The following is a 144,179-nucleotide window of genomic DNA, read 5'->3' as shown; positions in this document are numbered from 1 at the left end:
GTAAAAAAAAGTTAAAAAAGCTTACGTTTCATCACCCCCACGGATCATATCCGTGAGGGAGGATGAAATGACGTACCTAAGGCCCCTGGATTTATCCGCGTACCTTACCCCAGCTTCTGCGCATGCGCCCATCGCCAAAATGGCAGACGCGTGCGCAAAAGCCGTGGATTGCCAGGGAATTTAAAATCTCCCTGCTCCTGGCTACAAAACTTAGCCGAGAGCCTGGAAATTTCACGGAGAGCCGCAGTGAGCGGTTCCTGATCACATGTTCGCCGTTATCCAATGGATAATGGCGATCACGTAAAAGTTAAAAAAAAGGTGAATCTTCATCTCCCCTCACCGATGCGATCGGTGAGAGGAGATAAAGCTTTTTACCGGAGGCCTCCTTATTTGAACCCCGACGCGATTTTCCTCCGTGAACTTTCTCGGATTCTGCACATGCAGCCACCAGCAAAACACCGGACACATGCGCAGGAGCCAGAGAGCTCAGGAAACTTAAAATCTCCTTTCTCCCAGCGACCAATGGTCGCCGAGAGCCTGGAGCAGTGACCTTGTTCAGCAGTCGCCAGTCACGTGATAAAAAGGTAGCGATCTACCTTATACCGGTCTCACATGACTGGATAGGAATTACGGATTCCGCATGTGTCTGATCCGCGGTAATACACAGATCAATCGCATTGGATTACACAATTCCGCTCACATCAGTGGGTCGGAATTGCGTAATCCACTCGCAGAAAAGAGAACGCAGCAGGTTCTATTTTACTGCGGATATCTGCAACATAGAGCCCATTGTGCTCCATGATCGCGGATATACTCGCAGCCCATACGCAACTACATTGTGTACGGGCTGCGGGTACCTGTGTCATCGCTAAGCAATGGTGCGGGAAATACAAACAAAAAAAAAGTGTACTGTGAATGACCGCCTGTGTGAGTAGGCAGTTATGTGCAGTACAATACGTGGCCGCCCGCAGGGCTCACAGCTGGGATCCACTGCGGGCCTCCGCAAGCGGATTCCACATCCGGCCATGTGAGCCCGGCGTTATTTAGACCACTACCTGTAATACGTAATTTACAAGAATCCCTGGGAAAGCTGCCTTCATGCAGTTCCAGGAGTAGCTTGTTGAGCGCCCTCTGTGTGTGACCGCTGCACCTTGGCAAGCTTATGGAGACTCACAAAGTGACACTTTTTACACCCCATACCTGCCGCTGAGGTCACAAAATAGCCCCCCAAAAGCATGAGAGGAGGGGGATAACTGGTTTTATTCCCCCATGTACCCATCCCAACCAGCCTCCGTAATTACCCCTGTCTTCGGAAATACCACACAGTTCGCATTATTACTTTTATCTAAGATTTGGGGAACACCGAAAAGGATGCGGAGGGGGGGGGGGGATTTTTTTAACATGTCAATTTTTATTCCACTATGTGTTAGACAGGAGATTTTCCACATTAAGCCACTTCCCCCATATTCAAATTGATTACATCAAAGTACCTTTAAGTCATGTTCCTTTACTGTGCTGAAGCAGGAATGCAGTTTGTGTGTTATAAGCAAACTGCATTCCTGCTGCAGCACAGTATAGGAACATGACTTAAAGGTACTTTGATGTAATCAATTTGAATATGGGGGAAGTGGCTTAATGTGGAAAATCTCCTGTCTAACACATAAAAAAGCTGAGAAAGTAGAGGATTGACACCAGGGTCAGATTTTCGTAAGGTACAGTAAGCACACATCTATCCAAACCTCTGCAAGAAGGCTACTGGCAGAGGTAATTCCACTGGCTGCTTCTATCTGACAAAAGCGCTCTTAGCCACTGTCATAAAATAGGAGTCTTTGTATAATTGATCTGCAGAAGAATCAGAAAACTTCATGGTACAACTGAAATTAGGCTGCTTACGCTAAGCCTCCTTCTAGCAACTTATTTTCAAGAATATTGGCCATTGCATAAGGTGGCAAGCATTCTGGGCTATAAACTCCTGGCATCTAAATCCAGTATGGCTGGACACAGAGAAAAGATGGAGTTGGTGACAGTTTCTAGGTGACCTGAATGGAGGAGGTAAATTATTGCTGTTGCCATTATACTAACACATGTATTATTACTATATACACCAAGAGCAGGCAGGGGAGATTGCTTACACCTCAACAAATATAGATGTATGATTATTTAAGTACAGGTTTCGTGAAACTGGGAGGTCAAAGTTTTGAGTGGTATTATGGTCATATAGATGTAGCAAAGTTTAATTTGGCTGTTAATGCATTACGATAACTTTCTTGCCACAATTAATTTGCCCTTTCAAAGCTTTACAATGCTTTTGTATTAAAGGGGTTCTGACATCAAAAAAAAAATTGTACTCACCTTGCCTGGCCCGATCGCCAGGCATGTCCCCTCCAGCCGGCATCTTCTTCTGTGCCTTTAAAGCAGAGCAGGAGCGGTCAAAAAGACCGCTTCCTGCTCTGGTCCGTCCGCCAGGCACTTCCGAGGTGAACGGACGGGCGCTACGTCACAAGCAGTGCTTGCTGTGGGCGGCCCATCCGTCCTGCTGAACTCCGGAGTGCTGCGCATGCGCAGTGGAGACGCAGCCCGTCCTGACTCCTGTCAGAGGGCACCTCTCCACTGCGCATGCACGCGATCCCGGAGCGGCGCGGCTCGTGCAGACAGAAGAGGAGGAACAGCGGCTGCTGGGAGATGACACCCCCCCCCCCCCCCCCGATGTCAACAACAACAGAAGAACAGGTAAGTATTATCTTTTTATGCTTTAGCAGCCATTAAACCATGGGTTCCCTGGGTCCATTAGGCAGACCAGGGAACAATGGCTGCTAAAGCATAAAAACATTATTTGTGTCAGAACCCCTTTAAGTTTGGATAATAAGATGATATACCTTGTTACAGAAATTATTACAGGGAAGTTAAGCTTTACTACGCCTATACACTCTTACAAAACAGCTAGAATCTCATTTTGGAATGTGAAAAATTCATTATTCATACTATAATTGGATAGGATATAGGTTAAATCCTATCTTTAGGCAATGTCTATTCTCAAGTCTAAGCTGCCAATTACTTGTGCAAATTTGTAAACATCCTAATACTATTCTCATTTATATATTCATATAACCTTAAAGTGAACCTGTCACCTCAGAAAAACACCATAAGTCTATATGATTGCACGTACAGTTGTCTGAAAAGAGATAATTTTCAGACTGCGTGCGATCTTCAGCAGCAGATAGTATGGGAACTGGGGAACAGGTGAACAGTCATCATTAACCCCTTAACGACCGGGCCATAGTGTTTTTACGTCCTGCAGCTGCAGGACGTGTATGGAGGGAGGTAGCGCCGCTATCTCCCTCCATACAGCGCGGGCGTCAGCTGTTTATTACAGCTGACACCAGCGGGCAATAGCCGCGCTCGTCCGTTCGGCTGATCGCGGCTATTAACCCTTTGAATGCCGCTGTCAATTCTGACAGCGGCATTTAAATCCCCCGAACGCTGTTTGGCGCGGTGGGATCGGGGGAGCCGTGCAGGTGTCATGGCAGCCGGGAGCCTAATGAATAGCCCCAGGGCTGCCTTAGCAGACTGCCTATCAAGCCATCCACACAGGGTGGCTTCATAGACTGCCTGTAAAAAAGCAGTATGACGTAATGCTACTGCATTACGTCATACTGCAGGAGCGATCAAAGCATCGCATGTTAAAGTCCCCCAGGGGGACTTCAAAGTAAAGTAAAAAAAAAGATCAATAAAGTTTTTTAAATTGTAAAAAAAAAAAAGTTATAAAAGTTTAAATCACCCCCCTTTTGCCATATCTATTATTAAAAAATCTAAATCATAAAATAAAAATATGTATTTGATATCGCCGCGTCCGTAAAAGTCCGATCTATCAAAGTAGTGCATTATTTTTTCTGTACGGTGAACGTTGTCCGAAAAAAAAAATAAAGAACGCCAGAAATGCATTTTTTTAGTTACCCTGTCTCCCATAAAAAACGCAATAAAAAGCGATCAAAAAGTCGTATGTATTTCAAATTGATACTACCAGAAACTACAGGACATCCCGCAAAAAATGAGCCCTTGCTCAACTACGTTGACGGAAAAATAAAAAAGTCATTGCGCGCACAAAATGACCGCAGAAAATAATTGAAAAAAAAATTAATATCTTAAAAAAAAATACAAGTACTACAGCAAAAACAATACTATATAAGTTTGGTATTGTAGTAATCATACTGACCCATAGAATAAAAATATCAGGTCGTTTTTGTTGCAGTTTGTGCGTCGTAGAAACAGGACGCACCGAATGATGGTGGAATGTCGTTTTTTTCCCCATTTCTCTCCGCTAAGAATTTTTAAAAAGCTTTTCAGTACATTATATGGTACAATAAATAGTGCCATTGAAAAATACAACTCGTCCCGCAAAAAACAAGCCCTCATACAGCGACTTCGATGGATAAATAAAGGAGCTACGATTTTTTAAAAGGGAGTAGGAAAAAACAAAAAAGGAAAAATGCAAAAAAGCCTGGTCACTAAGGGGTTAAAGAACTGGCAACTATTAAGGCTGCTAAGGTCATCAGTTAAAGGGCTTTAGGCCTAAAGCATAGCCTACAAAGACTCCATGTTTTCTCTTTGCTTTTGCTTGTCTGCTATAATACTAAGCTACATACATATATATATATATATGTGTATGTTTTTTGATTTTCACTGTATGGTTTTCAACTTGCACCTAGACATATGCTAGATTTCCCCTTGACTAATCCAGCTGCAAATATTATTTGGAATGCCACAAGGTTTCCTGTTCTGTGTTCTTATCTTAAGATATGTCCTGCCAAAACTTACTAACCAGCTTACAGGATGTATCTCAAGGCTAGCATCTGCAGAGAAAAGGACACATTGATAACAAACTGATGTATTAAGAAACCGCTATTAATTGTATTTTTAATTGCATTTGACATAAAGCAACTAGCTTTGTAAAATTCTATAAAGATTTAGCATATGACATAATAAACCAGAATGCATTTCACATAGCATCATGGTCTGTGCGTGTGTGCATTGCTCTTGACCGGTCAAGTCAGATCACTTTAATTGGGAGCCCGTCAGCATATCAGGAAACTGTTGAATTTCCCTATCAGTAACCTGTCGCCTTGGAGCAGCACCATAAACTAGGTTAAAAACTACACCATAAAAACTACATCCCCACTCCCTGTCCCAAGAAAGCACCATAACTTAGTTTATGGTACTGCTCCAAGGCGACAGGTTCCCTTTAACTGATGATCTTTAATAGTTGCCAGTTCTATTAATTCATCAGCTTTGATACTGCTGATCACTGTTACTTTAAATTCTAAATCTGCTATTGACTGTTGATAATGATGACTGTTAGGCATACTTTTTGGTAGTCATTAGAGATGAGCGAGCGTACTTGGAAAAGCACTACTCGCTCGAGTAATGTGCTTTATCCGAGTATCGCTGTGCTCGTCCCTGAAGATTCGGGTGCCGCTGCGGCTGACAGGTGAGTCGCAGCGGGGAGCAGGGGAGAGCGGGCGGGAGAGAGGGAGAGAAAGATCTCCCCTCCGTTCCTCCCCGCTCTCCCCTGCAGCTCCCCGCTCCGTGCCGGCACCCGAATCTTCAGGGACGAGCACAGCGATACTCGGATAAAGCAAATTACTCGAGCGAGTAGTGCTTTTCCGAGTACGCTCGCTCATCTCTAGTAGTCATTTTATAACCCACTCGTCCTTTACAAACTGAACTTTCTTAGACAGACAAGCCTAAATTTCTCATTAGAACGAACATAAAATGAGTGAAAATAAAATAGTGCACATATCTAGGACATTACATTTCCCTGTTTGTATTGCCTTGTGTTGTTCCCAAATATATATTAACTGCATAATTATAGTATTAGGTATCTTAACAAGAACATATGTAACTGTGGTAATAACAAGTTGCTGGAAGTCAAAGATGCTGATGAGTCAAATTTAGTATTAATTAATTTATAGTTACCTGAGAAAATTATTGACAATTAATGTGCTTTAAAAATAAAATCTACAATATAATAAAGAGTTAGAACTTGTGTGATGTACTGGTGAATCTATTAATGTCTGAGTATCCATTGTACCATGTGTTGATGTTCTGAATTAGGAAATCTAAAAATGTATGATAACATTTTCATATATGAAAATACTACAGTATACCGAATAGGGTAAACTGTCAGATTTCTTCTTTACTCCCACCACTAAATTAAAAAATACATATTTGTTCCTCCATACTCTGGCAGTGGGTATCAGTAACTGTTTTCCCAAGAATCCATGTTACACTGAAGAGGGTTAAAGAAGATGGCATATAAAGATTTGTTGGGGTCATATATTGAAAATACTTCAGCTTTAATTTCTTATATTTTTTTATTTACTGAAACTTTTAGAAGTGCAACAAATTGGGAATTAACTATGATGGAACCTGGAATAACATCAGAAGGCAGGGGTGCAAAAATGACAACAATAAAACTAAAAAAATGGCTCAGGAGTGAAGGGGCTAATGGAGCATTCAAAGCTGGTTATGACAAGTACAGGGCTTGAGGGGTGGTGCATGACATAAGGATTTATTTCTTTGGTGTTTTTGAATCTCTGTGTCATACTCATGGGTCTATACTACAAATACATATTTTGGTGACCATTTTAAAGTCCTTTTGCTAATTGTATGTGGCCTCATTCATGTGGTAAATATGTAAGATGATTCACATCTTTCTTACCTCCACTGCCAACTCCATACTTCATTCTGGAGTTTCCTCTTAATCCTCTTGCCCCATATATTACTTTGTTTGAGCTGTTGAACATATTTGGAAAGAGTAAGATCGAAATAATATACAGGTATTGTACATTTGATGGGGTATGCTACTTTCCCAAGCACAAATATGATATGTGTCTGTATATTGGAAACAAATTTGCTGGTAACAGTAGTGGCTATGGAGTAAATTTTTAAGATTTTGGTGGGCATGTAAGTGGTAAACTGTTAATGATTTTTAAAGGATTGCGTCCCAACTATTGTGTAACCTTCTCCTTATGAGAAATGTGAGTCTTGTGCAGTTTGAACGAATCACCAAGTTAAAGATACATAATAAGACTAATGAAAAGTGCTACATGTATAGAACATTAAATCACTTCTGCCTAGACTTCTATGATCAAATATACCCAATAGTGATCTAAGTTTGGTTGAGCCAAACCATAAAGAAGAGGTGGGGTCCCTGTGTTGCAGCCATATTCGAGAGGCTAACTTGCATATTACAGCTATTTGAAACCACACTTTGCCCGCATTCACATGACCACGGACAGGCATGGCACGTGTGTTAGTCTGCCAAGCTGCAGAGCCGCCACCAGGTTACACCCATTGTCACACACGACCATGCCTGGTTGGAGGTTCGATGGCAAAAGCCACAGATCTGTCTGCTCTGTCAAACCCTATAGCAGTTCTTGGGCAGTGTGCCTCTTGTCACCTAAGCTCAGGAGTTTCAGCACGGCCTGTTGACGTTTCCCCATGGCAGTGCTGCAGCTTCTTAAGCTACCGACTGAAGACGACTTGCTCACAGATGGTAAGTGAGAGGTGGAGGAGGAAGAGGGGGGGTTGGAGAAGGTGGCATAATACACCGGAGAAACCATGACCGAGGTAGGACCGGCAATCCTCGGTGTGGGTAGCCCGTGAGCGAACCCAGGGTCAGACTCGGTCCCAGCCTCCACCAGGTTAACCCAATGTGCCGTCAGGTAAATGTAGTGTCCCTGCCCACCAGCACTTGCCCACATGTTGGTGGTTAAGTGGACCTTCCCAGTAACCATGTTGGTGAGGGCACAGTTGATATTTCATGAAATGTGCTGGTGTAGGGCGGGGACGGCGCAGCAGGAAAAATAGTGGTGACTGGGGACCGAGTAGCAAGGGACGGCCGCTGCCATAAGGTTGCAGAAAGTCTCAGTTTCTACCAGCCTATATGGCAGCATCTCCAGGCTCAGTAGTTTGGAGATATGCATATTGAGTGATTGTGCATGTGGGTGCGTGGCTGCATATTTGCGCTTGTGCTCTACTGTTTGTTTTATGGACAGCTGAACGCTGCACTGAGACACATTGATTGTGGCAGTTTTGGACCATGCAGGTGAAGGGGTGCGTGCAGAGCGGGAGACGCTCATGCCTGCGTCATGGGAGAGGGATTGCATCTCAGTGCCAGCATGTGACACAGGGAAAGAGGCAGTGGTGTGGCCCATAGGTGGTGAATGTCCTTCGTTCTATCTTGTTGGGTGCTTAGCTGCTGTTATCGGACCACACCGGTACCGATCTGATGACCTCGTTGCCAGGTGCCAAATTGGTAGATATGGAAGCCCGTGATGAGGAGATTTTGCTAGCATTATCTATCATTAGCACGAAAGCACTCCATGTTATGTCAAGACACCTCCAGTGAGAATCAATGAATTCTACTTTATTGTCAACATTGCCAACTCTTATACAGAAAGAATGGGCGTATCCAAATGTTGCCTGATACAAAGATTAGTGTTACGTAGCTTACTGTTACAAAGGTGAAAATACTTATTGATCACAAGACTTATTGACATCTACCAAATAGTCTCAAAGCTCTCAAGGCCCATCTCAAACACAGAATTACCTAAGTCAGGATATTGCTGCTGCATTAGACAATAGTTCTTCAATAATTGTGTGTCTTCTCTGTTAACATAGCTTAGCATTATTTAATTTGTCTGTTGACTTCTTATCTTAAAATCCTAGTTCCTGACACTACAAAGCATAGGTTTTAGTCTTCTATTTAAGGGTCAATAGTCCAATACAAGGTAAGAAACATACACTTATTGCATTCTGAAACTTAACACTTATTCCATGACATTTCCCTCTTTTGTTTCTTATCTTGTCCCAGAACAACAGTAAACATTTGAAGTACTTCAGTCCATCCTAGTGATGTCTGCTAGCCTTTATCAATAACATTTCACTATTGTTCTGACCAATACAAGAATAATCATAGCCGGCTGAACATAAGAGCTGGGCATACATACCATTTTGTGCTATCATAGTGGGTATCACCTTTTTAGCAGATTTTGCTAATATGCGGCGTATACAAAATACTACACAACAACCTACTACTACAAAAGCAATTACTATAATAGTCAAAGTGGTAAGAAGAGACCTGATCCAAGCACTCCATTGTCCAAAAATGTCCTCCAACCATGATGTAAATGGATCAGAAACACCAGAATTTTTTCCGAAAGTTCAATAGATAAACTTAGTAGTCCGTGCAAAGCTTTAGTCACTGATCTGTCCAGAGCCGTGTTGTTGGGGATGTGGGTGCAGCAAGAATCCCCAATCATCTTGCAGACTCCTCCTTTTTCTGCTAGGAACATGTCCAAAGCAAGACGGTTCTGGAAGGCCTTAGAGGATGTTGAGCCTAGTTGTTCCACTAATCCTTGTATGGCATCTCTGGTGTAGTTTGCAAATCTCTGTTGATTATAATTTATATAATTAATCCAATCAATATTTTTAATTGTGCACCAAGGACAAAAGACAGATTAGATTCCTCCTGTAATCTGGTTTCTGACTTTAAACTCATTTGGCACTCCCCTGGGTACCCCTATTTCATCAATATAAATACCTGAATCAAAAGATCCACCAGGGAGATTACATTGCAGTCCACAAAGATATTATTTATGTCCTGGTGGGGGTGCCTTTGTGTGTCCTGTCCACCCAGCTGCGAACAGCTGAAAGAGGAGGAGTACTTTTGTAGGTGCGCACTTACCTTTCCAAAATTTGGGCAGGGTTGCACGCATCCTACTATCACCACAAATCCACCAGACATCTGCAATGAAGGTAACATATCTTCAAATTGAACCTGTAATAGCTGAGGAAAGTATAGGCCTAGACAAGGGCCTGAACCAAACAGAATCTCATAAGGACTGAGACCTGTCTGTTTGGTGGGCTTGTGTCTTATTGACAAGAGAGACAAGGAAAGACACTCAGGCCAAGGTCTATTCAATTTGGTCATTGCTTTTAAAAGTTTATCTTATTTAATTTTTTTTTTTTCTGGTCCCATTCAGCCTCTCTACTCCCACACTGCTTTGAGGATGGTAGGGTGTGTGGAATGCCTGTTCTATGCCTAACATCCCTGCCATCTCACTAAAGTGAGTACCACGGTCACTCTCAATGGTTTCTGGGACACCAAACCTACAGACCACTTCAGAAAGAAGCTGTTTGGCTGTATTTTTGGCATTAGCCACAGAAATGGGGTAAGTCTCCAGCCAGAGAAGAGAGCAATACATACAAGGACGTATTGAAACGGTCCATTTTTGAGGAAGTTGTATGTAGTCAATCTGCAACCTCTGGAAGGGGTACAAGGGCCTAGGAGTGTGTTTAGAAGGGGTTTTCACAGTCCTACCTGAGTTGGACAATGCACAAGTCATACATCCCTGAGTATAAGAGACAGCAACTACCGAAAAATTGGACACATACCAATACCTGGAAACAAGATCACACATTGCAATTTTGAGGCATGCATGAGGTCATGTGTTATGGAGGCTAGCACTGGAAACAAGGCTCTTGGAAGACAAGGCTTCCCGTGAAGTGTCCACATGCTACTGGAATCTGAAGTGTCTCCTTTTGCTTACCAACCCGACACTTCATGGGAAGATGCTTGTTTCTGAAAAGACAAAAGAAGATGTTGTGAGACATTTAGCAATGGTGACATGTCATCTTCTTCTTGGCAGGTGGCCAGAACTGCTGGTGTGAAGGGTAGCAGGGCTGCTTCTTTGGTTGCTTGGTCTGCCAAGGCATATCTAGAGTCCGTGTAAATGTTAGCTGTCTTGTGCCAGCATACAGGCGTGTGTAAGGGCCTGCAGTTCAGCTTGTTGGGCTGAGACGTGTGCAAGTAATGACTGTTGATGAAGGACAGGGGTCTGTGTGGTGACCGCATATTCAGTGGGAAATTGTCCATCTACAGCATACCTGGAGCCATCAACGATCGGGACTAAGTAGTGGAGTGTCCTTGATGGAATCAAAACCAGAAGTTTCCATCTGCATGAGCTGGGCGCAGTAGCGAAGTTCTTCTTGAGTCGCTTGCTCAGTGTCATCCTGTTCCAGTAAAAGAGTAGCAGGATTCAAAGTCTAACAGCGGGTGATGGTAATGCTGGCAGGCATCAGGAGGACACATTGGAGTCTCAGGCAATGGGCTGCAGACAAGTACTTGGGCTGAACCTGTGTTAGAATGGCAAAGATATCATGCGGTGCTAACAGTTGTACCTCATGATCCAGAACTAGGTCTGCTGACTCGTCCAACATCCTGGAGACTGTCGCTACTACTCGTAGACAGGAAGGTGATCGTCGGACAACGGGGTCTAACCTGCTGGAGTAGTAGGCTGCGGGTCGTTGGTGCCCTCCGTGCTGCTGTGTGTCCATTGTTCTCATTGCAGTAGAGCCTGAAGGGTTTGTTGTAGTTGGGCAGGCCCAGGGCTGGGGCTGGCAAGATGGCTACCTCTGTAAGTTGGAAGGGTTCTTTCTTGAGACAATCATACAGTGGCTACATCAGCTGCGAAGCAATCACAGTCCATGGTCTACAATAAGAAACAAGTCCTAGAAAGGTACGTAGTTTAGAGACAGAAGCGGGTACCTTAATGTCCATACCGGCAGATTTTTGGTGCTGGGTGAGATGACGAGCTTCTGACATGAGACAATGTCCAAGAAAGGTCACAGATGAAAAACAAAACTGGAGCTTCTTCTTTGACGCCTTACATCCATTCTTTACCAGGAGTTGAAGAGAAATTAAAGCTTCTACGAGTGTGGCTTGGTCTGGAGCACAGAGCAAAAAGTCATCAACGTATCCTAACAAAACAACAGCCTGTGATTCAGGTTGCCAGCCTTCCAACACTTGACCCATGAGCTGTGAGAACAGGGAGGGTGATATCTGAGCTCCCTGCAGCGTCACAACCCAGGTATATTGCTTGCCTATGTGTGAAAGCACACAAATACCTGCTGTCTTTTATACAGAGGGATAGAGAAATACATGGCAATGGAATTCTTGGTTTCAACCTAACCTGAACTGGAAGTACTGCTAGTCTGCCTATATCCATTGTTCCCTCCAAAGGCGAGGCTGGAATTTGTTGTAAGCATTGTTCCAGCTCCTCCTCTGACAACAAAGGTGTGCATACGGCTATAGGGGTTTCTGAAGACTGACAAAATGCAGCTAGTATACAGATTTCTTTCTCTGCTAACTGATTTTAACCAACCCATCCTCCCTGAACTTTAAGAGGTGTGGATTTTCTGCAGCAAATCCGCTCCTAATAGGTTGAGAGGAGGGGTTTCACTAACCAACAATCGAGTAGTCAGAGAATAATTGGTTGTGAACTTCACTTCTATTGGCTTAGACAAAGGAGTATCTTTTGGTGTTCCATCTACTCCTACACATAAAAGACTTTGTTTACTGACGTCACTCTCTTTGACACATTTGCTGTGTATTGCGCTAGTGGCTGCTCCAGACCTCCCACAAAGGCTTGTGTAAGAAGTTGGGCATGTGCGGGGACATTAGGACTGTATCCCAAGTCCCTCCATGCTACCAGAATCCTAGACGAAAAATTTTCTGCAGATTCTGTCTTCTCCTGCCTAACATCATGCAAGGTAATTCCTAACTCTGTCATATGCTTTGAAGCCAAATCTTTCAGATGAAGTAGGAAAGTAGCCCCAGAACCTAACACCTTAGGGTCAGGTGGTGGATTAAATTCCTCCATCATCAAGGGGAAGAAGAAGGGATCAGCCTTATGTCTGGCCACTTCTTCTAGGTCTTTATAACAATAGTCATAAACTCCTGCTAACTGTAGACAAGCTCTGTTTCTCAGGATCTGGCATTGTTAGTAATATTATCTTTCTCATTCTGTACTTACTGACACCATCAATTTCAATCCATTCTTCTATCTTCCCTTTAGCAACCAGGCAGGCACATCTGCCCCAGCCTTCAGCTGCCTCCAGGAGTTTAGCATCTTTAAAACTACCTTTATATTCTATCATTGCATTTGACCACAGACAGGGACTAAGGGTCCCATGTCTGGTGTCTTGTTTCATGATAGACATCAAAGCCTTACATTCTTTAGCTATTTCTTTACCTTCCATACTCTTTACTATGTTCTTAGCCAATATCCATTCTGACTCATCCGAGGTGGCTCTCTTAGACCATCCATTACCCATGTTTCACTGGTACTCTATATGGGTTTTTAATAACCTTTTTCCTCCTTATTTGAGGAGAGGGTAACTCCGTCTAAGGATATCATGTCGACTATGGCAAGAGATTCTTGTCACAAATCAGACACTTTTCCTACAGACAACATACAGTACAAGTGTCCCCGCTGCGTGACTCTAAAAAACTCAGACTTCACAGTGCAGGACCCACTTAAACCATATACACAGGTGTTCCCGCTGCGTGACCCTAAAAAAACTCAAGCTTCACATTGCAGGATCCACCTAAACCATCGATCCCTTGTCAGAGACCGGAACACGTTACCAGTAGATTAGGGAACTTAGATCATAAAATAGCCACACTAGGACAATTATTCAACCTATTGAATTCATTATGGCCTTTAAACACACTGAGTTACACATTCATTCAAACTTAGACAACGAGACAGCTTATTTTACAGGGTTCTTTGTCATATAAAATAGACCGAGTTTAGACCTTAAATGAACCACTTAATATAAATGAACACACTTATCCAACTTTGAGCAGACAGAATCACAGAGACACAATAAGGGATAAGAATAACAGTTTCTTACCAGCCGGCTTTGTCCTGATTATGGGTCTGCGCATTCTGTCCGTTCGAGAGTAAGTCAGGTCAGAGGTTCCAGTCACTCGGTCCCTGCTTTTGGGCGCCAGCTGTTATCGGACCACACCGGTACCGATCTGATGACCTCATTGCCAGGTGCCAAATTGGTAGATATGGAAGCCCGTGATGAGGAGATTTTGCTAGCATTATCTATCAATAGCATGAAAGCACTCCATGTTATGTCAAGACACCTCTAGTGAGAATCAATGAATTCTACTTTATTGTCAACATTGCCAACTCTTATACAGAAAGAATGGGCGTATCCAAATGTTGCCTGGTACAAAGATTAGTGTTACGTAGCTTACTGTTACAAAGGTGAAAATACTTATTGATCACAAGACTTATTGACATCTACCAAATAGTCTCAAAACTCTCAAGGCCCATCTCAAACACAGAATTACCTAAGTCAGGATATTGCTGCTGCATTAGACAATAGTTCTTCAATAATTGTGTGTCTTCTCTGTTAACATAGCTTAGCATTATTTAATTTGTCTGTTGACTTCTTATCTTAAAATCCTAGTTCCTGACACTACAAAGCATAGGTTTTAGTCTTCTATTTAAGGGTCAATAGTCCAATACAAGGTAAGAAACATACACTTATTGCATTCTGAAACTTAACACTTTATATTCCATGACACTATCATATGCCTGTGTATGCTGGTGGTGGTCATGCTGGTAGTAGTGGCTCCCCTGCTGATCTTGGTGTGGCACAGGTTGCACACCACTATTTATTGGTCGTTCACACTCTCATTAAAAAACCTCCAGACCTTTGAACACCTAACCCTCTGCACGGGAGCTTGCCGCGAGAAGGTGCTGTGGGGGACAGTTGCTCTGGCCCTGCTTCTCCCTCTGGCCACCCCACGGCCTCTTCAAACCTATTCTGGTTCTGCACTTGCCTCCCCCTCTGAAGCCCTGTCTTTAGTAGGCTTACCAACCCAGGTTGGGTCAGTCACCTCATTATCCACCAGCTCTTCCTCTGAATCCTGTCTGATCCTCCCTCAGACTTACTGCCCTAACAACAATTTCACTGACAGACAACTGTGTCTCATCATCATCCACAAATACCTCTTGAGACACTACTTGAAAGTCCCCACCCTCATCACCCTGAGACTGTGAAAGGTCCAAATTTTGAGCATCGGTCATGACAAACTCCTCAGGTGGCTCATGAACCATTTTTTCAGACTCAGGGAAGGGCCCCGAGAGCAGTTCCTGTGAGTATGCCTGTTCTGAATCTCTCCTTTTCCTGGAGTGACAAGGCTGGGAGGAAGGAGGATCAGCATGAGGATTCACAGGTCTAGTCCCTTGGCTAGCGTGAGTGGACTGCATGGAAGACTGGGTGGTGGATAAATTACTGGACACGTTATCCGCTATCCACATTATCACTTGATTGCACTGTTGTGCTTTTGATAATAGTCTACCGAGGAGAATAAAATCTAAAAGATGAATAGTTAGATCTCTTTGCCCTATATCTGTCAGGATGCAGTTACTAGTTCCTAACCAGGGTTGTGCCGTTTAAATAATCCAGAATAAAAATAGCTAGTCCCTTAACTAATGTATAGAGAGCTCGATATATATCTAGCTAATCTATAAGAAAGTAGCGCCAAAGCTTGTATACTAACTAAATAAGCCTAATCTTGATATCTAATGATAGTCTTTGGGCGGCGCAGTATCAATTAAATTGAAACAAAAATAAATAAAAAGAACGGTGGCATGACAGCCCTAGTGGTGGACTCCCTTGTTCTAGTGTTTAGTTTCATAATAAATACACATCCCTCCCAAGCATTTAATAAAGCCTTATAAACCTTTTATTTATTTAATAATTTCAATTATATCCCCCCCCTCTCTCTTCTTTCCTCCAAGTTATACAAATTAAGTTATTTAAGTCTTTTCTGATAAGTCTTGTTCTTGAGACTTTCCACCACTTTTGTAGACCATCTTTGGACTTGCTCTGCTTTATCAATGTATGAGCATTTTCCTCTTTCTACTGTTTATACCTCTAGTGATGCAGCCAAGCATCCTACTTGCCTTCTTTGCTGCCTGACCACACTGTGAACTTATGTTGAGGCTGCTAGAAATCAGAACCCCTAAGGCTGGGTTCCCACATGGCGTATTCCCAGCGGAAACGGTTTGGCCACCGCGAAAAACCGTGAGATTTCCACCGGGAAAGCGTCGCTTCAAAACCTACGGCACTTAGCTGTGGGTTTTGAAGTGGCTTGGCCGTACGCTTTTCCATTGTGGCTGGTGCTCCCATAGAGGTGAGCACAGCCGCAGCAGAAAAAACAAGAATGGACATGCTGCGGCCGGCGAATCCACGTGGCAACGCCGACTTTTGCCGGATTTGCCATCTCATGTGGACGAGATTTCTAAGAAATCTCCTGCACATGGCTGGCTAATCCGTGGATTAGCGGCCTCAGGCGGACCTGCCGTGCGAAAATTCCGGGACGGAATTTCCACGGCAAATCCACCCTGTGTGAACCCAGTCTAAATCCTTCTCTTCTGAAGTCTTGCATACTACAGAACATATGATTCTCAGTCTGTGGATTCCTCCTTTCCAAGTGCATTATTTTATATTTTGAAACCTAGAACAGCAGTTTCCATTGTTTTAACCATTTTTCCAATAAGACAAAAATCTTTCTCCATGTTCAAGACACCATCAGGAGTATTAACCATATTGCACACTCTTGTGTCACCAGCAGATAGACAGACCTTACCTGTTAAACTTTCTCCTCTGTCACTTACAAAGGCCTCATGCAGATGGTGGGAAATTCTGCGGCGGGATTTCCCGCAGAATTTCTGCCCGTGCCCACTGTTATAGGATTGCATTAGATAATGCAATCCTATACACACAGCCGTGATTTGTCTGCATAAAAAAACACGCACGGAAAACAAATTTTCTAGGGACACACCGGCTCCTCTCCGCACATGTGGCGGCTGGGCAGCAGCCAACAAATAGCAGAGAGGGGAGACGACGGGAGCGGGTGAGCCGCAGTGGTCACTGCAGGGGCACGGCACGCATCCCGCAGCAGGATCCGACCCGGCTGTCTACAGGAGGCCAAACTCATTAAAAAGAATGGGACATTGATTTGCCTATTAAGTAAATCTTTTATTGTCCTTCCAATATTGTTTTGCAACATCTATTATTTTCCTCGCATATCTCTCCATCCTGACACTGAACAGATATACTAAAATATAATTTTATTAAATTCTCTTTCCAAATCTTCTGAATACATAGTCAACTAAATATTTTACTATCCATCCTGCCAAACTTTCCTTTTTGCATACAAACAGTGCACTGCCAAAAGGCTCTCAATATCAATTAAGCATTTTTCCATTTACTCTTGACTTGCAGATCTCTTTTTTCATCTTGACATAGTATCAAGAGAAAAACAAACATAGTTTCCATAAAGCAAAATAGTTGTCAATCAACACAGCCTTGTAAAGTAGCCATTCATTGGGAGTATTCATGAAAATTATATTTTACAGTGCTGATAGCTTGGCGTGTTGAACAGAGCACTGACACAGTGGCCCTTTTGATTATAGTATGGCATAATATAATTTTTTCCATATATATGTTGAAACTCTCCAAACGTCCATTGTTACATGTTTCTTATTGTTTATGCCTCCTTTATTGCTATTCTCTTCATGCAATGTTATCATTTTATTCCTATATAAACATTAGATGCAAGTCAGCCAAGTCCACTGATTGAATTTTGGTGGAACCAGCTGACTTTCTAACGTGTGTAGGGGGTGTCTTAGAGACAACAGTAAAATGAAAAAAGGATGGAGCGTGTTGGAATTCAACATACCTGATCCCTTGTTCTTCTGGGGGATAAGCCACTGTTAGATGAGTCTGACAGTGGCTTATTTCCCTTTTCGACATATAAAACATGCATGCTTTACTGTTTGGCATATGACTGTGTAGAGTAGTTGAGAATAATTGAAGGTGTATAGTCATATTATGTCTAACTTAACTGCTTTTTATTCATACAAGAAGGTCCCAAAGAAAAGATGCAGACCTGAAATAGGAGTCATATTATGTCTAACTTAACTGCTTTTTATTCATACAAGAAGGTCCCAAAGAAAAGATGCAGATCTGAAATAGGAGCGATACGGTAATAGATCACTGTGCAACCTACACCCTCTGTTGTTTCAACTCCCTGAATAAATACTCTTATATAAAAAAAAGACTAAAATATTACAGAGGTGATAGTTATTGGCTAACCAGACAAATTACGTTTGCAAGCTTTTGAGGCTATTCAGTCCTTTTCATCAGTCAATAAAGGTGTCACCTCTATAACACAGTACTTTTCTTTTTTCATACAAGAGAATTTAATATCACATAGTTTTTTCTGGCTAACACGGTACCACACCATTTTTGGCTCTACAATGCACTGAATGAAAAGTATCTGAATTAAACTGAAATAAGTGATGATCTTGTTAATCATCTGTTTATTATTAATAGAGATGAGTGAGCACCAAAATACTCGGGTGCTTGTTACTTGAGCCGAGCTTTTTGTAATGCTCAAGAGCTCGGCTCGAGTAACGAACCCCATTGAAGTCAATGGGAGACTCGAGTATTTTTCAAGGTGCCCCATGCTCTGCATTGTTTTCAATGGAGCCGCGGCTGCTGCCGGCACCCCTGAATTGTTTTTTTTAATGGAAGGGCTTTACATATAAGCCCTTCCCTGAAAAACAATAATTTTAGTGTAAAAAAAAATGTTTAAAATACCCTCCACCGCTGCAGTGTCCCCCGCGGGGATGAAAAACACATCTGTCACATACGGTAGATGTTTTCTTCATCCCCACTAGTAAAAAGCATTTGCCTGTCATTCATTCGGCGAGAAATCCCTGTGATTAGCTGAACGCCTCAGCCAATTACAATCAGCTCTTTCAGCGGGGGGAATTTTAAATCCCCGGCTGCTGATAGATCAGCACTACAGAGCCGGGGACAGCACAGAGAAGATGCGGCTGAGCCCCGGCAGCTGATTGGAGGCGAGTAATTTTTTTTTTTTATTATTTACACTATTTTTCCTGGTATTTCAGGGAAGGGCTTATATTTAAAGCCCTTCCCTGAAATCCAATTACTGTGTGGCTGGCAGCAGGATCCTCTACTGCAGCTGTCATGTGTGACAGCTGCGGTAGGGAATTGAAGAATTCCTCTGCTGCATCTGTCACAGATGTGGCAGATGTAGCAGCAGGCAATTCTTTTTACTAGCGGGGATAAAGGAAACATCAGCCGCATGCGGAATATGTGTCTTCGTCTCCGCGGGGGACACGGCAGCAGCGGAGGGTACGTTTTGTTTTTTTTTTACACAAAAATTATTGCTTTTCAGGGAAGGGCTTATATGTAAAGTCCTTCCATGAAAAACAATTCAGGGGTGCTGGCAGACCATTGTTTTCAATGGAGCCACCGGCAGCAGCTGTGGGTCTATTGAAAACATGTGGGGAGAAGAGGGTGAAATTTTCTCAGGTACCTGAGCACCGCGTGGTCCTCGGCTCGAGTACCTTCGAGTATGCTAATGCTCGAACGAGCATGCTCGCTCATCTCTAATTATTACTCTTTCAGATTCTTAAAAGCCTTGGGACATCACTGTTGTTTATTATGATTGTTGCTCTTGTCTTTTGCAAACAAAGAACAGCAAATTAGATTATGTTTCTTCAATGTAATATGGTTTCATTCTCGTGAAGATATATCAAAGCACTGAATATGCCTCAAGCAGTAAGCTATAGTATGATGTTTGTTCACAATACTTTTCCCTTGAGTATGAATACATACAGTATATCTTAAGGCTACATTAACATTTGCATTTAGGTTTCCACTTTCCTTTGCTATCATAGTGATCTGGAATATGATTTCTCCAGCAGGCTTTGGGGTATTTTGTCGCTTTCCGAATTGAGTGTCGTGTGCACACATCATCGATCCAGAATCAGACACAAATGCTGGTCTAAAACCGGGAGAGAGTCTCTACCATGTGTAGAGGCTCAGGCTTTTTATTATAACACATGACAACCGCCCTTCAATGGGCGTGCAACAGATTACATCAGTAACATATAAGATTCTCATTTGTCGGATCATACAGAATCCCCCACCTCTCTGCCCACCCCCTCCAAGTGTTGAGGTGGTATGGACTTCGTCCTCTAGCTGAAGTCATCTCCGTGTAGTGATGACTCATTGTTTACCTAGCTTCAGGATGAGGAGTGGAAGGGGGCTAGACAAACACTCAGTATTAAACACAGGATATAAGGATATACACGACTCTATGGCCCTTAACTCTTAGAAGCTGGTTGTGCAACTTGTGTAACTTCTATGTACTTAACTAACATTAGATCAGACATCCATTGGCTAGCAAATACTATGATTAGATTGTGTGTGTGTCCTTTAAACTCCTGAGCTAAAAGTCATTACAATAGCAAAATACATTTGGGTTATATACAAATAGCGATAGACATTTTATACTAAATAATTATCATGTCTATCACAATCCCCCCTTAAAATGTCTATCCTCTAATTCTTTATCTAATTTTCACAGTCTTCTGCGCATGAGCCTATAACCGGAGCGCGTTGAAGGTTCGTTTTAGGGTCTTCAAGGGGGTGTAGGACTTGTCCACTCCTTCTGGGGATGCATCCAGCAAACTCATGGTGGGAGCGGCTTTTCCAGCATCAGTTTCACAGGTCTCTCTGACACAGGGGATAACACAGCAGACTAGAACAGAAAAGATAATCAGTTCACATACAACAGCGACGCCCGTCTGTGCCAGGATCCTTTACCACCCGCTCATCCATGGCGAGGGCTGGTCCCAAAAGTTAGCTCTTTTTAGTTAGTGCGGTCAGCTTCTTAATAGCAACTGCGTCTTTACCCGCGGGTCACGTGTCGTCTAGGTTGTAGGTACAACAAGTCTCCCCTATCACCTTACAGACACTCCCCTTTTTAGCTAAAGTCATATCTAAGGTCACTCTATTTTTAAAAAAGTCATAGTCGAGGTAGGTCCTATTGGTCGACTAGTCCCTATAAGGCGTCTCTAGTATAATTTATAAACCGCTGCTAATTATAATAAACATAATTAATCCAGTCAACGTTTATTTACCATAATGATCAGGAAAGTGGACTCGAATCTAGTTTTAACTTGGTCTCTAATTTTTAAAACTTGTCAGGTACCCCCCTTGGCTATCCTATGACGTCAATGTATACGTGTAGATCAAAACTACCACCAGGGGTCTCTCTTCTCGCTCTAGCATAATGTTACAATACTAGTAGCGTGCACAGGTACGCACGGTGTGGGACTCCCTAATCTTCACCCACACCAATGTCCCTCCCGGAGATAGTCCTAATGGTGAACACGTCCAAGTCGCCTCACCCTTGCGTCAGGGTTTTCCCACTGCCCATAAGTCCCTACTCCTAGGAGGGGGGGATCCCTACCTCACCTCAGAGGGAGGCAATGGATTCCCTGGGCTCATTTCCGGGCATCCATACCCTCTATCTGTACAAGTTAACACCCCACAGGGTGTGCCCTCGCCGGAACCTAAGGTCTTCTGCACTATCCCTAGGCAAATGGGAATTCCACTGACAATCCATCTTAGGAGATCGGGGCAGGCACAGTACTAGTACATTTCTCCTTTTTCTTTGGTAGCGTATGTGTTTGGCATTATCGGAACTGGCTCTTCATCTTTTTCAAACAAGGGAAACGTTGGTGTCTGACAGGATGTGGAGGAGCATAAGGGCTTTACTAAGGCACACTCCCCTGTCCAATTACCCTCCAGGCGGGTCCTCTACCTCATGTCTCCACAAAGCCAGTAAACGTCTCCTAAGGACTGGACCTGATTCTGCATCTATTCCCCTCCTATCATACTGTAGGAGGAGCAATACCCGTTGGTGAGTTCCCCAAAAATCTCCCTCCACCCTGCCTATTTGCCTGGCAGGTGTAGTTTCCAGGGTAGTCAGTAATACTCTCTCCGGTGCAAACACTTAAGTAGTTATAGAGTATTCCTTCTTCCATTTCTCACGGACAGTGAAATTAGCGGAAATGTTCGTGAAGAGACTAATAAACCACTCTTCAGCATCTACAGGGAGATTTAGGGGGACCATCCCCGAGTGTAGTCGGGCACTACCGCACACGCAACAGTTAGACTTGTTGCTCCTGTTAGCATTGTACCTCATCAACTCCAACCAGAGATTCTGGTCAGAGTAGCCAGTCGCTACTGTCAAGGTGTCCTCAAAAGGTAGGGTCAGCTATGATCATCATGTTCGTCAAGGTCTTTATCTTACGGCGGAGGGGGTTAATTATGGGCACGGGACTAAGTGAAGGCTTCCATTCGGCTGCATCTACCATATCCCTTATTTTAAACTTCCCTAAGGGATCTGTCCTCCCGTACCGGTATGTCCCCAGACTATAAGTCTCCCCGTCCCCCGGGCTTGGATCTCCCATGGTTAATGGAAAAACCGTATTAAAACCAAGCAACATACTAAGTTCAGCCTTCCAATACCTGCTGTCCTTATTATTCTCAAGGAGGGCTATACGACTAATTAGGGATTTCCCGCTCTTATTTTTCTTATTTAAGGCACTTCGCGGTTTATAGGACCAGTCTGTTCCTGTGTTCCATCCCACTGATCCCCAATAACGGCACTCTTCTCCCCAGACGTTATCAGTGGCGCAAACATATTGTATTCCCCGGGTATATAAGTCATATAACCAGCTGGACTGAGCTAAATCTGGCCTGCGGTGGGATCTTGCGCCTAGACACGGGACCACAGTACAATAGTCGAAGGAATATGCAGCTACTTGAGCATTGGACGAGTTATACTAGAAGGTAACCATACCCTCATATTCTTCCGACTAAGGATTCCAGTTGCCACCCTCCTCTCTCACTAGCCCTAACCAGAGTAACGTCTTTGGCACAACTAAGACTGGTCTCCCGGATCTGAAGCTTTCTTACAGTATGAAGCGTGGATCCATGTAAGTCTTTCGGCTAGTTTCACAGCTGTGGCAGTAGTCAGAAGCACCTGGTAGGGGCCATCAAATCGGGGCTCAGGAGGGTGCTTCCTGGGGAACTTCTTGACGCACACCCAATCCCCAGGCTGCAAGATATGTGTCCCAGTGTCTGCCTCTGAGTCTGGAAGAGAACACCTGTGCATAGGCTTTGGTTAGTTCTTTAACAACGGAAATCACATACTCAGTCAACACATCAGATTGTAATTGTAACCACTGAGGATAGTAACGACCTAGTCTTGGGGCTAGCCCAAACAATCTCATAGGGAGATAATGTATAATCCCCCCTGGGTTCATATCTAACACTGTATAAGGCTATTGGATGACAGTCTTTCCAAAGTGGCGTCATTTTTAAGTATCTTACTTTTTAGCGTGCCACTACGTCTCTCCACCACTCTAAAGATGGTAGAGTATGTAAAAGGCCTGGGATACACCCAGAGCAGACATGACATGTTACATTCACCTGCGAAGTTTATACCTCTGTCTGACTCTGAATCACCTCTGGTACCCCATATTCACAGTTTACCTCGTTCATGAGCTTCTTTGCGGTTACCTACTTGTTTACCTTGGTAACAGGGTCGGCCTCCAACCTGCAAAGACATCAACAACAAGCACGTATTCATACTTCCCAACAAGTGGGAGCTGAACGTAGTCAATTTGCAATCCCTGAAATGGGTAGAGTGGTCCCGGCAAGTGTGGTGTGGCAAATTTACTTCTGCCCTGACTTACCCATGGCATAGATCATGCTAAACCGGACAAATGATGCAGCAGCTACAGAGAACCTAGAAGTCGCCCAACCTCTTTCAAGCGTCGTCGTCATTACTGCTTTACTAGGTGGGTCTTTGCGTCCATCAGCTGGGCCATCATGGGATACAGGAACTGTGGTGGGCAAGTGCTGTTGACTGTTCACCACACGCTGTCCTGTTTCTGCTGCTCCCATATTAGTCCATTTATTCTTTCCTTCCTTGCTGGCTGGTAACTGTAAAAGTCTTTAGCATATCAAAGTCCAAATTTTTGTCAATGTCCAAAGTTTTTTACCACTGACTCATGCTGTCAGTATCTTTCTTCTTTCTTCCACGGCTTGAGGGCCGCTGCCTTTGCTATGCTGTTAGCGAGGGTGTCGTCTCTCGCCTCTCCAGTGTAGGAATCGGTGCGAACTCTCAACTTTGTCAGGTAGAAGTAGGGCCTCCATGCGACTCTGTACCGCTGCACCATACTCAATTGGTTGTCCTGCTAAGGTAAAAAACTGTCTGGCCTTCCATATTGGGCCGTAATCATGAGCTATGCCAAATGCATACCAGGAGTCAGTGTAAAGGGTTGCCGGTCTTACCTCTCGCCACTCTACTCGCCTCAGTGAGGGCCTTCAATTCCGCTTATTGTACTGTGACATGCGGAGGCAGAGCTTCTGCTTCTAGGACATCTTGTTGTGTGACCACTGCATATCCGATGTGGAGTCATCAATCCTCACCCTGGTACCATCTGCAAAAAGCTCAACATATGCATTATCAACAGGGGTACTGGTAACTGTTTGCATATCTGCAGTTTCTTACTGAATTAGTACTAAATAATCGTGCTGATGTTCTATTTCACATGGCTCGGAATCTTGTAGCACAAAATCATTTATTTATTTTTTTTCAAACCCAATAGCTGATCTACAACACCTAGATCATCTATGGCCCAGATCACCTATGCCTCCCCCCTTTTGAAGCGGAATACTCAATGGAAAAAGAGTCATTGCGTTCAAACTAGTAAACCAAGAGGCACAAAACAAGCACTTTGTAGGTCAAGGTGACATTGTATGCAGCGAAGTCTGAGCAAAAATCTCCTTAAAAAAAAATTTTTTTTTAATTTCAGGTCGCAGTTAGCATTTTTTAACACAAGGGGGCGCAACACAAGTAAAATTTTACGTCACCCAGTGTAATAGTATTTCAGGGTATGGCCAGCGTTTAGCTTTTACTCTCCTGTCGGAATATAATTATAGCTTCAGTGTAGACTGACACTAGAATATACAAAAGACTTAAAGAAAAACTAAAGAATACGGATGAATTAACATCCTACTCTGGGCAATTCAGTCCCTCTTTCTTCACATAAAAAGTAAAATTACTTCACCAAATTGCATGAAAAAGTTTGCTGGGTGACTATAGGGAAATTATTTCATCTGTAGGAGCCTTCCGTAACATCATCTGTCTGAGCATCCATTGGAGAAGCGGGCAGTGGAAAACAGAGCCCCTGGGAACATGAGAGAGCGTCCCCTGTCATGTATTCCTGGTCTCTGCCCCCCATGCATCAACTCCAATCTTCCATGCACTATAAACCAGCTTAGTCATCTACTATGTCCCAAGCTGCATCTCCACAAAGGTTTGTTTCCCTGAACTTATCACACATCCAAAGTGGCCACATCTTGGAGTGTAACAAAGTCTGGTCAAACAAAACCTTACTTCAGACAATCATGATGTTAGCACTGGATACAGTGGCATTGGGGAATATAGGCCTCCCAAATGCAGCAAAATGGCCGCCAGAGGCAGAAAGGGGCGGGGCTACAAATCTCCCACGTGAGGCAAAATGGCTGCCGGAGGAACGGGCGGGGCCAGGGGCAGCAGCACTCCCAGGTGAGGCAAAATGGCTGCTGAGTAGCAGCACTTCCAGGTGAGGCAAGATGGCTGCTGGAGGAGGAAGGGGCGGGGCCAGGTCCTGTCCCGGATGGGGAGGGACCGGAAGTAACATCACACACCCTGAAAGTGAGCACATGGGGGGAAGTAACTTCAGGGTGGGGGCAGGCCTCACTACATTTACTGCAGAGTCACACTATGTTGGATTGTAAACATTGCAAGCACGGCCGCCATTACAGGGAGGGGCCGCAGTCAACACAAAGACATTACATTGTTCATAAGCAATACACATACCCCCCTACATGCTTTCTCCTCTTCAATCTCTTAACTACATTATACCTCCTCCTAGCAATCTAAAAACACCTTTCTTTCTGCTAGGCTTCCTGCTCATCTTCTGAAAACTTTCTACAACCTATCTTATCTGTCCATGACCTAACATTTCTTTCTGCAACTTTTCCTGGTCCTTCTCTTTGTATAACATTTCTACATGTTCAGTAAACTCTGCTGCCTTCAGCAACCAGATGACAAGCTCTATGACCTTTGTCCTTGCTCACTTTGCTCAACTTTATGCTACCTGCTTATTCTATTCTATTCAAAGTTTCTGGACACAGTACTGTTTCTCTTGTAAAATCTGCTTTCTTCAAATCCTTTCCATATAACCTCTTTCCCACTCAGAATTATAATGCACATTAATTCTACAAAACACAGGGAACGACAAAGTAAACAGAAAGGGTTAATTGGAAAAAGCTTTCAGCTCACTCTTATCAGCAGCCCTCCCCCAACAATAAACACTGCACATTCTTTCTATAATACCAGACAGACGGGATTACTGGAGAATACCCACAACGGCTCAAGGTATATATATATCTCATCCACCTTTATATCAACCCAAGGTATATATCTCATCTACCTTTATATCCACCCAAGGTCTACTAGCAATCCCGAAGAGCACTTCCTGTACACGTCCTAGACAGGACATTTAGCTATACACAGAGACTGACGATTATTTTCAATGACCAAAACCTCAATAATATTCTGGAGAAATCAGCCGTCACAAAGCACGGCTATACTTCACAGTATATACCTTTCCACATATGAGAACATAACACGCTCAATCATAAAGTTAAGTATACGTATCATAAATCTTCCTAACCTCACACTAGTTTTACCTAGGAGCACGTGTCACTGGCGTGTTCCCTCAGACTTAAACAGCCGAGTCCGCCCTCCCGACACATTAACCCTCACAGAATTTATCTCTTGGTCTTGTATACACAATTTTTAACCGTCTCAGACATAACAGACACAGCATACAAAATACCCCTTAAGCAGGTTAAAACGGTGGTCTTTTCCGAGTAAGAAAGAACTATATTACCTGCCTTTCATTGATTTATCACTCTGGATCAGGAACAGGCAGAAAAGCAGTCAGAACCCAGATCACATCGGTAGATTTACATAAAGCAATCTTACCGTGTTCTGTAGATTTTCGGGCCCCTGAGTTCTGCGTGCCATCCGCCGATCTCTGTATTTTTCCAGAATGAAAGAAATCAAAATCTCTTAACTCGGTCCACCCAGAGACGCCACTGATCTGGAATATGATTTCTCCAGCAGGCTTTGGGGTATTTTGTCGCTTTCCGAATTGAGTGTCGTGTGCACACATCATCGATCCAGAATCAGACACAAATGCTGGTCTAAAACCGGGAGAGAGTCTCTACCATGTGTAGAGGCTCAGGCTTTTTATTATAACACATGACAACCGCCCTTCAATGGGCGTGCAACAGATTACATCAGTAACATATAAGATTCTCATTTGTCGGATCATACAGAATCCCCCACCTCTCTGCCCACCCCCTCCAAGTGTTGAGGTGGTATGGACTTCGTCCTCTAGCTGAAGTCATCTCCGTGTAGTGATGACTCATTGTTTACCTAGCTTCAGGATGAGGAGTGGAAGGGGGCTAGACAAACACTCAGTATTAAACACAGGATATAAGGATATACACGACTCTATGGCCCTTAACTCTTAGAAGCTGGTTGTGCAACTTGTGTAACTTCTATGTACTTAACTAACATTAGATCAGACATCCATTGGCTAGCAAATACTATGATTAGATTGTGTGTGTGTCCTTTAAACTCCTGAGCTAAAAGTCATTACAATAGCAAAATACATTTGGGTTATATACAAATAGCGATAGACATTTTATACTAAATAATTATCATGTCTATCACAATAGGAGCAGGAAAATCGAAACTCAGTGGACCTCATTGACTAATGGGGTCTGTTTAGCTTTCGTCCCACCCTCTGTCATACTTAACAAAATAGCACTTTTTTGTAGCACATTTTGTGCTGAATTTGGGCTTGAGGCTTTGAATGGAGCTTGTATTTTTGCTTAAAAAATTAATTTAAATATTTTATTTTATACCCTTTCAAATTTACAAAAACAAATGAATATCATTGACGCAACTAAATATTAAATTATCGATTTCTTGTCTCTCAAATAAATAACATGAATTTCCCCTCATCTTTCCCCATGTTGATGACCTTGCACATGTACATCCAGTCATTTCATTTGGAGAAAAAAAAATTAAAACACTACTACACTGATTGATCACTACATTAGTAACACCAATTGAACAATTTGCTGATCCAACTTTTTGGGCAATCATGACTTTCAGATGTCGAGGAAAAGATTCCACAAGGTGCTGAAGATCCTTCATACTCAACTCATGTCACTGTCATCTATTGCACTTCTGAACCTCTGAGTGATGATTGTGGAGCAGCTTTGAATGCAGAAAAGGAGAACGTAGTTGCCTTTTTTTACACAATGCAAATTGCAAGGTGATTTACAAAATGTAAGCACCAAGAGCTGGAGTATTGTATTCAATACTTGGCAGAGAAGGAGATACATTTATTTTGGACAATTAATTTTCTACAATCCTATAATGGCTGTAATAGAGTGCAGAGGGGCTTATGGTTGAATGAAGAGGGTTTTTTAAAATTGTTTTTGAGGATGATGCTGAGTTCATGGAGCAGAAATCAGTTTAACCAAGGGGGGTGGCCAAGTTAGGACAAATATCACCGAAAACACCCTATAAATATATTTTTTATTGAATTATGTAAAATTTTAGAGAAGAGCTGATGAAATATGAAATAAATGTTAAATATAGAAAAATACCACTAGTTGGACAGACAACCCCTGAACCTTTAGTACACAACCAAACAGGACTTCAGGGGAGCAGCAGCAGTCAGTCATAGATAACCATCAATAAAGAGGTTTGTAAGATGAAAAGGATGCTGACCAGAGTGTGCCCCCAGAGTAGATGGTAATCAGATACACACTTTGTGAACCAAACACAGTTTGTGATAGAAGCTGTGATAACAAAAACCCTATTCCTCAATAAAAGAAAAAAGGTAAGATGCTCTAATAAATTAAAGCACACCAAGAGAAAAGGCCCAGGGTTTAAAACAATTTCACTTGAGCCTAAACTAGGTGTGGAAGAAAAGCAAATGAACCAACAAGAGTTCTCAAAGCCTAGAGAGTATTTAGTATGTATAAATAGCGTCAATGCATATCATCACACCAGCCACAGTTAGTAGTCAGTGGGAGTATATATATATATATATTATGAACTATGACTATTGAATTAGCTCACAGATAGATAAAGGAGGCTCAATGCGGTCCCCCAGCCTATTTTAGTTGGATCATCGGGATCAGAATAGAGACATGCATTAATCACCCCAGAGCTATATGCAGGATTCAAACTGAAAGAGGTGGTAAACAAATCAAAGATAGACTGTTAGTTGTCTAGCTACTTGCTGGCTAGGTAGAGATATAGTACTAACTACCTAAACTAAGAGAGTCAAACACACCTAAAGCAAAAGCGATCCCAGGAAAAACCCAGAACAAATAAAAGAGGAGGGATCATCAGCCCTGATGGTGGACTGGTGATCTGAGTAAGGAATAGCCAGACTACTAGAGAGGCACCTGGTTTTATAGCCCAAACGAAGGGGGCTTGGCTCAATCAACTAATGAAATGGCCATATCCAAATAATCCCGCCCACCTACGTGCTGAAAACAAACGCATAAAAGATGCAAAAGATTCAGGTGAGGTTGACGACAAAAAAGGGCGCCCGAGCAAAGGCAAATTCCCACGCATGTGCTGAAGAAAATCAATGCATCTTTGGTGCAAATCCAACTACATGGATAGTTTATTTTTAGAGATGAGCGAACGTACTCGTTTAGGGCGATTTCGCAATCGAGCACAGCTTTTTTCGAGTAACTGACTACTCGGGCAAAAAGATTCGGGGGGCGCCGGAGGGCGGCGTGGTGGAGCGGGGAGTAGCAGTGGGGAACAGGGGGGGAGCTCTCCGTCTCTCTCTCCCCCCGCCCCACTCCCCTCTACAACCCCCGGCGCCCCCGGAATCTTTTCACCCGAGTAGTCAGTTACTCGAAAAAAGCAATGCTCGATTGCGAAATCGCCCTAAACGAGTACGTTCGCTCATCTCTATTTATTTTTCCTTGTTTTTGAATGCTAACTAATTAATTTATATTACTAGATGAAGCAGAACAACATTTTTGGAGCAAAGCACATTTCTAATTGCAAACTGATGCGATTATGGTCCATGTAGTAGCATTATGCAGAAATTGGCACATTTTGTGGTGGATAGAGAATTTTCTTCATATTTTTGCCCCCATTATAAATGTTAAAATCAGTAATTAGACTGCTGGCTAATTTTTCTATATTTGTATATAAAGCAAAAATGAATTTTTGGTGTGCAAAATATTTCAGAATATAAATTGACGCTTTTTTGGAGCTCGCAGCAATGCTGTACAAAAACTTGTATCTTTCCAACTTTTGGTGCAGCGCAATTTGCAGCAAATGTACAAGTCTGTATGCCACATTTGTAAATTTGGCGAAATTTAAGACTCTAAATATACACCAATATTCAGCAAAGAGAAGCAGAGTTGCAGACAGCACAACCTTAACCCAATAAGGGATGAACTGGTAACTTGCAATCGCCACAAGGAAATTGATCCAAATAATTTCCAAAGTAATCCAAGTATGTAGAGAAAAGTATGGCAGCAAACCAGGTGCAGATAAATGATGCAGATCTTTATTCCTCCTCAAGTCACAGATACATGACGTTTCGACACAAAGTCTTTTTCAAATGCAATTGCATTTGAAAAAGACTTTGTGTCGAAACGTCATGTATCTGTGACTTGAGGAGGAATAAAGATCTGCATCATTTATCTGCACCTGGTTTGCTGCCATACTTTTCTCTACACCAATATTCATAAATAAAGGCCAATATCTTCAGCATATTGTGTTTCATAAGGAAGAAACCTCCATGAACCCCAAACACCGAAAAAACACACAAAAATTAACAGATTTACACGTGGCATAAAAATCCAGATCAAAATCTGAATCCCATGTACTTTAAACATCTTTTGTCTATTTTTTCAGGTGTTATTTTATTTCCAAGAAATGAGGCAATGAAAAATGCCTGAAAAAATAGACTGTTTAATTTTCTAAATGCCTTGTTCGGTACTTGTATTAAGTCATGCTTTTACATTGTAATGTGACTGCTAAACATTTATTGATACGATGCTAAACTAAACTAAACTAAAAATTGAAAGTGAAAAAAGAAAAATGCCTGAAAAAGAACACCATACCTAAAACATGATGCATTTTGATTAAAAAAAGCAATCTACCCAAGGCCTAAACACATGGGCGTGTTTTAGTTCCACTATGTGGCCGTGACAATCATGGGCGCATAACGGGACAAAATGAAACCATTGATTTCAATGTTTTTGTTTTCACTGGCTCTTCTCTCTGGCGTGAATACTATGCCTGAGAAAACATAGGACTTCCTCTATCTTTCCGCTATTCTTTTCAAATTTCTGCGCTATGGCCTGAGAAGGGCAAAAAAATACTACTGGAGGGAAAGATCAGGAAACCCCTATCTTCCTGTGTTTTGTTTTTTTTAAACTCCTGCGCTATACTGCAGAGTTTGAATGGCTAAAGAAAAGCCTTGTTCAGGTGCAACTACAATCCGTAGCGGCGAGCGTAATTGTGCCTACGGCCGTCTGACACCGCACTGATATATAGCAAAAATAGACTCATCTGAAACCTGCCTAAGGGCTTAAACATATAAATATGTTTTAGTACCATTATGCGACCGTGATAATCATGGCTGCACAGCAGGGCAAAAGGAAACCACTGATTTCAGTGGTTTCGTTTTCACTATCGGAATTCTCACCTGTTAATTGTACGGGTGAGAAAAAATAAGACTTAAGGACCTATCTTCCCTCTATTTTTTTCAAACTCCTGCACTATGGTGCAGAGTTTTTATAAAGCCCAGAGAAAGGAAAAAACAAAAAAACGTTCATGCGCAGCTCCACTCCATACTAGCGAGCATAGTTGCGCATACGGCCATCTAAAACCATCCTAAAACTGTATGTCATGAGTATTTTCAACAGTATTTGCCTCCGTATATTATTTTTTCTAATGGCCAGATACTGCTCAGTATTTGGCCAACAAAAAAGAATAGCAATATGGAGGTAAACACACAAAAAAAAATAGGTCATACTACTTTAAAAAAAAAAAAGAGACAAGACAACAGCCATAAAAAAATATGGTCTTGTGAATAGATCCATATATTTACATTAGCTCCGTATCTTGGGGAACCAATATGGAGCTATAATATCCTCATCTGTAAGCGATCTTAGGGCTTCTTCAGATGACTGTATTTGCACGTGTTTCTTTGCATGGAAACGTTTCCCTCGCAATACGCAGAGAATAGAACCTATTGATTTAAAAGGGTTCGTTCTCATCTCCGTATTTTGCGTGTGCAGAAAAAAAATAGGATCTATTTGCACACCACTTGTGAGGGCTCCATAGAAGTCTGTGGGAGGTACACAAATGCATAATGCGCTACGCAATTCCGCAGGAGAAATAACACCTCTGGACCTTTTCAGGCTAAGTAGCCTTTTAAATCATGGAGTGGGTGTATTGTGTTTACATGTGAACTGCTTTTGTGTGTGCAGAAGTATAGTACTATGTGCCAATACGCACACGCAATTGTGCATACTGTCATAGAATCATAGAATGGTAGAGTTGGAAGGGACCTCCAGGGTCATCGGGTCCAACCCCCTGCTCAATGCAGGATTTACTAAATCATCCCAGACAGATATTTGTCCAGCCTTTGTTTTGAACACTTTCATTGAAGGAGAACTCATCACCTCCCGTGGTAACCTGTTCCACTCATTCATCACCCTCACTGTCAGAAAGTTTTTTCTAATATCTAATTTGTGTTTCCTTCTTTTCAGTTTCATCACATTGCTTCTGGTCTTTCCTTGTGCAAATGAGAATAGGGCTGATCCCTCTGCACTGTGACAGCCCTTCAGATATTTGTAGACAGCTATTAAGTCTCCTCTTGGTCTTCTTTTTTGCAAGCTAAACATTCCCAGATCCTTTAACCGTTCCTCATAGGACATGATTTGCAGACTGCTCACCATCTTGGTAACTCTTCTCTGAACCTGCTCCAGTTTGTCTATGTCTTTTTTTAAAGTGGGGTGCCCAGAACTGGACACAGTATTCCAGATGAGATCTGACTAAGGAAGAGTAGAGGGCGATAATTACCTCACGTGATCTAGACTCTATGTTTCTCTTAATACATCCCAGAATAGTGTTTGCCTTTTTGGCTGCTGCATCACATTGTTGACTCATGTTCAGTCTATGATCTATTAGTATACCCAAGTCTTTTTCACATGTGCTGCTTAGCTCAATTCCTCCCATTCTGTATGTGCTTTTTTTCATTTTTCTTGCCCAGATGTCGGACTTTGCATTTCTCCTTGTTAAATTCCATTCTGTTAGTCGCTGCCCACTGTGCAAGCTTTTCTAGATTTTTTCGAATACTCTTTCTCTCTTCCCTAGTGTTATCTATTCCTCCTAGCTTTGTGTCATCAGCAAATTTGATCAGTTTCCCATTAATTCCCTCCTCCACACCATTTATTAAAATGTTGAAGAACACTGGGCCTAGGACAGAGTCTTGTGGTATCCCATTTGATACATTCTTCCACTTGGATGTGCAGCCATTTATGACCACTCTTTGAGTACGATCACTCAGCCAGTTGTGATTCCACCTAACAGTTGCTTTGTCAATCCCATATTTGGTCATTTTTTCAACGAGTATAGTACGAGTATATACAGGTCCACCCGAAGGAGCTCCAAAGACTCCTTCACACTGGCGATTGCGGTTTTGCCAAGAGAAAAATCACATTTTTGTTCCTGCGACTTTTGAGCATCAGTGATACTTTTTCTTGCATCACTGCCACTTGCAATTTTCTTACGATTTTTAGCGCGAAAGTCAATAGTACTTTCTAATATTAAAAATGCATCACATTGCACGGAAATTTCCAGTTCGTGCGTTGCGATGCGATAAAGAGAACGATGAGCTCTCTCACGCGTAATACACCGCAAAATAGAACATGCTGCATTCTTTTTTGTGCTCGAATATTATACAATTCCTACTCAGAAATGTGAGTAAAATTGCATAAGGCAATGTATTTGATTTCCTGCGAATTACTGCGCATCACATGCAGTAATCTTATGCTCGTGTGAACCAGCCTCACCCTTTGCATTGCAAAAAGTGATATATAGAGTGAATATCAATGGAAAATGTGAGTTAGAATAGGCATGCCGCATACTTTTAAAATTGCGGCATTATCTAAAATTCAAGTGGTTTTATTATTCTGCAGGCTCTTGAAAATAAAACAGATCATGATGTCATTTTAATTTTTTTTAATTAAAATTAATTTGTTCTTTAATACATAATTATAACACTGAAGTTTATATTGATTGCCAAGGAGACTATAAAAGAATATATTTAATACAGTACAAAATTATATCTCTATTATCTTTAAAACTTCTGCTAAACGCACACTATTACCGTACTAGTGAAAATGAATTCTAGAGTCATCATTATTTTCAAGTAAACCCGGTCTACCTTCTGGAGGAAGCATGGATTGTCGGTTTATTCTATATATTCTAGTTTGAAACATCACATACAAGTAGATATGTGTCTGGTAAATAAAATGAAGTTGTTCCAAACTCATTAAAGGACACACAGTTCAAACTCTTCTTTAATATTGAAATTACTGTATTGCTAAACTAGCAATTGCATTTATTAGGGAACAGCACGCAAATGTATTGAATATTATAATACCACTGCTATAACTATTTATCATCCTTAGAAAAATAACAAGGTATGTGTGTTCTTCCTTAAACGCTTTCATGGCCTTGAAATTTCAAATGATGACTGATGAAAAAAAAACACAAAGCCGCCTTCACACTTGACAGAAGTGCTGCAGAATTTCCGCTGGTGGGGTTGCTGTGGAATTCTGTAGCATTACGGCAAAAAAAGAAGGCCGTATGCCCAACTACACTCGCTGCTATGGAACGTAGTCCACATGAAAGAGGTTTTTTTTTCTTTTTGGACTTTTCAAACTCAGCACTAGTGCATGCGAGTTTGAAAAAAACAGCGGGAAGATAGGCCTTATTAACTACATGCGGGAAAGATAGGGCAGGAGCTATCTTTTCTCACCAGTTAGGGCTCAGTATGGTGAAAGGAGTGGCCAGTCAAAATCGGCACCCATGCATTTATTTTTTTATACAGAAATGTGAAAATTATGGGAAAACTCCATGAAAAAAATAATTATAGAGCATGCTGTGTTTGAGAAAAAAAAAAGATAGAACCAAAATGTTAGACATGAGAGGAAAAATGTAGCAAAAAAAATGTGTGTGTGTAGTGCATTACATATTTCCTGTTCATCTGTAGGAAACTTCTGACCATGGACTTTTTTTTGCTACAAAAATTGCTGTGAAAGAACAGGCGTGTCTGTCAGGAGCCTTCCGTGCATACAGAATAAGGGCAAAAACACACAGGCTTATGCCGTTATGGAGCATGGTTGAGCATGGACAAGTTTTCTCTCCCCTTTCAAACTGCGTGCAACAGTGCAGGAGTTTTAAAAAAAAAAAAAACAGTGGGAAGATATGTCCTGCCCTATCTTTTTCACGCGTAGTATTAACTACACGCAGGAAAGATAGGGAAAGTTCTATCTTTTCTAGAGCGCAGTATTCACACCCGAGAAAATAGTTAGTTAAAATGAAAACCATTGAAATCAATGTTTCATTTTGTCCTGTTATGCAGCCATGATTATTACGGCCGCATAACACAACAAATAAACACGCAGGTGAAGAAGTCTTAAGTGTAAAAGGAAAACAAAATATGAACACAGACTAATTAAAACAGAAAACATGGAAGCTGATCAGTAAGCTTTAGGCCGCCTGCAGACGGCCGGGACGGATACGGCAGTGAGAATACTCACCGCGGGACCCGACCCGAGTGCCTGCAGAGAGCAGCGCGTACTCACCCGCCCCTGCAGCTCCAGATCTTTCATGTGCCAGCTGCCGGCGCATGCGCAGACCGGAGCCGGGTGAGTGACGTTTCTGTGCGGGGCTCTGCACGCCCCGCACAGAAATAGAACACGCCGCGGTTTGTTTGCTGCGCCCGTCTGCATAGGATTGCGTTTGTTAACGCAATCCTATGCAGGCTTCCAGCAGTGGAAATCCCGCGGGAAGTCCCGCCGTGGAATTTCCGCCCATCTGCAGGCGGCCTTAGACTGCAAAATTTGCAGCTTGTGTTCCATGGGCAATTTATAATTTGATGAGTGCCCCAGAGCCTATTATGGGAGAACTCTCTTCTAGTTTTAGACTGCTACTTGTGGAACAACGGATTCGGACAGCAAGGGCTTAAACACACAGGTGCATGTGCAAATACACTCGCCAGAATGGAGCGTATTTGCACATGAACCAGTGAAAAGGATTTTTTTTTTTAACTGTTCAAATTCCACACTATTGCCCATGAGAAAAATGAATAAAACATATTCCTGCGTGCGAGAATCATGTTGAGACATTGAATTCAATGGTTTTGATTCGCCACTTTTTACAGCCGTGAATTTCCCAGCCAAAAAAAGCTCTGCAAACACAGCTGCTTTCACATATATTAATATTTTTTTAAATATTTTCGGACCGATACCACGTTCGCCTGTGTGAATGCCCAGTTTTCACAATGAACACGATAAGTGTGAAGTGAATGGGGCCTACATGTTTCATAGGGATCCAGTGTCTTTTTGGCCTATGTATGGCTAGTAGTAGAATGTAATAGTAACTGGAACAGTGCATGAGCTATCTGTCAAACAGATGTCGTTATAGCCTATGGGTGATGGATGTTACTGTTAGGGGTCAATCACAGACCTAATTTAACGTAAAGGTTTGGAGCTATTCCAAGCATATACCTTCAACAGATGCAAAATACGCCAAGCGAAGATAGTCTTATTACTCAAAAAGATTTGTTAATAAAATCATTGCTCATCACAGTTCTTGGGTTAATGATGACACTACTACACCTACACGTATATATGGACGCTGAATATTATAAACATACACACATACACATATGAACAAAACAATTCCCTTGTCAATCCTGAGCTTATTCATCCATCTGCATAGATTATAGCACGTCTAATTTAGTATACAAAATGGAGGCCATATCTGGAAGTAGCATGGGTACAGAATATGTTAATATTGCAGAAATGTTATGATCATACAGATTTTTCTTTTTAGAAAATATCACAGTCACAATCAGTATTAATCAACTCTCTATAAGAGATAAAGTTGAAGTGGCATGTGGCTTTTGGTTAGTTTAACATAAAAACAATAATGATAATCAGTATACCAAATAACATAATGAGTTGATTGTCATCATTCAGGAAAACGAGAACAATGTTGTGAACTGATTAAACACGAGTGATGAAGCCTTTCTTGTATGCAAAGAGCCCGAGAGCAGCTGCCGATGCAAGGAACGTAGAGTAGCCAATGAACCTAACAAATCCTCGAGCTGATGGCAGATTTCTTTCCAAGAATGATCTATCAAATGGTAATGCAGGAACATCCTGAAAAGTAAAAATCACCATTTTAGATGACAAGGCACCGACAAATTTTCATAAAATATTATTTGTTGTGCACACTACGCTAGGTTCATATCATGGTTTTTCATCCTGTCAATTTTTTTGGCCACATCTCAGCCGCATCTAGGATGTCTGATGGTCATGCAACATATACAGTGCGGGAGCCTATACTAAAGGCAACTTTGACAAAAAAAAAAGTCTTTCAAAAGGACACAAAAATGTGGCATGAACTAAGCCTAAGGTCTATTAAGACTACGAATTAAGGTGGGTGTTGACAAACTTAATTTGCCTATAATAGTATAACTAAATAAATAGACTAAGGCTAACTTCAAAAGGGGCAAGCACTCACCAACATGCGATTCCCCAATGGATGCAAGGCGTTTTTATCTCAAAACCGCCTCACATAACTTTGGGGAAGTAGCAATACTCTGCGCGGCTGTCAGTCACGGCAGAGGATTGTGGAGTTTCTCCCATTGTTTTCAATGTGGAAACCACACATTGCAGTTGCGTGCACCTAGCACGAGGTGTGATGCTGCTACCGGCCCCATTGAAAACAACTTTCCAATGCAAGGGCACGCCGAAAGATAGGATGTGCTGCCATTTGTTTCCTGCTCATGGTCTATGACCCAATTCAAAAGAATGTGGTTGTTACGATCGTGTGGGCAACCTAAGCATGGGAGCCCACACGATCGCACCCAAAATGGGACAGAGAAAATGGATGGGATGGACGCACACAGGTAGCACCAGGGTCACACAGGATTCACACAGGTTTCAGGCAACTGACCCTGTACTACGCGGGAGGATGGCATGGCCCTACCTAAGCAGGGAACATTGCCCCAATAAGGGCAGCCCAGCGGTCTTCGGATCTGGGCCCTAGCTGAACCTAGGAGCCACGCCACAGAACAGGAGACCTACACATGCTACATGACAGACAAAACCACAGGATACAGAATACAGCAGCCACAATGCAACCACTAGAAACAGATGATAAGCTGAATATAAATACCAGGTATTGGTTGACATTTTGTACAAAACATGGAAGCTAGCGGGCCACTTCACGGCTCCTGGTTATACCGCTAGTCCCTACACTAACCAGGAGTCCAGCAGAATCGGACAGAGTTCACACAGAAAGCTGCAACAGGACAGGACACAGATAGCAGGTCACGCAGCAAACTGACACGAAACTGACAGAATTTAAACGTACAAATGGACATGAACCAGCAAGACAGAGATCACTCAACAAAGCTTGCAACAGGACAGAACAGAGCACTGGACACACAGCCAGACAGACTCCACTCAGAGCTCACATGCACACAGATGAAACTCACAGCAAGTCTATGTGTCCTCATACCGGGGGGGAATAGACAGTGAACTACACAAGCTCACATAGGGAACCGTGTCAAGTTACACCAACTGACACACAGAACAGACAGTCAACTACACAAGCTGACACAGGGAACAGTGTCCTGTTGCATCAACTGACAACCAGAATAAGACATAAGACCTTTGGAGGCTGCACCTGTAAAGGGGGAAGGAAAAGGGGGCTGCATGTACTGCAGACTAGGACTACAGGTGTCCAAACAATCTTGGGGAAGCAGAGAGACAACAGACCTACTTGCAAACACAGATCAGAGTGGGAACTAGCTGAACATGACTGATAACAAGTTACAGGACACAGAAGTAACATGAGTGCTCACCTTGGGAACCCAGCCAGACTGACCAGGAGCTGGGTTTATATGTGAGCACAGATCCAGGAGATTGGCTAGCAGAAGGTACCACACCCAGCCAGCTCAATTAACCCTTAACCACCTGACTGTGCTGCTAGGAGTACATAGTACAATAAATCCCAGCAGCACACGTAACAGTGGTTCATAGTCGTGTGAGATTTGTTGGTCTCGCAACACACAGATCTCACGCGATTTTCTCGCCTGTGTGGAGCCAGCCTAAGGGTGAATTCACACGAGCATATAAAAACTCATCCATTTTAGGTCAATAAAAAACTGACTTTTTTTATTCAAGTGCAGTTCCTTATAACATTGATATAAGCATTTTTTTTACTTCAGTATGTCATCTGTTTTACATGTTTGCAAAGAAATTGAAATAGGCCGTAATTAATTTTTTTATGCACCTCTTAGCAAGGGATCTGTGAAATACCAAACAGCACACAGATGATGTCCCAGTGCTATCTGTTTTTTTGCATCCTCTGTGACTTGAATGGGTGAGTGTCATCCATGTTTCAGAGTAGAACTGTGCATGCTGCATTTTTTGGTTTTTTTGCATGTTCCTCCTGTCAATGTGAAAAAAACGGATGCCTGGACTGGCACATTGATTATTATGGGTCTGTGTGCTATCAAAGACTAGTCAGTTGTAGACTTTGAAAGCACGTGGACCAAAAACAGTCATACTAAGGGTATGTTCACATATAACGCAGATGCTGTCCACAGCATTTACAATACAAGCCATCTGGGTGAGATTTTAACAAATCTGATCTACATGATGTGGAAAAAAAATTCACATTCACAGAATTTCAGCACAGATTTGACGTCTTCAAATGAGGGGGTGAAATTCGTTTAAGAATCCGCCCAAAATTTGCATGCAATACAAAATCTGCAGTGGTTTCTCCACTGCTGAAAATCTACTACATGTAAATACACTCTATTTGGATACAAGTGGCGTGTGCTGGGTGGTTTAGGGGCAGTGGAAACAGTCTCACCATTCGGTTGTGTGTGTTTATCAAATTGGCCATTAAGGATCTATGTAATTTTTGGTCATGCGCAGTCATCCAATCCATGCTACGTGGGTCCATAGCATAGCAAAGCTCCAAATGTTGACTAAAATGTATTACTTTGTTATTACACATTAGGGCAAAAATACATGGGCGTATACGCTAATACACTCATGGAGCATAATAGAGCATGAATTGGTGGTTTTTTTTGGCTATTCAAACTCCATGCCAGTGCAGAAGAGTTTGAAGAAAAAAGGGAAAAGATAGGTCCTTTCTCACGTGCCAGAAATCATAACTCCTTTATTTATCCATTGACGTCGCTGTATGAGGGCTTGCTTTTTGCAGGACGAGTTGTATTTTTCAATGGTGCTATTTAAAGTACCATATAATGTACTAAAAAACTTTTACAAAATTCTAAGTGGAGTAAAATGAAAAAAAAATGACATTCCACCATCTTTTAGTGCACTTTGTTTCTACAGCACACAAACTGCAACAAAAATCACACGATAACTTTATTCTATGGGTCAGTATGATTACTACGATACCAAACTTGCATAGTTTTTTTTTTTGCTGTAGTACTTGTATTTTTTTTCAAAGACATTTAATTTTTAAAAAATTTTCTGCTGCATCTTCTGCGCGCAATAACTTTTTTATTTTTCCGTCAAATTACTTGAGCAAGGGCTCATTTTTAGCTGGATGTCCTGTAGTTTCCGTTAGTACTAATTCGGAATACATACGACTTTTTGATCGCTTTTTAGTGCATTTTTTCTGGGAGTCAGGATGACTGAAAAAACTGCATTTGTGGCGTTCTTTATTTTTTTCCGGACTACGTTCAGCGTGCGGGGTAAATAATGCACTAGTTTGATAGATCAGACTTTTACGGACGCGGCGATACCAAATATGTATTTTTCTTTTATGATTTAGATTTTTTAATTATAGATATGGCAAAAGGAGGATGATTTAAACTTTTAGTACTTTTTTTTATTTTTAAAAACAGTGAAAAAGTTGCGAAAAAGAAAAAACTTTCAATTTGGTATTGGCGTAATCATACTGGCCTGCAGAATTACTTTAATACATTATTTATACTGCTCAGAGAATGCAGTGAAAAATAAAAATAAAAAACATGCCAGAATTACAGATTTTGTTAATCTTGCCACTAGAAAAAAATGGAATAAAAAGCAATCAAAATTTTACATGTTCAAAAAAATTAGATGAAAGAAGACTAGAGTTCATCCCACAAACAACAAGGCCTTCTAGAGCTCTGGCAATGGAAAAATAAAATAATACGGCTCTTGGAATGTGGCGACACAAAAGCAAACCTTTAAAAAAAAAAAAATGTTTTAAATATACAAAAATAGCAAAACATAAAAAAAACCTGTATAAACTTGGTATCGCCGGAATCGTGTGACTCAGAGAATGTTATCACATTTATTATTCTGCACACTGAACGCCGTAAAAATGAAATCCAAAAAACAAATGGCAGAATTTCTTTTTTTCCCCCCAATCTCCCTACAAATGTTTTTACAAAAGTTATGCAATACATTATATATACTCAAAAATGATCCCATCAAAAAGAACAACTTGTCCCACAAAAAAAAGCCCTCATATGGCCTGGTCAATGGAAAAATGAAAAAGTTATGGCTCTTGGAACGCGACTGCAAAATTAGTTGAAATTAAATGATTAGAACATTTAAAAAACCTGCCCTGGTGGGTACGACAGGGGGGTAGGAAACCCGCCACTCAAGGGGTTAAACATGACAGCCAAAGGCATCAAAGTGATTTGTGACTGGTAATGAGCTGTATAGACAGATTTAAAACAATAGACAATGCACTTGGTCAATCTACTGTCTGAAGTTTATTATTTAGTGAATAAAGATGCACAAGTCATTTCTTTTAGCCTGGAGCCCTGCGTGGACATACAGAATTTCTCATGACACAAATATTTTATCTTCGCAGCGATTTTTTAGAAAGGGAAATACTGGCAAAGCTATATCCCCACAATATGAGCATTTTTCTCATGAGAATGTTATGAAATATGCATTTGCATTGCCCTCGATGTTATTTTTTGAACTGTTAAGTTTGTAGCATTTCTCACTAATAGTTGAAGAGAATTTTGAAGTGTGAGTCATAAGGCTAGGGTTGCATTGCAGTTTTGGTGGTGCAATAAAAATTTACGTTCTAGCCCAGTGATCTTGCACTTTCATTGAGACCAATGGGGTTATGGTGAAACTCACAAGTGAACGACGATGCAGAGATTGCAAGAGATCCACTGAGACTAGATTTTTTCCAATCTGTGGGTTGCAGTCACTTGCAAGTTGCACAGAACCGCTTTTGACTTGAATGGGAGTGCAAGCTTGCAGGGCTACAAAGCCCATGTAGCTCTAGTTTTAGTGTTCTGACAGAATAGCTTTTCATTGGTTTATTACACAGATTGCTAACAATTGTAAAATCATTCAGAAAATAACCAAAAATGGTTATGTCTATGGGGTAGCTTTACTAACATAGTGTCCCAGCTTTAAAGGTGATGCAATAGAATACTTAAAACTTAAAAAAAGGCAAAGTGCTTCTTTGTTTTTAGAAGTCCATCACTATATCACTGACTACTGTTGCCTCTGACCTCCAGGATGCATGACCAGCACTCTGACTCTAGTGTGTCATGCAGTTAATGGGTCAGTTTTATGTCAAGTGTCCTGAAAAAAAAAGCTGTCTTTCTTTCCCATAGCAACCAATTAAAAAAAAATGGCTTTGTGATTGGCTGCTAGGAGCAAGAAAGAAGATTTTTCTTTACAATGGCTGGTATAAAGCTAAACCACTAACAGCAGAACCTAGAGCGTGGTCGCATGACCTGTAACCTAGAAATAGTGTGCAGAATACACAGCCTGCCAGAGACAAACTACAGAACTGTATTCTTTGCCGCAGAAGTCACTGAAACTTTGATGGATTTCTTAAAAATAAGACATCTATCCATCTAGTTCAGCCTATAACTCCATATGTTTATCCAGAAAAAGGCAAAAAAACAACCATGAGGTGGATGCTAATGTTCCACACTTTAAGGAAAAAATTCCTTCCCGACTCCAATCAGAATAATCTCTGGATGAACAATCCCTCATGTTAGTTCTTAACAAAGAAATGCACGGAAACACGATTTTCCACATCAGAATTCTGCATACGGATTTTGCCCATTAAGAGGGCAAATTCTGCTTGAGGATCCATGTTAAAAAGTGCAGCGAACAGAAGGGGATTTTGATACTTTTTTTTAGGCATAATTCATCGCTGCAAATTCCTCTGTGTGAACATACCCTAATAGTTCTATAGGCATTCCAAAAGTATACAACTATATGTTATCCAAAAATATCTTCATTCCATAGAATTAATAAAAAGACTAAATTAGCCAAAAACAAATAGAAAAAGATTTTACCGCGTGGCCCTTGCAGTAGAAGACAACCCCTAAACCGTTTCACTGTAATTTTCTTTTTCCACTTACTACTCACTACTTGATATTCAATGTTATGTCCTTCCTTGTCCACCTCAAATGTTTTAGTTGATATGGTTGCACACAGATGTAGGACCAGCACCTATCTGGCTTTTATGTCATATACTGTTGAGGGGAATACCCTTTTAAGGGTGCATTTACACAAACAGGTTTTATGGTATTTTTTATGTTCAGTAATATGTACAGTAGGTGGTTATAATTTGTGCTCATTAACCCTTTACAATCCAATTTGTATCCTGGTTTTCCTAGGGGGCTTACTCTTTTTCTTCCCTTATACAATAGCGCTATCTGCTGGCTAAAGCCAGTACTGCATGAGGTGACATGTTGAATAGGCTCCAACAGCAGAGAGGCTGGCAATATACAGTAAGAGAACCCAGAGCTGTACAGCCTTAAAACATCAGAGCTGTACAGCCTTAAAACATTGGATTGGAAAGGGTTACATTTACTTAGCTGTTTACATCTTTAATTTCTACTTAGTTTGCAGTGTCACAAAGTGGGCTAAATTACTGTTTGTCTCTGTACACACTAGCATTTAGAGTTTCTCCATCCATCACTTACGATGGCAAGTATAACCAAGCACACAGCACTATTTTTACTATCATAAAATGCCAGAAACACAGCAGATCGCATTAAAAGCCCGAGTGGTCCATTGGGGCTATTCTTGAGTCAGAAAGTAGGTAGGAAAAAAAGATGTGGAGCATTGCATTCTAGTTAAAGTCAGAACATATAAAACTGAAAAGAGATGAGCTGCTAAGTGCTTGTAATACTGACTTGCGTCCTCATGATGAAGTCATATCTTATTTACAAATGATAATCATTAGCACAATTTCCCTACAGCTGCATCCCACCAGTTTCAATTTTCATCAGCTGTCCCTGCAGAGAGCAGCTTATATTGTTCGGCTAGAGGGAATCTGTAGATAATGAACTGCAGAGAATAATCTTTCAGAAAAAGAGGGGTTTTTTTTGTATTGAGTTAAGGCACAGCAATTACTTGTATGAATTGAAGGCGATGCAGAACTTACCACAGATTCTGGTTCAGGCAACCATATTTCATTTTCCGGAATGAGTCCCATTTTGCACATTATCTGTAAGTATTAGTAATGCATTTTACAGTTTTATAATTTCACAGTATGAAAGCACATAATGATTTGAATAGAACACTTTCTACTAAATGCTGACTAGGGTTGAAAATGTAAATTATAGATTAGCTGAATAAAAAAAAAAATACTTCTATGAGAATGTTTAAAAAAGGATTTTCAAGCTTAGCATATAAAACAAACCACCCTTTGTACTGCAATTAAAATAAAGCTCTATTTTTACAGCAACTTTCAAGAACCTATTGGGGCATTACTTATAACACAATTTGTTAATATCATAGAGTCATAGAATGGTAGCGTTGGAAGGGACCTCCAGGGTCATCTGGTCCAACCCCCTGCTCAATGCAGGATTCATTGTAATATGTTAGTCCTGGAAATGCGGTTAGTGTGCTTTCAAGGGGGCAGAAGTATTCTGCATTCCACACCCAGATTCGGCATCAAAGTCCACTTGTCTCCGTGTGAATTTAATGCAGATTTGAAATGGCTTAAATCAGCCTGTAATTCTGCATCAAATTGCACAATGAGATTTGTGGGTTATTGTGTAGAATTGGCAGCGGCAGAATAAGCTGTGGATTTGGGTACAGAAAGTTGAACAATTCCCCCCCCCCATTGGGAAAGTATCCTTAGGCAGTCTTCCCACGGGCACAAAATGATGCGCAATTTCCACTAGTGGAATTTCTGCAGAAATTCCACAGCATATACAGTACAAGTCATGTGGAGGAGATTTTGGAACTCTCCTTCAAATTGTGCAGTGATTTTCTGCAATGAATCCACAGCATTTTTGAAAAACTACAGATTCTAAATCCACAGCATATCTATTGATGATGCAGAATTCTGCTGCGCAATTAAACCATTGAAATACAAGAAGCACGTCCAAATCTGCACCATTTAGGTACATATTTGACCTCTGTGGTTCTCCAGTATAATTGCTGCTGGTATTCTTTTGTGGAATGCCCGCAATGACTATGCCATGTGTGAACGTGGCCTTAGAACTTGTAAAAAATGCCATCAATTTCATGAATTTTTGACACACGTCTTTGGGTGGTATTTTTCCTGGTCACACCTTTTTGACATGTTTTATCCAGGCACTTATCTTTCCTGTAAAAACATATAACAGAAAATGCCTGTAAAATAGCCACACCTAAGGTATGCTGTGTTTTGAGAAAAAAATGTCATAACCAAAAAAAACCGCACCAAAATATGGAAAAATGGCAAAAAAAGCAAACATTCCTCAATGTGTTTCAAAATGTTGTATTGACTTATAGCTAACATCTGTCCATAGTATTTTTTGCCTCCAGTCTCCAAAACACCCACTGCGGGTCGAAATGTTGCTGGCGCCTGGATCATGGGCTAATAAAGGTTTTCCATTATATTTATTCTGCTGTGTGGAGTGCTGCCTCTACACTACTTTACTTGGACTACTTTGGGATTAGGAATCCAGTCCCCTCAGGGAGAGCACCAGTATTCCTTTGAAACGCCAACCAGTTTTTTGGATTGTGGTGAGTGCTGCTGACGATTGCTTTTTTTTAGAAGAAAAAAGATTTTGTTACAAAAAGCAAACACATTTTAACCTTTTAAAGACCATTCATATGTCTTTTTTACGGCAATTGTTAAGTGGCTTTATTTCGATGCATGCGCTTCTTCACGGTGCTACATCGGAAACCTAGAACAGCTCTTCCATGCCAGGGTGAGCAAAGGTTTGGCTGCCTAATGATAGCTGGGCTCCAGCTCTAATGGTGGGGATCAGAGAAAATGCCAATCCCAGTTTAACCCATTACATGTACCCACGGCATGTAAAAGGCTGACAGAGGGAGGGGGCTCCCTCTGTCACCCACTGGACTCTGGCGATATGATTGCAGAGTCCCGATGCTTGCTATGGCACCAAGAGATGTGAATGCCATTGAATGTAGTTAAAAAATAAAAAATTCCAGAATTGCAGATTTTGTTAACCTTGACTCAATAAAAAAAAATTGAATAAAAAAAAAATAAATGTAATATGTTCTCAAAGTTGGAATCAATGAAGAACTCATTTCGCATTAAGCAAGCCTTCATAGAGCTCACTTGATGGAAAAATAAAAATGTTATAGCTCTTGGAATGGGTAACACAAAAGCGAAACTTTTTTTTTTGTTTAGGTGTTTTTAGTGTACAACATAGCAAAATATAAAATAACTGTATAAACATGGTATTGCCAGAATTGTTCTCAGAATAAAGTTATCACATTATTTATTCTGGAAGCAGAACACCATAAAAATAAAATTCCCCCCCAAAAAACAATGGCATATCTTCTTTTTTTTCCAAAACCCCGTAATATAAAATAAATAAAAGTTATATAATACATTACAGGTACCCCAAAATTATGTCTTTAAAAAAGCATCATATAACTGTTTTGACGAAAAAATTAAAAAGTTCTGGCTCTAGAAATGTGGTTATAAAAAAAATTTGAAAAAATAAGTTGGTAATCAAGGCACAAACAGAGTTTGGTACTAAGGGGTTAATAGAAGTGAGAGAAACTTGACACAGTGAATGAACAGAGCAAAAATATGAGACTCACAGAAGAAAATACAGAATATATTTAGAATGTACAGAAAGCTCCCTAGGAAATAAGAGGGGAAGGGGCAAGCCATGGATTTAAAAAATGATGGAGCTGAGGACAGTAACCAGCCAGAGAATGAGAGCACAGTGAAATGAAGAGTTCATATTAAAAGTAAGGATAAAGAATTTGAGATTGCGGGAGAGGGGAAATAGTTAAATTAATCTCTGGGGACCATTTACACGGACTGAATTTGGCAACAGCTAGCAGTGCAACAGGCGGAAACTTTTGCGTCAAAATCCATATTTAGCCGTGAAGGTTTCAGAACAGGTTTCAGGATCGGAAGCTTCTGCTGCATGTTGCGGTGTGTGATGAAGCCAAATTCCAGACAATGTGAAAAGACCCTTGTCTATCCCCTTGTCTTTAGGGATCGAATGTGGGGGTGCATTTTAAAACCCCTGCGTTTTCACCAAGATAGCTTGAGCCAAAACAGGGAAGATACAGTATAAAAAAAAGAAGGAATGGTATAGGTCAGCAAAACAATAATGTATGCAAAAAAATAAATGTCAGGATCGAGAAAGTAGCTTCAAAGTTGGCTTCATTTCTCCCTATTCTATTACTGGGAGCTTGCTGCCCCCACCCACAGCGCCATTAGACTGAATTAATTTCAGTTTCCCTGATGAATCTGCATTAACAAGGCGATGTGTGTGGGGATTCAGACTACAGGCACTGGTTAAAGGGAAGCTGTCATCACCTTTGAGCCCCTTAAACTAGGTTATGGGGCTCAAATGTGATGGAACAGGGGGTTTGGGAAGCTGTGTTTAATACTCACCGTTTGCTGCGTCTATGAGAGAGCACACGCACAGAGCTGCTTGAAAGAAGTCACGCTGGGTGTTTGTGACAATTTCACGGGGACACAGCGCTGGAACGAGGTACCCGGTAGGTATGAAACACATCTCTCCCCAGACATACTCTTCCCTCAACTTTGAACCCCATAAAGTAGTTGACAGTGGCCCTTTAATTTATTTTAGCCTCTATTAGTTATCTTATCTGGAGAACAATCAGTGGTACTTGGACCTTTTTTCAACCTTCTTAATACTATAACATTGATATAGTTCTTATGGGCATACAGTATATGTTATATAATTGTTTCATGCACTTTCCCGTTAGAATTTTTTTGTGCATAAATATATTTTTCTATATTTATTCTTTATACCTAGATGTGTTGTCAGGGTGGCTGGATGTATAAGAAAACCTTTTTGCTCTTTATATATATAACTTATCCTTATTGAGGAATGCATGTAGTGGCCGATGATCTTATTCTCGTATATCGGACAAAAATTTTAATGTGCTAAGTGATTTTACTAGTCTGTAGTTGTATTTTTTTAAATAAATATTTCTTGATTTTTATTATTGTGGGTGTGCGTTACTTATTTTTTAGAGGAGTTGGTTTCACTTTTAAGGTCCCATTAGAGGCAATGCAGCAGTGGCCGATCATGCAGGCACCACTCCATTCATTTCAGTGGGGCTGACAAACACCTGAGTACAAGCGCTCAGCTATATCTGGCAGTCCAATTGACAATGAATAGAGTGGCATCGTACGTGCGTGACCACCACTCTGTTTAATCTCCTTATCACTGCAGGGGGTGCAATAAACCCGCAGTAAGGAAGAAACAGGATCTCTGATCCCAGGATTAGTGGGAGTCTCAGCGGTGAGACCCCTACCGATCTAACTTATCGCCTAAGATATGAACAGAGGATGAGAAGGTTTTCATATTCTTCCAACAGATGTCGATAAACATGAAAAAATATGCAGCCTTTTATTTGTATTCATCTGGATCTATATTATGGATATTTTTCTTCACTATGGAAGAAAGGAAACTGTGGAGATTGACACTGAATGAGCACTTTATAAAAGGCATTCATCTAGTAGCATGTTGGGCCTCCTTTGGCCCTTAGAACTGCAGAAATTCATTGTGGTTACCATCCGCCAGTATCAAAGGGCCCAATATGCGCCAAGAGAACATTCCTGATTACATTACTCCACCTTCATCAGCAGGAACTGTTGACATCTGCTGTTGTAGGCCTACCATGCTAAGGAACAGAGAGTTGTGCATTCAGACATGGTAGCTGCAGCAACAGCAATGTATTTGGTTGTAATTTGCTTGACTGTGCAACACTTGTTCATCAGAACGATTCTTGATGCTTTCCTGTAACTCCCTTTTCAATGAGTTGTTTACAGATGTAGAAAATTTTAGCTTGAGTGTGATCAATTTTTGCAACAAAACATCTTATACCATTTAAAAGCTATTGGTATCTTAACCCCTTAAGGACAAGGCACCGTAAATTTACAGTGCTTGGTCCTGAGCTTTAACCCCAGCTAGTAGTAAAAACATGGCGCAGGATTAAAGCTCCTGTTCCTGCAATCTAGAAGTAGAAGGTTGGGTCCTCAGCTGTTGGTCATACACGAGGACCAGGAGTAGAAGGCAGAAGTGTTTTTTTTTTATTGCTTCTGCCAATACTCTGCTTTCTTTAATATGTTTTGTATGGAAAAATTTGAAAAAACTGTCAATAAAAATCTGATAAAAAAAAAATAATAAAAACTGCTTCTGCCTTCTCTTTTGCAGACCACATAGCACTCAATGAGTACTATGTAGTGAACAAAGAAAGCGGAACTGTTACTTCTGCTATTCGACCTGGCGATCACATGACCGCCAGGTGTCCGCTGCTGTTGCAGAGTTACAGGGTCCTATCACACTGAGATCGTCTCTGTTAGTAACTACTGTGACTTCAGGGGATGTTTTTTCCTGTAACTGGGGCTCCTATGGATGAAGTGTGTGAAATAAAATACAATATGAATGACCCACAGAGGTCTTAAATGATGTCATTGTGGACATAGATATTAAAAATAAATTGTTACAGAAATAAGTTTAAAAAAAATACAGAAAAAAATATATATCTAAAAACAAAATGACCCACCGTCAACGCCAACCAAAAGCATGGCCTCCTGTAATCTGAGACTATACAAATTATATATCAAAACAAAATGAGAAACCCATTCCGGTACTTTATTTAGTGTAAATATACTAATTTTAAATATAGACAACTATACATTTTTTAAAAATAATCTTGTAAGCTTTTTACCACTAATAAAACTAAAAAAAATGGGGGGGGGGGGGGGGGGGGAAGTCAGTGAAAAAAATAAAAAGTAAACCCTATATGTCACAGAAAAAAAAACACAGCAAGAATAATTTTGGTAGCGGAAGAACAAAAAATAAGGCAGTAAAACTATCACATGGGTAAAATCCTTAAAAAGGTGTTTGGTTCTTTTAGACCAAAACATCCTGGTTCTTAAGGGGTTAACCCAACAAAAGCCATTGTAAAGCTTTTGAAGGGGTAAACAAACTGGCAAAGAAAGTTATCTTAATTTATCAAGACGCAAATTCTAGTTTGCTACACATTATTTGGATGTTTCTACCTCAATCTTATCATTTTTGGCATACTCTTGACACAGTTACTTGATTTTCCCATTCTACTGATGAAACTGATCCACAGAAAACCTGCTCACTTTATTTTAGCTGCATTCCAGGATCACTTGTACAATTTCCATACAAGGAAGCTTTAATCGTGTAATAAAGTGGCAATTCAGTGGTATAGCTGTATAGACACGTGGATGTGTGAAGAGCTCCATATAATAACGTCCATACAGAATTGTTGCCAGATACTGAACGTATAAGAATACAGACACCAAATATGCATGTGTGTGAATGACACACAGGATAGAAAGCAAACCTAATATGCAATTGACAGCAAACTCCACTAGAGGGCTCTAAAGCATTAAACAGTTGGGATAACTGCATTGCGAGGAATTTAACTGAGAAATTCAACAAAAAATATATATCACCATCGAAATGGAACCAGATCCTCATTAAAACATTTGATTTAGATAATGAGAAACAATGTCTGTAGATTCATGTGCTTCGTTTAATTTTAATCAACATCCTCAATGTTCTACAAGATGTTTTTTTAACACAGGGGTCAAAAGATCAGCAGAAGTGCACATAAAGACCTGTGAATGAAATCGTCTGGAATTGTTTGATGGTCTTTTAATGATAATTAAAGAGAAAGGCCTGTTGCACTATTCAACTCTCGGAACATCTACTGGGATTTTCTATTGCTGTTGTGTCTCACAAAAAACATTTATTATTAATTTTCAATTATTTCTATAATTATTTTACAGAAAACACAGAAATAATTTGTAAAAATTGTACCTCTCTGGCTGCTCTTTCCCCTGCTTGTACTGCTCCTTCCATGTATCCACTCCACTGAGTAGCAGTTTCCGTTCCAGCAAAGTAAAGCTTCCCAATGGGCTGTCGAATGACACTTAAGAAAATGCAAAGTCTTAGGTGATCTAAAGTTACTCAATACATGAACCATCTAAAATAAAGTGTTTAATTGCAGTTCTACATAAAAAAAGCCCATTTCACATGGCTATATTCTTAGGCCACATGCTAGCCTTGCATTCCTATGAGAGTGTTCTCATGACTTTTCACATATACCGTTGGTGTGAAAAAAAGAGCTGCATTACTGCAAAACAACAATTGTCACTCTATAAGATTGTCTGTGCACCAGAGATGGACAAGATACAATAACTTTTAATTTGAAAATCTACATGGATAGTTTTGTTTTTATTTAACCTAAATACATCCAAAATTCTAGTTTATCATGTAATTTTATAAACTGTAGAGATCTATGTCTCTGTCACAGAGATTTAAAGGGGTTCTCCATGCAAATACTACTGATGAGCTATCCTAAGGATAAAAGATCAGTGAATTTTTGAGACGTTTGCTTTGGCCAGTTCATCGAATTTCATCTAAAAGGTTGGTTCGGCCCAAATTAGTTTGAACTGATCCGGAAGTTCATAAAACACTTAAAACTAGTATTATATAATGTTGGTGAGCAGGGGTGGTCCTACTTTAAAGGTTGTAGCTGAGTGGTAAGTAATGTTGCCCTGCCTGCACCCGGGGTCCCAGTTTTTCTGCTCCCTTTGGGGATCAGGAAAGGCAAATCCCTGTGGCCATAATGGGGTTCTATCCGATTACCGCTTAGCTGACCAGCTTTTAGATTGAAGAAAAAGCTCTGCATGCAGTGCCTTTTCTTTTGTTATTTTGAGTTGGATCTGTGGCAGAACCACCGACTGGAGTTTCCAGCGCAGATGTGAAACCATCCTTATATTTACAAAATACTTTATAACCTAAGAAAAAGCCCAAATGGAATCACATATAAAACTTTTTACCCTGCAATGCACTTACTGCAGCATATACAAATGGCTCCAAATATCGAAAGCTTCTACTGCATCACCGCTATCGGGGCCTACAGGACCTTTCTTGACTTGAATGACAGTCATGTGACCACATGCATCTAAACGGTTAACAGTTGTAATCAGGCTATTACGGGGCAGGTGTCAGCACCTGTCTTGTATGGAGCGGGATAACTGTACATCTTAGGGCATGAAGGCATTAAACATTCTAGCCAGAGACGTTGGATACTGTAGCTTGTAAAGGGTTTATTTTAGTGTCTAACAACAGGTACAAAGTGCCAGCAGAAACCACATGAGGTTAAAATCTTTATCATGTTATACAAATTTGTTCAACCTTACCTTCCATATTGTGTCATGACTCCTGGTGGGAAGTAGGCAGTGTAACAGCCTCCAGAATACTGTTCTTCACACCAGTTCTTCTCCTCATAATGTACAGGCTATGCAATAACAAACTACTGATTTAGTAGACGTATAAAAAAATAAAGTACTACATTGATAGGATTGTAAAAAATGTGTCTTAATTTAACTAAGGTCAAAAAATGTTTAACTTGAACTACCAGGAATAAAGTAGGGTACTTTCTCATTGACGAAACTCAGAAGCGAAATAATTAGTTTGTTCATATAAATCCTAAAATTAGAAAAATCCTAGAAAGGAATCTAAAAAGACAAATGGCATATTCTACTGAACTGTATTTAGATCACTCTGAAACCCTATATTGTCCAATAGTCAGTGGAGAAGTCCAGATATTGCTGTAATACAAATCCTACAATACAAGTGAAATACACCTAATAACACCTTTGCTGTAGGAGGTTGGCCTGAAGAATGTATATAGTGATCAGCTATAATATTAAAATTACTGACAGTGAAAGTGAATGACACCGATAAATCTCATTGCAATGAATCATTTGGGAGTATGGTCACTAATTGTGGCAGTTACATGTAGACGAAACCACAATCATCTTCTGTGGGTGCCGTTTTCAAGTAGTTGGCTAATTGGCCACATAATTACCTGCAAAACTGTGTAGCCATTAAAGGGGTTTTCTATGCAAAACACCATTGATGACCTATTCTCAGGATCGGTCATCAAAACTTAAGCGGCTAAGGTCTTGAGCTGCGAATCCCGGAAAATCAGCTGTTTTGCACCCACTGACAATGCAGTGATAAATAGGAGTCAAAGCAGAACCCGCTGCTCCGACTCCTTAGTAGAGGCCTGTGCTTATAAGTGCATGTGCAGCTCCCACTGTTTTTAAAGAGAGCTGCACCTGCAGTTACAGGTGCCAGCCACTACACAAGGGTCGAAGCAGCAACTTCTGATTTGATCCCTGTGTATCGTGGTGCTGACAGTAGGCACCCAGTCAGCTGATTGATTGGGGTCCTGAGCAATGGACCCTGACTGATTACCTATTAATGTTCTACCCTTAGGATAGGTCATCACAAGCATTTTGTGAGTAAAACCCCTTAAACAATCATGATAATTGCTGTGTGGTATTGCAACTTAAACTGCAGTATTGCTAGCAAAATCATGCAGCCAAGTAGCAGACTATTTGAAAACAACAAATAGTATTATTTGTTTTATCATGGGTAAAAAGCTCAAAAAAATGTTGTTCATTTGTAAAAGTTGTCATTTTTTTGTTATAGATGTTTTTATTTGATTCTGTAATTTTTCTAACTTATTTTTGTAACTATTTTTTACATCTATATCCCCCATGAAGTCATAAGACCTCTGGGAGACATTTACAATGTCATTAGTTTTTTTTTTAATTTATAAATTTCCACTGTAACTAGGTGAATACAGGGAATACAGGGAAAAACATTCCCTTATAGTGACAATAGTCACTGGCAGAGCTGGTCTGGATCTGCTAAGACCCTGCAGCCCTGCTGTGTCAGGGGGCACCCGGTGATCCCATGATTGCCAGGTTGAATAGTGGAAGCTGTATATTTACTATTGGCGAGAATTAAAGCCCAGGACTAAGCGCCATATATTTACAGCACTTGGTCCTTATCGGGTTAATGGCAGACAGAGTATGGGACTATATTAGTATACTAAAAGAGAAAAGGAAAAGTATGAGTTCAGCATTATTTTCTTACTTGCTACATGAATAAATTATGCAGTTAGCATTTTTTTGTGATTTTTAACTTTAACTTAGATTTTTCTTTCTCAGTGAATCTAGAAGTTATTTTTAAGAGTTGCAAAGTATGTCAGAATAAAAAAAGTAAAACTTTAAAATCATTATGATTCGAATAAAATATATACAAAGATTCAGCCTAACATGAACTTTGAAGATAAATCCATAAAAGAAATATAATACAAATGTATTGTAGTAATAGATAACTTACATGCAATGCTTTTTCAGTGCCCAGTACTTTAGCATAGTACTCACTTATTCTTTTCTTTCTATGTATAGTAAAATGAATAAAAACCTAGTTAGACCTAAGCATTTATTGAAATAAAAGTAAAAGGTTTAGAGATGTTCATACATTTTAGGCTATTTAAGTGAGGAATTGACCATGGCTTGTAGTGGAACCTCCCTACCTCACTCAGTCTACATAAAATAGATTTTCAAAACAAAAGTTAGTTGAAAATGCATTCATTTTATCACACAAACTGATGTAGACTATTTACTTCTGGATTTCTGTTTAACTGGTCAATCATTTTTTTATTAACCAATTTTAAATAATTTAAATCTACACGTCCAAAAATAGAGGGAAAACAAGAATGACACAGTCATACAAATAACAATTACAAAGTATTGCTTGGATAGTGTTATAAAATCATTACAATTATACATGCAGACCACAGGCAGACATCTGTTAAGTACCAGAAAAACATAAGGCCCAACTGTGGCCATAAGAAAGTAAACATGTTATAACAAAAAAGGTGAACTAAAGGAAAAGGAGGAAGAAGAAACATAAGAAAAACAGGATAGGGTGTTTAGGGCCCTCCTTACCCCAGAGCTTTAGGATAAGGGGGTGACACGTGAAGATCGTAGAGCTACAAGAAATTGGCCTAACAAGTGTGTTTTGACATAATGAATCTACAGGAGTGAAATCTTCTCAAACTTTGTGTTGGAGGATGCTAGTGAGCTTCTCATTGACATAGAAATTATCAAGACTTAATTTCATGAAAGGGGAATGAATGTCTTTTTCATGAGCACACAGTTGTCTGTTTTGCAGCTAGGAAAACAAATGCTAGTAATAAAAATTGTGAATGGGTAAGGGAAAGGGGCTTAATATCGAGTAGATCCACATTGGGATCCTTTCATATAATGAAGCTAAGCAAGCTCTGAGTAGGCCAAAAACCCAGGTCCATAATCTGGTCAATTTTCGAAGGACAACCAAGTATGGAAAACATCTCTAATCAAGGGACAACCACACAAATATATTGTAGGATAATTTGGCACTTAATGAGTAATTCAACTTTGAACTAAATACTAATGTATGAGAACTATGTATGCTGCTTACATAGTAGTGACATGAATGGAGCAATGGGAGACTGAGTTCCATATATAGTGCCAGTTGGCTATATCAATTATAATGCTCAGGTCTTGGTGGCATCTATTCGTACAGGAGCCTGTAGGAATTTTAGGATATATTAAAATTTGCTTATATAAAAGTGAAAGTCAGAACAGAAATGCAGCTCTTTTCGAAAGAAAAGAGAGCTTGGAGATCACATCTGTTACAATGTACAGACATATACATTTTAAGTTGGAGGTATCAAAACATTTCATTGCTTGGTGTGTCCTTAGCTGCTCTCCTTGAAGCAGAGGATCTGGGTCTGGGAATGGGTAAGTAGATTTTGTTAAAGCCACTAGAGCACCATCAGCAAAAAGCAGAATTGTTGAGGCCCAAGATTTAAAAAAAAGGGTCGTCATGCACAGTATGAAAGAGACAGCAGCACTCCAGGAGACAACACCTATGGTGTAAGGCATAAACTGCATGCAGAGCTCAAATAAGAACTCAACTCCAGAATCCAAAGCACACGTCATGAAATAGATAAATTGAGCAGCATAGCCGAGTGTTTACAAAATTATTGCATCTGTATCAATGCTCCTTTATTGCTCCAAGATAAGAAATACATGCGACATTTCAACCCCCAGCAGGGGTTTTTGTCAAGCTCAAAAAAAGGGGTTGTGTCAAAGAGAGAATAATGGTAAATATGTGAAGACAGCATTGGGAATATTAAAGGGAATTCCATACTGCAAGTGCCAGGACTCAAACCAAGGAGTTATGGTACTCCAGGTGGCAGCTTTACCTACTGAGCCATCCAGCTCTTTGAACAGCTCCCCTGCATGACTTTAGCCTTGTTCCCAGGTCCTGCAATCCAGTCCCCATCTTAGCTCCGCATTGTTCCTGATTGGACATGCTATAAAACTCTGGCCCTTCCACTTCCACTTTGCGTGTGTATTCTGCTCCTACTGTACTACTGCTCCTCTCTATGCAATTGCTGTTACCTGTTACCGACCTCAAGCTACATCCGGACTAAAGGGTAATATTTTCTGAAGACAATTACTACATCCTTTCTTTTATCAATGGCACAAGCTTTAATAAAATTAGGAAAAAAAGTGTGTACTAAGATATTTAGGGCAAGAGGTGGTGGAGAATCTGGTTTCCTGCAAGCAGACAATGGCATGATTCAGAGTAGTAGACCACTCTGAATCTTTTTTAGAACAAAAACCCTGCACATTATGTGAAACAATTTTCAATACTAAAGAAAATATTTTAAGTTAGAAGAGGAATCAGCCTGTGGAAAAGATAGGGGAGCACCGAGGTGAAGGGGAGAAAAAAAGGGTAGTGTGGGGGGTTAGGCAAGTAGCCCCAACAACCATGTGTAATACTGTCAAAGAGAACATTGTCTCTAAGAGAATAGCATTGTAAACTGTTGAACGTACTGAGAACAAAAGGAATATAGGTCTCCACGGGAATTGACAACTGACATAAAGACTAACCAACTAGAAATGGTAGGCGCATAGTAAACCGTATAAACATTCTGCTGTGTAGTTATGAAAAAGGCTAGTGTACCAAAAATGAGGTGAGAGATCTAAGAGTGTTGAGAAAAAAAAAAACAAGTAACACATATTGTGGATTGCTATTTTATCATTCATATCTTAAAGTGGATCTGTCATCATACTATGTTGTCCTTTTTAATATTGTTCTGTTTGACTAACAACACCTAATAAGGAATATATTAGAACTATAGATATAAGTCTGCAGTATTCATGAGCACTTCATTTGTCTCCTCCAACCAGTAATCAATGGCTGCCGTGTACACATGCAGATACATGGCAACCTATCGGTGCTTGGTGAAGGGTTGAGAGGAGGATGCATCTATATGCACTCCTCAGTCATTAAGTAACGGCCATTTTTCTGTGATTGTTTTTAATTCTTGATTTCGCCTTCTGTGATGCATTTATATTAGTGTAGGGACCCACTACAACGCAAGGAACCATGAAGTGGTTAGTGGGCTCATGTATCTTGGCCAACATCCAACCAATGCCTTGCATTTATTATCTATCATTCACATGCAGTGTGGCATTAAGACTCCAGGGGGAGCCCAGGGTGGCAGTACCAATGTGGTTCACTGATGGATATGCAGGGCAACCCGCCGAATTATCATGGCATCATTAATAGGTTGCTGGTCTGCATTGTGAACTACATATATCAGAATGGTCTGGCACCCAGTATCCACTATGTGTGGGAGTATACACCAAGCATCCACCCCCCTCATTATCAGGAGGCAGTGTGAGTGGTTGTCTTATCGGTGTCTTGCACAGGTGTTATTGGCTCCTCCATTTGGTAGTCAGCTACCTGCATGGTGAGAGGAGGATGCATCTATATGCACTCCTCAGTCAGTAAGTAACAGCCATTTTTCTGTGAGGGTTGAGAGAACACAATCGAAGCTATCCAACCATTGCTCTACTTGCTAAACAGACCATTATTTGTTGTGCCGTTTAGGTCTATAATAGAGCAGATCTGTTCCATACCATACTGCCCTTAAAGGAATTCTGTCAGCAGATGCTAAACTGCTGACAGCTCTTTGTAGGGAAGAGGAGCAGGGTATCATCATACTTCTGTGATGGCTATTAGTAGCAGTATCAACGATCAATTCAACTGTTGGGTATGATGACACCCTGCTTCCTTGCCCCTATGTCAATGTAAAACTGCAGACAAATTCCCTCTAAACAGAGCTGCATAGTATAATGGTAGATCAGCTTTAAGGAGATGCCACATAAGCTTTATTATATTGCCTATTATTTAGAAAAAAACATTCTAACAAAGTAAATTCAGCAGAGGAAAAATGTATTCTAGAGCCTACAATAATGAACACCAGCAAAATAAAGTCAAAAAGAGTAGAATTAATACAGAAATGCAGTAAAGTGTAACACCAAAGAGTTATGCTAAATGTAGATTACAGGATACTTTAGTATTTTCATATGTGGAAGATTTATTGCATAGATATCTGTGACCGTTACATATATTGAAATAATCTATGCACATTCTGCAGAAAAGAGCGATTACGGTAAGTTGTTTGCAATGGATTCTCAGTCATAGAAACTTCTGCAACAAATCTGCCATGCGAACTTATTCTAAGGGGATTCATGAGATTAGAAAAAAAGGAAGTTCAATATGTTCCGGACTTTAAATTTTTATTTTATACAGTGTTAAATTTCATATTATGTGATTGTGTAGACCTATCTTGCAGCAAACATATTTATTTGATTTCTGAGTGTAGCATTCTAAAATCAGCTAAAGGCAATAACATTTTGGGCACATATGGCTAAACAAAAATATATATCACAATTTGTGGACTTTAAAGCACCAGTAGAATCTTAACTGCTTTGGAAGATTAAAGAATGAGCACTTGTTGTTAGCTCACATTGTTACCAATGTAACACTATATTACAATAATTCAATGACAGATACTCAGCCAAAATCAAAAGTTGTTAATTGTATGTCTCTTATGCTATGCACTGCATATTTTGAAGTTTATATTTTTCTTTAAAGCACACTGAACATACTAGTACAAGGGTGTCCAACCTTCGTTGTCTCTGGGCCACATTGGAAGAAGAAGAGTTGTCTTGGGTCACACATAAATACATAAAACACTAACGAAATACGTTGTAATTCCGCATGTTGATTTTGCCCATTGATGACTAAATCTGCATGCAGAACCACAGCAGAAAGTCATGGTTTTTACCACAGTTCCTAGAGACAAAATTCTGCTGTGTGAATGTAACCTTAACCCGTTTAGGACCAGACACTGTAAATTTACGGCGCCTGGTCCTGAGTTTAAAGCTTAGCGGTATGTAAAATTACAGCGGAGCTTTAAGCCTCCTGCTTCTGCAATCAATCAGAGACAGGACGGGTTATCAGCTGTTAGTGATAGCTGATAACCCTGAGGAAAAGGCAGGAGTGGTTTTTAACCCTTTCTGCCTTCTGCTTCCCCAAGTACACAGCTCTCAATGAGCGCTGTGTACTAGAAAGTGAAAGCGGAAGTGACTAATGTCACTACAGCGGTTGTTTTTTTCCCCTGTAACTGGGGCTCCTATGGATGCCCCAGCTACAGTGGGAAAGTGTCAAAAAAACAAACAAACATATGAATGTCCCCCAGGTGGTCTTGTATGACGTCATTGGGGACATAGTAAAAAACATAATTACATACATCAGTAAAACAAAATTCCAGAATAAAACAATCTATACATAAGAAAGAAAATAACCTAAAACCGATGCCAACCAAAAACGTCGCTATAAGCTCCCTGTAATCCAAAACCATACATATTCTATATCAAAACGTCCGTAACAAAATGAGGAACCTGTTCCCATACTTCATTTAAGTGTAAGTATACTAATTTAAAAAAAAAATTCAAAATGTTAAAAAAAATCATTTTTTTAGCTTTTTACCCCTAATAAAACTAAAAAGCGGGAAAAAAAAGTAAGTGAAAAAGATAGAAATAGACTATATGACCTATATGTCATGGGAAAAAATGGAGCAAAAATAATTTTGATAACTAAAGGAAAAAAATAGGGCAGTAAAACCACCACATGGGTAAAATCTCTAAAAAGTGTCTGGTCCTCAAGGTACAAACAGCCTGGTCCTTAAGGGGTTAAGGTTCAAATAATCAATTGATACCCACCTTAATACAAAGAGACAGGCAGCACTAAACTGACAACATCTAAATTAATGCAGTTGGGAAGGCTGGCATGGCTATTCTTTTAACTACTGTCTACACTGGCCGCCTGCTCATTAAATCACACAAACTTACTCAGTACTGCTGCGGGCCACTGGGCGCTGGCCTAGCAGCAGCTGCAGAGGAAATTAGAGAGGGGTCATGAAGAGGCTTCACTAATAACGGTATTGGCAGGCTCGCTGCTCCTTCGCTGAATATGTCCGCAAGCCTCCAGGACTTCAGCGTCTCATGTGATCAGCACGGCCTGAAGGTCGGCACTAATAAGCACTGGACCAATGAGGGGGCTCACTGGCTTAGACTCAGCTAGCACAGCTCTCTATTGGCTTGCCTTTCCACAGTGACTCTAACAACTTGGAGCAGCAACAGCAGTAGTTGAACCTTAAGTGCCCATCCCCATGCCCCTCTCCCTTGTGTGCCAGTGTGTTCATACTTCATTACTTTAAGTCACACACGGTAGTAGTTGGCCTTGCAGGCAGCTGCGGTTCTCATACACAGAGCCATTGGCATGTACTTAAGTTGTCACTGGCAACAGGTGGCCCTGTGTAGAATAAAGCTCAGTGACCAGCCTACAGAACGGTTGATCCACAGGGAATTTTCCTGGTGAAGTAAACTGTCAATATGGGCTGCATTCATGGCCATTCTGGGCTACAGGCTGGACACCCCTGTACTAGTAGATAGTGAATTGCACATTTTAGTTAATCGCCATTAGCCAAATCGTCCCTGAAACAGGAAAGATCAAAGCATACAAAAGGGCAGTAGAAGGAACTACCTCATTGCCTGATATCAGGAGAACTAAATTCATTTGCATCCCTGCAACTTGTTGACACTCTGTTGACACTTAACTAACTTAAATGAATTCAAGTCTCAAGGTCCAGATTAATTATATCCTAGGATACTAATGGAAGCAGCGGAGGTAATTGCTGAACCACCCCCCATAATCTTTGAAAATTCCTGGAAAACAGGAGAAGTCCCAGAAGATTGGAAAAAGGAAAATGTTGTCCCCATCTTCAAAAAAGGGAAGAAGGTGGATCCAGGAAACTACAGACCTGTGAGCCTGACTTCTATAACAGGAAAGATCTTTGAACAAATTATTAAACAGCATGTATGCAAGTACTTGGATGAAAAGGGAGTAATTAACCAGAGCCAGCATAGGTTTGTAACAAACAAGTCATGCCAGACTTATCTAATTTCTTTCTATGACAGAATCACCGACTGAGTTGATCAGGGAAATGCGGTGGATATAGTATATCTTGACCTTAGTAAAGCATTTCACAAAGTATCTCAAACTATACTTTTGAAAAAATAACCAAATATGGGATTGACAAGGCAACTGTTAAGTGGATTCAGAATTGGCTGACTGATTGTACTCAAAGAGTGATCATAAATGTCTGCACATCCAAGTGGAAGAATGTATCAAGTGGGGTACCACAAGGCTCTGTCCTAGGCCCAGTATTGTTCAACATTTTTATAAATGATCTGGAGGAGGTTATTGATGAGAAACTGATCAAATTTGCAGACGACACAAAGCTAGGAGGGATAGCTAACACTAGGAAAGAGAGGAGCTTGCACAGTGGGCATCGACTAACAGAATTGCATTTAACAAGGAGAAATGCAGAGTCCTGTATATGGGCAAGAAAAATGAAAAAAGCCCATACAGAATGGGAGGAATTGAGCTAAGCAGCAGCACATGTGAAAAAGACTTGGGTATACTAATAGATCATAGAGTGAACATGAGTCAATAATGTGATGCAGCAGCCAAAAAGGCAAACACAATTCTGGGATGTATTAAGAGAAGTATAGAGTCTAGATCACGTGAGGTAATTATCCACCTCTACTTTTCCTTAATCAGACCTGATCTGGAATACTGTGTCCTGTTCTGGGCACCCCACTTTAAAAAAAGACAGAGACAAACTGGAGCAGGTTCAGAGAAGAGTTACCAAGATGGTGAGCGGTCTGCAAATCATGTCCTATGAAGAATGATTAAAGTATTTGGGAATGTTTAGCTTGCAAAAAAGAAGGCTGAGGGGAGACTTAATAGCTGTCTACAAATACTTAAAGGGTTGTCACAGTGCAGAGGGATCAGCCCTATTCTCATTTGTACAAGGAAAGACTGGAAGCAATGGGATGAAAGTCAAAGGGAGGAGACACAAATTAGATATTAGAAAAAGAATTTCTGACAGTGAGGGTGATCCATGAGTGGAACAGGTTACCACGTTGTGAGTTCTCCTTCAATGGAAGTGTTCAAACAAAGGCTGGACAGACATCTGTCTGGGATGATCTTTTGACCCTGGAGGTCCCTTCCAACTCTACCATTCTATGATTCTAAATGCAATGATTTGGAAATCTCATAACCATATTTTAGTCACGATAGAACATATATTAGAAGGTGAAAGGGAGACATTTTTCCATTTCATTAAAAAAAAAACTCATTTAGAAATTGATGAGAGCAACACATCTTACAAAAGTTGGGCCAGGGCCATGTCTACCGTTGTGTAGCAGTCCCCTCTTATTTTACAACTGTTTGTAAACATCTGGGAAGTGAGGAGACTAATTGCTGGAGTTTTGGGAGAAGAATATTTCCCCATTCTTGTTTGACATAGGATTCCCGCTGCTCAACAGTCCTGGGTCTTCTTTGTTGGATTTTTTATTTCATAATGCACCAACAGTTTTCCTATTGATGAAAAGTCTGGACTGCAGGTAGCCGGTTCAGCACAGGGATTCTTCTTCTGCAGAGCCATTGATGTAGTATGTGGTTTAGCAATGTCTTGCTGAAATATACAAAGCTTTCCCTGAAAGACACATTGTCTGGATGGAGCATATGTTGTTCTAAAATCTCTATATACCACTCAGCATTTCAAGATGTATAAGCTGTCCATGTCAAAGGCACTAATGCAAGCCCATACCATCAGAGATGCAGGCTATTGAACTGTACGCTGATAACAAGTTGGATGGTCCCTTTCCTCTCGAGTTTCAAGGACATGGCGCCCATGGTTTCCAAGAAGAATTGCAAATTTTGATTCATCTAAAAATAGATCAGTTAGGGAAACTCTGACCATCTTTGCTTCCAAGAGATTCTGACTCTCTAATATGTTATCTTTACAAACACTCATGTGACTTAATAGAAAATTGACCCCCCAACTGTTTTTCATTAGTACCATTTACTTTTCTAGCCTTTAACTCATTTAGAAATTGATGGAAGCAACACAACTCACAAAAGTTAATTATTAAAATGAAATGGAAAAATGTCTCTTTCAACCTCTGATAAGTGTTCTGTATTCGATTATAAATAAAATATAGTTACATAATTTCTAAACCATTGTGTTCCTTTCTTATTTAGATTTAACACAACTTCCCAACTTTTTTGGAACTGTGGTTGTGCTTTCTAGATTCTGAATTTGCATATATATTTTAATAATTTGCTTTAATGAACAATTATAAAAGAAAAAAAAGGAAAATAGGCATCATCAATCCCATACATCAGTACGGCAGTTGGCATTTATATACAGTACCATAAAGGAGAGAGAACACCACATTAAAAAGAATAAATATGGCATACATACACTGTCTGAGTGAGTCAAAAGAAAACGTTTTCAAGCTCGCAACTGCCTTGTTGCTTTATTTACTATCAAAAAGAAACTCTTACCTCTGTTCCTTAGTAAGATTTGCAAGTGCAGATGCTCTTCTAGATAAAATAAACCTAAAAAAAGTAATTGAAATACAAACTTATAGGATGAATATACCTTTTTAAATCTAACAAAAAAGTGTAACAACTGCCTAAACACATTTTTCCCTCTCTGCCCCCTCACACGATTTCCTGTCACACTCTAGATGTCTCTTATGTATATTGCATTCATTTATATGCAGTGCAGCCACCTGTCTGATGCTTATCAACCACTAATTCCATTATGCATCAGCACAACATTAGCTAGAAACTATATTATTTCTGCCTGCTGGGGGGACAGTTTAGTTTTTACCTTCTATATTCACGCAAATAAGCTACAGACCACAAGTATACAGCCAGGAGAGTGAGCTGTGATCCCCTCTATTATAAATGTGTGACAGGAGCTGTGTGATGATCATTAGTAACTAACAGGGGTTTCTGTATCGCCCTCTAAACGCTCTCTGTTGTAGGTTCCATGTAACAACATCAAACACTAAAAAATTGATTAGTTTCAAACAACATAAACCCCACTAAATCTGAGTTGGTCAGAATTGAAATCACATGACCACCTCAGGAGAAATAAGCCAGAAGCTTCAGATAGAAAGGAATAACTAAATTAACACTAGCTCACATATATACTGGGGGAATAGCTACACAAGGAATGAAAAAGAAATACACCAGAGAGGCCCCTTAATATTTACACATTTTACATTATATCTCTTAACAATATTTAGATAACATACAGATGCCAGACAACAAGTAGAGCTTTTAGTGCATAAATGTAATAAAAAGTTAGAGCTTTGGAGCTTTAAAGGCAATGTACAGATGCGCCCCTCTTTAATAGGATTACTAACTCAATATATTCCAAGATGTATGGCTTGAAATAAAAGAAAAAATATATGAATCCTGTGGAGGTCATCCCTCAGCCTTCCATCACACTGGCTCCAATGTTAAAAAAAAAAACAAATAAAACATTTAGCATTTATATATATATTTTTTTATCTGGATGGCACAATAATGTATTTATTTTATATCATTAGAAAATTCAGTCCTTAAATTAATTTTAAGCCAAGGGAAGAGTGGACACATCTATATTACTTATATTTGTTTTACTAATTAGAGACAGATACTGAAATATATTCCTTTTTTCTTCTAATCATTATTTTTCAAGTTTTTCTATATTGTTATGTCACTGTACATGATTATGGGGGCAGACATCTTATCTGAGATGTTGCCCTCCTCTGTTAACAATAATTCAGAGATATGCTTTAAAACAACCACAAGAACATAATAAACTGGTGTCTGGAGATTCATTGGCTTTTATAGAAGAGTTTTTTTTAAGTATGTTCTATGACCTGTAGTGTACATAATACTGTGTTGATAATACGATTACTGCTGAAAAGTGATCTCTACAGAATGACAAGTGTCAGTGTCCAGTGTGAAAACTTCAACATTTCAAGATATGTAGTAAGAGGAAAATTAAAAAAAAAACACCATTGTTTTATTTATATATTATATATATTATAGATAGATAGAGAGATAGATAGATAGAGAGTCATATTAAAATTTCAAAAATTCTCTCAGAAATGTAACTTTTTATTGTAGATTTTGAATTTAAGTTAATATTTAACCCCTTGGTGACATAACTAATTGTAGCCTTATGAAAGAGTATATTGTTTCCTCCTTTGTGTTCCAGTGGTCATACTTTATTTTTTTTGTCAGTGTACCTGTATGAGACCTTGTATTTCACAGAAAGAGTTCTAGTTTTTAATAGGAATCATTTTCAGGTACAAAGAATGTATTGAGTAATTTTTATGCTTTCTGCTTCTATAGAAGGTAATAAAATAAACAAAAGTGCATTGCACCCCTCCCCTGGGTCAGACAGACAGAAGAATCACAGAAAGGTCTCTGCTGCCTGCTTCCTCTCTGCTGTCTCTCTCTCTGCTCTGCACACAGACGGAAGTAAAAGCTGTAAATGTAGTACTCCTGCTCTCACTTCAAACAGCTATAACTTTACTTCTATTGGTGCTACAGACTTGCTTTTTCTCTCATTTTAAAATCAAGAATCTTGGTTGAATGAGCACATATAGGGAAAATCAGTAGGGAAGGCTAATAACAGAGAAGAAATCTTTAAAAGCGAACCCGTGACCTTCCTAAAGCACCATAAACTGAGTTATGGTGTTGTTGGGGAGGTGACAGGGAACGGGTGATATATATGTTTTATACTCACTTATTCTCCTAATCCTGCAGTGTTACCTACTGAAGTCAATGCTGACTCTTTCCAGATTGCTGTCTACATGCTCTTCCAGAGAGCTTGCAAACAACAATCTGAAAAGAGTCAGCTCTTTGTGCCCCACGCGATCTTTACTGGGTGATAGCGTTGGATCAGAAGAGTGGGTTGGTATAAAAAAGATAGATCACCCAGCTTCCTGTCGCCTCCCGTAACTTAGTTTATAGTGCTGCTGGGAGACAACATGTTCTCTGTAAAAATATTTGCACAAAGGACAGCAAGAGTTCAAATTCGAAAACTGGAGAATGGAGCTTATTAAGTATGTAGTACATGCTTAATTTTAACATTTTAAATGGTTGGTAGAGTCTACATTGACTGAACACATACAACTGGTATGTACCAAATTGTTTAGCTAGTAGCTTCACATAATTGGGTAAGGCAACACTAACTCTTCATTGCTTATGCAGGTACCATAAATACTACAGGAATGTACATGCTACTGTTTCCCATAAGTGCACAATCATTCAATAAAAAAAAAATCATACATGTATAATTTCAAAATATAGTCTACATAAAGCATTCCTTTAATACTTAGTTTGGATATGCAGTATCTGAGGACATTTTTTTCTTGCAGAAATTAACCCAGGGAAATACTTAAAAAAATCAAAGTGATAATAAATGAAATTTTGAAACGTTCAGTTATGTGAAGAGGACATCTTTAACCACCTGCAAAATAAAATGATCATTATGTTGGATGAATACAATATTCTTACCCCATGAGAGCTGGAGATGAACCATCGGGCTTTGTATCATCTAATGCAATCTCAACTGGAGTGTTTTCATCATCAACAAACATAGCTCCGCAGTAATCTTTTGAGAAAAACAAGAAGTGAGAGTTTTAGTGACAAACACACACTTGGTTTCTGTTCAAAAACAACTTATGAACGAGGTTGTAATAATACCTACTATAGTTCTCAATACTGAGAACTGCTGAATCTTTCTCATAAAGTATGTGGCAGGTTTAAAATGCACGAGCATCCTAAAGCAAAAAGATTCAGCTCAGTAAAATGTTGGATTAGTGCTGCAGTTAAGACAAGATACACACTCATAGTGAGTGTGATGAAATGTATCGTGTATATATTTGATGCCCACAAGTGTACCTTGGTCCCATCTAGTAAGCTACGTTATTTGGACTGGCTGAGTTCTTTCCTTCAGCTGCCAAAATTATGCTTGCAGCGTTTTTTGTTTTTTTTCTGTGACATACGGGGCTTTTTTTTAATATCTTATTTCACTGACTTTTTTCCGTTTTATTACTTTTAGTTTCAACAAGGTTTTATTGAATATTTTTGTAGAATGAAATGGCATTTTAAAAGTGTAATTCCCCACGCAAGTGGCTAAATATTGCAAGTTTGAAAACTATAAACTTCAATATAATGTAATGGATTGTAATCAACTACGTAAAATGTCTATTGCAATTATGTGTTTCTTTTCCTCATTACTAACACAGCTGCCTGTCTGAAAGTGCTGACTAACTACTTGTTTCCCCCCCACCGTGTTCCTAACAGTTTACCCAAGATGGCGCATTCTTGGTCTAAGAATTCAGAGATAAGGATGTCAGTACTTGGAGGAAGAGACTCATACAAGACAATCACCAATCAGCTACAGATTCGTACTTCATGACTCATTAACTATGCACATTTTCTATAAAGCCCCATGCAGTTTGATTAGCATAAAGAAGTTTCATTGAGCTGAACAGCAGGTTTCAGGGTGATTCTTCCGTGCATGCACAGGCCTCAGGCCTTGAACCTTCTAATCAGGAAGGGGGCAGATATTCATCAGGTATATCAGTACCAATCTATAACAATTACACTTAATTTGAAAAGCAAAATAAGTAAGAGGAAGGGGAAGGGGGAGTAACCAAAAAACACATACAGGGGGTCATCAAGAATCCACATTTGTTCTGCATAGTTATTGTAGTTTGTAATCATAGCTAGTTAATAGTGGGCAGGTTAGGTAGTTGAGATATTATAGTATAGCCCCGGGGCTTCCAGGTAATCCATCCAGGGTTGCCAGACATTCATGTAATTAGCCAAAGAATCTGTTTCGATTGGATGAATTCTTTCATACAGCATAACTAAAGATATCCTATTAATAACTTCTGGTAAATATAGATTAGTGGATTTCCATCTGGAGCCAATGTGGATTCTTGTGGCCATACAAATATACTGTATAAGTTTATGGACTCTAAAACCTAATAGCGCCGTAAGTTTACCGCATTTTGTTCTTAAGGGGTTAAAAGATGCATGGGACAGTAGAAATATGTTCATGTTTTTGAGGAAAGCCATGTTGAAATATATTTCAATTTTGGGGACACAGAGACGTTAAGAACTTGCTGTAAATTTAGATTGCGTTTTTTTTTGTATTTATTGTATGTCCTTTTTATTTGGTCTTCTTTTAATCTTATTATAAGCATTGCATTTTTATTGTATTAGAAGTATAAAAAAAACTTTGATAAGTTTGGTCCTTGTTGCTCTGAATGCTTAAAGGGGTTGTCCCGAGCCAAAACCTCAAAATTTTCAATTAGCTCATTCCCCCTGTCACCCCCCGGCATAAAGCAGCCCTTTAAAGCGGTTATAAACCGCTTCCTACTTACCGTTTTGAAGAAATAATAACTTATAAAGTTCTTCTTCCAAGATGGCGCCTGTGATGTCCCAGGGTGCGTTCCACGGTGCACCGCGCTTCCAGGAGGCTTTCATGCGCGCTCCCGAGACGCCGGTCACGTGAGCAGGTGACTGACGTCATCGGTGGAGGCGTGCACTTGTAATGAATGAAACGCCGCTCCCGTGCAGTGATAGCTCGTCTGCGCATGCGCAGACGAGCTGTATCGCGCGGGCACGCTGGAGCGGCTCGTTCACAGCGGGGAGAGTACAGACTGCGCAAGCGCGTCTAAAAAAGACTGCTGAGGAAGAAATTAGACGGCTCCATGGCGACGGGGACGCAGAGACAGCGCGAGGACGGAGACAAGTGAGTGAATAACTTCTGTATGGCTCATATTTAATGCACGATGTATATTACAAAGTGCATTAATATGGCCATACAGAAGTGCTTAACCCCACTTGCTTTCTCGGGACAACCCCTTTAATGCCTTCGGCGATATTAACCTCTTTGATTGCTGGTGAGCAGTGCGAGTGTGTGTATGCAGGTCCCTTGGCCTTTATCAGATATGATGGTAGTTCGTATTCTGGGGTGTGTGGACTGTGTTAGGGTGTGATCTATGCTCAATTTGCAACCTGGTGGTTGTACCCAAGTCAATGTTGTGAGAGTGTATATGTGATAGAGACTCTATACAGCATTTGCTGACAGACAACATACAGCTATATGGGCTAATGGCATCAATTGCACATAAAGTTCCTAAAGATGATAATTACACTTCGTCATGCTTACTATTGAATAAGGGAACAGACCAATTTTACTTACAGTATGTACATTACTACTGTTACCTTATTGACTCCCTGTTGAGAAAGAGTGATCAAAATATCAGAGAGCCATCAGCAGAATACAGGTGTTGCTTATGGCAATCTGTAAATTAGAGGTGCATAACAGCTATCACAATGCCTGTCAAGACCGCCAATGTGGACTAGCTGTGCTACAAAACAAATTTGGCTTAAGGCAGGATCTGGGGGCAACATCGGGTTTTCACCCCCTTTAACCCCAGCAATCGAAATCTAATCTTTGCTTCGGGAAATCCCAGACTGTTTTGCTAGAAGTAATTTTGGTTATGTGGCAGCTGATGCAAACTGGTCAGGGTTTCAGTAATACAGTACCAGAGAAGCATACAGTGGCATTGTCATAGAACAGAGCCAAAGTCAGGTTACGCGAGATTCTTGCATAACAATGAATCACACCACGTGTAAGCATGGTCAATAAATTTGAGTAGTTGAAAAGTGTAGAAGAAATGAAAGCTGAGTGGAACAGGCATGGATCAAAATCCATACAGAGGACTCAATAGAGCACAGTTATGCATCTCTGAGAGCCATCAGACACAACATGCAGATAAATACAGACAGATGATTTAAAAAGGCAAAAATAGGCAAAAGTATAACTGAAAAAATAAGACATTGTTGAAGACCACCAATTATGACCTTATGGAATTGAATATTTGAACTGAAATAATAGTAAAAAAAATAAATGTATGCATGTTATAAAAATTCCCAAATTCAGTAATGCTAAATTAAATCCTGCTTGTGATTGACACAGGGAAAACAACTTTCAGTAAAAACATCCCAAATGATTCCTGATTTTTAATAGCTTTCAGTGAGGGTTACTGTCCCTCAGTGGATGGTTACAGAAATATCCTTCAGCACTTATGCACATTTAATGCCTGAATAAAAATGCATAACTGTTAGTATATATAACTTCATAATAATGCACGTTTCTTAGTGCATAGTTTGATCAAAACATGGGCCCATCCACCACGTCCAAGTGACCAGTGCTTTCGGGTGAATTCCTAGTACTAAGAGACACCATTCTTTGGGCATAAGCCTCAAATGATTTAGGGAAAGTAGGATACCAGGCTATATAGTCTGTTCTAGGACTTTTAATTAGATGTGTGGATGGAGTGCATGACAAAGGTGTATAACGAGATTACATGGATGTAGAGGATAGGCCTACATGTTTTGATAAAAATATAAAATAAGCGCTAAGAACTTTATATTTTTATGCAAAGTAATATTATATACACACACACATTTTTTATGCAGGTGCTAAATGTGCATATGTGCTGAAGCACATGTCTTTGTTACTGTATTTGTTGCAATCACAGCTTACAGGCACATAAGCATTTAATTAACTTGTTGGAGGTGGTGACGTTGTTTTCGGTTGCTTAAGTGGATAGCTAACCTGTTCAATATTAGATACTTCTAAAGCAGAGTAATCCCCATTATGTACCTTAGGCCTTATTCACACAACCGTATATACACAACTATTGCAGCTGCGAAAAAAAAAAAATTGCGACAATTTGAAGCATTGGATTCCAATATATTCATTCAGATGAGTGATTTTTAGGCACGTCTGGAAAAATAGGACATCGGCGACCAATTTTATATGGCACGTGAAAAGATATGTCTTGCCCCATCGTTTGCCGAGATATGCTGGATGCTCCCATAGGCTCCGATGGGAGCTGAAAAAAGGGAGGGAGAGGGAGTTTAGTTGCGTCCAACGCTGGGTAAAGAATACAGTTGCCTCTATTCAAGCATTAATAGTCATTCTGAGGATTTCTGCCGATTGATTTCCACACTGCAGCATATTTTTTTGCCAATATTCTGCAGCCACCCGTATGAATGGACGAGAAAATGCTAATTAGGATCGGGACTTGTTAATGGCCATTCTTCTTTTACGTGAGTTTTGGCCGCGATCCGGTTGTGTGAAGGAGGCCTTACATTGTGCACTTAATTATCAGTACACAACAATAGTAGCATAGTAATTAAGAGTGCTGTGTATTATAAATTTTACCATTAGTGAAAAATACATTTTTTAGATATGTTTAATACTCTACAACAGAGGCACAAATATTAGTATAATAATTTCAATATGTATTTACCGAGTTTTCTCCAAAATGCTTCCTTGTAATACATCATAGTCTTTATTACGGATCCCATTGGAAGTCTCTGAATTAACTGATTTCTAATTGGTGGCAGCTCAGGATTAAAATGAATCTTTGCAGTTAAAGTTGGTGGTATAGCACTTATAACATACTTGGCCTGAAAAAAAACATCACATCGCTCACTATTACTCATACTACTTCCACCACTACTATTAGTGCTATTAATGAGATCTCTGGCCCTGTTGTGTTTAGATCACAGAGACTTTGACTAGACTGCTGAACTGTAACAAGCCCATTGGGACCATGTCCAGTTATTATTCATCATCAGTTTACGGATTGCCAGTTCACTGACTGCAGGCAGAGAACTTGAAAACACAGACGTACAAGTAAATATTAGAAACCTGCATAAAATTATAGAGGTAAATCCTTGATTAATAATAGTGGGCATAATAGTGAAAATAGGGCTACTTTATAAACTTTAAGACAAGTATTCAGAGATGACAAGGCCAGTGACAACCTACACATTTTCCAAGTTGGGGTTACTTTTATCAAGTGATTATGGCATATGCAAGTACAAACCAGCTCTTGCAAAGAACTAAAGGAGAATAGCATATTACTTACATGATAGACTTCATGGTTTAAGGTCTCTACAATGGCATTTTCACCAGTCTGATCAAGCCTGACCACTGGTCTCTGTAGTTTAACTTGATCCTTAAGAAGCTCACATAGCTTCTCACTAATCTGACCAGCACCTCCAACAAACTTTCTCTCCTAATCAAAAAGACAAAACAGATAAAAGCAAACTAAGATAATTATAACTAATTACACATTATCTGGTCATGACAAAATAATCCAAATTTTAAGATATAATGCTACAACATATCAAAAGGGAATGTGCACCATTTCTTACCAAGTTGCTCTTAAGTCCTTCATTAAATTCAAGGGGCATTTTGAACTATTACTTCTTTACTTAACCCTCTGATAATAATAAATCGATCATCATATATAGTAACAATGAACACAAGGGAAAATATTATATATGCCCTCACTGACTGACTTAACACTTCCCGGTATCACATTAATGTGAAATTTGGCATGACCATTCTGTAAGTCACAAATCAGAAAAGTGAAGGGGTTGCAACTTCAATATCAATTCTAAGCATGAAAAACTGTGTGAAAAATCTGCAATGCAAGAGATAGTTCTGTTCTCAGAAACCATAAAGCCTAGGGAAATGATTTGTATACTGAGGAGAATCTACCTCACCTCTGTGTATATACTGGGGAGAATCTACCTCACATGTATATGTATATACTGAGAATCTAACGTTCCTCTATGAGCATATACTGAAGAGAATCTACCTCACCTCTATGTGTATATACTGAAAATATAACTAACCTCTGTGTGTATATACTGAGTAAAATCTACTGCACCTTTGTGTGTATATACTGAGGAGAATATAACAGATTCTCTTCAGTGTGCACACAGATGTCAAACGCTCCTCTAAATGTATATACTGAGGAGAATCTACCTTATCTCTATGTGTATATACTGAGGAGAATCTAACGCTCCTCTATGTGTATATACTGAGGAGAATCATTCTTGCTTTACAGCAGCCATAGTAACATAGTAAGAAAGGCTGAAAAAAATGATATATGTCCATCCAGTTCAGCCTACCATCCTGCAATATAGATCCAAAGGAAGGCAAAAGACACCACAAGTCCAATTTTCGTATCAATATAGGAAATCTCAATCAAAATATGATTAATTGACTTGACCTGGTCAATGTGTAGGGAGAGGAGCAGTTTTTTAAAGAGTACCTGCACTTTCAAGCTGAAGCACTCAGCCATTTTCGCTCCTCCTGCCAGCTGGAGATGGCACCCATATATTGCTATATAAGCACTATATGGGACTGTCTTCAGCTGCCAGAATAAGCCAAATACGGCCAACGTAGTACGAGCACTACAGCGTAATAGTGTAGGTACTCTTTAACATAAAGTTAATTCAATCAATTAGTCATTTCGGCCATTCTACGGTAACCTGAGTAGAAAGTATGAGGTTCACATGGTGAGAGAGGCTGTGAACACGTTCCTCATGTAACATTCAGAACATGTGCTGTAGAGGCAGAACTATCTACTCCGTAACATACTGTAAGCAATTGTTTATTTGAAGCAGCAAAAATCCTGGATGTGACATAGGCGAGTGAAACGCTACTGCTTAGAGGCAAAATCAGGTTGGATATTAGAAAAGCTAGAACTTGTATTGATTCTTGTCTATGTAGCACTACTTTAAACCACTTTATGACCCCTTTAAAAGATATCCATCATAAAAAGTATTTTGATTTCCCCCCACTAGGGAATATGGATTTGATATCCATAACGGAGAACCGCTACATTGAAGCAGCTCCTGTTCAATTGGACCCAGCCCATCCCTGCATTACATGGTTGGCTACTCATTTGAAAGGCACACATAAAATTCTGCATTTACTTTGTATGGCTAGGCACAGCTTCCCTGGCAATAGTGGAGGTCAGAGCTGCCAGATTGGCTTAGAGAAGAGGCCCAGCTTCTATTTAAATGATGACATGGTTTTAAAGCAATTACACCTGTCACTGCTATTTTTTGCATTTAATGAGTTTACATTTTGAATCTGATATTTACACCATAGAATAGGAATTACTGTACCTGTCCTCCATTTTCCACTGAAAACATTCGTTGCGTTCCACCACAAAGTTTTGTGTACCAGAGAAACCATAGGACAGAAACATGTTGTGTTTCAGATGTGACGTTCACATTCACAAAAAGCTGAGCAAATCTTTTAGCGGCTCTGTTAAAACACATATACAAATGTTTAATTTGACATATACAAGTAGTATTTAAAAACCTTCATTCATCTACAAATATGAAGACTTTGAGACCACTGCCCTATTAGGGAATACCATGATAAATAGTTATGATAAAGTATAAACTTGGCCAACCACAGATGTGGAAGGGTGTCCTCGTGCAATATGTCTCCACCGGAACTATGGCTGGAGACAAGAGTTGGCCGGCACCAGTGACAGGGGACCTCCCCCAGCTGTGGATTGGCCTGGCTCACTGACAGGGAACCACCTCCAGCTGTGGACTGGCTGCACAGCTTCAGTACAGCAGCAGATAGTGCTCCTGGAGTATGGGCGGTAACTCACATGTGGAGATGATGGCATGCCAGGCAATCCACAGCTGGGTGCGTCACCAGGGCAATCCCTGTCACTGAGGCCGGCCAACCCATGCCTCCACCTATAGTTCCAGTGGAGACATATTGCACCAGTTCCCCACAAATGGGCATATGTCTCGCCAATAGTAGGAGTGTCGGCACATCATAAATGTTTGAAGGGTGGTTGCTAAGACCATAAGGCCCACTATTTAATGTATTTTTTTCCACTATAAATTAAAAAAAAAAAAAACACAAAAACATTTAGGCGGCTGGGCAAGCATAAAATAAAAAAAGAGACTATACTCACCTGTCTTCAGCCCACTGGGACACAGCTGAGGAGCTCTGCTGGATCTGTCTGATGGTATATGTATTTGGCGGAAGTCAGGTAACCACTGAGGCCAATCAGAAGCAGCAATATCACCATCTGAACTCCTAGCATCAGCGATCATCCTGAGCACTGTGATGCCAGGAGTATGAGAGTTTGACACTGCGACCTCTGATTGGCTGCAGCAGTCACCTGACTTCCGCCAAATGTACATACCTGCAGATGGAGACTAAGCTGTCAGAGCTGCTTAGCTGTGTTTGAGGAAGTTGAAGACAGGGGAGTATGGTGACTTTTTTTTTTTGGCCGTGCCCAGCCTCTGAAAGATTTGTTTTATAGTGGGAAAACCCCTGTAATCAGACATTGTGGCATATTCAGTCAATATTTCAAAAATGTCCATAGTGCAAAAAAAACCCTTTTAGCAGTCAATGCTCTAAATCTTCTGCGGACTACAAGCTACTCTCTGTAGAAATGTGAAGTGCTGTAGTATTTACCTTTCATTGACACAAATAACTAGTTATGATATTAAAAAAAGATCAGGGATAGCACTCTAGGATGCTTGATAAAGGGGCTAGTAGTGCCCCGAAACGCGTTGCAACCCTATCAGAACTTCCAATCATCTGTACCTGAATGTCATTGGACCAATAAAACTTCCTAAACTAATCGTCTGGAATGGATACATTTACACTGCTTTGAATCCAACTAGGGAGGTATCAAGGACTGAGACCCCTTCCTAAGTAAGTCTATCTATTAACAATGATTTCACCATTGTAGCCATGATATTAGAGTTTCCATAAAGAAGTATTTTTTTATGTTTATTTACAGAATCATGATTACACTCTCTACTGCTAATTAAAACAGATATTGGGCCTTCATTTAGACAGGAATCTTGTAAATCCTAATCATGACAAGTTTTTCAAAAATGGCTACTATTTTACAATGTAGTGAACACTTAAATATTACTTTGTCCAACAAACTTTGTCTATAAACTCCTTCATTGTCATTTTGTCCCATTCGTCCGCATGCGGTGCTTTCCAAGGAGCGTCAACTGGAATCTGAATTAAAAAACAAATAAGACAGGATAGAAAAACTTTTTTCACTAATCAGTCCCTCAGCAACTGGGAGATTTTTTTTTAAAGACAATTGCAGAAAAAACCTTTCTATAGTGGAGGTTTACAAGATTTTATTACCAGATTTAGGCTACTTTCACATCTGGGTCCGGAGGTTCAGTTTTCCTGCTCCATTCAGGAAGCAAGAAAGGGGAATTCCCTGGCTGAATGGGATCCGTCTTATGACGGAACCAAACAGCTCTGAACAGACCCCATTGACCGCTATGGGTCCGTTTGGTTTCCACTCAGCTGTCCGGCATTTTATTGGATGAAAAATCACTCTATGAAGCACTTTTCTTCTGGTATTTTGTGCCAGATCGGTGACGGAACCTCCAAACAGAGGTTCCAGTGCAAATGTGAAAATGGTCTTATTTCAGTGACCTGTTCAGACAAACATATGAAGTTGTGCCTGTGCCTAAAATGATGGGGGGGGGGGGGCTTCAAAGAGAGATTTCAAGTGACACATTAAGTTTAGTCTGGACCTTAATAACTAATAAAAAGAGATAAAGATAGTAAAATCCCAAAGCTGACCATTCATAATGGAGGAAACATATCTCTGGTGCTCAATTCTTTGTTGCCACCTGTTTAATCAAGAAGATACGATTTAACATTATTGTAAGCCTGTACTATATTCCTCAACAGAATGTGGATAATGTGCCATTTCAAGACCACCCTCACACTAACTGCGGTACAATGCTCCTATTGATCTTAATGGGACCTCGCAGAACTACGCTCAAATGCAGCATTTTTCAACGCCACAATTTTTGAGCATTGCCTGCTCCATTTTCGCGCACTTGTGCATTTTTTTAAGCGTAATACCCAACCATTGACGCTGTGGTCACTAGAGGCCATTGGGTACAGGGTAAAGGGATGTGTTGACAGCGCAAAGGAGTTGAGGGGAGAGCTGTATTTGCTGAAATCCTCTGTGGGTATGTAGCTGATTTCAAAGTCAAAATCCACAGCAACCGTTTTGGGTGCAGAAATGCTGTGGAATTTCTTACTGTGGATATTCTGCAGCATTTCTGCTATGTGTAAATGTACCCTACATGTGGTGGATTTCTCCCTCTGCAAATCTGCAAATTCTTGTAAAACTACAGATTTTTTTGGGTGGTTTTGTCCATTGCATAAAGTTATGCCACCCATAAATTAACCCTTATTTAGTCTTCTCTGATGCACTAAAAAGAACATTAAATAAATTGTACTTTATTGTATTCAATTTCATGAGAGGTATCAGAAGACAGCACAATCAGCGCCGTAGAAATGAAGTAGAGCAGAGTTTGTCATTTGGAAGTGCTCTGTTCTTTTATACTACTGCACGACTAAACATAAAAGAAACCGTTCGATGACAGATTCCGCTCTGCAACCTCAGTGCAATCTATGGACACCTACCGTAGAAAAGCAAAGCTTGAATACAATAATCCTGTCTATGACTGGTAAGTTATTACACAAATTTCATATCTGTTTGTTCTTCCCTTGATGATGCCTGCTTATATGAATTAATGGAACTATTAATGTCTTTATTGCATTACATTTATTACACTTGATTGCTACCATTATGCAAACACTACATAGCCATGTTTAATGAGCACACACTGAGCACTATGCACTTTGTATTTACCCTGATAGCTCATGCTTTGATTGATTGTAATTAAGCAATTATGTACACCCCTTTCAATATTGCATACTTACAGTTATTTAATGCTTGAAAAAACCCTAGGAATAGACTGAAACGTTGCACTAGCTAAATAAACTATAGATTTTTTTTTCAATTATTTGGAACTATGACTATAATGAAATCCACATGTAAAACGATTGAGCCATGCTAGCTCTATATTAGCATGCCCAAGCTATATTGTCATACTGTATTATTGTACATTTATAAAACATGAATTCGCTAGATACTTTACCTCTCTTCCCCATTCATCAATCGTCCTCCATAGATGGTTGTAATCTAGAATTACTAAAGGATTCCACGCTGGAGGAAAAGCTCCATGAAAGGCAGAGGTTTTTCCCTTGAAAATAAAAGTCGGAATAATGTATTACTAGATCTATATAACTGAAAACACTTAAAACATGTTACATTAAATTAAATATAGAGATGTCGCTATAATTATGTAATCGAGGAAACTGAACACAAATATTCTGAAAATAAAAGCAAAACAATTAATCAAAATGAAGAATCCTTGTCAAGGCTTTGTTGTCAACAATAATTCATTCTATTTTCATCCATAAGACACAGGATGTAACCCTTTCCAATCCACTGCCTGACGTTTTCCAACATTCTGATTGAAGCCTGTACAGCTCTGATGTCGGAAGACGTCCGGCAGGGTATTCTTACTGTATATTACTGGCCGCACAGTTGTCAGGGGCCTCTCCGTCATGTCACATACTGCAGTACTGGCTCTAGCCAGCAGAGAGACAACTCCCTAGGAAACCCTGAATTCAAAATTGGATTGCAAAGGGTTAAGACTATGGTTCAGATCCACTGGAAATTTGTTTTTTTTTTTCACCATAGACAATCTCTGCCAGTCAGTATCGAAGGGGCTGACTAGATTTGCACAAGCAGATTGCCATCCCCACAAAATGTGTTAAATCTGCACAATTCATACATCTTCCTGGTTAGTTTACTGCTCTTCTTCACTCAAACTCTTCTTCTAAGTTGCAAGCGGCGGCAGAGGAGGAGAATCGGCAGGGTGCCCCTTGACTGCAGGTGCTAAGAAGTAGTATTAGACCTCACTATCACACCGGCCTATGACGTCTAATACTGCTAGCAGCTCTGTGGCCCCTGAGAAGTACAATCATGGACTGCCCACAGCCAGGTCTGTGCTCCCCTAATCCTTTCGCAACAGCTCCTGTTACACCTTCCCAGCACTGTGAATCAAGACCAGGATGGAGGGGAAGAGGAATGCTGATACGGACGGGCATAGAGGCAAGATGTCATATGGGGGCAATAGTACCCCATTGGGTCAGCTCTAGCTTAGATACAAGATGAGATATAGGCAGGCATAGAGGTTCCATACAGTATCCTGTCACATATCACTCCACATTTGCTGTAACTGAACCTCTAGATCCGTGATGGCGAACCTATGACACGTGTCAGCACTGACACGCGGCCGCTGTCAGCCGTTCACCCCGCTAGTGAATCCTAGCAGGGGCTGTGGCTCCCTTGCTGGTAGTCACTAACCAGCGCTACTACCGGTAGCAGCGCTGATCCCAGCGCACACTGTGATGTCAGTGTGTAGCCGGGATCCTCCTCCTCCGAGAGCGTCCAGGGGAGGAGGCGTCTGGCAGCACACTGATGTCAGTGTGCGCCGGAGATCATCTCTGCTAGCGGCGCAGAGGGCAGCAGAGGAGCAGAGCTTCCAGGACGCAGATGGGGTGAGTACGTGGGTCTCAGGGGGGCACTGTCACTGCTGGGGGGCACTGTCACTGTTGGGGGGGCCACTGTGCAGGGCGGTATCACTGCTGGGGGGCCACTGTGGGGGTCTGCTGTCGCTGCTGGGGGCGGCTATGGGGGGCACTCTTACTGCTGGGAGCCTGCTGTGGGGGGTGCTGTCACTGCTAGGGGGCCACTGTGGAGGGTGCTGCCGCTGCTGGGGGCCCACTGCCGCTGCTGGGGGCCCGCTGTCGCTGCTGGGGGCTGCTTTGATGGGCATTGTCACTACTGGGGGCTCATCATTTCTATGATAAGTGAGGGGGAGGCTGATAGAGACGAGGGCCTGTGCTATGGGTGTTTTGTGTTTACTAAATGCAGTTATACATTACAATTATACATTTTTGTTATTGAAACTATAAATATTGCAAATTTATGGATTTTTTCTCGAAGTGACACACCATCCAAGTTATGCTGTTTTTTTTTGGCGAATTTTGGCACACCGAGCTCAAAAGGTTGCCCATCACTGCTCTAGATCATGCAAACTCTCAGGCTGTCAAAGTTGGCATCACAGATGGTCCCACACGTTCTATTGGTGATAAAGCTGGTGACCGGGCAGGACACAGAATTGTGACAATGTTGTAGGGACATTCCTGTGACCACCTTGTGTGTGCGGCCGAGTATTATCCTGCTGGTAAATTCCCCTTGGAAGCCCTGACATGAGAGGAACACATGTAGCTGCAGGATGTCCTGAACATATTGCTGAGCTGTCATTGTCCTTCGCACCACTACTAGGGGTGACCGACTGTCATATGCGATGGCCCCCAGACCATCACACCAGCAGTGGGTGTAGTTTGCCGCTCCACAGCAATGGCAGGATTGAGGCGCTCAATCCTAGATCTCCAAACATCAATCAGTGCCCAAACTAAACCTGCATTTGTCACGGAAGACAACCCAGTTCCACTGCGCAGCAGTCCAGTTTTGTTGTTCATAACACCACTGCAAATAGAGGCGATGGTCAGTGGGTGTCAAAGGCAGTATACATAATGGATGCCATGAGATCAAATGTCCTTTCAGCCAAGCACATGGAAATGGTTTTGACAGACACAGGGGCCTCTAACGATAGTGCCACCTGTCTCTGGATGGCGGGCGACGAAACTGTTGGAGCTGCTCATACTTGTTAGACAATCAGACAATCCTCTTTACTGGTGGTCTGTCAAGGGTGTCCTGAGCCTGGTCACCTTGTGTCAATGCCCTTATGCATCCACTGGTCCTAACACCTAACAGTCGGTCAGAAGAGTCCACAGGTAGCGGGCAATTCATCAATATGACCATCTAACTTTTCGCATTCCAACAATGCATCTCCTCTCAAACTCTTAACTGGGCAAAATCTCTTGGAATGCATCATAGAGGCGTGTAGTGGTCAACAAGCTCTACACGCACAGGAAAAAAAAAAGAGGTTACCTACACAAGTAGCCTCTGAGTGTCTTTTTGTAGACCAAGGGTGGAACCACTTTTAGCTTCTCAGCTGGCAAGACAGCTGGCACGCCACAACTCTAATTATTTATATATCTGCTTGAGATGTGACTACATGCTGATTCTTGCAGCAAAAGGACAACTCCTTCTAGGTGTTTGATGTGGACTTTGACAGAGTAAATATGTGCACCATTTCTTACCAAGTTGCTCTTAAGTCCTTCATTAAATTCAAGGGGCATTTTGAACTATTACTTCTTTACTTAACCCTCTAATAATAATAAATCGATCATCATATATAGTAACAATGAACACAAAGGTAAATATTATATATGCCCTCACTGACTGACTTAACACTTCCTGGTATCACATTAATGTGAAATTTGGCACGACCATCCTGTAAGTCACAAATCAGAAAAGTGAAGGGGTTGCAACTTCAATATCAATTCTAAGCATGAAAAACTGTGTGAAAAATCTGCAATGCAAGCGATAGTTCTTTTCTCAGAAACCATAAAGCCTAGGGAAATGATTTGTATACTGAGAAGAATCTACCTCACCTCTGTGTATATACTGGGGAGAATCTACCTCACATGTATATGTATATACTGAGAATCTAACGTTCCTCTATTTGCATATACTGAAGAGAATCTACCTCACCTCTATGTGTATATACTGAAAATATAACTAACCTCTGTGTGTATATACTGAGTAAAATCTACCGCACCTTTGTGTGTATATACTAAGAAGAATATAAAAGATTCTCTTCAGTGTGCACACAGATGTCAAACGCTCCTCTAAATGTATATACTGAGGAGAATCTAACGCTCCTCTATGTGTATATACTGAGGAAAATCATTCTTGCTTTACAGATTTGCTTTACAGCAGCCATAGTAACATAGTAAGAAAGGCTGAAAAAAATGATATATGTCCATCCAGTTCAGCCTATCATCCTGCAATATAGATCCAAAGGAAGGCAAAAGACACCACAAGTCCAATTTTCGTATCAATATAGGAAATCTCAATCAAAATATGATTAATTGACTTGACCTGGTCAATGTGTAGGGAGAGGAGCAGTTTTTTAAAGAGTACATGCACTTTCAAGCTGGAGCACTCAGCCATTTTCGCTCCTCCTGCCAGCTGGAGATGGCACCCATATATTGCTATATAAGCACTATATGGGACTGTCTTCAGCTGCCAGAATAAGCCAAATACGGCCAACGTAGTACGAGCACTACAGCGTAAAAGTGTAGGTACTCTTTAACATAAAGTTAATTCAATCAATAAGTCATTTCTTCCATTCTACGGTAACCTGAGTAGAAAGTATGAGGTTCACATGGTGGGAGAGGCTGTGAACAAGTTCCTCATGTAACATTCAGAACATGTGCTGTAGAGGCAGAACTATCTACTCCGTAACATACTGTGTTTATTTATTTAAAGCAATCAGACAATCCTCTTTACTGGTGGTCTGTCAAGGGTGTCCTGAGCCCGGTCACCTTGTGTCCATGCCCTTATGCATCCACTGGTCCTAACACCTAACAGTCGGTCAGAACAGCCTACAGGTGGCGGGCAATTCATCAATATGACCATCTAACTTTTCGCATTCCAACAATGTGTCTCCTCTCAAACTCTTAGGGCTCCCACCCACTGGCGATATTTTCTTTCTTGCGCTGCGAGAGCACGAGAAAATATCGCATCGCATCGCAAGAAAGAGGCCGGTATAGAACCGGCATATCGCAAGTGGTTTCAATGGGGCTAGCGACAGCAGCGCTAGCCCCATTGAAAGCATAGGGAGAATGCCGCGGACTTCTGCCACAGCTGTGACAGCTGTGGCATGAGTTTCCTTCATCCCCACGGGGACCCCGCGGATGAAGGAATCGTCTGTCACAGCTGTGACAGCTGTGGCAGAAGTCCGCTGCGTTCTATTCCATTGCTTTCAATAGCAGTGCACAAGCAGTGCCGTTCCCATTGAAAGCAATGGGCTAGAATGCCGGCTGCCACAGCTAGCTGTGGCAGAGGATTCCTTCATCCCCGCGGTCCACGCGAGGATGAAGGAAACTCCTGCCACAGCTGTCACAGCTGTAACAGCTGTGGCAGAAGTCCCCGGCATTCTCCATCTCTTTTCAAAGGGGCTAGCGCTACTGCCGCTGGCCCCATTGAAAGACTGGCGATATGTCGGTGTGATGCCGACATCCCGGCGTCATGCCGATTTTTTTCTCGCACTGCGATGCAAGACTTTAACTTTACAATCGCATCGCAGTGGAGAAAATATCGCCAGTGGGTGGGAGCCCTTAACTGGGCAAAATCACTTGGAATGCATCATAGAGGCGTGTAGTGGTCAACAAGCTCTACACGCGCAGGGGAAAAAAAAAGAGGTTACCTACACAAGTAGCCTCTGAGTGTCTTTTTATAGACCAAAGGTGGAACCACTTTTAGCTTCTCAGCTGGCAAGACAGCTGGCACGCCACAACTCTAATTATGTATATATCTGCCTGAGTGACTACATGCTGATTCTTGCAGCAAAAGGACAACTCCTTCTAGGTGTTGGATGTTGTCTTTGACAGAGTATATATGTGCACGTATTGTGCAAATGCATGTCTATATTATATATATATATATATATATATATATATATATATATATATATATATATATATATATATATATATATATATATGTGTGTGTGTCTTTGTGCAGTATGTATGCAATGTGTGTATATATTAGGTTGGCCCTTATTTTTCAACTTTCCAAAAGTTTTACTCACAACCCCATATTTTGTTCCAATCAACCAAAAACCTATTTGTGCAATTGTGACCCTCATCAACCATGAAGTTTTGAAATTTGCGCCCCCAGTAATTCATTTTTTCAGATAAAAATTATTTTTAGTTATTTTATTTATAATCACTTGTAAGCATTAGTAATGAAACTTTATGTGAGTTTTCATTAATTTAATTAGCATTGCTATGTTAAGCCTGCGCTACAAGTGATTTAACATATAATTATGTTCTGCTGTCAACAGAGACCGGGTGAAATGTGGGGCTGTAGTGCTGGATTGTAAAGGATTGTAAGTATTTTCTCATAGCTTTAAGGGGGTGCGGAGCTTCACGTGAACTGCCATGGTAGAGAAGTATTTAATTTTTGTTGATTTTGAGCCCTTTTAACTGTTTTTAAGTCCCAGAAAATCCCTTTAATGTCACCAACTTAGATAAATTAGGGTAAAAGAAGGGATAATATTTTATACATTAAAACACTGCCAGCCAACCCCTATGCTACTGTCACTGTCACTGCAGTGTTGCCATTTTCCCCTGCTCCAAAGTGTAGTACCAGAACAGAATATTCCACTGTATGTGCCAGCCAGAAGTAGAGTAAAAATTTTGGGCTGGCACATACAGTGGAATATTCTCACGCCTATTATACAAACTCCCCATATTGTTTGTCCAGCACCACTACTCTCCCACCACAGTATCCTTAAACTGTCACAGGGAGGTTACTGACATTAATTAGAGTCTAGGACCATCCCTTCAAGCTGCTCTATCAGTCATGACATCCAGGTAACAAAATGGGATACAACTCAATATAGTAGCCCACGCTCCTGTCTGCTCACCCACAGGACCAAAAGATGACAATGATCCCAAAAGCCACTGTCGGGGAAAAAGGTACAGTAAGGAGGGCAGGCTTCAATATGAAGGTAGGTCGTTGAGTCTTTAACTCCCCCAACCCCTTCTCTGCCTCAACTCACAGCATTGTTCTCAGATAAACTCCCCCTTAAATAGGTAAAAAAAAAAAAATCACTAGCTATTATACTTTAATAGATGCCTTAATTCAGTTGTATATCTAATTTGGAAAACAGAAAGGACAGCAGTAACTTGATAAAACTTCTACTGTTTCCTAGCACTGGGTCTGTTTCAAACATATTCTTGGAGAAATACAAGTGCTTCGAAAAAGGTTGCATTTGAACATAATTTTGTATATAAAATGGCGCTCCCATTATGCAACTATTTAGAAGAACGTGCGTCTCTCCAAGAATATGTGTCCTGAACTCTACAAACACCCCAGCTCAGAGTAGCTTATATTGTATGTATTGTACTTCAGCCAAAAGAATAAAAATATAAAGACATAACATGCTCAATAAATCATTTTTGAAGATAAAACTTTCTTCCCCAATGTGGACAGTGTACTATAATTTGTATCACTGTGCCAAATGTGTTATGTCTAGTTCTAATTTAACGGCAGGGATCATGCTTTTTGTGATTGATTAAAAACACTGCAAATGTCAGTGGAGCTCTACAAGAAAGAAGATTTAGCGACAGCTAGGGATCAATGTTCAAGTCTACTGACTATCTTACGAAAGTGTTAATTATTATTGAATGCTGAAATCTAACCACACAGGAGAGCAAGAAAAGATAGACGATAGGCTAGTTGAATCCGTAATGTACGTGACAAAGAAGAAGTACAACAGTGCATATATAATAAACTGCCTTTGCTTGTTGTTTCCATAAAAGCGTTGACTGTATATTGGAGCCATTAATCATTATATCTCAGAAAACTTGCTGTGAACTATAATGCTTCACATAGCAATCTTTTCTTCTTATCTTTCTCACAAAGGCCTCTTGAGGAAAGGTTATAAAAGGAAGAGAATATGAAAAATGAACTTTTTCAACCTCCTTATAAAACAGATTGCACTTCTATAAAGTCACGAGAAAAAGGAAACAACTGGTATGTTGCTTTTAAAGAGAAATCGCGTTAAAGAAGAAGGCCAAAAGGTTAGCAAGAAATGAGGTTTGTGCAGACCAAGTTCCTCATCACTGACATTAAGCCTAGACTGCGGTTAATTTAGGTTTTAGATTTAAAGAAATACTCCTGTTTTGTTGGAAATTTCCTATATGCTAATTTTGTGTATTTTCTCAATCTCCCTATACAAGTACATATGGTGCAAGATACACAGCCAGTCCTAATTGATTTATGCTACTTTGTCTAGTGGCCTGATGCTATTCTTTATGGCCTGCAACTAGTGGTTCACAGACAAACTGGTCTTGCAAAGTCAACCTGCCAGTGATCAGCTGTTATTGCAAGAGAAAGCCATGTCTGACCATACAAGTTCCCTGCAGAGTGGGGGGTGAATAGGTTTACATGGTGGCCATCAAAATGAACGAATGCATGGATCTGCAATGCTTGCCACAGTGAAATGAACCTTTACATTCCATTCTGCTTTATAGAAGGGCGATTCAAGTATGGGACAATAATATGACATCCATATGCTTTAATAGAGCATCTAGAAAAAATTGAGGCCAAGCAATTCTTCAATAGTGATGGAGTTACGATAAAGAAATAAATGTGATAAAAATGCATAGCTTTCACCCAGGGTCACAACGAGAACCCAACTAAAAAGGCATTGAACCCCCAGAGGTTAGGAGAACTTTGAAAATCCATGTATAACCTGTCAGTCCCCTACTGACTATGGTGTCCTCTAGGGATAGCGCCATCCATCAACATGGAAACCCAGACCAGTCTCAGTTTTACAGAATAGAAACAAGGTAAAAAATATTCAGGACGCAATCAGGGGGGTAATGATACTCCAAGATATAGCAATGTAAGATCAAAGTAAATATCCACCTCTTTATGTAGGGGAGATGGCAAGCAAGGCAGTTAGTATAACTTCAGGCGCAGACAACATGCATAGGATAACGGCAATGCGTTTCAGAGGTAGGTCGCAGAATCCTGCTTCCTCAAAACTGATATATTTGCAGACACCAGACTCCCCTTAAATGTCCTAGCATTCCAATAATGAAAACAAAGATCTGGTACCGTGTTAGCCAGTAGAGCAAAATGTGATTGTTCTCAGCAAGAGAAACAACGTAATCTTGTAGATATGATACCTTTTAATGGCTAACAAAAATACATGATGTAATAATAGCGAGCTTCCGAACCAACGCAGGGTTCTTCTTCAGGCTTAAGACTAGCTAGGCTAGCATTCCAAGACATTTTATTGGGGCTGAGGGGAGATGACAGTCTCTTTTCTTTCACCACCAGCTACTCTAAGTAAGAGGATACTTATTTTGACCTCCCAGTGCCATGTCTTGGAGTATCATTATTCCCTTCAGCACATCCTGAATTGTACTTTTTTCCTACTCTAACAGAATATAGGATAGATGTTATCCTCCTGAGACAACCTCTTTAGTAAGGATGTACTTAAAAAAAACACACCCCTATATCATTAAGTCTTTTTTCCCACAATGTTTTTAGAAATGTTTCTACAAAAAAGTGTGTTTAACATGATATTAAAAGTGAATTGTGTATCAGTGACACAACTGTAGAGTGTGCTAAAAGCCACTGACAACTGGACTTTCAAAAATACTGAGAGGTAATGATATATTTTCCCAATTCCAACATTTGCACAATGCCAGACTACTGTGAAAAAAGAAAAACAAGCCCTTGGAATTCCTCTATGTGAACCCAGCCCTAATGCTTTTAAACATATTTTGGAAACCATTTCACATAGTAGTAGAAAATTCTTGGTTGTTTATCCAATCAATATCTGAAATAGCTAAGAGCTATTATGATTGGCCTTTTTGAAAAATAAAAGAGAAAATGTCACCCATTATCAGCTTAAACAGAGGAGAGGAAATGAATACTTCCACCATTTGTGTTTAAACACTCTATAAACAGAACACTTCAACTGTGTACATATCAAAGATGCCCAGATAACAGCAGTAGTTAAATGACTAATTCACTCCTTCATGCTGTGTATAAAGCTTAAAGATTGCCCTTTTGATAAACAAAATGTTAAAAGTATTATTTTTGCAATTAGTAATGCAGTCTTGAGGCATTAATGTCATTTTGCTACACGTTGACAACCACAATTTTTACTCGTAATAGTCATTCAAACGCCATTTGACAGCCACTGTGTTTCTAGGCTTAGAAATCATTTGATATGAATGGAAAACTCGGAAATAAATAAATGCATCATGCTTGTAACGATTACTTACTCTGACATGGTGGATAACTCGTTGTGACACATTCACTTTGTAGGTCTGTATACCCAGCTCTTTTGCTACCCGTAGAATGCGATTTTGTGTTGGTCCCACATACGCTCCACCAACATCCACATACTGAACTTCTTTGTTCTGTGCAGAAACATATATGTATATTAACAAGACCAACCCTATAAGTAGTGACCATTGACGAATTTAAAAATGCAGATCAAAGAAGCTGGTAATAAAAATTAAATGCTTGCGGAAAAGAACATCTAGCAATATAAGACTCAGAGATTTTCTCCCTTGTAATGGTTTTTAAAGCAGTGTTTCTCAACCCCAATCCTTAAGTACACCCAACAAGTCATGATTTGGGTACACCCTATAGAGAAAACATCTGTGGTAATTTTTGAGGCACTGACAATAATTGTGTAATACAAAGGAAATCCTGAAAACATGACCTGTAGGTAGGAATAGAGTTGAGATACACGGTTTTAAAGGAACACTTTGGGGCTGATTTATTAAGCAGTCCCACTGTTGAAAGATGCACCTAATAGATTAAGAGGCGTATGCCTCTTAATATGTTCAGCAAATCTCAGGATGCCCACGTGCCAAAACAGGAAACCTATGCCAGCTATAATTTACACCAGTTTTCTGATGTAAATTATTGTAAATGTGATTGGCCTTTGCTGCCGAGCCTCACCCACTCTTCCAAAAAAAAGTGGTAAAACTGGCATTAAAATGAAAAAAGTTGTTATTTTTGAACAAGAAACATCACCGGTACCTGAATTGCAACTTTTTGATGTTACCATTCCGCCAAAACACATTTCAGAGATTCCCCTCTGTAAGACTTATACAGTATGTTATGCCTAGTGCAGGGCTTGAGGATATAAAGAAAACATTTCTGTTTCATGTACCACAGTAAAAATCTGCATTGTTTTGCAGTTGCTTTGACCATGGGAAGATGGAACAACACCTCTGCAGCGCCACCTATTGGAAAGCAGCATTCCTGCAAGTCAATTTCCGACTTTTTAACATGCCTTGCAACAATGACTGGGAATTGTGAACCAAAGCCAGAATAATCATGCTCCGACAGCTGTATTAGAGTAATTGTCCTTCATCAATGTGCAACAGGCTTCTATGTGCTTTGCCTGAGAAATATCTAGAGGCCTTTCACTAGCCAAGCCAGAAACCTGCTGCACACTGATGAGGGGCAATCACGCTGAAACAACTGTCTGTGCATGGTTATTCTGACTTTGGCTCACTATTCAGAGTCATTGTTACAAGGCTTGCTAAAAATCTAATATTGACTTGCAGGAATGCTGCCTTCTAATAGGTGGTGCTGTAGAGGTATTGTTCCATCTTCTCATTTGCATATTTCCCAGAGGAGCATGGATGGCCTTATAAGTCTCTTCACACCTTCTAGGTGCTCTCCCTAAGGAGAAACGATACCCCTCCTGTTACATTGTCAATCACATGTGATCTGTCCTTTCTATTATCTGTGTGTTAGATTTCACTATAGCTCTGGCCCTCTATTCATGAGCCAGGAGGATTATGATAAACAATATAAAACATAATATAGTGTTGAAAAATGGCCTGTGAGTTGTTGCAACAAATACATGCATTTCACATATGAAAAACTCTTCGTTGTGTTCCTCACTTGTTCCTTCAAAAGTATGAATAAATTGATGACTGGATGTTACTATTCCTCTCGACAGGGGGCCATACGTACTCTGACACTGTCCAATCAGTGCTCACCATGTCAGATTGTAATATCTAGTTGTCAGTTTACTGTATGTTTACTATTTTATGCTCAAGAGAGTTCAAAGTAAAAAAAACTCCAAGATTGTTAATACAGAGGAATGTGAGTATTCACTAAAACAGACATGCAAGAAGCGATGACAGGTCCTCTTTAATAAAGCACATTATCATCACTATGTAATGATCCTTAGCGTGTTTTCATATACTGTGTATCAGCTACATACATTTATCATTCTTGTCAAATGTTTTTTTTTTTTTATTTGAGGATTAAAACAGTTTTTCTCTAAAACAATAATTCTTCAGGATTGCATTAGAACGCACAACAACCATCTATCATATATGCAAATGCAAAGATTCTACACATTAAACTGTTCTCTATTTAAAGCAGTTCGCATAAATATGAAAAAGAACTGGAAAAAATATGAAAGACTGAAGAGGCTTAAGTGTCCTAAACAGCTAAAATGGTTTTAATTCTGCAAAACACAATGTTAGTGTCAATTAGGGTCAACCTAAAGTTTGACTTCAACCCTCAAGTATCCCTGCCATATTTGGCTGGGTCCAGTATTTGAAGTGCAGCAATACTACTCAAGCACCTCTCTCCATCGTACCGTACTAGGCATACTAATAATTTTTTCCGTTTTGTGCTACGCTCTTCTGGTTATGTATAATGCATATCCATGGCAAGGATATGAGCATTTAGACAGGCTTTCAGAAATGGTGGCTTAATGGGGAGATGTGTACAGCCAGGTTAATATTTCTGTATTGTTCTTTAATAGAGAGATGAGAGAACGTGCTCGTTTAGAGCAACTACTCGAGCGAGTATCGCTTTTTTTCGAGTAACTGCCTAATCGGGCGAAAGGATTCGGGGAGGCCCGGGGGTGAGCAGGGGGATCCGGAGGGATGGGGGGAGGGGAAAGCTTCCCCCTGTTCCCCCTCCTACCACCTGCTCCACCCTGCCGACCCCCGAATCTTTTCACCCGAGTAGGCAGCTGCTCGAAAAAAAGTGATGCTTGTTCGAGTAATTGCCCTAAATGAGCACGTTTGCTCATCTCTATTCTTTAACCTCTTTAGTGGCATGCCCAGAAAATCTCCGGGGCTTGCTGCACTGAGCATGCAGTTAAACCCCGGAAGATTTCTGTGAACAGCTCTAGTGCTGAAATGTGCAGAGCATTGAGCTGTCAGCTGAAATCTTCCGGGGTTTTTACTGCTTTCTCAGCCCAGAGATTTCGCTGCCATAATATGGTAATAAACCTGCCACTGAAGGAGTTAAGAGAACCTTCACATGGGAAGGAATATTCTGCAATATTGTAGCGGAATATGCCGTCCCGGAATTCTACACCGAAATCCACACGGCTAACTACAGATTTGGAACTGCTAGCAGAATTCTGCTATTTTTAATATCGCATTACAATCCGTACATTAGCAGTGCGGATTTTGATACTGAAGATTCCACAATGATGTTGCAGAATATTCCGGCCCATGTAAAAGGTCCCTAAGAAAGCTTTGCTTATACTGCTTCATTATAATGGAGCAAACAACATTGCATGATAGATAGTCTGAGATAATTCATAAATATTTCTCAAACTGTTTATCCTAGCAAAGCTGGTGGCTGGTCCAAGCATATTTCTTGCACACAGAATGAAGAACGATGCTGAAGGAAATCAGCCAAGTGATAACACATCTGTTATCTCTGTGCTCTATGAATAACTGAATGTGAGAATATATCCTGATCTCACTGAGCAAATGTTTCAAGTGCCACTGAGATGATACACACTAAATCTTCAACGTTATCTAGAGCTCCAAGATATAGCGTAACATCTCTTTATAAATTTCAATTTGCACTCTGAAGGTTGCTGAATAATATGACTGTGTAATTTTGAAGTGACTTGCCTGTTCCTCAATTCTGTTAACTGTATAACTAGTGGATTTATGGTGGATCAATATGTTTTCAAATACTTATGCCAAGCTCACATTTCAGATTTTTTTTAACATCAATAGAATCTATAGTAACAAAGAACCGAATAAATAGAAAAAAAAACAACTTTTTTTTGCTATTTAATACACCAAATTAAGCATTTTGAGATCAATTTGAGTCCACAAAAATAAAGTGAGCCCATCGTTACGATGAACACACAGTCCGTTGCAATATAACTTTTTTTTTATTCACTCAAATCCCTGCTTCAGAGTACCAAGTTCACCCTCAACAGAACTTTTAAGTCAAATACGCCTCCCATCTCTTCAGTAAGGCAGCAATCGTCTGGTGCGGCTGAATGTCACGTCAGAGGATTGGCAAGTGCTTCCCATTGTTTTCAATGGGAAACCTCGCATTGCACTTGCGTGCGATGTGTTTTCCAGTCCCATTGAAAACAATGGGCAATGCGTTCCGAGAAAAGATTCAGTACAGGAAAATATTGGTCATGTATATCAGTGGTCCCCAACCTTTTTGGCACCAAGGACCGGCTTCAAGCAAGACCATTTTAACAAGGCCCGGCAGGGTTGGGCGGGACATGGGCGGGGCTTTGGTTATATGGGGCGGGGTTATGAAGGGGGTTGGAGTTTAGAATGTCCTGGCAGGACACACATAGGGCAGTATAATATATCCCCCCCCCCGCCTGGCAGCACACACATAGGGCAGTATATAATCTATCCCCCCCCCCAGCACACACATAGGGCAGCATATAATTTATCCCCCCCCCCCAGTAATAGACAGCCCCCACCCCTCAGTAACAGACAGCCCCCACCTCTCAGTAATTAGCAGCCCCTCCCCCTGTAATAAGTAGCCCCCCCAGTAATAAGCAGGTCCCCCCAGTAATAGGCAGCCCCCCCCAGTAATAGGCAGCCCCCCCCTCAGTAATAAGCAGCCCCTTCCCCTGTAATAAGTAGCCCCCACCCCCCCACCCCAGTAATAAGCAGCCCCCCCCCCCAGTAAGCAATCCGCCCAGTAATAAGCAGGTCCCCTCCAGTAATAGGCAAGTCACCCCCCCCCCCAGTAATAGGCAGGTCCCCCCCCCCAGTAATAGGCAGGTCCCCCCCCAGTAATAGGCAGCCCCTTCCCCTGTAATAAGCAGCCCCCCCCCCCAGTAAGCAACCCCCCCAGTAATAAGCAGGTCCCCCCCAGTAATAGGCAGCCCCCCCAGTAGTAAGTACCCCCCCTGTAATAGGCAGCCCCCCCCCCCCCCAGTAATAGGCAGACCTTCCCCTGTAATAAGTAGCCCCCACCCCCCTCCCCCAGTAATAACCAGCCCCCCCAGTAATAGGCAGCCCTTTCCCCTGTACTAAGTAGCCCCCCCCCAGTAATAGGCAGCCCTTTCCCCTGTAATAAGTAGCCCCCACCCCCCCCAGTAATAGGCAGCCCCCCGTAATAGACAGCCCCCCCAGTAGTAAGCAGCCCCCCCAGTAGTAAGCAGCCCCCCAACCCATAAACTTACCTCCTCCCTGCTGTCGCTCTCTGTCTGCTTGCCCTGACGTCAGTGTGCAGCCCGGAACGCTTCCTCCCCGAGTCCTCTCCTGCGGGACTAATGAGCAGGGGACTCGGGGAGGAGAATCCTGGCTGCACAGTGTGCGCCGGGATCAGCGCGATTACCAGCAGGGAGCTGCGGTGCCCTCGCTGGTAATCGCTTCAGTGGTGAGCGGCGTCGGCACGCCGCTAACCACATAATACAAGGCAGCGGGCCGGATTCGGCCCGCGGGCCTTGTGTTTAGAGCAAAAGTTCCCCGCGGTGCCGCGGACCGGCGCTAAACACCCAACGGCCCCGGTCCGCGGCCCAGTGGTTGGGGACCCCTGATGTATATGACTCAGAGTACAGTGAGTGGAGTGACTCAGCGATTGGCAGCTTCCCTGTATGAATATGCATACAGAGATTGAAGTTGAGTAGGACCGCCCACTGGACTCTCAAGCGCAGAATGTACCAGAATTGACATAAAAAACCAAGTTATATCTTTTCCCTCAATGGTGTATATCCTCTCAGTTCTTCTTGCTCTATAAAATGCTACCTGCAGATCAGATTGCATGTTCAACATGGAAGCTTTGCTTTAGAAATATACTTGTTCAAAGTCTATAAGCAAAGTGGCTATTGTGAACGAAGTCTCTGCACTATGAGCTGTCTGTATGTGGCTTCTATTTAACAGGAATCCATTGTGTATATATCTCAGAACTGGTCTCCAAGGTAATTGCTGGATGACATACTTACTCTTATAGTATGAGTTCTGCCTCCAACTCTGTCTCTTGCTTCAAGCACCACTACGTTCAGTCCTGATTCCACAAGTAGTTTAGCAGCTGTAAGACCTAAAACAGTAGCAGTAGAGTTGTTAAAATGTAATGCACCGAATATAAATAGATTCATAAAACAAGATTATTTCATGATTACACCAATTTAGCTGGTTCATGATACTGGCATGTAATACTGGTAATAGAACTACGAAATCAGACAGAATGTTAAATAATATATTATGTTTCTAACTAGCATTTTGATACAGTATACAGTATGTTAAGCTCCCATGTTGATCTCATAGATGACTTTGTTAATGTTATAACTAGGCCTGGAATGTTTGGACGGAAGAAACATCTCCCTAATTGCATGTTATTTCCAAACAAGAGCTCTACAGATTTGGAAGCGCTCGGAATACAAAGGACATTTTTTCACAAAATGCAGAGCTACAGCCAAGATAGGCCATCAATAATGGATTGGAAGAGGGCCGACTTCTGGCACCCCACTGATTAGCTGTTTAAAGGGACTGAGGAGCTTGTGCAAGTGCTGCAGTCTCTTCAATGTTTGCATTGGTTCATGAAACTGGTTGTATTCAGAACACCTTTTCTTTGCAGCCATTCTGAGTACTGAAGTGTTGTCCTACTTAACGGGACAACATTGCAATACTCAGAATGGTCACTACAAAACATACTGGTCTTCTGAGCTATCCGGACCAATGTAAGCATTAAAGAGGCTGCAGAACACTTAAAAGCATCACTGCCCCTTCAAACATTTGATCGCTGAAGGTGTTGGGAGTCAGACCCCAATGATAACATGTAGATAACCCATTTAAATCCAACTAAGAGTAAATGGATAATTTGAGCTTTTATCTGGGATTCAAGGCTCATCCACACTGTACCCAAAATCATTCATACAGACAGGTGCATTACATTTCAGCCCTAATGTTTTCCCTATCTGCAACACAAATCAGGAATGCCACCTAGAAAAAGATGCCCTGAGTGCAGAGGGGCGGAGAGGGGGTGGAGAGGAGGCAGAGAGAGGGCGGGAGCTCAGAGAACTGCTCCCATCTCTGCTAGCCTCCTCCCCCTGCAGAGAGAGACGCCGTATATCGGCCAGCGTGAATACCCGGCCGATATACGGTCGTCTGAAACAGCCCTGAGGTTGTAAACCGATCCCTAAAAATGTTCCCGCAACCATTTTCTTTTTTGACACAGCGACTCCAGTGCATTTTGCTGCAAAACAGCTCTTCGGGGCAAGTTGAATTGCGTGTCTGACATGCAGAATAGCAGCAGTGGCAACATGTGCCCAGAACGGTGAGCATTTAATTTCTCAGGACAGCCCATAACAGGTGAGCTGTGTAGAGACTATGGTCAGTCAGAAGGGCTCATCTAGAATGGCTGTATGTCACCACCCTATTCATCTGTCTGTTACATGTCTACGGACGTCTTCAAGGTGGAGATGGTTGCTATATTGGCTAGCTATGTACTGTACAGATGTGTCCTTCCCTACCTTTCCTCTTGTCTCTACATATTCAAAGAAGTGTGCACGAGATGACAAGCTTTGAAAAAAAGAGGCTACGCTGTCAAGAGCTTTCTATGCTATATGAGTCTACAGTATGTGTGGCCACAAAGTGGTTGTGATGTCAAAGTATTTTAGCGAATTGGTCTCATGAAAAATTGGAGTTCAGTAATACAGGTGAATACTAGAAACTTTGTAATATAGTGTATCGTATGAGAAAAACTCCTAAACTTTTCACTTCAGGCTGCGGGTCCACGGGCGTTTTGCATTGCATTCCCCGCGGTGATAATCCGGCCGCAGGAAACGCAGTGCACGCTTTCCATAGCGTTGTGTGGGAGAATTAGCTCAGGTAGAGCAATGTGAGCGGCTGTCAGAGACCACAACAGCAGAGTCCATACAGGCTTGGCCTGTGTTTATTAGAAAAGCGTAAAAATAAACTAAATACAGCCTTAACTTCAGGCATAAAACAAAACTTGCTTATCCAGCTTATACAGAGTCCGTCCCTGACTATACGGACGGCTTGAGGCAGCCGTACGAAAACCACACACCTGTACCAAAGTCAAGTTTGTCCCTTGGTAAGGGGTAAGACGTCCCATGAGGCCAGCAGCTGCCAGCATCCAGCTGCACCTGGCCTCAACTCTGTCTGCTGCCGTGCAGACTTTTATGGACTGGGTTAACTACCCAGCATCTACACCTTGGGAGCTTGCCTTCCCCTAATAACACCTGGAGTGGAGGGGGTGGAATGGACAGCCCAACTACCAAGCCTGCCTTCCATTCTAAAAAAAACAGGCCCAAACATGTTTTATAAAACATCTCCAGCAACTACTCTTGCTGGGGATCATATTGCATCCTGGTTTTCCCCCGTGTCCCATACAGTGAGACACGAACTCCCTTCATATCCACTAGGCGTAACATCTGAATCGAGGGGGAACATACTGACCCTCCACTATTAACCCCTTCAGTGTCTCACAATTGCTATGGAAAGTGCAGCCCCTATGTCCACGAGCGGAGAATCATAGCGATTCTCCGCTCACGAGCAGCAAATTGCAGCACCGTGGAGATCCGTCAGCTGGCTCCTGCTCCCGGGCGGAGATCCGCCACGAGATATCACTGCATCCGTGGACAGGCAGTCTTACTTTGAAAAGCTAAAATCCATCTTGGTCAATAAGACGGACTAACAGCTCACTGACAGGTTATCTTACATGCTGGTCATAGAAGTCTATAAAGAGGGAAGATAGGAGCAGCCGAGTGACACAGAAGTAAAGAGACATAAATAAACATGCTGCTGCAGCTAATAGTAAGTGTTTTACTGTCTCAGAGCTTCTGGATTCACTCAGTATTGCTGTATAATGTCCTTCTTGAAGAATTATGCTATTATATACACCAAAGTCTTGTTCATTTGAGTAATGACAGTGAATGCTTCCATTTAGGGGTTCAGTCTTAACGGCCTTTTTAGCACTTGTGATGGAACCCAGATACAGAATCCAAGAGCATAGTGAAAAACACTGTGGGAACAAATCAAACGTTTTTGAAATATGCATGCATGCAAAAAAAAAAAATCTACAGAAATTCTGCAATATGGTTTGCCCATTGACAGGGGCTACATCTGTGTTTGATCCATGACACAGAGACGCAACAGAAATATGCAGTTTTACTGCATACTTCTACAGTGGTTTCAGAGGTGGAATCTGCGTGAAAAAATCTGATGTAGATTTTACCGTCTGAACGTAGCCTTATGGCAATTCTTTATTTAGAACAGAGGTATGTAAATTATGGGTTTCTCACAGTATACCAGCTATTGAGGTACTGTATGTACAGTACCTACAGAACGCCATGATGTACATAATTTAAGTTGGAAGGGGTAAAGTTTTTCCTTGGGGAGAGCTCCCAGCAGGTGTGAGGAGACTTATCAGGCTTTACACATTCCTCTGGGAAATTTATGCAAATAAGATAAGGGAACAATGAGATAAGGGAAACAATGCCTATTGGAAGGTAGCATTCCTGCAAGTCAATGACTGACCTCTCTTTTCCTTCTCAATATGACTCTGGCTTACATTCCCAGTCATGTTACAAAGCCTGTTAAAAGTTCAGATATTGACTTGTAGGAATGCTGCCTTTTAATAGTTGGCGCTGTAGATGCATTGTTCCATCTTCTGATTTGAATAAGTAATTTAAAGAAACTGTTGCCAAATTTTTGCAGCCCTCACTGAGAGCAGCACAAGGTAGAGATAGGCACACTGATTATGGTGACATGCCTGCTGTATGTATCTGTGCAGTAGTTTTGGAGAAACCTGCATTCTATTAGTATCAGCCAGAATACAGGACTAGTCCTGAATATTCACGTGCTATAGGCTAGCCACATCTACCCCACTCTACAGCAACTGACTGGCAGCTCTCTAACTATGCAGAGTAATAGGAAGACAGCTGTCAATCAATGGCCTCTTATCCAGGGCTACTTTAGGTAATCCTCTATGCATGTGCTGCTACTGATGAAATGCAAGTTTCTCAAAAACTACTGCACAGATCCACACATATCATTGTAATCAGTGTCACTCTCACTACTTTGTTCTGTTGTAGTTGATGTCAATGTAGGCATCCGACCGACAACCCATACGCAATTAACTGTGCGTATCAACTGTGGGTACCCGCTAAGTGACAGCGCGAGAAATACAAAGAAACAAGAAAAAAAACCTGTACTGTGCATGGCCGCCTGTGAGACTCTGCAGTCAACCACAGTACAGTTAAGGGATGTGCGTAGGGTCACCGTCTGGGCTCACAGTTAGAATCCGCTGTGGGCCTTCCGCATGCAGAATCCGACTTGCTCGTGTGAGCCCAACCATAGTTAGAGTTCCGTAACTCTTATTGCTCAGTGTGTATATTTTACCAAGCTCAGCAATTGGTTGAAATATTTTTACATGTATTAAAGGGTTTATCCAATTTCTGAGAAGTATATCTTTATCACTGCAAAATGCATTAATAATAACTGTGCTCATATGTTTTCCACTTTGGACTTCCTCAGGAACACTGCTCTGAATTTGTTTCATGTGTTGACAGACTACTGTAAACTTTTTGATTTTGCAATGTTTCATATGGTGGTCACATAGTTCCTCTTTCCTGTATGAATCCACAAAAAACATACTCAGCATTGCACACCAAGCATGATGGAGTACCAAAAACATGCTACGCCTTTACATTATCACCTCAACCTTGTCTGGAGCACATGCTCGAGCCATTCATCATTATTGAGGTACACCAAGCTGAGCATGTTCGGATTGTGTTTGCTGTGCTCCATCCTAAAGCAAGGTTGAAGGCAGATCCCAAATATGGCAACAATCAGTACAACAGCTATGGTCCAAATTATCCTTGATGAATAGTTGTACTGCAAGGGAAAAGGGTTGTCCTGAGCTTTTACAACTATGACAATCCCTTTAAGACTCAGTAATATGCTTCATGTGGTCGGTTCACTTAACAGTAAACTAGATGTGTGTATCATCCTGCTACGTTTAATTTTTTCCATGTTGCTGGAGTATATGTTTAACATACATGTGTTCCTTGCTCAATGCATTCATCATTACCTCTGCTGGAGTAGGAGCATTGCATCTACACTCCAGCAGGTGATGTGATTCACTAAATGACATCACAGTTTACTCTGGGAGTAACCCAAGAGTGCAATGATCTGTACACCTAAAATCCAATACGTGACTGCAATTATGAAGAGTAGTCTTTGCTCAGTAAACCCTATGAACGAATTGTCAGAGGTCATGTGATGATTTCTCTAGGTAGTGTTATACAAACTGAAGGAACAACTTTAGCTTTTGAGCTACAGGAACAGTGGAAATAGCAGAAGCAGGTTAGGGTGGGCGGGAACTTAGAGGGGCAGCAAGGAGGCAGTAACTTGAAACAGGCTGAAGATGGAGAGTAAGTTTTCAAAGGGAGTTTAAGGAAGCGAAGGAAAAGATTTCCCCCTTCCATTAGAGCTGAGAAGAACTTATCATTCTCCGGTAGCGGCACACGTAAATAAAAGTGCTGCTACAAATTATCAAAATTCAGAAAGTTCAACAAAAAAGAATAATAAAGAACATGGCATGCAGTCAAATAGCCCTTTAAAGGTCCGACATTTAACCCCTTAGTGACCACAACGTTTTGCTTTTTTTCCATTTTTGTCCCCCCCCCCCCCCTTAAAAAAATCGTAACTCCTTTAATTATCCATCAACATAGCTATATGAGGGCTTGTTTTTTGCGGGGCGACTTCTATTTTTCAATGGTACTATTCAATGTACCATATAATGTACTGAAAAACTTTTAAAAAATTCAAAGTGGAGAGACATGGAAAAAACGACATTCCACCACCCTTTAGTGCGTCTTGTTTCAACGGCGCACAAACTGCAACAAAATGACATGGTAACTTTATTCTATGGGTAAGTACAATTACTATGATACCAAACTTGTATAGTTTTTTTTCCGTACTAATGTTTTTTTTTAAAGATTTTATTTTTTAAAATTATTTTCTGTCTCCATCTTCTGCGCACAATAACTTTTTTTATTTTTCCATCAATATAGTTGTGTTAGGGCTCATTTTGTGCGGTATGTCCTGTAGGTTCTGTGGTTCCATCTTAGAGTACATAGGACTTATTAATCGCTTTTTATTAGACTTTTTTCTTGGCAAGCGCATTTCTGGTGGGGTTTTTTTCGGACGACGTTCACGTGTGTGGTAAATAATGCATTACTTTAACAGATCAGACTTTTATGAACGCAGCGATTCCAAATATGTAATTTTGTTTTATTATTCAGATCTTTTTATTGTAAACTTTTATAACTTTTTCTTTTAAATAATTAATAAAACTGTTTTTATTTTTACATTTTCTTTTAGTGCCCAGGGGAAACCACAACTTGCGAAGCTTAGATCGCTTATGCAGTACGATGTAATGCCATGGGGTTAACAGCCCCGATCAGCCGCGCAGCCGAACTGGCCTGTGGCCCGCAGGTGTCAGCTGTAGGAAACAGCTGACACCCGTGATGTATAGAGGGAGATCGAGTGCTATCTCCTTCCATACATGTCCTGCAATGGCAGGATGTAAAAACACGGCAGGGTGGTCACTAAGGGGTTAATAGACTAGCTGATATACCCGACTTTGCCTGAGTTAATTTGGTACAGGTATAGAGCCGAGGGGGCGTCCCCTCAGTGTATGCACATAGAGGCGAGGTGGCGTCCCCTCAGTGTATGCACATAGAGGCGAGGTGGCGTCCCCTCAGTGTATGCACAAAGAGGCGAGGGGGCGTCTCCTCAGTGTATGCACATAGAGGCGAGGGGGCGTCTCCTCAGTGTATGCACATAGAGGCGAGGGGGCGTCTCCTCAGTGTATGCACATAGAGGCGAGGGGGCGTCTCCTCAGTGTATGCACATAGAGGCGAGGTGGCGTCCCCTCAGTGTATGCACATAGAGGCGAGGTGGCGTCCCCTCAGTGTATGCACATAGAGGCGAGGTGGCGTCCCCTCAGTGTATGCACATAGAGGCGAGGTGGCGTCCCCTCAGTGTATGCACATAGAGGCGAGGTGGCGTCCCCTCAGTGTATGCACATAGAGGCGAGGTGGCGTCCCCTCAGTGTATGCACATAGAGGCGAGGTGGCGTCCCCTCAGTGTATGCACATAGAGGCGAGGTGGCGTCCCCTCAGTGTATGCACATAGAGGCGAGGTGGCGTCCCCTCAGTGTATGCACATAGAGGCGAGGTGGCGTCTCCTCAGTGTATGCACATAGAGGCGAGGTGGCGTCCCCTCAGTGTATGCACATAGAGGCGAGGTGGCGTCCCCTCAGTGTATGCACATAGAGGCGAGGTGGCGTCCCCTCAGTGTATGCACATAGAGGCGAGGTGGCGTCTCCTCAGTGTATGCACATAGAGGCGAGGTGGCGTCTCCTCAGTGTATGCACATAGAGGCGAGGGGGCGTCCCCTCAGTGTATTCACATAGAGGCGAGGGGGCGTCCCCTCAGTGTATTCACATAGAGGCGAGGGGGTGTCCCCTCAGTGTATTCACATAGAGGCGAGGGGGCGTCTCCTCAGTGTATGCACATAGAGGCGAGGTGGCGTCCCCTCAGTGTATGCACATAGAGGCGAGGTGGCGTCCCCTCAGTGTATGCACATAGAGGCGAGGTGGCGTCCCCTCAGTGTATGCACATAGAGGCGAGGTGGCGTCTCCTCAGTGTATGCACATAGAGGCGAGGTGGCGTCTCCTCAGTGTATGCACATAGAGGCGAGGTGGCGTCTCCTCAGTGTATGCACATAGAGGCGAGGTGGCGTCTCCTCAGTGTATGCACATAGAGGCGAGGTGGCGTCTCCTCAGTGTATGCACATAGAGGCGAGGGGGCGTCTCCTCAGTGTATGCACATAGAGGCGAGGGGGCGTCCCCTCATTGTATTCACATAGAGGCGAGGGGGCGTCCCCTCAGTGTATGCACATAGAGGCGAGGGGGCGTCTCCTCAGTGTATGCACATAGAGGCGAGGTGGCGTCCCCTCAGTGTATTCACATAGAGGCGAGGGGGCGTCTCCTCAGTGTACGCGCATAGAGGCGAGGTGGCGTCTCCTCAGTGTACGCGCATAGAGGCGAGGTGGCGTCTCCTCAGTGTATGCGCATAGAGGCGAGGTGGCGTCTCCTCAGTGTATGCGCATAGAGGCGAGGGGGCGTCTCCTCAGTGTATGCGCATAGAGGCGAGGGGGCGTCTATTCAGTGTATTCGCATAGAGGCGAGGGGGCGTCTATTCTGTGTATTCGCATAGAGGCGAGGGGGCGTCTATTCAGTGTATTCACATAGAGGCGAGGGGCCGTCTCCTCAGTGCATGCACATAGAGGCGAGGGGGCGTCCCCTCAGTGTATTCACATAGAGGCGAGGGGGCGTCCCCTCAGTGTATTCACATAGAGGCGAGGGGGCGTCCCCTCAGTGTATTCACATAGAGGCGAGGGGGCGTCCCCTCAGTGTATTCACATAGAGGCGAGGGGGCGTCCCCTCAGTGTATTCACATAGAGGCGAGGGGGCGTCCCCTCAGTGTATTCACATAGAGGCGAGGGGGCGTCCCCTCAGTGTATTCACATGGAGGCGAGGGGGCGTCCCCTCAGTGTATTCACATAGAGGCGAGGGGGTGTCTCCTCAGTGTATTCACATAGAGGCGAGGGGGCGTCTCCTCAGTGTATGCACATAGAGGCGAGGTGGCGTCTCCTCAGTGTATGCACATAGAGGCGAGGTGGCGTCTCCTCAGTGTATGCACATAGAGGCGAGGTGGCGTCTCCTCAGTGTATGCACATAGAGGCGAGGTGGCGTCTCCTCAGTGTATGCACATAGAGGCGAGGGGGCGTCTCCTCAGTGTATGCACATAGAGGCGAGGGGGCGTCTCCTCAGTGTATGCACATAGAGGCGAGGTGGCGTCTCCTCAGTGTATGCGCATAGAGGCGAGGGGGCGTCCCCTCAGTGTATTCACATAGAGGCGAGGGGGCGTCTATTCAGTGTATTCACAGAGGCGAGGGGGCGTCTATTCAGTGTATTCACATAGAGGCGAGGGGCCCGTCGCCTCAGTGTATGCACATAGAGGCGAGGGGGCGTCCCCTCAGTGTATTTACATAGAGGCGAGGGGGCGTCCCCTCAGTGTATTTACATAGAGGCGAGGGGGCGTCCCCTCAGTGTATTCACATAGAGGCGAGGGGGCGTCTCCTTAGTGTATGCACATAGAGGCGAGGGGGCGTCTCCTCAGTGTATTCACATAGAGGCGAGGGGGCGTCTCCTCAGTGTATTCACATAGAGGCGAGGTGGCGTCCCCTCAGTGTATGCACATAGAGGCGAGGTGGCGTCTCCTCAGTGTATGCACATAGAGGCGAGGGGACGTCTCCTCAGTGTATGCACATAGAGGCGAGGGGACGTCTCCTCAGTGTATTCACATAGAGGCATGTGGGCGCCTCCTCAGTGTATGCACATAGAGGCGAGGGGTCGTCTCCTCAGTGTATGCACATAGAGGCGAGGTGGCGTCCCCTCAGTGTATGCACATAGAGGCGAGGTGGCGCGCCTCAGTGTATTCACATAGAGGCGAGGTGGCGTCCCCTCAGTGTATTCACATAGAGGCGAGGGGGCGTCCCCTCAGTGTATTCACAGAGGCGAGGTGGCGTCCCCTCAGTGTATTCACAGAGTCGAGGGGGCGTCCCCTCAGTGTATTCACAGAGGCGAGGTGGCGTCCCCTCAGTGTATGCACATAGAGGCGAGGTGGGGTCTCCTCAGTGTATTCACATAGAGGCGAGGTGGAGTCTCCTCACTATATACACATAGAGGCGAGGTGGAGTCTCCTCACTATATACACATAGAGGCGAGGTGGAGTCTCCTCACTATATACACATAGAGGCGAGGTGGTGTCTTCTCACTATATATATATATATATATATATATATAGGAGTGATACAGTGCTTGCCCGAAAAGAACACCTTGTATTTCATTAATGTTTCAGGTTTTTTTTTGTTTTTTTTTTTCTAGACGCAATGATCAGTGAAAAACAGATCGTACACAAATGTTCTTCATGTGCGGCCTATTTTTTTTTTGTGCAGAAATTGACTTGGGTCACTGTTTTCCAAAAAGTTAGAGTAGAATAACCTAAACTGTGATTTTTCTTTTTTACAGTCATGTAAACACGCTATGCCAGTATAGCACTATTGACTGTAGTAGGTCAGTGTGATGTCCATGTACAGTAGGCTGCAAATCCGGACAGCACACAGACTGGAAAATCACAGGTTGCTAGCTGTGATGTACTATGCCTCACTGTTTAAGGAATATTGCAATAAAAGTCTTCAACAGTTTTCAAAAGTAATAACTTGATAAGCTGTGTAAACAGGGTCTTATTTTTGGGGGATGTCTTATCAATATTTACTTAGGGTCCCTTCCGCTGGTCTGCGAAGTTCTGTAGCTTCCCCGGACCTCCTGCACTCCTTGGCCGCCGACAGAACATCACTTTCCTGTTGTGGCGTTTATAAATCCCGCCTCCAGGAACGAATGGCTCTGATTTGCCAGCGAGCCATCAATGCAGCGCTCACTGAACCAACGTGAGAGTTAGAGAATTAAATTTGGTACATTACAAAGGGGATTACTTACTTTTGCAATCGAATTGAATAATCAACTTGCGACCCCCTTTACTTTTTCTATTTAGGACTTAAAGAATGGTCGTGCCAAAATTCACGTTTGTTTGACATCGGGAAGTTAGAGAAATTAATGGCAAGTCAGACAGTCAGTGAGGGCTTTCGCCTTTATATATAGATTATTCTTGTCTACTTGTAATAGAAGTTGATTTCCAGAGAAATGAAGGTTACTAGAAACAGAGTTCAGCATTCATTGGTTTTATTGAGCGTGTTCCAAAACCCTTGCTGCTGATGTCCTAATTATTCAATGGAGTTTCCAGGACAGCTCTGAAAAGCTGGAATGCACTGTTTATTAGATTATTTACATGAATCACTGAGCACTTACAGGGTCTGAACTGTTTGATCATTGATATTGGTCAACACTGGGTCAAGCTTGGAGGGGTTTTCTAGGGATTAAAAATTATTTGGGGCTTAAAATTGTAAAATAATAATGCAGTGATGTATTGTCTAGAGTCCAGTCCCAAGAGCTGGTGAGGATTGTCCTATAGACTGCAATAACATAGGATAACAATATATGCAAACAGCATGTTATGCAGCAGGAGGTACGAAGAAATAAATATGTCTATCTCAATGTGAAAAGATCCAGTAGAATCAGTATTCTATTCATTTAAATTCCAGCTCATTCTGGGCTTTGGAGTCCAGTGGGCGGTCCTACCTACAGTTCTCTCTATGCAGTTAAACAGGAATAGCTGTCAGTCACCTACTGGACTCTAACTACAGAATGAACAGGAATTTAAAATGAAATGACCAGTTGCACTGAATTTTTTTTCCACTAAACGATATAGGCCCAATATCCACAGGCAGTCATGAATTACGGAATCAGCGCAGGACACCGGCGAAGACGATAAACAGTTCAAGCCGGCCATAGAGAAACATGGGTGTCTGCAGCTGAATTAAAGCATGCGGATTTGTTTTGCGAAAAACTGATTGCAGCATGCTCCATCTCAGTGCAGTTTTACGCACCGACGGCTTCCATTAAAGTGAAAAGAAGGAGTCCGATCCGTGGGAAAGCAGGAGTTTTAAAAAAAAAAAAAAACTCCACTGGCCATGTGTGGCCGCGCACCGGCCGGCGTATCCGCAGTGAAGAAAATAGAAGATCCGGACAGCTCTGCAGTGTGCCCAGCCACGGGCAGGGTCGGATTCTACTGCGGGCTCCCGAATGCGGAATCTGATTCGCCCATGGACATGAGGCCATACTATATTTTCAGCATCTCCTAAGCTGAACTGTCTGCAGCTCAGTGCATGTTCTATGTGACAGCTTCACTGCAAACTATCATCACCGTTGGAAATTAGTTTCTCAGGTCTGAACGATAGCTAAATGGGATATGTATAATGAGCATTTATCCAGCCCTCTACAGTCACACAGGCGAGTGCTTGACATCGTGCATTTCAACGTGTGTTTTACCTGCGGATGCGGGGTGTTTTTTCAAGCAAAAATGCCTTGCATCCCTTCAGTGAAATTGCGATTCTCAGGTGCTTGTTTCACACGTGTCGGAGGATCGGTAAGTGTTTCCCATGGACTCCAATGGGAGGCATCACATCACACTCGCGTGCACATTGCACGATATGCAATGTGATTGACTGTCCCATTGAAAACAATGCGCAGCAATTGACTTAGATGGGTCACTGTCTTCCAAGAAGTTGGAACAGAATAACGTAGTGTGGTTTTTTTTTTTTTTGTTTTTTTTTACAGTCCGTGTAAACACTCCATGCCTGTATAGCACCATTGACTGTTATAGGTTCGTGTGATGCTCATGTGCAGTCGGCTGCAAATTCGGACAGCACACGGACTTGAAAATCACTTGTGTGAATAAGCCCTAAGTGCAAAGGACTGAGACTCCATCCGAGATACCTGGAGTCTTATTACCTAGCACAAGTTGCTAGCTGTCATGTACTTTGCCTCACTCTTTACACCTTCATGCCATTGGGGATTACTGCAATAAGTCCTACAGTTTTCAAATGTATTAACTTGATAAGCTGTGTAAAATACAAAACTCCAGAGATCATTGTCCAAGGTTTCTGAAGGAGATAACAAATATTGCAGATATTATCTCAATGTTAGACTGCTCTCACGTATGCAGTCGGCGTTTTGTCACGAGTTTACCGTCGTTTTCGGATGCTGGTTCCTGCCTCAGACAGTGGGTTTTAGCGCATCCCATCATTGTGGTGGGTGATGAGGTGTGCTAAAAGCAGCAGAATAGAGCAAACAGCCCTAGAAAGCGCCGCATTCGAACACATGTCCGCGAGGCCCCACTGAAATCAATGGGAGAGTTATACCGCGGCGTTTAAATCACAGTAAAAAACAGATGTGTGAGAGTGGCGTTAGGTTTTCTTCATGCACAGTCTTTAGTCTTGTGGCTTATTTATATGAATACGTTTGTGCTGTGCAGCGCACAAAATGTGCATGCAATGAATAGAACGCATTGATTTCAATTTGTATGTTCACAATCTGTATGTTCACAATCTGTATGTTCATATTTCCCGCGCACATTTTGTTTGCTCAAAAAATATGCAGCATGTTCTATTTTACTGCTTACAGCATACAGATAGAGTATATATGAAACTAATTAAACTTAGTTGCTCATTGAAATAAATAGGAGCATGCTTGCGTGTTATTTTTGTGTTTGCAAATACGCAGTTTCAACTCCCCTCACGGATCAGATCCATGAAGGGAGGTGAAATGTACACTTTTTTTAACTTTTGCATGATCACCATTATCCATTGGATAGCGGCGATCATGTGACCAAGGACCGCGTACCGTGCCCACCCGTGAAATCTTCAGGCTCTCAGCTATGTTTGGTACTCTTGCGCATGCGTGTGCCATAATGGCAATGAGCGCAGAAGCCGGGGTAAGGTCCATGGATAAACCCAGAGGCCTTTGGTACATAATTTCATCTGCCCTCACAGATAAGATCCGTGAGGGGGGATGAAACTTACATATTTTCAACTTTTTTTTTTTACTTAACGTTATCCAATGGATAACAGCGATCATGTGACCAGGAACCATATACAGCGGTATATCTCTCTGCTCTCGGCTACACATGCTAGATGGGAGCAAAGAGATTTTACATTTCCCAGGCCGCAAGCCCTTCTGCGCATGCAGCCAACATTTACGTCTGGTGCACATGCCTGAAAGGACCAGAACGTCGCAGGACAACATGGAGGTGGAGCATGAGGGGAGCTGAATCTTTACCTTTATTTAACTTTTTTTTACACTTTTATGTGTTCTCTGTGGCCCCCCATGACAGCTCCAGGTTGCCAGCTACCTTTGGCAACCAATAGCAGGGAGCTGTCACTTCCACAGGCCCCATGGCTTTAATCCTCAAGGCGAGCGTGTTTTTATGGCCCTGGAGGTTAAAGCCTACAAAGCCAGGATGTAAAAAGGCAATGGGGCGGTCACTAAGGGGTTAATTGCGTATAGGGCAACGGAAGACTCGCATCCATTGGAGAATCTGCGCTAAAATAGAGCATGCTGCGTTTCTTCTTCCACTCACGGATTACACCACTCTTATCTGTGTGAATGACAAAAGCAAAAATACATGGCTTTCAATGCCCGTATTTTACCGATATTCCGCACGAACGGCGATTGTGGATTCCGCAATTTAAATCCTAGTAAGGGGGTGTTGTAAATGGTTATAGATGGTCATTTCTTACATTCACCTCTTCCCTTTTGGATCTGATCTGAGCATTGGTTTAAAAATGTGCGTAAAACATTCCACAACAGGGTGGAGTGAGCTTGGTCTTGCAGTGTCAGCAAAGTGAATCATTGCTGCTGGCTCCTAGCTTAGGTGGCGTAGGCCAACTATTGGCTTAAAAAAAATAAAAAAATCACTCAAATGAGCAATTTTCAGCAATATTTATCCCATAACTAATTGCTCAGCAGTTGCTAGTGGCTTTGCTTCTGCTCACTGAAACTAAGTGGCTAGCGAGCAAGTTATTGTTCAGTGTTAACAGGCAGTCATTCATCTTTGAACGACTGCCTGTTCACAGTGAATGAAGGTGGACGGCCGGAAAAGATCCCCACTGCGCTCCACCTCCATTCGCTCAATGACTATCGCTTCTGTTTGAAAGCACCGGAGTGACGCTGTTACGACACTTCTTGCTTCTCTGCTAGTCAGGATGTCACATTCCGTTTTGACCAGGAGAGGAGCAGGAAGTGTCGCAGCAGCACTGCACCCCCAGTTGATTTCAATGGGAGTTAAGCCTGCACCTGCACTTCCTCCCCTGTCTATTTCTGACATCTGGCCCGCTGCACTGGACAGCTGCAAACCCCCGTCCAACTACTGGAGGATAGGTCATCAGCGAAAACATGGGCAGACGACCCCTTTAATTCTGACCTATCACTGAGAAGTACACCAATATGTAACCTTAGTATGTGCCATATTTAACAGCATGGTACATGCTGTTTAATAAATAAGGTGCAGTAACCGAGCTTTGTTAGGCTGACTTTTGGCACATTTAAAGGGGTTGTCCAGTTGTAAACTATGACGGCCTGTTTGCATTATAGGCAATCCACAGTAAATCAGCAGGGGCCTTCTTCCAGGGACCTACACTGACCAGCTGTTTGCTAGAAAAAGGAGCTTGTTCACTGAGCCGTTGTGTGGAGGAAGCAGACAGCACTGTTATCACTGCAGTGGTCAGATTTGGTATTACATTCAATGAAGTGAATAGGAACTTTTCCAATACCCTGGTAATACTGAGGGCAGATTCAGTTGAGCGTGGTTTTGTCGCTTTATACTGCTATGATAATGACAGTCGTATAACAGGACAAAAGAAGATCACTGATCTCTATGGTATTTCAGTGGTTTCGTTTTTACCATCTCTTTTCTCAGCTGTGATTTGTATGGCTGGGAAAAGATAGGACCTGCCCCATCTTCCCCACACATAGTGAATACATTGTGCAAAGAAAATTGGGCAGCTTTTATCTTCCTGCCCTCTTTTTTTTTCAAATGGTTTGAACTGCCAGCAAAGGGGTAAGGGATTCCCCTCATTCAGGCACAACTACGCTCGGTGCCGGCGAGCATAGTTGTGCCTTCGGCAGTCTGAACGAGTTCTAGGGCTGGCAATTAACTTAGAAATAGAGCTGCACACATCAGATGAGTGCACTAGCATACCGTCCCAGAGAGCAGTTTGATCGGTTAGGCTCACAAGCAATGGACCACCACCAATCTATTATTGATGGTCTAGCTTGGGGATAGGCCATCAATATTTTACAATTGAATAGCCCTTTAAAGTAGTTTTGGATAAACCGGTGACAGACATGTTCAGTCTAAATATCAAAGCACATTCATTACTGGTGTTGGGGCAGAATTCTAATGGAAGTTGCATCGTTTTTTGGTACAAATCAATTTAGACAGATTTACTATTGTTTTTCACCAAAAAGAATAGATGTTACACTTCCCTCTCTCCACTTTTCAACAGTGTCTAGAAAGGTGGTGCATGGTTTGCTGATTGGCTAGAATATAGAGGTATTTATGATATGCAGCATTTTAAAAAAGCCACAAAAGTGACGCCAAATGTCCAGGCATAAACATAAAGAAGTGTCAAATTTATCAACATCGCGCAATAGTTGATAAATTTCATATTTTAAACTGGATAAAAGGAACAACAGTAAGCCAGAAAGTTGTATCAGTAAATTACCCCCCCAAAAAATTCCCTCCATCATTCTTTTCAAGACAATTGTGTGAAAGAACTGGTATGATTCAACTTCTACACCAATGTTTGTCTAAGGTGAGCCTTTTATTAAAGACTGGTTTTAGACTGCTTTCTCCACATCTCACCAGTTGAAGTATGAAAAGTTAGCAAAGGGTGGTTTCACATCTGCGTCGGCACCTCCGGGTGGAGGTTGTGTCACATCTGCGTCGGCACCTCCGGGTGGAGGTTGTGTCACATCTGCGTCGGCACCTCCGGGTGGAGGTTGTCTCACATCTGCGTCGGCACCTCCGGGTGGAGGTTGTCTCACATCTGCGTCGGCACCTCCGGGTGGAGGTTGTCTCACATCTGCGTCGGCACCTCCAGGTGGAGGTTGTGTCACATCTGCGTCGGCACCTCCGGGTGGAGGTTGTGACACATCTGCGTCGGCACCTCCGGGTGGAGGTTGTGTCACATCTGCGTCGGCACCTCCGGGTGGAGGTTGTGTCACATCTGCGTCGGCACCTCCGGGTGGAGGTTGTGTCACATCTGCGTCGGCACCTCCGGGTGGAGGTTGTGTCACATCTGCGTCGGCACCTCCGGGTGGAGGTTGTGTCACATCTGCGTCGGCACCTCCGGGTGGAGGTTGTCTCACATCTGCGTCGGCACCTCCGGGTGGAGGTTGTCTCACATCTGCGTCGGCACCTCCGGGTGGAGGTTGTCTCACATCTGCGTCGGCACCTCCGGGTGGAGGTTGTCTCACATCTGCGTCGGCACCTCCGGGTGGAGGTTGTGTCACATCTGCGTCGGCACCTCCGGGTGGAGGTTGTGACACATCTGCGTCGGCACCTCCGGGTGGAGGTTGTGTCACATCTGCGTCGGCACCTCCGGGTGGAGGTTGTGTCACATCTGCGTCGGCACCTCCGGGTGGAGGTTGTGTCACATCTGCGTCGGCACCTCCGGGTGGAGGTTGTGTCACATCTGCGTCGGCACCTCCGGGTGGAGGTTGTCTCACATCTGCGTCGGCACCTCCGGGTGGAGGTTGTCTCACATCTGCGTCGGCACCTCCGGGTGGAGGTTGTGTCACATCTGCGTCGGCACCTCCGGGTGGAGGTTGTGTCACATCTGCGTCGGCACCTCCGGGTGGAGGTTGTGTCACATCTGCGTCGGCACCTCCGGGTGGAGGTTGTGTCACATCTGCGTCGGCACCTCCGGGTGGAGGTTGTGTCACATCTGCGTCGGCACCTCCGGGTGGAGGTTGTGTCACATCTGCGTCGGCACCTCCGGGTGGAGGTTGTGTCACATCTGGGTCGGCACCTCTGGGTGGAGGTTGTGACACATCTGCATCGGCACCTCTGGGTGGAGGTTGTGACACATCTGCGTCGGCACTTCCGGAGGTTCGGTCACAGATGCGGCTGAAAATACCAGAAGAAAAAGCGCTGCATGCAGCAATTTTTCTTCCGTCCAAAAGCCAGCCAGCTGGGCGGACCCTGATTATAGTCAATGGGGTCCACATGGTGCTGTTCAGTTCGATCATGGGGATTCCCCTTTCATGCTCCCCAAATGGAGCAGGAAAACACCCAAAGTTATTCAGAAGGGCCATAATATTTATGTAAGGGAATGCTACATGTCATTACCATTTGTAACACAACTATGACATATCCCTCTAAGGGCTTATTCAGACGACCGTATATCGACCAAGTATTCACGCCCGCCGATATATGGCGTCTCTCTCTGCAGGGAGAGGAGGCTGGAAGAGGCGGGAGCAGTGCTCTGAGCTCCCGGCCTCTCTCTGCCTCCTCTCCACCCCCTCTCTGCCCCTCTTCACTATTTGCAATGAGAGGAGGCGGGGCAGGGACGGGTCTAAGTCTGGGAATTAGGTCCGTCCCCACCCCGCTTCTCCCCGCAGGGGGGCGGAGAGGAGGCAGAGAGGGGTCGGGAGCTCAGAGCACTGCTCCTGGCTCTTCCAGTCTCCTCTCCCTGCAGAGAGGGACGAAGTATATCGGCCGGTGTGAATATACGGTCGTCTGAATAAGCCCTAAAGCTGGCTGTCCACAAGTGAGGTGTCATTGCGAAATCCACGGTGATAAATTGGACACGGAGCTGGCATGACACGCTTTCCATAGGAGTTCCCATTTTGTGATCTTTATTGTGTGCATATTTTACGCAACATGTGTGACTGGCAACGTGGGAGCCTTTGGCAGATTGGTACAGCGTATTAACAATACGTTCGAGCGAAGGGGCATTAATACTGAAGACGGGGTGCTACAGCCCTAAAATGTGTTTATGTATGCTGGTTTGAAAAAAAAAACAACCCACAGAGGAGTTGAACTAAAACTAACCTAACGTCTTGCGCTTCTGTTACTGAAGTTTCCCCCACACCCACTTTTAACTCACGGGAGCTTGTAATATTTATAGAAGGCAATGCCACATGTGCTCAGTACGATCTGTAATGCAACTAGAACATACATACCGGTATGGAAGGCTGAAAAAAGACATATATGTCTATTCATTTCAGCCCACTACCCCCCAATATTGATCCAAAGAAAGCTAAAAAAAGTTGAAGCCAATGAATGGGGAAAGAAGGAAAGTTAGCTGAATATACAGACTGCAAGATACTAGTGTATCAGTTGCCATATCCGGATGTGTTTATTTTAAAAAGGCCATTCTAATGTACCCTACATAAAAGCATCAATTGGGCAATACATTGGGCACCCTGCCAATGTGTCAAACTGTAGCCAAAAACAAACATTTCACAGACGAGATACATTTCCTTCTAGAGGCTCAGTACTGGAAGAAGCCATAGACACCATGTATGATCCATACGTTCCCATGACAGCTACTAGCACTCTACAAAGTAGCAGAAGACACCATAACATGCAGCCATATTTCATCAGACGGGAACAACACACTACATAAGAGGGGATTTATAATAGTCACAGTCCAATAACTGCACTCCAGGGTCAGACAGTGCGCTGCTAGAGACTTTCTATCAGTTGCACCGTCCGTGGCCAGCAGGGCTTGTGTCGGGACTAGAGGGCAATAAGCAGGGGTACAATGTCTGACCTGAGATGCCTCCACCGATGACAATGACATCATATACGGGGCTCATGGCTGCTGCGCTGCTTCTCTAACAGGCTGTGCAAGACACATCAGCTGCATACAGACGAGCCCGCATGACCCCTCCCTCTCCCCGTAGCGCCTACTGTTTACATTGGTCAGGGGCTCAGCCGCCTTCCCTCTCTGTGTGCTGAGCGGCCGGGCTGCCCGCCAGGACGTGGAGGGATTGGCTGCTGATCGGGTGAGCCTGCAGGATCCGTCCTCTCCCAAAGTTCTCTGTATGCAGTTCCAGGACAGTTAAGGGGGGGGTCCCATAGTGTCCACTGCAGCCTGTATTTACACCTATATACTCAGGTTGTGACGTATATGCCTTATGTGCACTGTATATACTGGAGCTGTGCACTGTGCTACACACAGCCGAGCACTATAGCTTCTCAGACCTCACACGGGATAGCGGATTCCACGATCGCCATGCGCACGAGCATTGAAAGGCATGCATTTTTGTTTTTTCATTTCCATGAATTACGTATTCCGCAAGCGGAAGAAAATTGCGTATGATTGGCGGTAAACACTTGGAACTTCAAAGGGTTATAGAAAAGCCGTCTGGAGGGGAGAGAGATATTTCTTTTGCACAGTCAATACGCTGTACGTAGCGTACGTCCGTGCGGAAAAAACGCATCCCGATCATTCTCCATTACTTTCTGCAAAAGTAAATGCTGCGGAAATTTACACGCGGAATCCGACGGGCTGCGGATTCTGTGGGAAAGCAGGAGTTAAAGTTAAAAAAAAGGTACTGCGCATGTGCTTCCGCACACATCCGCAGTACAGACCCGGACAGGTAAGCAGGGTCGCCGGCCGTGGGCAGGGTCGGACGCTACTACAGGCTCCCGCATGCGGATTCCAACCCACCTGTGGACACGTGCCCTAAGGGCAAGGACGCATGGCACATGTGCAAATACGCCCGCTGCTATGGAGTGTATTAGTGCATGAACCGAGTTTCTTTTTCTTCTTCTTTCAACTATTCAAACTCCCCGCAAGTACATGCGCTATTTTTCTGTGCATTTGCACACCAAAGGTTTTCATAGAAGTCAATGTGGCACAAATGGAATACACAAGCAGATGCGTAATTCTATGGGGGAAAAGAACACACTTGGAACTCCTTAGCCATTGCAATCGGTGCGTCTTTGTTTGCTGCGCGCAAATGAATATGCAATGCAGGGGCAAAAAGTGCAGTAAAATACGCTAATGCGCAAGGGAAAAAAAGCATCGGTCATTCCACCCCCACCCCCCACCACCACCTTCACCTCTGTGCTGCACATACGCAGAAAATAGAATCCAATGATTCCAATGGGTTTATTCATATTTCCGTATTTTGCGTGTCCTTTTTGGGTGTGCAAGAAAAAGAAATAGAACATTCTCTATTTTTCTGCGTATTTGTGTATCAAAGGTCCCCGTAGAAGTCAATGGGGGTGCGCAAATGCAATACACAAGTACCGTATATACCGGCGTATAAGGCGACGGGGCGTATAAGACGACCCCCCAACTGTCACCTTATACGCCGGTATTCAGTGGAGAAAAAAAAAAAAATTTTATTACTCACCTCCCACGGCGTTCTGTCGCGCTCCGGCAGGATGTCGCTCGCTCCGGCAGGCTGTCGCTCGCTCCTCGTCCCCGGCGCAGCATAGCTTTCTGAATGTGGGGCTTGAAATCCCTGCTTCCAGAAAGCTAATACACACGCCGGCAGCCATGACATCATTGAATGGCTGTGATTGGCTAAAGCACACGTGGCTTCAGCCAATCACACTATTCAATGACATCATTGAATGGGTGTGATTGCTAACACGTGCGCCTTCAGCCAATCACAGCCATTCAATGATGTCATTGAATAGTGTGATTGGCTGAAGCCACGTGTGCTTTAGCCAATCACAGCCATTCAATGCTGTCATGGCTGCCGGCGTGTGTATTAGCTTTCTGGAAGCGGGGATTTCAAGCCCCGCATTCAGAAAGCTATGCTGCGGCGGGGACGAGGAGCGAGCGACAGCCTGCCGGAGTGAGCGACATCCTGCCGGAGCGTGACAGAATGCCGTGGGAGGTGAGTAATAAAATTTTTTTTTTTTACACTTTTTTTTTTTGTTTTACCGGCGCATAAGACGACCCCCGACTGCAGAGCAGATTTTTCGAGGTTCAAAAGTCGTCTTATACGCCGGTATATACGGTAATTCCACTGGAAAGAAAAACACCTCTGGAACTAACTAGTCATTTTAATTGGTGCATTTTTGTTTGCAGGAGCCCGCAGCGGAATTCGACCCTGTGTCCAGCCGGCATCTGCGCGTTCCTATATTTTCTTCTTTTATGTACTGCGGATGGTCCGCATGGCAAGCCTGCAGTACAGGGTTTTTTTTTGGTTTTTTTTAACTCCAACTTTTTTTTTAACTTTAATGGAAGCCACCCGTGCGGTAACCAAAGTAACATGGAGCATGCTGCGTTTTCTTTTTTATCTGCGAACGGAAATCACAATTGGTTTCCACTCGTGTGCGGTAAGAATCATTTTTCCATAGGATGCTATGGAGGATAATTTCTGCAGAATCCCGAGGCAGACATCCGCTTCGGATTCCGCAGCAAAAATCCGCCCGTATGCATGAGGCCTAAAGATGAGAAATGTGAAGATTCAATCCAGCACCAGTATTCTTTAAAAAAAAAAAATCACTGCTCTATTGAAAAGTAGGTCTGTGGGAAGGGTGGACAAGTATACAATGTCATATCCTTTAGCGTTATTTAACACCTTAGTGACCAAGCTTTTTTCCGTTTTTCTATTTTCGTTTTGTTCCCCCCTTTTAAAAAAATTGTAACTCCTTTATTTGTACTTCGACGTCGCTGTATGGGGGCTTGTTTTTTACGGGACGAGTTGTATTTTTGAATGACACTTTTTAATGTACCATATAATGTACGGAAAAACTTTTAAAACAAGTGGAGAGAAATGGAAAAAAATAAAATTCCACCATCTTTTGGTGAGTCTTGTTTTTACGACGCACAAACTTCAACAAAAATGACCTGATAACTTTATTTTATGGGTCAGTACGATTACTACAATACCAAACATATATAGTTTTTTTTCTGTACTACTTTTATTTGTTTTCAAAGATATTTCCTTTTTTTAAATTATTTTCTGCCACCATCTTCTGCACGCAGTGGCTTTTTATTTTTCTGTCAACATAGTTGTGCAAGGGCTCATTTTTTGTAGGACATCCTGTAGTTTGCGTTGGTACCATTTTGGAATACATTTAGAGGGCCCTCAAAAATGATTTCAGTAACCTAGGATCCAACCTTAGGGCTAGGCCCTCCAGGGTAGTTTTCTTAGAAATACCTGTACCACGAGCCAGAAAGGCAGCAGGATCTTAGGGAGGTAAACAAGTGGCTCCGGCGTTGGTGTAAGAAGGAGGGGTTCGGGTTCCCAGAGAACTGGGCTGACTTTGCTGTTAACTACAGGCTCTACCGTAGGAACGGGCTGCATCTCAATGGGAAGGGTGCAGCTGTGCTGGGGCATAAGATGGCTAGAAAGTTGGAGGAGTGTTTTAACTAGAGACTGGGGGGAGGGCAAAAAGAAAAACAGGTGGGTAGACAGTGTAGATAGCGACCTGGGACCAAGTAATGGGAATGGGGGTCAAGCAGGGGGTGGGGTTAGTACAGTTAGAATTGACAGTACAGCCGTTAGTAGTAAAATTAATATAAAGAACAAAAATAACCATATAAATTGTATGGCAATAAATACAAGAAGTCTGATCAGTAAAGTGGGTGAGCTTGAAGCGAGAATGACTGATGAAAATTACGATATAGTTGGAATGACTGAAACATGGCTTGATAGTAACATAGTATGTAAGGCCGAATGAAGACAATGTCCATCTAGTCCAGCCTGTTATCCTCCTGTGTTGTTGATCCAGGGGAAGGCAAAAATAACCCAAAAGCAGGAGCTAATTAGCCATTTTGGGAGAAAAATTCCTTCCCAACTCCCTTATGGCAATCAGACTAATCCTTGGATGAACCCCTAATAGTTCCTACCTGCCTGTATACCCGGATTAACAATTAACCTAAGATTTATATCCTTCCGCTCCAGAAAGACATCAAGTCCCCTTTTAACCCCTTAGTGACAGCCCTATCGTAAAACTACGTCCTGCTGTTGCAGGACGTGTATGGAGGGAGGTAGCGGTGCTATCTCCCTCCATACAGCGCGGGCATCAGCTATTTATTACAGCTGACACCCGCGGGCAATAGCTGCGCTCGGCTGTTCGGGCGATCCCGGCTATTAACCCTTTAAATGCCGCTGTCAATTCTGACAGCGGCATTTAAATCCCCCGAACGCTGTTCGGGGGTCCCGCACGCCCCCCCCCCCCCGCGGTGAGATCGGGGGAGCCGTGCAGGTGTCATGGCAGCCGGGGGCCTAATGAATGGCCCCAGGGCTGCCTTAGCAGACTGCCTATCAAGCCATCCACACAGGGTGGCTTGAAAGACTGCCAGTAAAAAAGCAGTATGACGTAATGCTATAGCATTACGTCATACTGCAGGAGCGATCAAAACATCGCATGTTAAAGTCCCCCAGGGGGACTTCAAAGTAAAGTAAAAAAAATAATCAATAAAGTTTTTTTAATTGTTAAAAAAAAAAAAAAGTTCTAAAACTTTAAATCACCCCCCTTTTGCCATATCCATTATTAAAAAAATCAAAATCATAAAATAAAAATATGTATTTGGTATCGCCGCGTCGGTAAAAGTCCGATCTATCAAAGTAGTGCATTATTTTTCCCGCACAGTGAACGTTGTCTGAAAAAAAAAATAAAGAACGCCAGAAATACACTTTTTTAGTTACCCTGTCTCCCAGAAAAAATGCAATAAAAAGCGATCAAAAAGTCGTATGTATTCCAAATTGATACTATCGGAAACGACAGGGCATCCCGCAAAAAATGAGCCCTTGCTCAACTACATCAACAAAAAAATAAAAAAGGTATTGCGCGCACAAAATGACCGCAGAAAATAATTGAAAAAAATTAAATATCTTAAAAAAAAAATAAAAGTACTACAGCAAAAAAAATACTATACAAGTTTGGTATCGTAGCAATCGTACTGACGCATAGAATAAAAATATCAGGTCGTTTTTGTTGCAATTTGTGTGCTGTAGAAACAGGACGCACCGAAAGATGGTGGAATGTCGTTTTTTTTCCATTTCTCTCCGCTAAGAATTTTTAAAAAGTTTTTCAGTAAATTATATGGTACAATAAATAGTGCCATTGAAAAATACAACTCGTCCCGCAAAAAACAAGCCCACATACAGCGACGTCGATGGATAAATTAAGGAGCTACGATTTTTTAAAAGGGAGTAGGAAAAAACAAAAATGGAAAAAAGCAAAAAAGCTCCGTCACTAAGGGGTTAAACTTCTCTATGGATTTTGCCATCACCACATTCTCAGGCAGAGAGTTCCACAGTCTAACTGCTCTTACAGTAAAGAACCCTTTTCTGTGTTGATGATGAAACCTGCTTTCCTCTAGACGTAGCGGATGCCCCCTCGTTGCAGTCGCAGTCCTGGGTATAAACAGATCACGGGAGAGATCCTTGTATTGTCCCCTCATGTATTTATACATAGTTATTTGATCACCCCTTAACCGTCTTTTTTCTAGAGTAAATAATCCCAATTTGGATAGCCTCTCTGGGTATTCCAGTCCCGTCATTCCATATATTAGTTTAGTTGCCCTTCTTTGAACCCCCTCCGGCACTGTAACATCTTTCCTGAGCTCCGGTGACCAGAACTGTGCGCAGTATTCCATGTGAGGCCTGACAAGTGCCTTATATAGTGGGAGGATAATGTTCTCGTCCCTCGCCCCTATACCTCTTTTAATGCATCCCAAAACTTTATTAGCTTTTGCAGCAGCTGACTGGCCTTGGTTACTTCAGTTTAGTCTACAGTCCACTAGTATCCCCAGGTCTTTTTCCATATCACTTTTCCCTAGCAGTACCCCATCTAGTATATATTGGTGACATCCATTTCTCCTACCCATGTGCATAACCTTACATTTTTCAACATTGAACTTCATTTGCCATTTTTCTGCCCAAGCCCCCAGCTTATCTAGGTCCGTTTGTAGCCGTACATTGTCCTTTGTTGCATTGATTATATTATATAATTTTGTGTCATCTGCAAATATTGATATTTTACTGTCCAGCCCCTCTGTCAGGTCGTTGATAAATATGTTGAACAGAATGGGGCCCAATACTGAACCTTGTGGCACCCCGCTAGCAACGGTGGCCCAATCAGAGTATGAACCATTTATTACCACCTTCTGCTTTCTATCTCTGAGCTAATTCTTTACCCAAATACACACGTTTTCACCCAATCCAAGCTGTCTCATTTTATATATCAGCCTCTTATCCAGTACGGTGTCAAATGCTTTAGAGAAGTCCAGATATATGAGATCAATAGACTCTCTCAGGTCCAGCCTAGAGCTTACTTCATCGTAGAAGCTGACATGATCGTTGTCACATGTTGGTGAGGAGTTATTCCGTTGTTCTCCTTGAGGTATTCTTCGATGGAGTCTCTCAGAAACCCCTCGAATATTTTTCCCGTTACTGAAGTGAGACTTACCGGCCTGTAGTTACGAGGCTCACTTTTGGTCCCCTTTTTGTAAATTGGAACCACGTTGACAATGCACCAATCCAATGGTTCAACCCCAGTCTTGATATCCACAAATATTAGATATAGCGGCCTAGCTATCTCCTCACTTAGTTCCTTTAGTACCTTTGGGTGTATTCCATCTGGGCCTGGCGATTTATTGATTTTATTCTTCTTGAACCGGTTCCACACCTCCTCCTCCGTTAGGTATGAGATATTTTGTGCGGGGTTCATTTTATTCCCCTGCATCTCGTGTGGTATTTCCTTTTCATTTGTGAATACTCTTGAAAAGAAACTATTTAATAGATTTGCCTTCCCTCCATCATCTTCAATGATTTCTCCTGTATTATTTGTTAAAGGGCCAGTGCTCTCAGTGCAAACCCTTTTGCTGTTTCTACATTCGAAAAATAGTTTCGGGTTGTTTTGCTCTCATTGGCGATCAGTCTTCCTGCCTCCTCCTTAGCAATTTTGATCTTATCTTTGCATACTTCATTTTTTTCCCTGTACGATTTCAGCGCTTCTTTGCTGCCCTCTTGCTTTAGTAATTTGAACGCTTTCTTTTTTTCGTTTATTGCCCCCCCCCCCCTTACCGTCTTGTCGAGCCACATTGGTTTCCTTTTACTTGAAGTTCTTTTATTTTTAAAGGGTATGAACTGCTCACATGAGGTGATTAGGATCCTTTTAAACTTTTCCCATTTGTCCTCGGTACTGATATTTTTGAGGATGTTGTCCCAATTAATGTTACCGACAGTAGTTCTAAGCTAATCAAATTTTGCTTTACTAAAGTTTAGTTTATTTGTCGCTCCCTGATAAGATTTCTTATTGAATGACAGCTGGAAGTTGATTATATTGTGGTCACTGTTCCCCAAGTGCCCCTCAACCTGTACCCCCTTTATTTGGTCTGGTTTGTTAGTTAGTACTAGGTCCAGAATGGCTCTCCCTCTCGTTAGTTCCCGCACAAGTTGGGTAAGGTAGTTATCTTTAATTGTTCTCAAGAACTTATCACCCCTGTGAGATTTGCAGGTTTCGTTTTCCCATATTATATCTGGATAATTAAAGTCCTCCATGATAATTACTTTGTTGCGGTTTGATACTTCTTCTATCTGCCTTAGTAGTAAGGTTTCAGTTTCTTCTGTTGCTTTTGATGGTCTATAGAAAACTCCTATCAGGATTTTGGGTTTTTTTTAATGATAAGTGCGATTGGGCAGTGAATTTACAGGGTTACTGTGGAGGATATATATGAAATATATATATCCAAGGTGAAATGTCTATTTCACCTCCTAGGCCAGCAGAAAGGAGTGTGCTGGCCGCATCCTGTTCTGCTAACCGTTATCAGAATATGCAGCCTGATAGAAATACACGCTCATAACCTCAGGGCACGTTTTTTACCTGCACATAATCCTCGGGCGTCATTTGAGTACACGTTGCTCATTCCCGCCCCCTGCCCCTTCCATCGAACACCGAAGATGTCACAATTTTTTCATTTGAAACCACGTGATGTCGGATGTCCATGACGACAAAAGCTCACGTAGGACCGGATGTAAAAAGACCATAATTGGACCACCCAATCCCATTATTTGATTCCCAATCACGAATTGCTTCTGGCATGCCCATAAAGGGCAAGTAACTCATAATGCTATATAAGACGCTATACGCCTACTAATAAACAGAGTCCAGGAAGACTTTATACACTAACAGTCTGTCTCTGGGTGAGCACAATCTCTGAACGTGAATCTGCAAGGGTGCAAATATTCCTATAGATTACGCCGTGGACCCAAAATAAATCCACAACATTACAATCTCTTCAGAAGAGACCCTAGGGAACAGAAAGGGGGAGCGGTATGTCTGTATGTTAAATCGTACTTAATGCTGAAGCTAAGAGAAGATATAGGGGCAGGAGATGAACATGTGGGATCTCTGTGGGTAGAAATACAGGGAGAAAAAAAAGAACAAAATATTGTTAGGGGTTTTCTATAGGCTACCAAAAGCAACATAAGAAAATGAAATCTTATTATTAATGCAAATACAAGAGTGTTACCATGCAACAGTTGCTGGTCCTCCCGGGGCGGTGGTGTGCGGGGTCCTGCGGTCGGGGTGCTTCCCCTTGGCTTGTTGTCCGGCTGCCGGGGACGCGGGTGCCTGGGCGGCATGGTGCTGGTGGCGCACGGCGACGCGTGCACCTGTAAGTTCAGCTGCCGTGTACGAGCTCCCTTTTATTATTGTTGCGTCCTCCGGACGTGCAACCACAATAACACAAACCAAGGGCACAAGTGTGCAAAAGAAACATAACACTATGGGGAATACTCACCCTATAGTCCCCTAACCCGGGAGGGGGCCCTGCCTACTCGGCGGATCGATCGCTTTGACAAGTGCGAGCCCGCACGCGTGCCTGGGCCACTAACCAATCCCTATCAGGGAGCCCTAGCACAAAATAAAGGCAAAACAGAAAAGAACTTAGCTAGCCTGGAGAGCTTCCGCCAAGATGTGTTGCTATGTCGCTGTCCAACAGCAACTGAAGTGATTGACCAGCACAGGAGATAGTGCTGGCACTGTTTAAATAGAAGCCAGACTATTCAGCACCAGGTGCTGACTGACATTACTCCTGCTGCTACCACACCCCTCAGCGTCGGAGAAACAAGGGCACACCCAAAACCTGGTCTGGCCTGCAAGCAAGGTGCACACCTCAGCACGGCTGCAACAGTACCTCCCCTTCTAGAAGGGGCCCCAGGACCCTTAGGACCAGGACGACCAGGGTTTGACCTGTGAAAATTTTTCACCAGACGATCTGCATGAACATCCGCTGCAGGAACCCATGACCTCTCTTCTGGGCCATAACCGCGCCAGTGAACCAGGTACTGCAGGGATTTCCTGATTCGAAGGGAGTCCAGAATGTGACTTATTACAAACTGCTCCTCCCCATCCACTAGCACAGGAGCCGGGGGTGGTGAGTCATTCCCTGAATCGATGAATCTTTTGAGCAGAGATTTATGGAACACATTGTTAATCTTTATCGTGCTGGGAATTTCTAACTGGAAGGCCACCGCGTTAATCTTCTCAATTATTTTAAACAGACCGATAAATCGCGGGCCCAGTTTAGCGGATGGTTGTTTGAGTTTTATATTTCTGGTAGACAACCACACCAAGTCTCCAACACAGAATCCCGCCCCCTCAGAGCGGTGAATGTCTGCAACTCGCTTGCTGCGCCGAACGGATCGCTGTAAATTTTTCTGGACCTCCACCCACCCGGCCTCAATATCGGAACAAAACTCATTTGCTCCAGATACCTCCGAAACCCTCTTGGAAAGGGGGCCAAAACATGGGTGAAATCCGTAGTTACAGAAGAACGGTGAAGTCCCCGTAGCCTCCAGTGGTCTATTGTTTAGAGCAAACTTGGCTAGTGGTAAGAACTTTGACCAGTCCTCCTGATTTACCGAGGCATAGCAACGTAAATACTGCTCCAGGTTCTGATTACACCTCTCAGTTTGCCCATTGGTCTCAGGATGGTATGCTGAGGAAAACGAAAGCTGGACACCCAAACGAGAGCAGACTATTCGCCAAAGGCTAGAAACAAATTGTACGCCGCGATCGGAGACTATATGCTCTGGCAAACCATGTAGTCTAACGATGTGGCAAATGAACAAACTCGCCAACGTCTTGGCATTAGGTAAACCGGGGAGTACCACAAAATGGCACATTTTACTAAACCGGTTCACCATCACCCACACAACAGTGTTGCCCTCGGAAGGTGGTAAATCCGTAATAAAGTCCATGGACAAATGCGTCCATGGTCTTTTAGGAATAGGCAGCGGCAATAACATACCGGCTGGCCGACTGCGGGGTGACTTGGTTCTGGCACACACCTCACATGACGAAACAAAACTGAACGTATCCCGTCGTAATGACTGCCACCAATATGTTCTAGAGAGTAACTTACGGGTATTATTAATCCCCGGATGCCCGGCCAACACCGAACTGTGAATCTCGGCCAGCACCTGCAACCTTAGATGAACAGGAACAAAAAGCTTCCCAGCCGGAAGCTTTGACGGGGCCAAATTTTGTGCTTTATGGACTTGCTCCTCTAACTCTAATGACACTGGCGACACCACCACCCTTTCAGACAGGATAGGGACAGGAGGTTCCTCAGAAACTACTGGAAGAAAACTTCTGGAAAGAGCACCGGCCTTCACATTCTTCCAGCCTGGACGATATGTAACTAAAAAATTGAAACGGGAAAAGAAAAGCGACCAGCGTGCCTGTCTGGAATTAAGTCTCTTGGCAGATTCCAGATATGAGGTTTTTGTGATCCATGAAAACCGTTACTTTGTGTCGCGCCCCCTCTAGAAAATGACGCCACTCCTCGAATGCCCATTTAATTGCCAGCAATTCCCTGACCCCAATGTCATAATTTTGCTCCGAAGACGAAAATTTACGGGAGAAGAATGCACACGGGTGGAGATCTTGCAATGTCTCCGTTCCCTGAGATAAAACTGCTCCAACCCCCACCTCTGAAGCATCGACCTCAACAATAAAGGGCCTGGAAGAATCTGGCTGCACCAGAATCGGCGCAGTAGCAAAACACCTCTTCAATCTCTGAAATGACTGCATAGCTTCCGTCGACCATTTAGTAGGAAAGCACCTCATCTTAGTCATATCAGTAAGAGGTTTAACTATGACCCAAAAATTCCTAATGAATCTATGGTAATAGTTGACGAACCCCAAGAACCTTTGTAAGGCTTTCACATTTTCTGGTAGGACCCAATCCTGCACCGCTCAGACCTTCTCAGGATCCATCTTGAACCCTTCATGGGTAATTATATGCCCCAAAAATGTGATCTCTTGTACAGCAAACACACACTTTTCTCTTTTGGCGAACAAACAATTCTCACGCAAAGCTTGGAGGACCTGGCAAACATGGGACTCAAAATCCGGAGAGAAAATCAAAATATCATCCAAGTATACTAGTACAAATCTGCCCACAAATTGAGAAAGAACCTCATTGATCAAGGACTGGAATACCGCAGGGGCATTAGTGAGAACAAAAGGCATCACCAGACTCTCAAAAGGCCCCTCTGGGGTATTAAACGCAGTCTTCCACTCATCCCCCTCGTTAATCCGGATTAAATTATACGCCCTGCGCAAGTCTAGTTTGGAAAACCAGTTGGAGCCATTCTACTGCGAAAACAGATCTGGAATAAGGGGGAGAGGGTATGGATTGTGTTTCGTGATTTTGTTCAATTCCCTAAAGTCAACACAGGGACGTAACCCGCCATCTTTTTTCTTTACAAAAAAGAAATCAGCTGCTAGTGGAGAATTAGATGGCCGTATATGGTTCCGTCTCAGGCTGTCCTGGATATAATCTTTGAGCGCCAGTCTCTCAGATGCCGATATGTTGAACATGCGACTCTTGGGGAACTTGCAGTCAGGGAGAAGTTCAATGGCACAATCCCCCTTTCTGTGCGGTGGTAATTTGTTTGCGCCCTCTTGGGAAAACACATCAGAGACGTCAGCTATAAATTCAGGCAACTCCTCTGCCTGAATGGAGGCTATATCAGCAGAAATGCAACCGGACAGACAACCAGGGCTCCATTTAACAATGCCCCCCTTTTCCCAGTCCACTACTGGGTTGTGTAAGCGCAGCTAGGGCAACCCCAAGACTACTTGCGTAGGGAGGGATTCCATGACATATAGTGTTATACATTCCGTGTGGACTAGCCCAATCTTTAAATGGACATTAGGTACACAAAAACACAGATTTCTCTGAGATAGTGGAGCAGCATGAATGACGGACACAGGGATGGGAGAATCCAAAGCACTCCTCTCTAAGGGTGACTACCCACCAGCGTTTTTTTTACTGCAAAATTCGCAGCGGTTTATTTTTCTGCAGGGGTCTTTGGGCTATAGGACTTGTAAAGCTAAAATCGCGATCGCGCAAAATCGCGATCTCGCGGTAAATCGCGATTTTAACATTTCAAGTCCCATAGACCCCCTGCAGAAAAAAAAAATGCTGCGAATTTCGCAGTAAAAAAAACGCTAGTGGGTAGTCACCCTAAGCCTAAACGTTTGACAGTCTCCTGATGTATTAAATTAATACTAGCTCCACAATCCAAAAAGACTTGTATGGTACTGTCAACACTGCCACAACGGATTTCAGCGGGAAATACCAGCCTGGAAGAGGATAACCAAGCAATCTGATGGCCTAGAGGGACCTTTCCTCTAACCTCCAGGCCATCTAGTTTTTCCCACTGAGCATTACGACGTGGGAAAAACTGAGCCATATGACCTGTACAATTACAGACAAAGCATCGTCCATTAAACTGTACCGTCCTTCTCCTCCTAACCCTGCTAGCTAGAGACCCCAGCTGCATGGGCTCTTCCATACCTGTAGGTAGGAGGTCTGGATCTGTAGACAGTTCCTGATGCCTTTCCCTGATCCGTCTCCCAACTTTAATAGCCAGAGACATGGCCTCATCCAGACTGCAAGGTACTGGATGTCCTACCAGTACGTCCTTGATCTCATTGGACAGGCCACAATGGAACTGGCTCTTTGAAGCAGGGTCATTCCACTGAGTTTCTGCTGCCCAACGTCGAAACTTAGCACTATAATCTTCAACAGTGGAATCTCTCTGTCGCAAATGTCTGATATTTCCCTCAGCAACCGCTATCTTATCGGGGTCATCATAAATAAGACCCAAAGCAGCAAAAAAGTTATCCACTGAGGTAATGAAAATGCCCATGCCTGTGGCGCCCCCTGCAGTCTGGACATTACAATGCCTACCCTCTGGGCGTCGTCCCCCGAAGAGCTAGGACGCAGTCTGAAATAGAGCTTACAGGCCTCTCAAAAGGATCCGAATTTCTGCCTATCACCAGAAAAACGGTCCGGTAGCTCAATTTTTGGTTCCTTGCTGGGAACCTGCAGCGCAAGTTGTCGCTGTTTAATCTCAGCGACCTCCACAGCCAGCGTGCTGAGCTGGTGCGACAAAACGTCAAGGGGATTCATGTTAACAGCACAGAATCTCCCTGAGTAGGTAAGGGCTGGTCAATCTGTTGCATCCTCTGGACATGCAACCACAATAACACAAACCAAGGGCACAAGTGTGCAAAAGAAACATAACACTATGGGGAATACTCACCCTATAGTCCCTAACCCGGGAGGGGGCCCTGCCTACTCGGCGGACCGATCGCTCTGACAAGTGCGAGCCTGCACGCGTGCCTGGGCCTCTAACAAATCCCTATCAGGAAGCCCTAGCACAAAATAAAGGCAAAACAGAAAACAAAACAGAAAAAAACTTAGCTAGCCTGGAGAGCTTCCGCCAAGATGTGTTGCTCCGTCGCTGTCCAACTGCAACTGAAGTGATTGACCAGCACAGGAGATAGTGCTGGCACTATTTAAGTAGTAGCCAGGCTATTCAACACCAGGTGCTGACTGACAGTACTCCTGCCTCTACCACACCCCTCAGCTCCCGGAGAAGCAAGGGCACACCAAAAACCTGGTCTGGCCTGCAAGCAATTATGTTCTGTTGGGAGTTGGCTGTCTCCCTCTCTCCGCCCCTGGGCGGAGCCTTTTGTTTAAAGGTCGGGCAGAGACTTGCAATCACTGCCAGTTATTGGTGTGCTAGCTAGTCTGCCTCTTTTGGTCTCCTGCCTCTGTCATCTTGTCTGCTATACTTTGCTATTGTCCGCCAGGTTTTTCCATCTGTCTCAGTTCTGTTTAGTATTGTTCGTGTTGGTGAATTACATCTGCCTTTTCTGTCGGTATTCTACCCTTTCCATCCAGGTACGCCAGCGTCCCTTTTCGGTCCCTAGTGCCCGCCTGGGGTTAACCAGGAGTGGAGGCAAGCAGGCAGGGGACAGTTGTTGTGGGTGAGATCAAGGGCACCTGGGCTGGCGTATCAAGGGTAGTATACCGTAACATAATAACTGGCCTTTAAAGTTGCTCTCCAATGGAGTCCATGAGTACCCTCGCAAGTCAGTTGCCGGATTTAGTGTTCGTGATCCAAGACCTGTCCGGTCATATGGTGGCCCAGTAGCAGCGCGAGTTAGTGCATGTTTCTACAGCCCTTTCTATTCCCAAGCCCAAGTGTCCTCTTCTTGAGGTATTTTCAGGGGAGAGGAGCAAGTTTTTTGTTTTTCAGTAGGCATGTAGATTGTATTTCTGTGCGGACCCGCTCCTCCGGCTCAGAATCCCAGAAAGTTGGATTGATTATGTTCTTACTTCGGCGTCCCACCAGACATTTTCCCAAGAGTTCCGCTTGCCTGCTGTCAGTTGATTTGTTTTTTCAGGAACTTGGAGGTATTTTTGATGAGCCAGACCGTGCAGGGTTGGCTGTATCTCATCTCATGTCTCTACGTCAGGGGCAGCAATGGGTAGAGGACTATTGCTCTAAATTCAGACTGTATGCAGGTGAAACCTCTTGGAATGATAGCACCCTTAAAGATGTGTTCTTGTTGGGTCTTTCTGACGCTGTCAAGGATCTACTCATTTCTCATCCCGCTCCCGTGGCACTCAATGATGCGATTAAATTGACGGTCAAAGCTGACAGGAGGCTGAGATCTAGAAAAGAGGAACATCAGGCCCGCTAGGCTAGGGAATCCGGCAGACCTGCTCCCCCTTCTCCCATGCTAATTTCTGGTGCCAAGCCTATGGAAGTGGGTCAGCTAAGTCCCGAGAACCAGCGACAGTTCTGGATGACTCATTGCCTCTACCTCTACTGTGGGAATGCCGGATATCGTGTAGCGACCTGCCCTCAGACGCGTCTCCAACATCAGTCTGAACCGGCGGAAAACTTCAGATCCTATGCGATCTTTGGGAGGATCGCCTATGGTCACAGGTACTCCCTAAGTTATTGGTGCCTTGTCAGATTGGCTTCCGGAATTTCACTCGGTCCGGTCAACTTTTTTCTAATTCCGGTGCTGCCGCAAATTTGATTAGTTTAAGTTTTTTCAGACCTCTGACTGAATTCTCTGGGTTAAAAATTCCCATACGCTTCACTAGTATTGATTCTACCCCTCTGTTGGACTTGAGGGGGGGCTTACAATTTAATTTGCATCCAAAAGGGAGATGAGTGGAAGACCGCATTCAACACTTCGTTCGGACATTTTGAATATCTAGTCATGCCCTTCAGACTTTGTAATGCCCCCGCTGTGTTCTAGGGATTTATGAATGCGGTCTTCCACGACTTCCTGGGGGTATTTTTGGTCATATATCTCGATGAGTACTTCCCAGACTGAGACTCACATGTGCGGCACCTGAGGTTGGTTCTGACCCGTTTGCGTGAGTACCAACTTTTTGTCAAGTTGGAGAAATGCATTTTTGGTACTAAACAAGTGTCTTTCCTTGGTTATGTGATTTCACCCACAGAGATTCAAATGGAGTCTGATAAAGTGGCAGCAATCTCCCAATGGGTCAGACCAGATAACCTGAAAGCTCTCCAGTGGTTTTTAGGTTTCGCAAATTTCTACCGTAGATTCATTAAGAAGTATTCTGTTATTGCTCAACCCCTGACTGATCTTACCAAGAAGGGCGCCAACTTGGTAAGATGGTCACCTGAGGCCCTAGAGGCTTTTAGTTGTCTCAAAAGGGCGTTTACTGCTGCCCCGCTGCTAGTACAGCCTGACGCGCGGCGACCGTTCTTCATTGAGGTCGATGCGTCTGAGGTGGGGGCGGGGCTGTATTGTCTCAGGAAGTCAGCAGGAGACCTGGGTATAGTCCATGTGCGTTCTCGCGGAAGTTCAGTTCGGCGGAATGTAACTACGACCATCTTGAGGGGGTAAGGCATCCCATTACCGTGTATACTGATCATAAAAACTTGGTATATCTCGCCAATGCTAAGAGACTCACGGTTTGTCAGGCCAGGTGGGCGTTGTTTTTCGCCAGGTTTAACCCCGTCGTTACATATATTCCAGGGGAGAAGAACGTGAAGGCAGACGCCCTCTCATGGAGTTTCGGCTCGCAGGAAAGTGAGACAGTGGCTCCCGAGAATATCTCGTCAGCTGTAGAATCTGATCTCGTTCCTCATCTACAAAATTGTCAGCAGGACGCTCCCTCGGGGGTGTCTGAGGGCAAATGGTTTGTGCCAGAGAACATGCGTCTCAGAGTCATTGAAGAGTCTCACTCATCTGTTCTCGCAGGCCATGCGGGGGCTCAGGGGACTCTGGATCTTTGTACTACACAATACTGGTGGCCAGGCATGTCTCGGGAGATCCGCAACTTTGTTAAGGGATGCTCTGTCTGTGCACACGGTAAAAGTCCGCATCCGGAGGGGCCTCTGAGACCGTTACTGGTGCTTTTTCGTCCGTGCTTGCATTTATCGGTATATTTTATCACCTATCTACCTGAGTCTCAGTTCACCACTGTCCTAGTTGTTGTAGACCATTTCTCAAAGATAACCCAGAACTATTTTTCAATTATATAAGCGGTAAAACGATTTGCACTGAGAGCACTGGCCCTTTAACAAATAATGCAGAAGAAATCATAGAAGACGATGGGAGGAAGGCAAATCTATTAACCCTTTCCAATTCACTGTCTGACATCTGAAGACATTCTGATTGAAGCCTGTATAGATCCGATGTCGGAAGACGTCCCGCAGGGTATTCTTACTGTATATTACTGGCCGCTCTGTATTTAGGGGCCTCTCCAGCATGTCCCATACCGCAGTACTGGCTCTAGCCAGCAGATGGCGCCATTGTATAATGGCAGAAAGAGAAAGCCCCCTAGGAAACTGTGAATCCAAAATTGGATTGCAAAGGGATAAATAGTTTCTTTTCAAGTGTATTCACGAACGAAAAAGAAATGGCAAAAGCGAAAAAAAAGGAAGCGTTTAAATTATTAAAACAAGAAGGCAGTGAAGAAGCGCAAAAAACATACAGGGAAAAGAACAAATTATGTAAGGAAAAGATAAAAACTGCAAAGTAGGAGGCAGAAAGACTGATTGCCAAAAAGAGCAAAAATAACTCAAAACTATTTTTCAATTATATAAGCGGTAAAAGGATTTGCAGTGAGAGCACTGGCCCTTTAACAAATAATGCAGGAAAAATCATAGAAAATATTGGGGGGGAAGGGTAATTTATTAAATAGTTTTATCTCAAGTGTATTAATGAAGGTAAAAGACATGTTACATGAGATGCAGGGGGATAAAACGAACCTCCCCACAAAATATCACCTGCCTAACTCAGGCAAAAGTACAGAGCCAGTTAAAAAAGATTAAAATCAACAAACTACTGGGCCCAGATGGAATACACCCAAGGGTTCTAAAGGAACTCAGTGACGTGATAGACTATTTCTTATACTTGGGGACACTATTGAGACTAGGGTTGTACCACTTGATTGGTGTATTGCCAATGTGCTTCCAATATACAAAAGGGTGTCAAGAAGGGAGCTTGGTAACTACAGGCCGGTAAGTCTCACTTCAATTGAAAAGAGATGCCATCCTGGAATACCTCAAGGAAAACAACGATATAACTCCTCATCAGCGTTTGTTCACGAGTGGGTCGATCATCTCAGACCAATTTGATCAGCTTCTATAATGAAGTAAGTTCTAGGATAGATCTGGGAGAGTCTATTGATCTGGTATATCTGGATTTTTAAAGCATTTGACACTGCTGCATTATAAGCTGATATATAAAATGAAACCACTCGGCCTGGGCTAAAACATGTGTAGTTGAGTAAAGAACTGGCTTGGAGATAGAAAGCTGAGGGTGTTAATAAATGGATTGTACTCTGACTGAGCCACCATTGCTAGTGGGGTACCACAGGGTTCAGTACTAGGCCCCATTCTGTTCAATATATTTATCAATGATCTGATAGAGGGACTGCACAGTAAAATATCGATATTTGCAGATGATACGGAATTATACAAGGTAATTAATACAAAGGAGAACAATGTACGGTTACAATAGGACCTAATTAATAAATGTTAGGTTATGCACATGGGCAGGAGGAACAGATGCCACCATTATACAATAAATGGGGTACTGCCTGGGAAAAGTGATATGGAAAAAGACCTATGGGTACTACTTGACTGTAGACTTAACTGGAGCAATCAATGCCAGTCAGCTACTGCTAAAGCAAATAAAGTCTGGGGGTGCATTAAAAGAGGTATAGGAGCGAGGGGCGAGAACATTATTCTTCCAATATATAAGGCACTTGTCAAGTCTCACGTAGAATACTGTGTACAGTTCTGTGCACTGGTGCTCAGGAAAGATGTTGGAGTGCTTTAGAGGGTTCAAAGAAGGAAAACTAAATTAACCCCTTCCCGCTCCATGACGTACCGATACGTCATGGAGTGGCAGGGTATGTATGAAGCGAGATTGCGGCTATTAACAATTTAAATGCCGCTGTCAATTCTGAGATCGGGGGAGCCTTCCATGTGTCATGGCAGCCGGGGGCCTAATGAAAGGCCCCAGGGCTGCCTTACTAGACTGCCTATCAAGCCATCCCTGTGGGGTGGCTTGATAGACTGCCTTTTAAATTGCAGTATGATGTAATGCTGTAGCATTACATCATACTGCAGGAGCGATCAAAGCATCGCATGTTAAAGTCCCCCAGGGGGACTTCAAAGTAAAGTTAAAAAAAAATCAATATTTTTTTTTTATTTGTAAAAAAAAAAGTTATAAAAGTTTAAATCACCCCCCTTTTGCCATATCTATTATTAAAAAATCTAAATTGTAAAATAAAAATATGTATTTGGTATCTCTGCATCCGTAAAAGTCCGATCTATCAAAGTAGCGATTATTTTTCCCACATGGTGAATGTCGTCTGAAAAAAAAAAAAACGCCACAAATGCACTTTTTTAGTTACCCTGTCTCCCAGAAAAAACGCAATAAAAAGCGATCAAAAAGTCGTATGTACTCCAAATTGATACTATCGGAAACTACAGGACATCCCGCAAAAAAATGAGCCCTTGCTTAACTACGTCGACGGCAAAATAAGTTAATGCGCGCACAAAATAAGCGCAGAAAATAATTGAAAAAAAATAAATGTCTTTGAAAAAAAAAAAAGAGTAGTATAGTAAGAAAAAACCTATACAAGTTTGGTATCGTAGTAATCGTACCGACCCATAGAATAAGTTATCATGTCGCTTTTGTTGCCATTTGTGCGCCGTAGAAACAAGATGCACTAAAAGATGGCGAAATGTCGGGTTTTTTTTTCATTTTACTGCACTTAGAATTTTTTTTAAGTTTTTCAGTACATTATATGGTACTTTAAATAGCACCATTGAAAAATACAACTCGTCCCGCAAAAAACAAGCCCTCATACAGCGATGTCGATAGGAAAAAAAAGGAGTTGTGAATTTTTTGAAGGGGGGAGGAAAAAACGAAAAAATAAAAAAAGGGGCTGCGTCATTAAGGGGTTAATAAACGGAATGGGAAGACTTTAATTCCAATTTTGATAGCCTCTCTGAGTATTCTTCACCCTGGAAAAAAGATGGTTATGGGATGACCAAATAACTATGTATAAATACATTAGGAGACAATACGAGGGTCTCTCCAATGATTTGTTTATACCCAGGACTGCGGCGTAACAAGAGGGCATCCTCTCTGTCTAGAGGAATGAAGGTTTCATTACCAACACCAACCCCAAGAAGGGGGTTCTTGACTGTAAGAGCAGTGAGACAGTGGAACTCTCTACCTGAGGACGTAGTGATGGCAAAATCCATTAAGGAATTTAAGAGGGGACTAGACATCTTTCTAGAGCACAATGATATTACAGGACATAGACATTAGGTGACCAGCGGGTTGTTGTTCCGGGTCTTACATTTAGGTATGAACTATCAAAGGTTGATCCAGGGATTATTCTGACTGCCATTATGGAGTTGGGAAGGAATTTTTCCCCTGAATGGGCTAGTTGTAAAGATGAGCGAGCACCAAAATGCTCGGGTGCTCGTTACTCGGGACGAAATTTTTGCGATGCTCGAGGGTTCGTTTCGAGTAACGAACCCCATTGAAGTCAATGGGCGACCCGAGCATTTTTGTATATCGCCGATGCTCGCTAAGGTTTCCATTTGTGAAAATCTGGGCAATTCAAGAAAGTGATGGGAACGACACAGCAACGGATAGGGCAGGCGAGGGGCTACATGTTGGGCTGCATCTCAAGTTCCCAGGTCCCACTATTAAGCCACAATAGCGGCAAGTGTGCCCCCCCCCTCCCAACAATTTTTACATCTGAAAAGCCCTCATTAGCAATGCATACCTTGGCTAAGCACCACACTACCTCCAACAAAGCACAATCACTGCCTGCATGACACTCCGCTGCCACTGACACGGTGTCTGCATGCCCCAGTCAGAGCGCGTTTTTTTATAAATAGTCACAGGCAGGTACAACTCCGCAATGGGAATTCCGTGTACACCCACAGCATGGGTGGCTCCCTGGAACCCACCGGCTGTACATAAATGTATCCCATTGCAGTGCCCTGGACAGCAGAGCTAACGTCAGATTAAATGCAGGTGGGCTTCGGCCCACACTGCATGCCCCAACCTGACCGGGGTTTTAAATTCATAGACACAGGCAGGTACAACTCCCTATTGTGAAGTCCCTGTGGACCGACAGCATGGGTGGGTGCCAGGAAGCCACCGGCGGTACATAAATATATCCCATTGCATTGCCCATCACAGCTGAGGTAATGTAATAATAATAATAATAATCTTTATTTGTATAGCGCCAACTTATTCCGCAGCGCTAATGTCATGTTTAATGCAGGTGGGCTTCGGCCCACACTGCATGCCCCAGTCAGACTGGGGTTCTTTAGAAGTAGACACATGCAGTTACAACTCCCTGTGGACCCACAGCATGGGTGGCTCCCTGGAACCCACCGGCGGTACATAAATAAATCCCATTGCAGTGCCCAGCACAGCTGATGTAACATCAGCTTTAATGCAGGTGGGCAAAAAATTAATTGGATTACACTGTAGGCGAGGGCCCCAAAAAATTGGTGTACCAACAGTACTAATGTACCTCAGAAAAATTGCCCATGCCCAACCAAGAGGGCAGGTGAAACCCATTAATCGCTTTGGTTAATGTGGCTTAATTTGTAACTAGGCCTGGAGGCAGCCCAGTTAAAATAAAAATTGGTTCAGGCGCAAGTTTCAACGCTTTAATGAGCATTGAAACATATAAAAATTGTTTACAAAAATTATATGACTGAGCCTTGTGGGCCTAAGAAAAGTTGCCCGTTCGGCGTGATTACGTGAGGTTTCAGGAGGAGGAGCAGGAGGAGGAGGATGAATATAATACACAGATTGATGAAACTAAAAGTTCTACGTGGTCTACTCATTCCGAAGTCTGATAAATCTTTTCAAGTTATCGACTGGTCTTCCACCTTTGGTAATGCTTCGTTGTAAATTAAATCATTGTATGTAACGTTTTCATTATGTTCTTGCAATCTGTGCAATATATCATCCACCATATCATTTTTATACTTTTCCCACATTTGCTGAGTACTTGAAAATCCACAGGTCACTATTAATATAGCAAAAAGCTCTCTCACTTGGCCACTGATCTTCATTGTACAGCCTCTTCCAGTGTTAAATCCCAATGATTGTAATTCTGTACTAACCATTTTGCCTCACATGTAGACCCTTTCTGACCAGTGTAATGTTTAAGATCTTTAAAAGAGGTTGACCCTCGCACATGGTGTAGCAGCATTCTCAAACAAAAGCATTCCATGTTTCTGACATGCACCTTATAAACTCTACCTTATCACCGGGGCAGTAATCCCTCAAATAAATCTGGAAATAGTAGCCGAAGATGAACTTATTAAAACTTACTAAGTAAGTTTTAATAAGTTCTTCTTCTGTGACTATTTCAAGTATAAACTCTACCTAAAGCATCTGTGGATTTAACACCAGGCTAATTCTGAACATAGGTTCCTTGAACTTGGTGTTTCCATTCCTTTTTTGATGTATTGCAGGTTTAATATTTTGGCACCTCAACATAGAGAGTTTTTGCAAAATCATCTCTTCTGCAAAGTTCAAAGAATGCAGTGAGTGTGGCTTTTGGTGGGGTATATACTTGGTCACGGAAATTATTTCCATTAAAATCGACCTATTGACCATTCTCTAAGTGTCCACACATTCAGGATGATAACATTAGTTCTTTAATTACTATAGATTCTACAGTATGCAGTATAGTACATAAAAAAACCTCCCCCGATAGTAACTGGTCTGCTCTAGAAAATGATAGAGGGAGAAGAACAACCACACCCGTAACATCTACACAGGATTATGTATTTTTTACCCCAGAATTGATACCACAGCAAATAGAAAGAGCTCTCTTTAATTCCCCTATGGCTGATTCCCCACCTGACATTTTGGATCTTTGTTTGTGTAACTCTGGTTCTCCCATCAGCGTCTCTAATGTTAGACAGAAGCAGATAGAATGTGAAAAAGAAATAACCTCTAAAGAAAATAACGGAGAGGTTTTTTTTTTTTTTTAGAGATGCATCCTCCCATTCCTCATTCCCCAAACATCCCGACAGTAACTGCACCCATTATTGTCGGCCAAAAACATTTAGGTCCCCCACCCCCGAGAAAGAACAAAACGAATGTATTCCCTGTAGTTCAGTCCAAAATTAGTCAATTTTTTCCCTTCCGTACAACAACCATCAGCAACCCAAAGAAAAATAATTGGAAAAAAGAGGTGGTAAACGCCTTCAAAAAGCAAAGGTAAAAACTGTTCCATAGGTGAAGAAATAATAGATTTTGACTTAGCCAAAACCTATTGTATCTTTAACAAATATCTGTTGAGAAGAAAAGAGGTTGAAATTCTAACCAAAGGTTTATCTTTTAGCTCTACTACAACATCTAGTTTATTTGATCTATTCGTGGATTTGAATACATTTATTAGAACGCTAACGTTGAATAAATATTTCATTATTCATGAAAAGGACAATTGTAAAAAAAGGAATTGGCGATAAAAATCCACACCTCTAGAAAATATCGCATATGATGAATTTATATTAGATGACCCCATACCTACTGATTTAAAACCAACAAGTAGATTTTATCCTACGGAAACCAAGAGGGAGTATGTAGAGTTATTTTATCAAAATGTACTTAAAGGGGTTGTCCCGCGCCGAAACGGGTTTTTTTTTTTTTTAAACCCCCCCCCCCCGTTCGGCGCGAGACAACCCCGATGCAGGGGTTAAAAAAACCACCCGCACAGCGCTTACCTGCATCCCGGCGGTCCGGCGTCTTCATACTCACCTGCTGAAGATGGCCGCCGGGATCCTCTGTCTTCATGGACCGCAGGGCTTCTGTGCGGTCCATTGCCGATTCCAGCCTCCTGATTGGCTGGAATCGGCACGTGACGGGGCGGAGCTACACGGAGCTACACGGAGCCCCATAGAGAACAGGAGAAGACCCGGACTGCGCAAGCGCGGCTAATTTGGCCATCGGAGGGCGAAAATTAGTCGGCACCATGGAAACGAGGACGCCAGCAACGGAGCAGGTAAGTAAAAAACTTTTTATAACTTCTGTATGGCTCATAATTAATGCACAATGTACATTACAAAGTGCATTATTATGGCCATACAGAAGTGTATAGACCCACTTGCTGCCTCGGGACAACCCCTTTAAAGACTTTGGGAAAATGTGCAATACCAACCACCTAATAAATTTAATATATCAAAATCCCCACACAATACTCTGAATCATTTGGCTAAAGTTGATAATATAGTAATTAGAAGAGCAGACAAGGGAGGGGGGATAGTCATCATTGACTATGAACAATATAATACAGAAACATTAAGGATTCTAGATGCTAAAAAGTATTATGAAAAACTACAAAAGGATCCCACTGATGTAGTGACTGAGTTCCATAAATTAATAAAAAATGTAATAGCTTCTAACAGTATATCTAAATTGGAGTTTAAATATATTTGTCAAGTATCATATGACATGCCATATTTTTACCACATACCGAAAATCCATAAGGATATATGTAACCCCCCAGGACGACGGATAGTGGCATGGATGTGTTCAGTGACAAATCGATTATCAGAATATGTTAATTTACAATTACAAAGATATATCGAGGTACTTCTGTCATATGTGAGAGACTGTAGCCACTTATAAAGTGTGAATCTTGGAATGCATCTTATTTATGGTGTACACTTGATGTAGAAGCATTGTATTCTAACATCTGCCAGAGAATGGGAATGAAAGTGGTTGACGCTATCCTCAGAGAAGATCCACTTATGCCACTACATCAGAAAGAGTTTATTTTAGATGCTATTTTTTTCATATTACGTAATAATTTACTTTTCATATAATTTGTTATTTTATAAACAATTAATTGGATTAGTTATGGATGCATTTGAAAAAAATAGGTTCCAAGATTCACGTGTTGTATTGTAGAAGAGGTACATTGATGATATATTGATTATCTGGAATGGCAACAAAGACAACCTGATATCATACATAACAGAGCTTAATAATAATGAATTGAATTTTAAGTTCACTGATACTATAAGCGATAATAAGGTTGTATTTTTAGATCTGGAAATAATGTCATAAGGAAAGAAGATGGTCACCCATACGCATTTTAAACCAGTGGATATCAACAGCGATCTAGACTTTCAAAGCTGTCATTATAAGAAATGGAAAATTAATGTACCATACAGCCAACTACAAAGAATTAAAAGAAATTTCACTAACATTTCTGAATTTGAAGAACAAGCACAAATAATAAAATCAAAATTTCGGGAAAAAGGGTATCCAAATAGTATTATTGAGTCTGCCTATACAAAAGCACTTAGTGGAGGAGGAAGCAAAGAGAAAAGGAATAATAGAGGAGAAAGTGAAGAGGAAACCAGAAAATAAAAGACAATTTAATACAGCATTTATTACCAAATATAGTACTCAATATGGATTAATTAAAGAAATATTAAAGAAGAACTGGACTATTCTTAAAGAGGACCCGTATTTAGGAAAAAGTTTATCCGAGAATTCTATGTGTATATTTTGGAAAAATAGGACACTAAAAATATACTTGCCCCTCATGCCCTAAAAAAGAAAAAAAAGGAATCAGTATCAAATTCAAGCAATAAAACATGGGGTATTTAAATGTGGATGAAAAAAGTGTAAATGCTGTGCAAACATAGTAAACAAAAGAGAGCTCAAAATAGATGATAGCGAATGTATAACAATAAAACAATGGCCATGATGGAATGTCCCAGAAACATACAATATGTGGGGAGGACAGGTAATGCCCTCAGAACCAGAATTTCCAAGCATAGAAATAATATTAAAAAAGGATTTCCTCAGCACAGTGTTTCTCGCCATTTCTATAAACCATCATAACTGTGATTACTCTGATCTAAAGGTTACTCCTATTGAATATATTTACACTAAATCAATACAGGAGTTACGTACTAGAGAAATATATTGGATCTTCAAACTCAATACTCTAGTGCCAAATGGTTTAAACAAGATGTTGGAGAAGGTGTAAACATTTACAAAGGATTTGGTGACCATTTCATTTTAATAAATAATTTTGCTATGAATTATTATTAGTAGTATTTTTATAGAAAGGTTTTTTTAGGTGTATTTTTATAAAAAGCTCATATACATATTTATATGGATTTATTATACTATTAGTGATCAATTCATGATTTAATATGGATTCAGTGTTATATTTATATCTGCAGTATATATAATGATTTATTATATTTTAAAGATTATCCACTTATTAGTCAATAGTAACAATATAATGTAAAATAACAGGACTCCGATTAATATGCATTGTAATGGAATGGGGGTTTAACCCCTTGAGTGGCGGGTTTCCTACCACCCTGTCGTGCCCACCAGGGCAGGTTTTTTAAAATGGTCTAATCATTGAATTTCAACTAATTTTGCAGTTGCGTCTCAAGAACCATAACTTTTTCATTTTTCCATTGACATGGCCATATAAGGGCCTGTTTTTTGCGGGACAAGTTGTGATTTTTTTAAACGGGGGAGGAAAAAAAGAAATGGGGAAGAAAGAAAAAAAGGGGCCATGTCATTAAGGGGTTAAATAATGTATTAACTTCCTTCTCTGGGTCATTACGACGCATGGATATCACATGTGTGATTGTGTTTTTGATTTTTTACAAAGTAAAGGGAAACAAGTGTTTTTATAATTTTTTTTACAATTTTTTAACTTTTTATTTTTTTTTATTTTTATTTATTTTATTTTTTTTGTCCCTTTAGGGGACTTCCACAGGGACCCATCAGGACCCCCTGATCACATTCCGGGGGTCCGATGGTGACAGCCCTTTACATGCTGCAGTCACATAGACTGCCGCATGTAAAGGGTTAACACAGCAGAGATCGGAGGTTTTCTCTGATCTCTGCTGTAAGAGCAGGTACCTAGCTGTCCTCTCACAGCCAAGCACCAAGCTCTCCCTGCCACAGAGACCATCGGCTTGCTTCTGACAAGCCGATGGTCTCTATGGCAACCTGTAAACAAAGCAGGTGATTGCCGGCATATCAGCAATATCTTCTGCTGGTTTTTCAAAGCCCTTGCTTTGTTCTCTGTGGGTCTGTGCAGGCAGAGAACAATGTCACAGCTTGTGGCATTGTGCTCTGCAGCTCCCATAGTGATACATAGCCCGGAAATCTTCCGGGCTATGTCGCTATGAGCAGTGGAGCTCGTCCCGGAAAATTTCCGGGCGTGCCACTCAAGGGGTTAACTGAATGAGTGATGTTGTCATGTTTAGGATTGAACGCATACATGCCATAGGTGGTATGTTGCATTCCACGGTGTGAGATGACGTGGATCACGTTGCACCCAGGGCTCTGAGAACCCAGAAATGCTAGTGACCGTACTTGCCACATCTCAGCATAATGTAAGTGAATGTTAATTGGTTATATATATATATGAAGAATGTTTAAATTGCTTTTATGCTTGATAGTTGCGACTTGGGCGACGAAATGCATTGCACTGGAATAGAGGATTTGTCTTGATAATTACGGAGGATCTTCAGGAGTTTGTTCCTGGGAGCGCATAGTCTTTTCTTTTTCTTTCAGTTTTATACATTTGATCCTCTATTCCAGAGGACACAGTAATTCAACAGCTCTACTGTTTATCAGGATAAAGGAATGATGAGAAGATTCCACCTATATTTACTATACGCACACCGGAATGTGGAGGTGCGAGTAGAGTTTCCTGGCAGGAACTCCGCTAGTCACCGAGTGAGTCCCTATTTATTTACTTCTATATTCCATTTGTTCTTATCTAGTGGAGCTCTATCCTAATTATTTACCCTGTAGGATCATATCATTTCTGATCTTTATTCACGCCAACAGCGGGCCTACATCTAGGTAATCCGCATCCAGTATTTTCACCTAATAAGAAACTAAGTAACCAGACATGAGCAGAAACAAAGAGAGATACGAGGAGAGGGAAGAGGGAAAATAACCCCACTCTAATACAAAGGGTGGGGACGGTATAGACGGGGGCATAAGGATAAAAGTAAAATAAGAGGTAGTGGTCTTTGGAGTGCATCAAAAAGGGTCTTCTGTTTATGTGTGATGAAGTCGCTATGAGTTATACTTTTAAGGATGAGGGCTTTACCCCGAAACGCCAACCAGCTCAGGAGCCTCCTGTTTCCCCGATGCCTGGGCAGATAAGGATATATGATGTTATTATGACACGACTAGCCCCCAGGCCACCCACTCCAAAACTCTAGGGATTGCCATGAAATCCAGCCAGGGCTGCCAATCTGCATAGAACCCCTCAGTAGTCATATCCTCATCTGCCATCATCTCTTCATATCTCGCCAGCATGTTAACCACCTTTACCAAAACGCTCCTGGAAGGGTGGGAGGTGGACTGCCAGAACCTTGGGATGATTTGTCTGACCACCTGAACAAAGAAGCACAGCAGACCCTTCTTAGTCTTTGAGACAGTCCCTGGGAACATGGACAACACTGCTACCTCAAAAGGTGAGCATTGCTATCTCAATGGTGATACATCTTGAAATTTAATTCCTGTAGTCTGGAAGGGACTGACCCTTTTTTTTGTGTCAGAACAAAAGCCTTTTAGCAGACCACCGGAGAGAAACATCTTCCCAGATCTTCCTCCCAAGCCTCCACGTACCTCGGGGGGCTGTCCCCCACCTCCCGTTCCAGCAGCATCTAATATAGTATTGAAATTAAATGTCTGGAAGAATCAGTGAACATGTTGATTTTTCTCAAAAGGAGTGAAGTCTTTTGCTATATTCAACCCAGGTGTCAGTCCAGCAAGCCTCTCAACTGTAAATATTCCAACCATGCCCCTAGTGGTGGATGAGCCTCTTCAAAGAACTCCAGCAGGGGTCTCAGCCCCGACTGACCATCACATCTTTCAGGTGCGGCATGGGGTTCACGGGAATAATCATTGAGGATTTTCGCTACTCGAAGGCCTTAAATTGAGGATTGGCCAGTAGTGGAGTGAAGGGGCCCAGGACCAAAACCAACGCGTTCCTTCCACTCAAACCTGACCAGGTATCCACCAGTTGACTCAGCAAAGGTGACAATCAAGAAGAATTTCTAAGCAGATCACCCAGGATCCAGAACACCCCCTGAGTCAACCTGGGCTCTAAGTCATGCTCAATTTCGACCTTTAGCTTAGACTCCTGGTGCTTCAGGAGGTTCAGCATGCAATTTCCTATGTTAGCCTTATAATATAAGGTGAAATCCATGAGGCTCAATCCTCTTCTCTCTTTAGTTCTAGTGAGTATGCTATATTTTATGGGAGATAAATATACCCCTTAGGACACACTTAAGTGCCTCCTACTTAAAGGAGATGTCTCGAGGAAGCGGTGAGTTTTTTTTTTTGCCCAGTCCCCCTTATTCAGCATACAAAACTAAGCACCCGTTTAAATGACTTTTAAAGCCGGTTTCTACTCACTGTTCCAGCGTTTCAGCAACTTTTAAAAACTTTTCCAAAGATGGCCGCCGGTTCTTCTCCCAAAGTGTACAGCCCTTGCTTCAGCCCGACGTGCGCGCTCCCGAGACGCCAGTCACGTGATTCTGTTGATGACGTCATCTCTGGAGGCGGGGAATTCAAATGCTTGTAATCTCCATGGCAACCGGACGCCCCGCAGCCGCTGACCAGACGCCCCGCAGCCGCCGACCAGTCACCCACCGCCAGGCAGCAGGTAACCGGCGCTAGCCCCCGGCTCCCCAGCGCTAGACCCTCAGCCCAGGTGAAGGCACCGGAGCCCAGCGCTAGGTTCCGGAGCCCAGGTGAAGGCCCCGGAGCCCAGCGCTAGTTCCCCCGGCCTAGCGACAGCCCCCCCATCGCAGCGGCAGCCCCCCCGGCCCAGCGACAGCCCCCCCATCGCAGCGGCAGCCCCCCCGGCCCAGCGACAGCCCCCCCATCGCAGCGGCAGCCCCCCCGGCCTAGCGACAGCCCCCCCATCGCAGCGACAGCCCCCCCCGGCCTAGCGCTAGTTCCCCCGGCCTAGCGACAGCCCCCCCATCGCAGCGGCAGCCCCCCCGGCCCAGCGACAGCCCCCCCATC

General features: G+C 42.2%; 1 protein-coding gene across 1 annotated transcript; it reads right to left on the bottom strand.

Annotated features, from left to right (window-relative positions):
- Positions 1-34,219: 34,219 nt before the first annotated feature.
- Positions 34,220-114,176, bottom strand: LOC136625620 (amine oxidase [flavin-containing] A-like). The gene is made up of 15 exons (XM_066599974.1): positions 114,055-114,176; positions 94,662-94,756; positions 88,726-88,863; positions 78,804-78,908; positions 76,751-76,842; positions 74,958-75,099; positions 72,899-73,048; positions 72,275-72,434; positions 67,449-67,545; positions 64,428-64,481; positions 54,936-54,993; positions 52,937-53,034; positions 51,549-51,660; positions 44,672-44,734; positions 34,220-37,416 (listed from the first exon to the last, which is right to left on the bottom strand). The coding sequence occupies exons 1-15, from the start codon at positions 114,098-114,100 to the stop codon at positions 37,261-37,263; spliced, it is 1,566 nt and encodes a 521-aa protein (XP_066456071.1). The 5' UTR covers positions 114,101-114,176; the 3' UTR covers positions 34,220-37,260.
- Positions 114,177-144,179: the final 30,003 nt, after the last annotated feature.

The sequence above is a fragment of the Eleutherodactylus coqui genome, chromosome 4, assembly GCF_035609145.1.
Source record: "Eleutherodactylus coqui strain aEleCoq1 chromosome 4, aEleCoq1.hap1, whole genome shotgun sequence".
In the NCBI taxonomy this organism is placed as follows: domain Eukaryota; kingdom Metazoa; phylum Chordata; class Amphibia; order Anura; family Eleutherodactylidae; genus Eleutherodactylus; species Eleutherodactylus coqui.
The sequence above is the reverse complement of the archived record's forward strand: the minus strand, read 5'-3'. Positions and strand labels throughout refer to the sequence as shown.

What these genes read in the sequence shown, in the direction of transcription:
- LOC136625620 (XM_066599974.1), bottom strand. Translation starts at nt 114,100, where the DNA reads ATGAGCCCCGTATATGATGTCATTGTCATCGGTGGAGGCATCTCAG. An exon ending in GACAAAGTTTGTTGGACAAA is followed by an intron (nt 75,100 to 76,750) that starts GTAATATTTAAG and finishes GTGTTTTAACAG; the next exon opens with AGCCGCTAAAAGATTTGCTC. An exon ending in CAGTGGAAAATGGAGGACAG is followed by an intron (nt 73,049 to 74,957) that starts GTACAGTAATTC and finishes CTTTTTGATTAG; the next exon opens with GAGAGAAAGTTTGTTGGAGG.